Source organism: Gymnogyps californianus, chromosome 2, assembly GCF_018139145.2.
Source record: "Gymnogyps californianus isolate 813 chromosome 2, ASM1813914v2, whole genome shotgun sequence".
Classification (NCBI taxonomy): Eukaryota; Metazoa; Chordata; class Aves; order Accipitriformes; family Cathartidae; genus Gymnogyps; species Gymnogyps californianus.
Genome location: NC_059472.1, coordinates 53,430,258 through 53,551,485, shown reverse-complemented (window position 1 = coordinate 53,551,485; position 121,228 = coordinate 53,430,258). Strand labels below are relative to the sequence as shown.

At 38.4% G+C, this 121,228-nt stretch overlaps 1 protein-coding gene across 1 annotated transcript; it reads right to left on the bottom strand.

Annotated features, from left to right (window-relative positions):
* Positions 1–22,549: 22,549 nt before the first annotated feature.
* On the bottom strand, positions 22,550–113,279 carry SMCHD1 (structural maintenance of chromosomes flexible hinge domain containing 1). The gene is made up of 48 exons (XM_050890867.1): positions 113,100–113,279; positions 101,368–101,443; positions 100,743–100,904; positions 91,222–91,304; positions 90,989–91,119; positions 88,980–89,094; positions 88,707–88,826; positions 85,588–85,754; positions 83,220–83,313; positions 82,745–82,955; positions 81,789–81,909; positions 81,504–81,687; positions 80,812–81,009; positions 80,565–80,678; positions 80,013–80,119; positions 79,654–79,736; positions 79,387–79,500; positions 74,913–74,990; positions 74,711–74,830; positions 68,103–68,247; positions 67,778–67,874; positions 64,482–64,554; positions 62,651–62,790; positions 61,499–61,633; positions 60,387–60,614; positions 58,932–59,080; positions 56,900–56,988; positions 55,653–55,771; positions 54,765–54,932; positions 53,372–53,497; positions 49,749–49,828; positions 48,073–48,230; positions 43,917–44,032; positions 43,406–43,467; positions 40,250–40,337; positions 39,705–39,836; positions 38,300–38,449; positions 34,692–34,818; positions 34,402–34,521; positions 32,911–32,996; positions 31,730–31,852; positions 31,268–31,458; positions 30,338–30,447; positions 28,922–28,992; positions 27,086–27,257; positions 24,884–25,042; positions 24,048–24,165; positions 22,550–23,032 (listed from the first exon to the last, which is right to left on the bottom strand). The coding sequence occupies exons 1-48, from the start codon at positions 113,277–113,279 to the stop codon at positions 22,909–22,911; spliced, it is 6,114 nt and encodes a 2,037-aa protein (XP_050746824.1). The 3' UTR covers positions 22,550–22,908.
* Between the last annotated feature and the right edge of the window lie 7,949 nt (positions 113,280–121,228).

Genomic DNA, 121,228 nt, shown 5'->3' with positions numbered 1-121,228 from the left:
GCTTGAGGTCAAAATTATGCTTTCAGACTGCTTTTTAGTAATTGTTTCACTGGAAACGTACACTAAAGCTTTCTGCCCCCAAGAGAAATGTGTCCTGTTACAGATGTGTAGGAACACTTCGCTGGTGGTAAGTGGCAATGGGAAAATACGAGGTTATTACTGTCGCTTCAATCTGTCCCATTTCACTTGAAAAAACAGCACCCTCCTAATGCTCTGCAGCTGCTTTGGAGAGGGTAGCACCTCACTGTCTAACAAATTATGCTTCAGGCGAAGGTTAAACAATTTGCTGTGCCACTGTTTACATTTGCAAGAGCACGCCATTCAGGCGTCATTATTTGTGCCGGCAGAAATTATTTGGAGTTTCTCCAGCCTGAAGAAAGCAAGACTACAGTTCAGTCTCTAAAAAACAATGAAGGAGGCTCGCTCTTCCTTTTTCCCCTCCTCATCCAGTCAAGGAACTCATGAAGTTGGTCCTTTTCCAAAAGTGATGAGCAACATGGAAGAGTTGTACGTTGTCCCACAAAGGGAAAGTCATTAAATAATGAAAGACTGAGGTCATGCCCGTCTTGAGAATGACTACATAGTACAAAAATTAATAGGCTGATTTAAACAAAATGAGCATGAAGCAACAGTATGTTTCCATATGCAAAACATTGAGCTTGTATTTTGGTGAAGGGAGATAAAGCAGATGTTACCTGATTTGCCATGAGGGCACCCTTCTAACCTGTGAACCGCAGACTTGATTGCGTGATCAAACATGACATGGGGCACTATTAGAAGGAGAGTCGTTACAGCCTTTGCTTACCCCATGGATATGGCAGATAATGAGTCAGGAGTTGCCTGTAACTTCAGGACTCTGAATGTTTGTTCACTCAAGAACTGTGCAAGAAAGTTCTCCCTCTTGATTTCTGACATAGAGGAGTTGTGCCTTTACTGTCTGGATCAACTACTTTGTAAATATTATGAAGCAGGATTTTGACAGTATTTGCTGCCATTACTTTAAAAGGGTATGTGAGACTTCTTCCACTGCAAAGCACAGTGTATTTTTGAGTTTGTTTCATTTAAAATAAACCATAACAATGAAAAACAAAATCCTGCAGGACCATTCGCTTCTCCTTGGTGAAACCGGAGCTCTGTGGGAACTTGAATGCAAGCGCTGTTGCAGGGAGTGAAGTTTTATGTGTGGCTGCGTGATGGCTCAATAAGGAGTAACAGGAGAGGATTACTTGTGCTGAGAAGTATTGAGCTGAATAGAAATGGATGAATTTGTGCAGATGCATAGAGTTGACCTCAACTCCTCTGATATTCACACTGGGCCTATGATATCAGCTGATTCAACAACAACCAGTACAGAAATGGGGCTTTGCCAGGAGAATCTTCAGCTCAGGTGCACACTGAACACGTGGTCCAAGCTCTGCTCGTGGCTGCATTTTTTCTATGGGTGTAACTAGTGTTATTTCAGAGTGTAAGTATGAAGGTTAATTGTGCTCTCAAGGAGACAGCAATGCTCACACTTTATTTTTCTGTGCTATATACTCTCATCTCTAAATTCACAGAAATCCCAAGACAGATGATTCTTACAGTACATGGAAAGCATCCCTCCACCCCTCCCTCCAAATGGAGCGTGTAGTCTGCGAGTGCACTGAGGAGGGCTTCGATGACTAGCGAGGTCAGTACACGCGTCCTTGGGAGACGGAGATCACAGACGTGAGTCCATACATCCTTTTAAATTGTTTTAAAGTTCTTGTTTCTTTACTAAGTAGTCTGACTGTGTTTTCAGCACGAAGATCAACCGCACTTTCATACTTCGTAACAGGATAATGATGGGGAAACAACTAGGGCCACATGCAAGGGTCTGCCAGAGAGAGAAAGGTGCACAAAGCGGGCAGGCAGAATAAATAGCAAAAACATTATCAGAGTATTTACTGCAGAATTCCAAAAGAGAAATGTGTCTTTAATGGTGTGGTGCATGGAGAGGAAATGGTGTTCTCCTTGCAGTTTACCTCTCTTGTGTATCAGCTCTTTCTGTAGATTTCAGCAATAAATTGCTTTGTGAATTCTGGGTTCCTTCAGGTTCACTGCCTCAAAAAATTGCCAAAATAACCTAGGTGAGTGGTTTTTAGAGAGGTGTTTGTACTCCCTTGACGCTTCTCTTTAATAAAAAAGCTCTCTCATCTAGAAATATTGTCTGTGGCACAGGAGGTCTTTCAGGTACTTCTCACCTGGCCATCAGACGCGAGAAGCCAGTCTACAGCTGTGCATAGTCTGGCTTTACATTTGGCGCTGTATTAACTCCGTCCATGAGTCAAAGCAGGTCACAGCGTCCCTCTGGAAAGATGAAACTGGTATTAGGGAACAAAGAAAAGTTTGAAAGGAAGCTGTAGGAAACTCCAAGCTAACAGAGGAAGGCTTGGATTGAGGTGTATGACGCATGCTGGTTTGGATATACCAGGAAAAGCACTCCGTGGGGAAAGAGGAGTTTGAGTACTGTTTTGCAGAGACATGATACGGCCCTGTCCCATTCATTTTGCCTGGGGTATATGTCGCTACATAGTAATCTTAATATTAACATTAACATTTCTAATTTGAGTCTAGGATTGGTGTCCTCCAACTTCTCACCTCTCGGATCAGATCATGAGCTTTTTTTGCAGTATCTTTTCAAAAATTATTCCCCACTGCAAGAGTCAAGTTTCGATTTTGAAATTTTTAGGTGTAATCACCTCACTAAGTCAGCCAGACACATATTTAACTGTGAATGTGTAATGAAAATTAATGACAGAATGAAAAGTAAATAACAGATGTTAATAAAATTGCTATTTATAAACATGTTAACTTAAAGAAAAAAATGCAAGCCCTAGTCAGGGGTGAATAAATAAACAAAGGAGAGGAGGGAGAGCAGAAGATTTTGGTTTTCTTTTTACTGGAGAGCCACCTTGGAGGGCCATAACAGTTACGCAACTATAAAGATTCCACAAAAAAGGTCTGTAGCAGAGATCCACTCTGGCAGCTTTGGAGTATACAGAGAAATAGCCCATGTGGTCCTGACCAGTGCTCAGGCCACATCTTCACCTAGCTGAAATGCCGTATTTGCCTACCTAGGTGCTGATGGCGTGGTGTCCTATGAGCTCTGTGGAACAGGCTCGGGAATGTTTCAGTGCATGGGTGGACAACCTGGCAACTCCAGCCTTTCTTGGTGTTATTTCCTTTTGAGGGAAAACATTTGTGCTAAGTTTACTTATTTAAACAGAAAAACTAATCAGTGTATTACAAACAGCCCAAACATTGCCCAGTTGTGGCATGCATTAAGTGTTTGTATTAGAACTGATGCTCTTTATTATGCTCATAACTATGCTCATAGTTATGGTTTTCACTAGAGAACAAAATAAACAAAGGCTAGTCCCTGGGAACAGCTATCTGAGCACACTATTACAACCTGCTCAAAGCTTCAAGGCAGGACAGCAGAGATCAATATACATTATTCTCCACCAGGAAGAATGATCTGCCTGAGTGTTGGAGCATTGTAAACCACAAGTATGCCGCACTTGTTGAACATCCTATCTACTTTGTACTGTATAGTCATGACAATGAAAGAAATAGTGATTAAGGTCTACACTGCTTCCATAGGAAAGATAAGCGCTCTCTCATATTACTTACTATATAATGTGAGAGGACTGAATGACATATCATCCGCTGTTACCATGGATTTCTGAGCACAGCAAGTCTGGAGCCTGTGCAGAGAGAACACATTAGAGTATAGGATGACAATGAGAAGAAAACATTTTAATGCTCCGCAAGATCTTTCAGTGGAGAGCCTGAGGCTGGCTGACACATGCGCAAAGGTGGAAGACGTTAAAGAGTACTGGAAAGAAGATCAGAGGAGATCAGCATTTCTTGGCAGATGGGTTGGTGGTGGGAGGGTAGAGGAGGTATGAGGAAGAGGTTTCTTTTGTGTCTGCTTATCTTTGATTTGGTGGGATTGCCAAGTGACTTCAATGGAGAAGATGCATAATGCTCTTTTGTTCTTTCCACAGCTTCTACTGCTCTAACCTGCACATACAGTAGGACAAAGTTGGTTCATACAAAGCTACGTCTGCTACCTGCGCACAGACCCTTCAAAAACCTGCAGGCAAATTGCTGAAACGTACTTAAAGTCTGAGTCTGAAACTGTATGCATTGTTTAGTCTTGCTGTAAAGAGTTTCTACCAATCTTGCTTGTTAGGAAAACAAGAATTGTCATATTGGTTTTGATATCTCACCTCTGACGGTAGTGCAGTATTTCAGAATAAAGAGTAAAACCGAGAGCATTAATTATTGTGCAGTCCTTACCTCCAGTACAGGGCAGCTTCCAGAGTTTCACAGCATGCACTGCCTTTCTTAATGTGCCTCTCTCTGATTGAATGTGTCAGATTTCAGCTTTCACGATTTTTTAGAGATGAGCTGGAAAGGAGAGAAAGGGAGTGGTACATGACTTTACAGTGTTTGGGACAAAGCTGTCAACAGATTTTTAAACAATTACATTGTTCCTGATAGAAAATTACATGATTTTGAAGCTTTAATTCCTTGTTCATCTGTTTATCCAGTCTCTTGCTGAAGTTCCTGGTCTTTTAACTAAGCAAGAAAGTTATGTGAGTTTAACCACAACAGGTGCGAGTTTCTATGCAGACACTATAATCTCAGTTTAGGCATAATAGATGTTGGTTTGTTTCACAGAATTCAGTAAAAATGCAGTAAGTCCACTTAAAAATAAGAAGCTCTTCCTGAAAACAAGAGGCGGAAATTCTTGATGTTGGTAAGACCTAATGCTGTAATTCACAACATCGTTCTTGCTTCCTTGGAAAAAATAACTCCTGGCCTAATTATTTCCCAATCAAAAAAATGACTGCTAGCTTTAAGGAAGCCTTCTGTACATTTCTTCTGATTCTTATCTATTTTGCATTCAAAAGCAAGGTTAAATTTAACTTCTGTTCAACTTGCACAGCGTAAAGAAGATCTAGTGTTCTTAAAGAAATTTTGTGTTTCAAAGTGAGCTAACCAAACACAAAAATGCCAGGAATATTTTAAATAAGACCTCATTAGGTAAAGACCATGGCCGCAAATATTTCATGCCTCTCTGCAGTCACACCGTGTTTTTAGAAGAGGATTTATATAGGCTAGTTCATTTTTCTAATTCAGCCATTTGGACACTGAGCAAATTTCTTCAGCTTCTCTAGTTTCTCCCTGGTTTCTCCCTGGTAGAAGGTGCTGGTCATTATTTGTCCTGGAAATTCTCATTAAGGTTACAGCGGCTTGAAGGTGCGAAAACCCAAATAAAAGACAAGAACAAACCCCAAATCTCTTTTTTCATCTGCCTTCTGCAATCTTATATTTTCACTGGATGATGATGGTATGTGGCTGTCCTTCATCTCAAAAACTACAACTCCAAATGTATGACTGCAGCTTCTGGTGAACAAAGTGAAACAGCAGCTTCAGGCCCTGGTGCCTGCAGCCAGTGAGACTGCTCACCAGAAATGCAAAACTATGGGGAGGAAGCGGGGAGGAGAGTTCCTTTTAGCAGATCACTCTGTTCACCCTTCCCCAAGGCATTTTTCTCCCCCTACTCAGTCCCCAAAGATGCTTTTGTGTGGAAGGACATTGGTAACTTCCTACAAGTACAGGATGAGGCTATAACACTTTTATGTGCACAGACCTACTAAAGGAAAGGGACTTCCTATATAATAGTCAGGCTATCACAATCCAGTTCATAAAAATGAACACGTAGCTTCTACCCAAAAGAGTTTACAGTCAAATCAGACTCAGGCAGCAAATGATATACTGCCTGTTCCTCAGCACACCTGCCAGCTCCAGTATTGTATTGTGACAAATCAGATCTTGTTTTGTTATAAGGTGAAATGCAAAGGAAGCTATCTGATCATTCTTTGCAGTTGCTTTTGATTCTCTGTTTATCAGTCGAGAGTTTCAAAGGAGGTGGCAATTTTAAAAAATGAGAAGTTAAACAAAAGAAGGAAGAAGATGAAGTAAAACGTCAGAGGCTGCACAAGAGCGTAACTGGGGATAAGACACAAAAAGGTGTTGGAGGTAAGGTGTGGAAAGAGGAGGTGGTGAGCTCTGCGGTGGGCAGCATCTTGCTCTGATCATATGCTCAAATCCTGTGAAACGTCATTATTCACACATTTGCCTTATTGTATTGTACTTTCTTGTACTTCCTGTACTCTAACATGAATTTCTATTAGTCGGGGCTGAGGGGAAAGTGTTTGTTCTTCCTCAGGCCCCCTGTATGTTGGGGAGAGTCTTGCTGTAAATGTTCCACTGTTGAGCCCTAAATACCTTCTGAAGGGATGTGTGGTTGCAAAGACAAACATACCAAGAAGCATATTAAACTGGAAAAATGGAAAGTTTTTTTCTTATTTTGTTCACAGTGTTTACCAAAAAAAAAATCTATGTTTATTGTAGAGATTATTCTAGAAATTATTCTCAAGAAATTATTCTCAAGAAATGTTTTGCATTGTGTCCTAATTGTGTGTCTAATTGTGTGTTAATCAGACTACGCAAACCATTTGTTTTGAATTTCTCAGGGCTGCAATTAAATAAACTGCTGATAGCAGTGCTCTGGTTTGATCAGTTAAGCACTCTAAATGAGCCAAGGGCAACATCCTTGAAGTAGGTAAGTACTTCACTCCCACCAATTTTGATGGGAGTTAACAGTCCGCATCTCCCTGAAAACGAGAGCTTAAGCACCCAAGATTTGTTTCAATCAAACCTCTGCTGGATAACATGACTGGATACCATCTGTGTGCATTGTGCGCCTCACTCTGTCGCCTTCTTTTGAAAATCTCAGGCAAGAATCAATAGTTTCATTAAACAAAACCAAGTATTCTTTTGTTCAGACATGCTGGGTTAAAGCAATTCCATGACTTGGACAGCAAAGTCCATGGAGAACGGGGAAGTGCAGAAGTGTTTTCCACATAGGATGGCCTTGTTGATTGTTTCTTTCCAGTGCTGGGAGAGGTGGGTAGATCAGTTTAAATACATGGCTCCTAACAAGCAATAGCCATGTAGTTAATTGCAATTAGTAGAAAGTGAGGAATATCTAAATATGTATTTAAACTGTCTCGTATCTAACCACTGACATTTCCATTCTGCATCATAATATCCTTTAGCTAAGTATTTATTAATGTTGATAAATACTTAGACTTTAGAACATCTCAGAGATTTCAGCAGTGGCTGTAAGTTATCTGTGAGATGAGCCCAGCTCAGTCTTGAATTTCCTTTTTCCCACCTGAGATCAAAACCTCCTGGTGACACCATTTCCTCTGATTCATTCAGACACGTCCTACACTTCAGCACCCTTCCTGCTGCAGGCTGTACGGATGAGCGTTCCTGATCAGCCACCAACTTGTATCCTCTTTAATTTGTCTTTTCTTGTTAAAAGGAAATATCCATTGCCAAAAGAGGGTGTGTCTTTTATATTGTTTTGGAAGAGCAACGACTACAAGAACGATGGTTGAGGGAGAAGAAGTTAAAAATGATGAACATTGCTGGTGTGTTTCCTGTGTGGTGGACTGAAAACCAGTGGATCAAATGACTGTAATACTTCCACTGAACAGCAAGACTGTATGCAGTAGTGGTAAAATGAACTCATAGTTTCAGAATTTACTTGAGAGAACATAAGATATGAAGAATTTATGTATAGCAGCATGTGTTCAAGAATGAACTCAGTCATGGACTCAATTCAGGGCATCTGGCATTATTTACAGCATTCGCTTTTACTTTTAGGAGCACAGAATTTCAGGCTTGTAGAGTGTTATTTAAAATAGTTCTTTATGACAGCTAAAATTGAACCACAACATTAGGATGAACTCTGTCAGGGATTGTTAATACTCTCTGTGCCTATTGGTGTTAGGCTTTTCTTGTTATTCCCTTTAGCCATTTACAGAACAACACGGTGGGGTCGTTACTGCTCTAGGATGAGAAATTATTAAGGAAGGAATCCTGTTGTTTTGTAGGTACTTGTCAGTGATGCTAGAGGATATGAACAAAATCAGAGCTCTGTTGTCTTCAGCGTTACACAGTCGCAAGCTTGGTGCCAAGGCCTGGTCTCTACAGAGAGTTTTGCCGCTTCAGTTATACCAACAGTGTTAAAGCCAGAAAAAGATCTGTAGATACAGATGTGGTTATCGTGCATAAACTGGTATAGCCTATTTCAGTTTGGGAAGTGGTTAAACTCTGTGCCAGATGAAATTCCCTGTATTCCAGTAATAACAGCACCCACGCTAAGTGGTGTAGGCCAGCTGAGGTTGGGATGGAGGGGGAGGCAGTAGGAAGGAAGCAGAGAGAAGGGGTAGGGAGTTTTGATCTTTTCTTTCACGTTGTGTAGCTCTTTCTGAAAGAAATGAAAAGCTTGCATTTGTCATTACTGTTTAGAAATATACTGGCTGTTGTTTCTCTCCTTTCAAACTTAATTGTGGAGAAACAGGATAATCTCTGCTGTGAGATGCTGCCTTGCTTTGTGCCAGTCTACACATTCAGTTTGAGCAGTTTTCCAATGTTACCAACAATAGGCCACTTGAAGGCAAACATTCAGTTAATAACTCACACCAGCTCATTCCTACTGTTTCCCTGAAGTTTGTCATTAATAAAGAAATAACATCACAGAGGCTGTAGCTGTAGATGTATTTTTAAACTGCACTGGGGGAAAATAAAGTGTCTGAAGCACATTAGGATGTTTCCTAATTGGAGGTCAAGGAAGTCACTGCAAATTATTACACTGTAATTTCACTGCAAATAGTATACTGCAGAAGATTAGCATGAATTATGGGGACAGTTCTCTTTCACAGAAGAAAAAATCTGTATCCAGAGCATATACAGTAAGCCGAATGTCTAGAAACACCAACTGTGTATAATTTAAGAGGTTTAGATTAGTTTTAGATAACTCACAAAAGCCACTTCACTGACTGTATCCTGAGACAGCCAAAACTTCACTGCCTCATGCATGAGTTGTCCTTTTTGCCCTGAAAAAGTGGGAATGCTCCCAAGACCTTTATTCCTAGAGAGGTCTGATCAGTTCAACGGACTTTACAAGTTACAACAGTGAAACTCTGATGGAGGAGGAATGTCTTATCATTGTTAGATTATGGGATGTATTTTGTTACATCAGTCTTCTCTTAAAAAAAATGAGGCAGAAAAAATAGTCTCTGCAACTGCTGTGCCTCATTTGTCTTTACATTTTTTTTAGTATTGCAGCATCTCGTACATTTTGCTTTTTCATTCAAGCTCCAGTTCCTGGAATTCCAGCGTGATTTGAGCACTTCAGATTGTATTGCAAGAAAAAGTTAGTTCTGGCATTCCTTCGCAGAGAGTAATTTGAAAACCTGACTCAAAACCATCCTACAGACTGAGAAACAAAAAGGCAAGTACAAAGAATTGTATACTTTTTAAATCTCCGGACTTTTAAGCCAGTCTCCTGATTTTTTTTATTGCTAGAGCTTTGCAGTAACTTACTGTCTTTATCCAACTGCTTCTGACTTTCAGCAGTCCTCTGGAGTTGCTGTTCTGGAGTTGGCAATGCAGATTATCTTAAAGCACTATTTGCTGTGTGGCATATTAAAAGGCAACAAAGACTTTAATTAACTTCTCTATCCAATTACAGAATGAGAGTTCTTCATTCTTCTATCTTACGGTTCAACCTTCCTTTACAATTACTTTATTCCATTTTCCTTGTGTGTAAGCTTTGTTGCATACAGATCATTTATCTGGGTTGAGTTATTGGTGTGAAACTTACAGAATAGGTACTTACTGTAACTTAGAGTAAAAGACACTTTCCCTTCTTTTCCCTCAATTCAGTCTGTGGTAACTGGGTATTTATATTTCAGCTGCCCCCTAAATCTACAGACAGCAGTTCATGCCTGACTCATTTCTTGGTGACTTGCAAAACTCTTCTGAGACAAGTAAGTGTTCGGGCTTCATAATTGCTTCCAGGCTTTAGTGATTCTAAGTGTGAGGAGCTCAGCTTAAAATTCAAGCCTAGATCCTTTGCATGGATATACTCTTTTGTTTTTAGGCAGTTAACAAAAAAAAAAGGAAAAAAAAAAAAGACAAAAGTCCACAGCCAAACATTGCAACATAGGTTGGACACACATCCAGGGGTGGAAACAAAACAATCCTTTTCTACAGCCTGTCTCTAGGGTCTGGTCCTGTTTTGCAATTGGCAAAAAATGGTTATAAAATATATTACACTGACAACAAAACCTCACTGCTGTTAAGGACAAGGTTGGCTTGGGCCTTTTGAAGGCAAGGGGCCTCTGCAGGTTCCATGCTTTGCGCGAAGCATACGTGGTCTGTGAAAGTGAGCGAAAGCAGTAAGTACAAAGTTGCTCAGTGCATGTGCAGTCGGTGCTGTAGCTGAGATTGTTGATAATGCACAATATACTCATTTGTGGTTCTTAGACCACTAGCAGACTGGTCTGCAGGGTATTGAGAAAAGTGGGCAGTTGCTGTGAAACTAGGCAAAATACCAACAAAAACCATTTTTATTTGCTTTTCCCACCAGACAGTGCATTTGACTGTACAATACAGGGAATCAATTTGTACAGAGTATGTCTTGGCTAGTAGACCCTGGGAGCCATTTCAGATGGGAAGCCTGAATTCTGGCCCCCTGTGTCTATCCTTTAAGGTGTTAGCATCTGCCGTGGCTGCATGGACCTCCTGCTGCTGAAAATACACACTTTTGGAACATTCGAAATTGTACACATGTAAATGAATGATGGCTTCTACCTCTGGTCAAGACATGTATCCAGTGTAGTAGAAAAAGACAAGACCATCCATAGCTACTCTCTAGTAATTATTAGAACCTTGGTTCTTTTTCTGGTATTTTAAAGAAAGAAAAAGGGAGAAAGCATTTGGTTTTAAAACCTTAACTTTGAGTGCAGGTTACTAAATGACAGTTAGATCATCCAAACCAGCCAGATTTTGCAGCTATCACAGTCAATGATGAGCAGATCAAGTCTACTTGTTGTCACCATCATGTACACAAATGGGTACAGAGAGAGCACCACCGTATTGTGTTCTGAGGGTGGAAATCCAATGACTTGATTTTCAGTAGTACAGAATAACCAGCAGCTCCCACAGAAGTCTACTGCATCACTACCTACAGGAATGAATCCTATTTAATCATGTTTAATTTCCGTCCTGGAGGAATTTATACCAGCAGACTTAACCTGAAGTTTAGGACGGAAAAAAATTAATCGTGTGACGTGACATCCAGCGCTTCATCTTCAAAGCCTTTCGGACCCTTTGGCAGAGATAATCTGATAGTTCTTTTTTCATCCTAAAGATTCTGGTTTTCCTTTTTTTTTCAAGAGGAAATTTACATTTACCACTCACAAGTCTTTCTCAATCTTTACTAATATATATATGCAGAGGATTAGAAAACAGGTCTTTTTTAAAAGGTAAGCTGACAGAGGAAATTATGCAGATGAAAGCACTAGATGTTATGGATTCTGAGATGGCATTATTTATTTTTCACCTAAGTGAATTTTAACAGGATTTGACTACTTCTCTATCTCTCTCTTTGTGTAGTTGCTTTGTCAAAGTGTTCCAAGAGCAATAATGGGCATTGCCTAAAACCTGAGGAATGTTCTCACAAATTTCCGTCTTTCCCAGGAATCAGGAGCACTGCTGGAAGGAGTGAAGACAGATACACAGTCAGCGTGCATGCAAAATATGGCAAATAGGTTCAAAAGACAGAGAAGACTTAAAAGCAATAGCTGTGGTTTTGAAATTCAGAAACATTCTGAAAGCTGAGAACAAAAGAACGAGGTAACAATTAATAAACTTGCTGATTTCCAAAGTTCTAACTGTATTGTAAATATTTTGCAAAATTGCATTTTAATGCAGAACACTGAACTGCTTTCTGCTTTGCCAACTCAGGAAAAAGAGCCCAGATTTCTTTCCAGTTCTGACCCCCCAGGAAGATGGCATCTTTTTCATTATTATTTTTCACATGCAATCTCTGCACATGCAGGAGAGTTTTTCAACAAAGGAAAGGCTCACATTTCAAGCAGTGCTGTAGAAAATGTTCCACATCATCAGGTCCTTGACACACTACGTAGATGTGTCAGCATGTCTTTATAAGGATCTGGAACAGTCAGTCTTGGCAACAGAGCTAACCAGCAAACCCTTTGACCCCAAATTCCTCTATTTTGATAATGTTATCATGCATTTGACATGGGGCCACTGTTACTCTCTTACATACGGGAAACTTTCAGAAGAGAAACTGAGTAATGCTTATTCAAGAGAAATCCAGTTTGAAGTGATAAGCTGGACCCCAAAACAAATATGTAACAAATATCCTTTGTTTTATGGCTATGCTAGTTTTCTCATCTGCTGAGTGCAAGAGGGTATAAATATGAAACAATTCTGACAGATCACTTGAAAACATGGTTCTGCTATTGAGAAGATCCATCTGAAAAAGCAAAAAGAAAAAAACAGTGTGAATATACACCATTTGATTCAACATTATGAAGCATGAATGAGGTTTGAATTTCCTTAGTAGCATCCCGAGTGTAAAAGTTGGAATATAAACAAATCTGAATAAACCATGTTAATTCCAGATAATGCTATTTGCCAAAATTCTAAGAAAAGCATCCACGTTCTGCTCTTTCTCCCAGCCTGGCAGAGACCTCTCCAGACCCTCAGAGAATGCAAAAGAGTTCAAAAGTTCACTTGTTATTTGCACTTCAACACATTTGGTTAAAATAATGTTTCCAATCTTTCTTTACACCAGAAGTCATATATATTACCATTCTAAGATAAGAGAAAGTAGAGCACTTCAGATTTTAAATGTATTTATGGGATTTAAGAATCAGTGTATCAATATATAAGAAGCAACTCTTCTCCAGAATACTTAGCGTTTTGTATGTAAAGCACATGAAGTATATCTGCATATATCCATGGTTATTTCTCTTTCTCCAAGCCCACTTAACTTAATTTCCTAGAAAATACTGCTTACACTTCTGAAATATTAACATAAAAAATGACTCGGACTAGCATAGCCTAGAACACACGTTCCCACGCTGTGATTCAGTGGGTGGTTGAGTAACTGGGGATTAGATGGCTCTGGGAGCCACAAAAAACCCCACAAGGAGGATACGAAGTCTAAAAAAATCAGAGTGTTTCCTTTCCCATAAGAAAACTGGCTTATTGTACCACCAAACCTGTTTAAAATTGATTCTGTCTCTGTGACCTTTCAGCAATCCAGGGAAGTTATGTGATCACAATTGTGAGGAAAAGTGGCCCATAAAAAGTCTTTTGGGACAGGGTATTTGACATAAGTTGCAAATCCACTGCACAGAGGTTTTGCAATGTATAATCACTAGAATCATGAATCCCCGCCTACCTGTCAGTGTGGAAACAGAAATAGGCTTTAGGAGTCTTGCTGGTGAGGTCATCCATAAATCTACCACAGGAGCTCTCTCTCCTGTTGATAGATGTGTCCATCTCTCAGTTCAGCTTTCCCGTTACTTCTTGCATACTTACCTGGGATTTTCTTTTCAGGAACTCCAGCAGTTTCTGGTTTTCTGCTCGTCTTCTCTCTGCCGTCAGCATCTAATTGTAGAGAACTCCTACCACAGAGCTGAGTCTCTTGGGGGGTCTTGAAGTCATCTGCCAGTAGCCTCCATGGCTGGCTCATCTCTAACCCCAAGCCGCTTCAGTCTTGGAAGTGTCCAACAACAAACAGAGGCCTAACAAACTGTCAGGTCTCCTTTCGCGAGATGTGAAACTTCAGACCCAAATTTCAAAGCCAGTGATGTCTGATTCCTTATGCCTTCTCCATCGCTTCCACACTTCCCCCTTCCCTGCCACACACTCCTTCATTCAGACTTCTCTGAGGGCTCTTCTTTAGATTTGAAATATCTTGGCACATGTGGGCGGCAAAGTTTGGTAGAGGAGAGAGACTCTACCAGCATCACAAGCTTACTCTCAATAACAGTTAAGAGGAAAAATTAAAGACCCTTTTAGCTTTGTGCAGCGTGACACAAGTACAGCCCTCTGCCAGCATTCCTGTTGGCCTCGCAGTGTTTGCGCAGTAAGGAGGAGGACAAGAATGGTCAAATCTCGTACAGGTTGGATGCTCTGACGCTGACTCCCAGATGGACTCAGTTCTGCAGGTAGATAAAATCTCCATCCAGAGCCCAGCTGGGTAAGTCAGTCTTGGCCTGACCACCCACTTTCAGAGGGCCTTTTTTCCTTTCAAGCTGTGCATGACAATAAACTGCCTTGGGCATCTGAAGGCTCTCCACTCAGAATGTAATTACAAACTTCAAAACAGTGGTTAAAATGCCAGTGAAGGACATGATTAGTTGCAAGCTTGCATGTCTGTCTAACAACACGCTGCAACAGCAACACACCATAACTTAGTAATTGATCTAACCCATCCCCATTTTTACCATACTGTTGCAGCAGTTCGACTCAACCAGCCTTGTTGTATACCTTCAGGTCAATTCAGGCGTGGATGACGGAAGATAAAGTTGCTATACTGAAGGCAGCTCTCTGTAGCCAATTTATCTGCCAAAATTACCATTTGCAACTGAAGCAGGCTCACTTTCAGCATGTGAGGCTTATCATATGTGTACCAGTCTTCAGTGCACCTCCATTTCAGCAGCTCTGCTTCGATTTCCCTTTACCAAGTTAGCTCTGGTATGCATTACTAAAACTATTCTCATGACTGCTTCTGCCAGAAGTCCCTAACATTAAGAGGGCTTCTAACCATCCCTTCTCACAGGACATCCTCTGTCCTAGAATTGCCCCAGGACTCTGCTGAAGAAAAGAAGCTCTTGAGCAACTTGTAGAATGGCCTCGTCCATTGTTTCAGAAGAATTCTTTTCACTGCATTCCTCAGGCTGTCATGAATCTTCCTCTTGCACAACCAGCTCTTCCAGCTTGAGCAGAGCTGGACCTGCGATCTGTATCTTCCAACACAGCAGGCGTTAATTTGGATCGATATTATGCCTGCACACATGTGCACGTACATGCTAAAAGATCCTTAGAGTTAAAAAGACAGGATCTTGAAAGTAAGACAAAGCAGGAGCATGCCAGTCCACCTTGCCCGTTTATTATGAGACAGTCTTTAATTAAGTACTAATTTTATGATACTGCCATTTCATCTCTCTACTATATTTTGGATCTAGTTGTAAGAACATGCTAAAAGCAGGAGCTGTATGTAATATGAAATATTTGTTTTCTGTTTACTGGAGAAAGTTAACTTTTAGGTTTTTGGGATCATTTCCATTAAACAAAGTGGCAGCAACTCTTAATTCAGTAGCCCAGTTTTTTATTCAGTAACTTTGTAATCTGCCAAGTTTTTGTGAAAAATGTTGAATGAGAGGTTCCCGCAGTTAGTTAATTGGTTCACCATTCTTCCAAACTTGTAAGTACATTGGGGGAAAATAATTCTCCTGTTCTAGAAATTAGGCTTGAACGCAACAATTTGTGTATTTCTTGCATGATACGGTTTAGTTGATTTGCCAAAGTTATAGGATGAGGGATAAAGAGGGAGTGGATAATAGGAAATGAGAGCCCACTGAATGTCCTTCAAGCAACTAGAATGTAACATTCTTTTGCTAAAGAGAGTGAATGTTATATAGTTTAGGCAAAAATTCCTGGACTGTGTTATTAGATGAAAAAAAATCTTACATAATTTGTTCTTATGTAAGACTGAAACAAATAGTTCTGGTGTTGTAAAATGTTCAATTTTGGCAAACTGAAGGGAGGTCTCTTCTTTGTGGCCCATTTCTGTTGCAAACTACATGTGTGCTTGATTGTTTGCATACAAACATGGCCTAAACATTGTAGTTGTAAACAGCTAGCTGCTAGCATACTATAAAATAATTACCCACAAAGTAATGAGTAGGGATTTCTTTAGAGCCCTCATAAATACTCAGTCCTATAAAAACTAGTGAGAGTTGTAAGAACCCATTAACATACATTAAACATACAGTAAAAACTGTGGAATTAATATATTTGCAAATTGAAGGCGCTTGCTTTTCTCTAATATCTGAAAATTTTCCTTAGTTTTATATATAGGTTGGTTTAAAATAAAATTGCATTCAATTAGTTTATGTGCACGCATTTTTTATGTAAGTTTTGTTTGCTAAGGCTGAGACTGCTCTGTTCCTTGGAACCATTTCATTGCAGAGAAGACAGGCAACAGGCAGAGAGAGGCTATCTGTGCAGCTGAAGTACATCTAGTCAACACAGTAGCTCTGTTGCAATTTTATGCATTTCCACAGTCACAGTGGGTGTGGAAGAGCCTGTTTGTGGAAATACAGAACAGTAAAGGAATTGTATGTATGCATATACGTCTTCGTGTGTGTATGCACATACACATGTCTATACTTTTTATGAAACAGAAATGATCCCTGCTGCTGAAGCCTGGGGAGATGATCTGGTGTGGCAGGAATGTCAAAATCACTGGATACACCCTTTCCAGCAACAGGCAGAAAGGGAGGCTAACAGCTACTTCATACTGAAAGACACCGTTACTGCTACCATCAGTAAAATGTGTTTTAACTCCTAGAGGATAAGCAAACAGACTTTTTAAAAAGAAAATACTAAAACTAATTTGGGCTTCTCCTATACTAAACTTCATCCTGGCAGGTAAAAAGGAATTGACTGCAGATCTGTTCTGTGATGGTTGCCTCAGTGGAAACGATTATACTTGCTGCATGCTAATGAAATGCAATCTTAACCGGCTTTGTTTCCTAAATATGAAAAAAACTTGGGAGCAGAATGTATTGGGAGAAAATGTTGATGCATGAAGGCAGACAACATTTTAATGACAGTTCCTTACTAATGCCTTATTAAATGTCCATAAAATGACACCACCACAACCCCAGCCACTTTCTATAATCATAAAAGTCTTTGATTAAGAACCCCTGTTCCACTGGCTGGGAAGAGATGAAAAAAAGACCTTTTAAAACAATGCTGACTCCTATACTGCTGTCATATGGAAAAAAAAGTAAGTAAAAGAGAAGTACACTTAAGGAGTCAGAAAATGCAAACTGTGATAAAGGAGGATGAAGGTATCAGTAGAAAATGACTGTTAGGATTAACAACAAAAAGAAAGAATGGAAAGTCTGAAGCAAAATGACTCCTGGAATGGTATAATATTTGCCCAAACAATTAATATTAATTTTTAATGAATCTTCAAAGACCTGAGCAGCATCAAGTAAAATTGAGTTCTTTGATTGAATCATAGAATCATAGAATGGTTTGGGTTGGAAGGGACCTTTAAAGGTCACCTAGTCCAATCCCCCATGCAATGAGCAGGGACATCTTCAACTAGATCACGTTGCTCAGAGCCCCGTCCAACCTGACCTTGAATGTTTCCAGGGATGGGGCATCTACCACCTCTCTGGGCAACCTGTTCCAGTGTTTCACCACGCTCACCATAAAAAATTTCTTCCTTATATCTAGTCTGAATCTACTCTCTTTTAGTTTAAAACCATTACCCCTTGTCCTATTGTAACAGGCCCTACTAAAAAGTTTGTCCCCATCTTTCTTATAAGCCCCCTTTAAGTATTGAAAGGCCACAGTAAGGTCTCCCTGGAGCCTTCTCTTCTCCAGGCTGAACAACCCCAACTCTCTCAGCCTTTCTTCATAGGAGAGGTGTTCCATCCCTCTGATCATTTCTGTGGCCCTCCTCTGGACCCGCTCCAACAGGTCCATGTCTTTCCTGTGCTGAGGACTCCAGAGCTGGACGCAGTACTCCAGGTGGGGTCTCACCAGAGCAGAGCAGAGGGCAGAATCACCTCCCTCGACCTGCTGGCCACGCTTCTTTTGATGCAGCCCAGGATACAGTTGGCCTTCTGGGCTGAGAGCACACATTGCTGGCTCACGTCCAGCTTTTCATCCCCCAGTACCCCCAAGTCCTTCTCTGCAGGGCTGCTCTCAATCCCTTCATGGCCCAGCCTGTATTGATACTGGGGGTTGCCCCGACCCAGGTGCAGCACTTGGCCTTGTTGAACCTCATGAGGTTCACATGGGCCCATTTCTTGAGCTTGTCCAGGTCCCTCTGGATGGCATCCCTTCCCTCAGACGCATCAGCCACACCACTCAGCTTGGTGTTGTCCGCAAACTTGCTGAGGGTGCACTTGATCCCACTGCCTATGTCATTCATGAAGATGCTAAACAGTACTGGTCCCAATATGGACCCTTGAGGGACACCACTTGTCACCAATCTCTATCTGGACATTGAGCCGTTGACCACTACCCTCTGGATGTGACCATCCAACCAATTCCTCATCTACCGAACAGTCCACCCATCAAATCCATAGCTCTCTGACTTAGAGAGAAGGATGTTGTGGGAGATCGTGTCAAAGGCCTTACAGAAGTCCAGATAGACGACACCCATAGCTCTTCCCTTGTCCACTGATGTAGTCACTCCATCATAGAAAGCCATGAGGTTGGTCAGGCAGGACTTGCCCTTGGTGAAGCCATGCTGGCTGTCTCGAATCACCTCCCTGTCCTCCATGTGCCTTAGCATAGCTTCTAGGAGGATCTGTTCCATGATCTTCCCAGGCACAGAGGTGAGGCTGACAGGTTGGTAGTTCCCAGGGTCCTCCTTTCTACCCTTTTTATGGGTGCAATGTTTCCCTTTTTCCAGTCACCAGGGACTTCACCTGACTGCCATGACTTTTCAAGTATCATGGAGGACTGCTGTTCCTGTATCACCCAAGATACACACCTTAGTAAGCTAGACCAGCTTTGAGTGCTCACAACTCGAGTTGTGCTTCATTCTCCAAGGACAACTGAGTTTGTTTCACTTCCCCCTCCCCCCCAACTGAACTAATGGATCCCAGTTACCCAGAACCACACAGCAAAAGGGATGGAGGAATAACTGCAACATGCAGCTGTAGACACGGCATCCCTGAAAAAACACATTACAGCAAGCAACTTACCTCTCTTCCTATTGTGAGCAATTGACAATACGGACCATTCATCAATGGTGACTGCAAATCTCTTGACCAGCTTAGATGAAACGGAGTTCAGAGTAGCAATATAAACCTAGCTTCATCAAATATGCACCTACTTTGGAGGCTTCAGAGCAAAACATCCAGTAATTACACTGCTCAAGTCTCACAAGGTGTCTCAATGGACATTTGGAATGGGTGCATTTTTCATCCAGGCTACTGACGTAGCGATAGCATAGCATCATCCTGCAGCGGTTCCCTGCCTCACTTACTGCTCTGCCTTCCTTTTGCTCCCCTGGGCATCATCCTTTCCTCTGTCCCTCTCACTGCTCTTTCCCTGAACTGGAGCCCTGGCTGACAATGGGACTCAGAGAGGCCCTGGAGCAGGCGGAAGGAAGTCACAGATGAGATACATGTGGCTAGAGAAGTACTGGAGAAGATGGTGATACTGGGATGGTAAACTCGTGGAGCCGGGGCCATGGTACTGATGGTGAGGCTGTAACACCACAGCAGCGTGGTTTGGAAAGAAAGGACTTGTCACTGACCAACACCACTGGGGGTATCCCCACTCACCCCGCACAGGCAGTCTCCGCATCCCTGCTTGGTAGAGGAAGGGCAGAAAGCACGGAAGTACACAACAGCCTAGGGGAAGCAGAGCTTAAGCACTGAGTCAAGCTATGGTCCTTTAGGGGTGGGTGAAAAAAAAAAAAAAAAAGCCTTGCCATAGACATTTTCTCCTCTGCTGAAGGGAGGGAGACTGGGAAGATAAAAAGTACAGTTGCTGACACAAACCCAGGCACAGGACTCGCATTAGTTTTCCTCGATACACTTTTGCCAGAAGTTCCCTGTCCTACAAGAGAACTCAGCAGCTTACACCACAGAGGTGCGGCCCCCTGTCTTTCCTTGTTGAAGTGATAGGTGCTCTAATTTCCACTTTCACTGATGAGCCCAGCATACAACATGACGATACTGGGCTCTGATGGGGCAGGGAGCAATGAAAGCCGCAAGCTGGGGAAAGGGCAAGGTCTCAGGTCTTTTGATGGGGGAAATCTTGTCTGCCTTCTGAGCAGGAAAACTGCTGTGGGGGGCACAGTGCCCGCTGTGTGGAGAAGGCTCACCTGGCACAGCAATGGGCCTCCTGCTCAGCTTCCTGACAGGGTACAGGGGTAGGCCCCTGCACACTAGTGCCCGCTGCAGACACCGCCTCACGCCATGCGAGTGTCTCTGGGAGTCTCTGTTGGGGAAAAAAGGGAGAAGGTGAGGTCTTGTCTCCCAGGGCTGGGAGAGGTGCCAGCGGCCAAGAGGGAACCAAGGGGACTCCCAGTCAGCCCCACTCTGTGGCTGGTGCCACCGGCTGCAGTACAGTCAGGGCCTGACCTGATGTGCCTGCAGCCCACTCCTCCATCCCATCACCGCCCAGCCCTTCCCCACCCGGAGCTGCTTCCAGCCTCCATCAGAAACCAGCTCCTTGTTCCCATGAGCTGGCGCAGGCCCCAGCCAGAACCGCTTCCCCTCACTTTTCCTGCACGGCTCTCCACCAGCCCCTCATGAAATCAGAGAGGACTACATACACACCCTACTTTCCTCTGTTGCAGAGTAAAGAATGGATAAAGAAAAAGAGAACTGACACTTACCTTCAGATCTCTAATGTTTTGTCAGGACCAAATCAGCTGCCCTAAACAGCTATGCAAAGCAGTAACTTGCACTCTAATAACCTGCAATCCCTCTGCTGAAAACCTCTGAAAATTCCCTGGTGAAATTTCCTGAAATCTCTGATAGCTACTGCACAACTCTGGAAACCATCCTTAACTTCCTGTTTGCTTCTTCCAGCAGGGAGGTACATCACAGGATGCTGGTAGTGCCTATACTGACCACTGAAGGCAAGAGATGAATTTCAAAAGGAAACATTTCTGCTAGAATAGGTATTTAATCAAACAAGATTCAAGGCCATCCAGAGGTTGGAGGTTGAGGCTAGGCAGATGTCAGAATGAAAATAAATGCATTTAAAAGAAGTACTACTGAATAACTTGGTGTGGTGGAACAATTTCATACGTGGCAAACCCTCCATGACAGCTGCCTGGTTCAAGTCTTGATGTCTAAATTTAGAGCTGAAAAACAGGAAAAAGCGCCGAGGCAAGGGTAGCATAGTTTTTGGCTGGTGTTACATGTTATACTTGAATATATTTATTTTCTTTAAGAATAGGACAAATTGATGTCTAAAGCAATTTAGACTATCTTTAAGACATGAGGTTTTGGAGAATCTTCCACCACAGAATGCACTGCTTAATTTCTCCTTAATTTGGAGAAATTTCATTTTATTAGAAATGTCATAGAGACGTGCGCCAGTGATCAGCATTCTGAAACTTCTAGCAGGATGCCATCATGTCTTTTTAAGTCCCTTTTCAGAAAAGCTGTATATAAAATGCTTGTTGCTGAGTGAGTATAAATCAGTAGATTTGATATCAGCTTTCACTCCAAAGCAGAAATTCTTTGAGGCTGGTGTGAACCAACACGTCCACATCCTTGAACACCTTCTCCTGCTATGTTCTTTATTTACATAGCTTCAACTAATAGTTTTATACTGTCTCAGGTTTAGCTTTCTACTCTTGCCCTTTCTTTTTCATCCAGTCAAGCCTATTTCCAGCTGCTCACTCTGACCCTGGCTGAAATTCTATCTTTAATCATGCCTGGTCCTTTTCTGCTCTGTACATCACTAACATCCTTGTGATGCAGACCACTAGAGGTGACCTTTGAGTCTGCCTTCTTTTGTCTCATTTACCTGTTGACTACTTTCTCTAGCATTTTAAGACTCTGTTTCTTAAACCATGGAAAACTTAATTTTCTTTAGGTGTTTATGAAAGCCAATGAATAATCATCTGTGTTTTTTCCCTTTTTTTTTTTTTTTTTTTTTTTTTAAAAAAAAAGCTGGAGACAGCCTTATAAAGTAAAATTCTGTCCAGGTATCTACAGTTTCCCAACACAATTATTTTACCTCCAGCTTAAGTCTCCATTTCCAACTCTTAAAATGCATACACACATTTCAGCTGTAAGGATTTTTCTTTTTCCTTTGTGACATTACCATTTCCTACTCAAATCCTTCTGTCATAGTCACATTTTTGGTGTCAAGGACCAATTTTTGATCTGCTTAAGCAGCGAGGTTCTTTTATGAGGGTTGTGGTAATAGAGATGTTGAAAAGTGGTTAGCATTGGTACAATATTATATCTCATTTGCATCCATAAAATATCCCTACTCACCACTCTCCCAATCCATAAAATAGCCTCCTAGTAAACCTGTTACACTTTTCATACTCTCAAGTTACTATTTTGTTTTTTCCATTGGCACTGTCTGAAGGAGATACGAATTCCCATGTCAACACCTTGGACATAGCCTTAGATACTAGCTTGTTGTTAACTGTCTAAAGACTCTGTACAAACAGCTGTGGTTAGATCTCAGTATATCGCTGCTCAAACCCTCCCTTTTAAATTGATAGTACCTCGACAGCTCATCCATCGAAAAAGAGAAGTCCAGAAAGTTCTCTTCCCCAAGACAGCCTGGGATACTTTTTAAATTAAAATCTCATTTCATGGCACAATCTGTTTACTTAATTATTACAATCAATTATATTGGCAGTGCTTTTTATTGAAGCCGTTTTATTGAAAAGATTGATTTTTTTTCATAAATAAAAAAGGATATATTTTAAACTTTTTTCACACATGAACATAAAAACTCTGAAAGCTTTTAGAAATGAAAATTAACTATACAAAAATTAGGCTATCAGTGTTAAATACTTAAATTTTTGTTACTACTAACTGAAATACATTTATATCTTCTATCAGTATAAAAATCTTCATAGTAATGGGTAATACAACATGAATATTTCCTTTAACTGAACGTATTCACATTTTCAATACATAGCTATTTCCAGCAAGTCTCATCAGTCTATGCCTTTCTCTTTCGTGAAGTTCCATTAAGTTCTGAAGGGGATATTTGCAGCTGTTGCTGTTGCTGCTGCTGCTGCTGCTGCTGCTGCTTCTTTGTGGGAGAGGAGACCCATTCTTCTGAGCTAAACAAAAACATAGCACAGTAGCTTATAAACCAAGCCCTTTTTTCTCTCTCTATATTATATATATGTCTTTTTTATTTATATATATGTTTGATATAATTGATGGAAAAGCAGAGCTCCCACTAGTATAAATATTATAAACCCCATATTTGTGCACAGCTTCTTATTCTTGTAATTATTTTGTTAAAATGAGGAATAGCATCAGGCTAATATTAGTTTAAATGCATAACCACTTAAGTTCTACATGTGGATAAAAAAATTAAAATAAAAAATATAGAGACATAGTAATACAGTGAAAACTCATTCTGAGGTTTACAGAACACAACTGAATAAGATTTAAATAATCTCAAAAATATGACCATAGCTCAGCAAAGACAATGATGCAGTCATGAGAAGAGACATGAGAAATGAAAAAGTCAGTTCCATGTCATTTTAAAGATACAGACTTACAGATTTTCCTGGGTTTTTTTTGGTGTGTGCAAATGCTCATTAGCCACAAAGGCAATGTAGAAGTAGATACACAGGTAAAGAGGTAACTGTGTTAAAGACTCTACCACCAGCTCACCTCAGACAGTTACTTAGAAAAAGTTACGTAAGAATGATTCTTTCTCTGTTCCGTAAGAATAATTCTTTCTCTGTTCATCTGCCCAGTATTTGACATCGAACCTTAAAAGAGTTTAAAGACCAACCCATCTTAAATATTTCTGGGGTGTAACAGAGTTGAATATACCAGAAAATACAGGAAACGTGAATGCAGAAAGATGCCAATCCATCAGTTCATAAAGAGAAACAGAATTAGAATTAGCAAGCAAATCTTTACATCAAGCTTAAATAACAGCAGGAAATAAAGGAAATAAAAATGAAAATCAGCCTTACACAAACTCTACTCATTGTTGGTTATTATATACAAATACGAATTTAAAAAAAAATCCCCATGCAAAAAAAAACCCAAACTAGTTTTTTGCTTAGAATTCAGGATATGGGAAAGTAATGACTAGATTCAGAATAGACTTACCTATACAATTTTTTTACTGTTTCTCTTCGCATTCTTTTGGGAGGGATGGGGGTGTCGGACATATCTAACATTATAGGCTGAAGTAATGATTCAGTGACTCTATCTGATGGAGTCATACCTATGAAAAAGTTGCAAGTAAGAACAAATTTAAAAAAAATATTAATCCTAGTGGGTATAAACAGGGCCCGTAACAGTAGTGTTAAACCTTTGAAGTAAGGCTTTAGACATGCCATAAATTTTATAGTAACCTTATGTCTGAAACTGAGTTCAAAGACGACAGATAAAAACATTTGCTTTATTTATAGTTGTCACAGAGTAAATGTTGGTTCTTTAAATATATTTTGAAATATCATACATTATTTGATATTGACATAAAAAACATTTCTAAGAACTACTATCCTTGCACAATTAGGGGTGTTTCTTTTTATAGTACAATGTTTTGATTGTGTTTCCTTAGCAAAAGCAATTCAGCTCTTTACTACGCAGTCGTTTCAAAAAGAATGTCAATGTTCTCTACCACTGGGCCAGCCACACTAATAGTTATATAATCTCATATTAGTGAGATCATAGTTTCATGTTCGCAAGACACTAACTAACCACATTTTTATTATCTGAACACATTACAGGGCAGTGCTGGTCTAGGCAATATCCACAGCATCACACTACATACAGTTTTTCTATTCTTTCCCTAAAATGAGACATCTCTAAGCTCTTAATTAATTTTAACAATCTTCCTTCATAGTTTGAACTTGTTAGTTTGTAAGAGTAGAATACATCTGGATGCAGTTAACAGTTCTCCTCCTCTAGGACACCAAAAATATAATACAATAACCTACCCAATTTTTGTTCTATTAGCTTGAGGCTATTCTCTTGTTTGGCAAGTTCCTGTTTCTTCTGCTGCACTTCTGGAGTGTTAAGTGACTGCAACTGTAAATCAAGGTCCTTATTTACATTATCAAGTTTCACCACTGCTGCACGGTATTGCTGAAGAAGATCTAATTGAAGAATAGAATAACAAAACACAAAACAGTAAATAAGTGGTCATTTTGATTTAGAAGGCTACCAAATACAGTCCAGACAATGTATAAGACTCACAAGAAAACCTATCATTCAAAAGCACTACTTAAAGAAAACCACCCAAACTCATAGTGGACCAGTGGCTGTTCTTAAAATGACTGTAAAGACAGACTGCGAAAAAAATCACATCCAATATTTTGATTCTTTTCTTTTTGAGCCTGTATCTTAGATCACATAAAGTACCAGCAAACTCTGAAAATGGCACCGCAAACAGGTATTTCTTTACACATCCTGTCGCTTGTGTGCTCCAAACTGAATTCTCTACCTTTGATGCCATTAAGTGTGCTTGTAGGATGTTTTGCTTCTAGTGCAACTGAAGCTTGTATTACTGACTTGAACTCTAGTCCACCTTGTGGAACAAAAGAACATTTACTGCGTTTCACTTTGTCCCACCGATGGAAATGTAAACAAGAACACAGCAGTAAACTGAGGTAAACAAGGGCATATTTTGCTGACAAACTTTGTTCCTCTTTTAACATATGAGACGAAGAATTTTTCTTTGTCCAGGCATTGAATAAATATGTCAAGTAATAAAGAAAGGGTTCAAGCATGTAAGCCCAGGCTCATTCATTTTACTTTGTGGTGAGTATGAGGTAGCTTGCACAAAGCTTAACTGAACACTAAATTACCTTACATTTGCCACAGGGTGAAAGTATTCACATAGATAGTTACTGCAGACTGACAAAAGGCACTGTAAATTCTTAGTATGGTTTATTTTAGAAGTACCTTGTCACTGTAATCACAGTTTAAGTAACTACTTTCCTTTTATGCTACAAACATAGAAGAGCAGCAAGTCAGAACTAACGTTAAGGCTGAAATTCAGTTCGAAACAAGTCTTGTGTAATGAGGTACTGTCCTTTGTATGGAATTTCACTCTTATTTTCCTTTAAATGTCTAGTAACTATCCAAGTGAAATTAAAACATGCCCTTTTCTTCTACCATGATTGTTCCTGTACTAAATCATAGACATTTCCAATTTAATTCACATTGGGTAATAATTGGGTTTAACAATTGAAAATGTGTTGATAGACAAATATAAAGTGTGCTAAAACCAGCATATTTCAGTCTGTAGCTGAAATGCTTACTATGTTTTTCCTACATGTAATATATTTGTACTGAAATGCCTAGGAAAGATCTTTTTAGTCTTTCTTCTCCCTCAACTGGTCAGTGTTAAGTAGTTTGCTCATATATAAGGCTACTCGAATAGGTACATGTGTTCTCTCTCTCGTTCTTCCCCCACCCCTCACCATTGCATATTTCTAGGAGTACTGTCATGGAGAAACTTCATGTCCTTTCTTTTGAAAATCAAGTATTTAAGAACAACCTTATTTGTGAATAAGACTTTTCAATGTTTTACAAATCAGTCAGGCCAGCTGTTACATGTCAGAAGCTGTCACCTTTTAACTTAATTTATAAACTTTATTCTGAAAGGAAGAATCCAAGCACATAATGAAATGTAAGTGATCCCACAGTAAATAAAAGGTATCTTCTTGTTAGGGAAATAATGTAGATGATGTTGTGCATGGCTCTGATGAGAACAGGATTTTTTCTACCACTGCTTCATAGAGCTTACTTGCACAATAAGAAATTCTAAATTGATGTATGGTGTTTCTGGAGGAGAAAGACCTGAAACTTGTTTTTCAAGGATGCTGGAATTCCATCAGCTCAAGCTTCTCATGCCTGATCTTTGAATGATTACCGCTGCTTATATTCTTTCTTTAATAAGACTAAGAAAAAGGGGGAATATCTCATGATTATTATTTTTTCTTTCAGAAAATTTAATAGCTATAAGCTTTTAAGAAAAGGGAAATTCATAAATAAGACATTGTACAGGTCGTATTTCTTAAAATAACTTTATGCTAAATTGAAGTTTTTCTTTTTATATTATATAAGAGCATAACAAACATAGGCAAGCAATATAATTTTGGAAGTTTTGTATTTTCATGACTTCATTAACCCACCTATCTGTCCAGAGAAAGTAGAGTAAAGTTTTGGCATGGGTGCTCCAAATACCATTCCTCTGAGTTTGTCCATTGGAGGAGCTTTATTCTGAAGGCCTCCAAATTTTCCATTGCTGCGAATCCTGTCTCCTTCCCTAGTCAGCAAAGTAGGGCAATGTGTAATCTTTACAACCTACACAGGTATAAAAAGCGATACTAAATTAGTAACTCCATGGAAAATCTAAGTTTTCAGCAATGCTGTTGTGAAGCTTTGTGTCTTTCAACGACGATGCAGCCTGTCCTCTAATGAGAATGTATTTTATGAAATTACATTTAATGACTTTTGCTTTCAAGTAATAGAATGCATATATTAAAATTAAACAGTACTGTCGATAATTATGAAGACTAGATTTTTTGAGTTTTTTTGTGTCCTCAGATTTTAACAGAGCTCTGGAGGCAGAATTTCAATCTATACTGGGAAAAAGCTAATTATCAACATACACTATGAAGTAATGGCAATAAACTAATGTTTATAAATGTGTTGATAAAACATGTGAGCACTTATTCAAATAATTGATGAACGTGGCTTTTTTCTTTTTTTTTTTTTAAATACACAAGATGTAAAGCATCGAAATTCCAAGGGATTTCTTTCTTATAACATATTCAATAAAACTTCCATATAGTTGATGAAATTTACCTGTGGTGGGTGACTGAAACAAATGGGGTGACAGACTAACCAAGAGAAATGACCCAGACCTCATTTTGAGAAATGACCACAAACTCCTTTTCCTGAACAGACACAGATGGTCAGTCTCCTGACACCGATTAACAACCGAGATCTGACTCTCTTGTCTCTTCTGTTTGATTTTGCAGTAAAAAATACATACTTTTTGATGAAAGAAGCACACAGTCTTCACAGTTGAAAAATGGACACTGAGATGGTTATAACACATGATGAAAATTAAAATACTGATGTCAATCATCTGTTTTTTTACTATGACTATATCCATATTTCTGAGACGCTCTTTGGAAACATTCAAGACAGTCCTTGTTCCCAGGTTATCAGCTAGTGGTAGCCAATAAAAAGGGAATGGAATCACAGAGCAAAAAAGCTGGTCAGGCCCAGAGCACAAAGCAGGAAATCCGTGCTGCACTGACTGTGAAAGAATGAAACAGGCAACCAATTTTAGATGCCACCAGAGGTTCCTTATTAACTTGTTGTTCTCTTAAGAACCCTGCAGTACAATTTCTTATACTTCTGGAGAGGAAAAGAAAAAAGAATATCCAGCCCCAAGAGCTTAATGTTTAATCAGTACAGTTCTACATTCTTACGCTGAATCATTATTTCAGTTCTAGCAAACTCATAAGCTGAAACAGAAAGTGCCCAGTGTCAAGACTTCCTCAGAGACTCCTGCCTGCTAAAATGTGTCCTATTAAACCTAAATAAAATGGGTCAGAAAAAGATCTAGTAAGTTTTACATCAAGATTTTAGTGGATCTGAAATTTCATCATGTGCCTCAGACTCCTGTGTTTTATTATACATACAGGGACTAGGAAAGTACTGAAGAACTTGCATTTAACACTAACAGCAAAACTAAAAATGTTTATCTTTAAAAACATGGTCCCATGCTTCATGGCAACATTCACATAATGGAATTTGTTGAATGGAGGTAATTTTGTCAGTGCCAATAATAAAGATTTCATTCACTGTTAAGTGCATTGAGACCTACAGACAGTAAGCACACTTACAGCTAATGCAGCATTAAACTTAGCAATTATTCTAAGTTTGTAATGTATTAAATATGTAGCTATGCAATATATTTGTTTTAAAAAATATCAAGAGTAATTGAAACATACCTCTTTTCTGTAATGGTTGGCAGCATCCAAGTTATCTATAATGATAGTGTCACCCAAGAGCATCCCAAACACTGAAAAACGTAATTTTTTGAACCATGAAATTCCTCCGCAACAAAATAACTTGAGTTTTGAAAAATCATTTCTGAGGCATCATTATTACCGCTTTGCAGATAAGTGTAAGGGAAATAGCATATACATGATCTTTTTTCAATGAAATTTTATTCTGAGATTGAGATAAATATGCAATCTTCTATTTTCATCAAAGAATTCATAAAGAAAAAAATTTAGTATGTTTAATTGCCTTATGGCATAATTGACTGTATTTTCCAGCAAAGTGCTCTCTTGATATCTTACATTTACATTTATGAACACACATAATAAAATCCCAAGTTTTAGGAAATTATATAAATGACCATTTTTTTAAGTCCTCCTTGAATTGTGTTCTCAGTTTCTTAATATGTTTCTTAATATTCAGTAGATTATCAAAGAAAAAAAAATATTCACAGGCTGATGATCCAACTAGGTTTAAGACTTTTCTTCTGCTAATAAAAGACTGTTCTATACAAAGTCTAACTTGATGTAGCCTTGCATGAGATATGTCAAGCAATGTGGTTTATAAATTCTCCCGAGGGACATGAAGAAGAATTTATAGTTAAAGTCTCTGACAATATCTAACTTTCTGAAAATAAACTGGACTAAAAATCGTTTTTTATTAACAGCAGAGAGGAATATTTCAATACTGGGAAGTTGGGAAGTAAAATGAAAAACTTACTGAACTAATTACAGATTCCAGCTCTCCATATAAAGGAGTAGGTCTACTTAATTTACGAAAAAGAGTGTAGGAAAAGGTAGGTACTGCTACATTGTTAGAAAGAGCGAGAGGAAGATGGTTCCCTAAACTGAAATCTAAATAAAAATTGAAAGCTTATTCTTACTGTAACTATTTAAGCGTAACATAGTCATGTACAGTTCAGTCTAAGTGTACATAAATCTATGCGTTACACATTTTTGAGAGGAACAGGACTGTAAAAACAGCCTAACAAAAGCAGTAACTTCTGCAATATGAAAATACAAAACTAATATCACGACTGTCAGTTTCTGCTTACATGAGTTTGGGAATAAGATAATGCTGCAGTAATTTAAAAAAGAAAAAACCTCTAGCATATATAGTAGAGAAAATAAAAATACGACAACAAGCAGAAGACAGTGGTCATTGCTGAAATTTTCACAACCGTTGTTAGCAAATACTTAACGCTAATGTCATCCTCTTTTTACCAGCAGATCTCACGAGGAATGTACACTGGTATTTGCAAATGTCTCAATGAAGATTACTGAATGGCTTATGATTTGTGATGTTTCTGTATTTCATTTATTAAAAAGAAAGAAGTTATGAACAATTTCTTTAATATCATTTACCTGTTTGACAATGCTCTACATTATCTGGAAATGTTAACAGATCTCTGGCAAATACAGGATTTCCAATAGGTCTGAAGCAGATTCTTCCATTTCTTAAATGAGGTAAAGGCCTAGTTAAAGAAAGAGAGAGTGAGGGAGAAGAAAGTAAGAGAAAAAAGTAATTTGTCCTTAGTTCATTATTGCTTCTGACAGTCTAGTCAGAAATCTCAAACTGAACTGAATGCATCTTAACACTTCCACATTAGGTGCTAAATGATCCCAACATTATCTGAAATGCCAGTTATATTAAAGATGCTCTGGTGAAACACTAATTTGTAATGAGACATATATCCAACAAATTCATATGACTAATTTTAGAGACAAGTTTTAATACACTGTTTTATAAAAACTGAGATTTTGGACCTTATAAATACATCTGCACATCAGATCTTTTCTAAAAGGCATTCTTTATAATATTAGCAGTCATCTTCATAAGCAAATTATTTTCCAGCAGAGAATTATTATATTTTCCTTTATCTTCCAGGAAACCAAAACAGCAGAATGAATTTCTATTACTACAGATGATTTTAGGGAATGTACTCCAGAATTGAATTTTTAAAAACGTTAGAATTTGATGTGAAGCACTAGAAGTATTTAAACAAAGTTCCTGCTCTGGAAAACATGTAGAAGTGAAGAAAAAAAATGGTAGCTTGTCTTCTCTTTTTAACAGAAACACCCTATTAAATAAAGAACGACGCACAGCAGTTAAAGATACGAAGCTATGATTTCAGCTAACATTTCAAGTGACATTACTGTTGCTATAATTACGAAGCCATAAAGTTTATACTTTGAATCTGTACTAGGAGTGAAGTCTAAAAAACAAATTAGACAAAAAAAAAAAAGCTGAAAGTATGTAATACAAATGCAGAAGTTTCATTGTTTTTTCTCTACCTGTTCCAATCAGGGAGTGTCTTCTTGTAAATAGAATCAAGGGGTAACACTTGTTGTCGACCTTGAGTTTCATCAAAAATAGAACGAGCGGCTTCAGTAGTCAGTGTGACTACACAGTCCATGTCGCTTGCCAAATGCCAAGAGATAACTTTTGCTGCTTCGTTATCCTCAATTTGAGCTAAATGTGCAATCTGTACCACAGAAGTTAGAACAGTCAAAATAGAAGCCAAGACCACCTCCTCTTTTCATACTAATCACAATCATCCTGCAACTTCAATCAGACATTTAATTCCCCTGTTGATGGCTCTGTTAGAAGAGCTGGTCATCTGATGGGTTGACAATGCTATCTTCTTTTTAATACTCCTCAAAAATTACTTGCATATTTGGTTGGCTAATTTTTCATCACTACCACTTCCTGGAACCAACAAAACTCATTTGAAGGCTCTCTGAAAGAAAACTCACCTTGCCTAAAATATCCTGGTTGCCTTTTGGATAGTTTGGGAGGGTACAAGTTCGCCTTGGCTGTTTCACTACTCCTTCTTGATCCGACATCTTTTGTTTTATAAGAGAATCCACATACTGAAGCTGAGAATTAAAATTTAAAGTTAGCAAGCATTTATCATTGGGCTGAGCTGCAGAAGTAGTTACTTTACCTGTTGTCAAGCAAGTTCCTAACAAAACACATTCAATAATCTGAAACAGACTCTTCATATACAGGGGATCACTGCATATAATCTCAGAGAAGAGCAAAAGGAAGCACACTGCGATTGTGACTATGAACTTTTTTATTACTTTTTTTTTTTTTTTTTAAAAGACTTCAGGGAGCTTTTCACGAAGAGCTACCAGAGCTTGATTAGAGCCAAAACTGAAGAAAGTTTAAATCAGCAGGAAGATACAACCACAAATGTACAAAAAGAAACCATTTTAGAATAGGACTATGTCCAGGCCTGAAAAATTTAGCCAGCAGGGGGAACTTGGGTATCATGATTGCAGAATGTGTATAATTTAATTCTACTGATTTGTGATTAATGACTGTAACACTTGTTCTTATTTGATCTAAAGATAACTGATTGCTTACATAATTTTTTTTCAAAATGCTAGTAATTTGAAAACTTTCTTTAAAAAGTTTCTTTAAACTATAATTGGATCTTTATGGGAAATTAGCAATGGGGTACATTGCCCTGAATCTCTCAAACTTTCTTTTACATCAACTTTGGCAGTAACATATGAAATTCTCTAATTCTCTGAAAAGAAGTGTTTTCCTTTGGTCTACTTATGCCATAATACATCCAGTGCATATTGATCAGCCTGCAAAAACCCATTATGAAAACTAGCAGTACCAGTAACACAACTGGTAACCTTAGCAGAAAGGCAAAACCAAGATCAGGATATAAGAGAGAAGTTTTTCTTATTTCTCTAGCAGTTTCTTTAAGAGGTAGTCACATTAGCAGAACAGTAAAAAAAATTTAAGTTTGGCATTGATCCACAAATTTTCCTCATGGTTTAAATTTTCAGGGTTTTGGTAACAGGTGCTTGTGTATATACCAGTGTGATTAAAAAAAGTTATATAAAGATATCAATTTCATATTAAGATTAGATTTATTTTTAAGATGTTATGGAGTTTAGTAAGAAATAAGCCATACTGTGGCTGTCTGTGGTAATTCAATTTGGTGTTTTTTCAGTTCATTCTTCAGGTGAGTTTCTCTTGTTTCAGCTTCTTTAACCTGACCTGGAACCAATAAAATCACCAGAGAGTAAGGAAATATTAGAAAGCAATGGAACACTTGTTACAGAATTTCTTACAACTTTTCAGAATTATGCCACCCACAGCTGATCCTATCTACTTCTTAATTTCAGCACAGAGTATCAGGATTTTTCCACAAAGATCTCGTGATTTGTCCAGCTTCTAAGCAATTTCAGCAGCTGCCATCTCCTTCAGCTTCAGGAAGCAACGGGGCCAGTCCTTAGACCAGTCTGAGAATGTAAGCTCTTTTTTCTTTTCATCCTCAATTATCTTTCCAAATGGTTCTCCAACAGGCGAAATGGCAAGAGGGAAGGGAAGAGTGGTAGCTGGCGCTACCCTCTTTTGTCTCTTATATGGGACACCACTTTCTGGACACTATTTCCTCAACTCTCATATCTGAACTGAAGCAATTTTGAAAACAAATGAGTAAACAGGTGAGTTGCTTTCCACTCTCTCTATTCAAACAGGTTTGTATTTGGAAATGTTATTTAAGCATAAAGTATAATGTTGTGCTCTAACTTACTCTCTAGAGATGTGCAAAAATCTGCAAATATGAAACAGAACTTTTTGCCTTTCACACTGGAATTCAGGAATTTGCATCCATAATGGAAACATGCAGTAAGCGAGGAACAGAAACATAGCCCTGTACTAAAATGACAAGAAACAGCAGCATCTTCTAATTCCAGCATGCTTTATTTACATTTAGTGATTACTTAAAATAAAAATTCAAAATGCATCTATTAAAACAAACCTTCTGATCAACAGACAGGATGATTCAAACAAAAAAATAATGCAAAGAAAACATTTCCTTCATCTCTCCCATTCTCATAAACCACTGCCCTCACACTGCTCTGCTGTTTAACAGACTTTATAAAGGATTACATTTGCTGAAGAACATAAACAATGAATAGCTACACAATACTTCTGAATAATACACATAGGGTCAAATGTGGGGGGAAAAAGTAACATTTTGAAAATGTAAGACTTTTTGAAAGAGGATTATCTATAGTTCATTCCCTAAAATTGTTTTTAGGCAACTGTTGAATTTCCGGACAGATAAGCATTCACACATCCATTGCAAAGATGGGAGTGCAAGGCAGTCATGGAAAAAAAGAATCAGACAACCAACTTCAATGTTTTATTCCTCCTTTTGACAGTTCTGACATAAGATGTTCCACCTCAAATCAAGACCCTTTATAGGTAAAGTCCATCCAAATAACTAGATGCTTCCCTGCTAATGCAAAGATATACTCCCTTCTGCTCCCCTCTAATTACTGTATCTCATGATTTCAATACCGATTTTTCTCCCCCTCTCTATATTCTCAAAGTTATTAAAGGAAAAAAAAGTTTAATTCCCAGGAAATTTGTTTATATATTTGATTGAACTTACATTTCATTTCAGTTACAAGCTGATTAGTAGTATCAAACCAATTTCTGTAAACACCTATGGAATGAGATAATTGGTCTCTCTCCTTTGTAAGTGTTGCCATCTGTTGCTGCTTCTTGAAATCTACGGAAATAAATATATATATTTTTAGAAGAAAATACAGTAACATACTTAGTTGGTTTAAACAACAGCAAAATCTATTAAGCTATTACACAGTTCTGAAGAAGTATTATGGACCTAAAAATAGTTGGTTCTAAGGAAAAGCAAGCATTTTAAGAGTAATTGAAACATACCATTGTAAAACATAAATGACAGACGGTATGGTTCCAAAGGTTTTTTCAAAGCTGGCAGATCTGGCTCAAATACAAGAATATATTCAGTGCTATCTCTTCCAGGACTGTTTTCAGCCAGCACTAGATTCTAATAAAACAAACAAACAAACAAACATACATAAGTTTATGTTCACACTTGAGATAACACACAAAATAAAATAAACATTCTTCAAATACTAAATCTTGTAAGTTACCTAACACATGATGTCTATACAGTATTACTACAGTTTTAAGTATTGGCTTGGAAATGCCTTTTATACCTATTAAAGGGAAGTAAAATACAGAGATTTAGCAGTAACTATTTTATTATTTAAGAATTAAGATTGCCATTTTACCTGTTTAAAGAGTCTTATTATTTTTGGCTATATATTTTAACAGACATATGCTCAGCAAAGATATTCTCTGCACTGTCCCATAAGCAAGATTTCCTCGGATGTACTTCATTCAGCATGTGAACAAATGCAAACAGAATATTAAAAAGAAAGACCAAATGCATAAACACAGAGAAGGAAAACCAAACTATTCCCAGAGCTGAGTTAAAGTTACTGCTGTTACCATGGAAGTAGACAGCAGGTCCCAAATGAATGAACAATATATATCCAAACACTAACATGAACATCCCATTTCTTATCAATTCCTTATTGAAAAGACAAACTAAATCCTTCACCTTTCTTTACAAACACAGGAAATATTATAAAACCATAAAGAATGGTAAACAGAAATAAAATTAGTATAGGTAATATCTAAATGTGCTGTTACTTTGGGAAAGGTATCATGCATAAAATGAATAATGCTTATAATAAAACTCATACTGTTTCCACCTTTAATATGTAGAAATTGTTACTCAACTGGCCAAATCAAGAGAGAGGTGGTTGCAGCCTAAAAGAAGAGATAGATATATAACCTTCAAAGATAGTCTTCATGGCTTTCAAAAATATCGCAGCTACATATTTAATCAGAAGTCTGTAGTGGAAATATCTTTTCCTTAGAAAATTTATACTAATAAAAATCTAAACATTTTCCTTCATTAAACAAGTTTAGTATTCCTGAACCTCAGTGTAAGGGTAAACATGTCAAATTATCAGCTTCATTACATTGATGCTAACTGCACATAATTTATAAACAAGATGGAACACTTTCAAGATACTTGAAAAAACACTAGTGTGTCCCCTCCCCTATCCATTACTAGTCACATGAAAAGTACATTGCATCACAACCAACAAATCATTTCCACATATGTTTTGTGAGTTGTCTAAAGTCAGAGAACTCAGTATAAACTAGACAACTGAAAACTGCCTGAAGAGGGGAAGAGATATGGGATTCACTGAAATGGAATTACTCCCAATGGAAGACTAGGGAACACAAGTTACTGTCAAAAGCAGTAGGATCTCATCAGATCACAGTAATGAGAAAGCAGAAGAACGCAACCCCCCCTGCCCCCCAACAAACCAGGTATATGTAAGTAGAAAGAAAAAGCATCTGCTTACCAAATAAATAAATAAATAAATATAGATATAAAATCAAAACAAGCCAAACAAAAACCCCTGAAAACACGCGCCGCCCCTGCCCCCATTACATAGATTGTTAGCTAAGTCACTGAAGCAAGACTGGAGTATTAGGTCACAATGGCTCAACAGCAGGTTACTAGATAAAAAATTTGTTATTTCTGCATCAGTGAGGAGTCTGAGAAATTATCCAGTAATTTTATCTGAACTGTCAGAGTCCACTCTATGGGGTTATTATTCCCCTCAACAGTATGAAGTTTTAAACATCTGTTCAAATTTCTACCACAGGTATAAATGCAAGATTTGCGGAGAAAAGCGCTATTTTATTAGACCAGTGATTATAGCTGACCCCTTACCTATACTACTGCACTTTTTCCCACCCTACCTGCCCGAGAAAAATGTGTTCACAAACCAATTAATTTATTACTCCTGAAACACGGTTGGGGAACAAGAGAAACTCAGAGTGCACCATAAATCAATTAGTATATTAATTTTATCTGATACCTCTATTCAGTCCATGCATTTTATTTTTCTAGCTTGTTTTTCATATGTATTTTGTCACTTTTCCCTATGGATCAGAGTAGACCAGAGTTTGACAGATTGTTCAGTGAAAAATGAAGAACGTTTGCCCATGTTAACTGGATGTTTCTGTCCTTGACTGTTATCAACAGAGAATTATTTATGCTGTGTCATTAAGTTTCATCTATGTAGTTCGGTAAAAGCAGTTGATGTACTGAATAAAATATATTATGAAGACATTTGTATGTAGGTTCTGTAGATTTTAGTGATTCTACTGGGGTTTTATGGTGGTGATTTCCAAGATGTATTAGGAGATTTTGTATTTGTTGCTAAGGCAGTGTCAGCCTCCACCTGGCACCCACTGATGCTGGTCCGCTGGAAAGCTGCTTCCAATGAATGAGTTAGAAAAGGTGGCTGAGAAAATTTCTTTAAAAAGTTGGATCCTCCTTCAGTACACCTTCTAACTGTTTGAGGATTTCCATAGACTTCAGGCTAGTAAAACATGTGACAACCAGAGGAACCAAATGAAGCAGGGGTATACTTTTGCTCTGCAATTCTTATATGATACTTCAGCAACTTTAAAAACAAAATAAAATCTATATATACCTATTTCACCACGTGAATAGTCCTATTGACTGAAGTTCTCTGTCGGCTTTAAAGAGATATTGTGACTATTCCACTCAGAACAAATGTGCGGCTCTACACTCAGCTGGGTTTTTTTCGTGTGTTTTGAACGGTTTCTGGTTTTGTGCATGTACACGTTTTAACTTGTGTCTTTTATATTACACTTTGTAACAACTGTTACAAAGGGAACTCATAGGTTTTAAAAATTCAATCTATATTTGTTGAAGAAAAAGTGACTGCGATGATGTGACTACAATATGCAGTACTTTCAGGGGTATGCATGATCTACAGCCAGAGATTCAAACTGAAATAAGGCAAGCATTTTTAACAGTCAAGGGCACTAATGACTGAAATAAAGTATAAGAGAAGTGGTAGTTTTATTTTTACTTCTTCAAATGAGGATAGGATACCTTTCTGCAAACTATATACAAGCCCAGTTAGCTTGACAAAATGTAAAGAGAACCTGGTAAAATTTAATTACATATACATGAAGAGGTCAGACTAAACGATCTTAAGATATTACAGCCAGATAGTATTATAAATAAAAATGTAAAATACCGCTAATATTAATGGTTTAACTACAAATTGGTGAAGTGTTATTTACACGTGAAATCCAAATGAGGAAAAGACTTATTGTGGATTCCCCTGTATGTCCCAGTCCCTAACTGAATGTACTTGTAAACTTCCCTCGCTTGGCAAGGATAAACAGTTTAAAGAATGTCATTCCTTCAGGTTTTCTGAAAACCAGCAACCAAACAGAGAAGAAATAATTTATCTACTTATCTGTAAGGGAACGCTACAATACATGCTAACCCTCCACAAAACATGATGAGGTGTAAGATCAACTTTGACACTGTAGGAAAATAGGCCTCATTAAATCCATTGCTCATGGAGCTAACTGTGTATTTCAGTCATACTTACAATTTCAGCTGATCCTCTGTCAAATGGAAACTCAATTGTACTGACTTTCCCCTGAAACTGTGGGATCTCTATATCATCTTCATTGGGGCTCTTAATTTTTGCTATTATTCTGCCAACTAGATCAATTCCAGTGTGGTTGTTGTATGCATCCTGTAAGTAAAAAAGACAAAAAAGTTAGTTTGGAATGTGAACTGAAATAAGTAATCCATTTATATACTGCATTGGGTTTACGTGGCAAGGTGCTGGCAGCAGGGGCTGCAGGGGTGGCCTCTGCGAGGAGAGGCTGGGGCTGCCCTGTGCTGAACACAGCCGGTGCCAGCCGGCTCCAGCCAACCCACCGCAGGGCACAGCTCAGCCCCTCAGCCAAAATGGTGGTTCCGCTGGGAAAATATATTTAAGAAAGGGCAAAAATGCACAGGCAGAGGAGAAGGGGGCGGGGGGCGGGGGGGAAGAAGAGAAACAGCAGAGGGAACACCAAGGTGAAAGAAGGCGGTGGGGGGGAAGGTGCTCCAGGCACCAGAGCAGATTCCCCTGCACCCTGTGGGGAGACTGCAGTGGAGCAGGTATTTCCCTGCAGCCCATGAAGGACCATGGTGGAGCAGATATCCACACGGCAGCCCGTGGAGGACCCCACTTTAGAGCAGGTGGCTATTTCCTGAAGGACTGCAACCTGTGGAGAGGGCTCACGCTGGAGCAGTCCATGAAGGACTGCAGCCCATGGAGGGACCCACACTAGAGCAGGGAAACCGTGAGGAGGAAGGAGTGGCAGAGAGGAGCTGTTATGGACTGACCGTGACCCCCATTCCCCAGCCCCGTCCGCCACTTGGGGAAGGGTAGAGGAGTCTGGAGCAAAGCTGAGCCTGGGAAGGGGTGGGGTGGAAAGTGTTGCTTTACTTTTTTTTTGTTTCTCACTACTCAAATCTATTTTAACTGGTGATAAATTAAATTAATTTTCCACAAGTCAAGTCTATTTTGCCCATGGCAGTAACTGGTAAGTGATCTCCCTGTATCCTTGTGAATATTCAAAGTTCAGGAAACCTTATTTTTTGTAATACAAGATTTCTAAGAGAAACTGTCTGCTGGAAGAAAAATCATGGCGACACACATCTGCTGTATATATAAGTGTTTTCCCACTAGAATCTGTTCTTGAAACATTTTCCTGTGGCAACAAGCAACGGGTTTCAATTGAGATGCCTGACAGCAAGGATTGCACATTTTAGTTTTGGTCATCTGTATGTAAATAAAACAAGATGCACCTGTCATATACTGGAAATCACTGATTTACATCTTTTTTGTGAAGTTAATCTGCAAAGAGATAGCAGCAATGCCTTACAGCAAAACTCAACATATTTTTAGCAGTCTTATATATTTCCCTAATTATGATTTTGTATTAAAGTATAGTTACCATTACATGGAGGTATAAATCCTTGACCAGTGTACGGCTAGCAAGAGTTCGAACATTGGAAACTGCTGGAGTAGCTGGTAAAGAATCAGGTAACAAGCGTACAGGGTCATTAGGTACAACTTCAACTATAATCTAGCAGAAAAAGGAAGAAGAATAAAATAAAACAAAATAAAATAAAAAGACTGATCTAATTCACTGCAATTCACCTGCACACAGGGGTTACTCAAAAAATACTGAAACAAATGCATGTGAAATTTACTGACAATCTTGAAATAAATTAGCATGACCATAAAACAGTTCTACTAGGTTGCGAATTATGCAGCTCTGTTATTCCACAAAATTTCTTAGTTATAAAAGCTAATGAAAACATATTTTGATAATCAACAATTTTGAAATCAGTAACTATAAACAATTTTTTTTTTTTTTGGGCAAAGCTTGCAAGTGAAAGTATTTGCATTCTGAATCTACAAAGTATCATAATATTTCTCCCAGATGATTCTGTATTACATGTTCTTGGCTACATGTAATTAATTATAGATTCAAACCTGATCACTGCTGAGCACATTTGTCTTGTCCATTGCAAAGGTAAACTGGATACTGTAAGTGCCCACTCTCTCTGGAACCACTTTATCCCTAAATAAATCAAAACCAAAAACCAAGCAAAAGCGAGTCAATATTGAAGTGACAAGTATGTAAGTATGCAAGCAATTCAAATTCTGAGTAGTCCTCCAAACTAGTTAGAAAGTCCTGTTAAGGCATGATGTATTTTAGTACTCCTCCATAATACTCCTTCAGCAAGAACGCCATGAAAGTTTCTCAAGAACTAGAATAAGGCTTTTGGAAGCTTGGATGAGGAAAGTCTCCTCCAAGAGTTTGTCTCTACTAGCTGACAGGAAGTTTGTTGTGGCCCTATTATTCAGAAATCTGCAAGTCTACCTCATTTCACTTCCCATTCAATGAATTTTCATAAACCTACTGAAACAGACCATAGAGATGTTTAGATCTGCAACAACAACAAATTCTCTCCAAATTTAATCGCTTAACTTGAATTTACATAAAATCTGAGTAGCTAATTCCTTCTCTTACTCAGAAGGTGCACAAAGTTGGGTAACTTGGACCAGTGGCCAAGCTTGAGTACAGTAAGAGAGAAAAGAGTTTTCATTCTACCTTACAGCGTTCCAGAGTGCAGACTACTGGCAAAGAACCCCTAACATCAAAATATGAAGACAGACGCCTGCGCTTCTGCTGCTATAAACAGAACTTCCCCTAGCAAGGAAGGCCACACAGCATCCAGAAGACTGCTGCAGTGTTTAACAAGGGATAGCAGTGACTCATGAATGCTTAGAAACTTTTGAGGAGATGCAAACAGTCTCTAACCAAGATTCAGACATTCCTCCGAGAGGATGACTTGTGGTACTCTTGAATTGGTTAATGAGATTTTTGGTTTCAACATACAGCAATTTATCTGTTTTGTCAATAACATTAAGCAATTTTTTTCATCTTACTTTGTTTGGGAAGGAGTAAGATGCAAGATTCCCTGGAATGCTTAACTTGTAAAAAACAAAATCCCAAAGCTTTACCTATTTCTAGAAGAGGCCATGACTCTTCCTTTTTGTATTTCATATAGAGAAGAAACAATTCTACATTCTCTTCTGCATTTTATCTAGGTTAAGATTGAAAGTAGCATCTGCCTTGTTAGGACGCATTAAAAAACTGAGTTGTAAATAATCTGCTAAGGATCTCGTGGCTGAACACCATCTAACCAGACATATGCTTTAGAAAAGAAGAAGTTGCACAATTGTTAAAATTGTTATGAAAGTTGTAAGACTGCGAATAGCATCCATGTTACTGATTGGCGTTAAATAGATGAAAACCATCTGTGACTGTAACAAGGACAGGAAAACTTGAGAGAAGCCAGGTGGTAGACAGTGATGCCACAGACACTGGCAGCAATGAGTAATACGTACTTTCCTACAAGGGCCGCTAATGGGTAGTCTCTACTGTCTGTTCTTTCAAATTTTTCAATAAGGTTGGGAGTTTTAATTCTGGACGTTTGCGGACAACTAGTAAACTACAGGTACCAATGTCACGATTTTCATAATTCCATATTCAACTCTATATAGGTTAGTTTATATCACACTGACCACCATAGTACTTTTCACAGGAGAACATTTATTAGCGTGACTACACATTGGCACATTCATTCTAGTTTTCTTTTTCTGGAGGTACAAATACATGATGCAGAGTGCCTTGTTTTGATAATGTTCTTATGTTTTAACTACACCTATAACTAAGAATTTCTCAGAATGACCAAGGTCACAGAAATGCACCTCATACTTAGCGCAAGTCTACAGTGATCCTTGGTTTCCTTCCATAACCTTGGACTAGCCACTCAGAAAGCTCTGCTCTGTTAAAAGCAAAACTGCACCCATATTTGGGAGTCTTCTTTTGCTACAGCTGCCAAACTCAGCCTTAGAAGGCTTTGGAATCTCGAGTGCCTTCACAGTAAAGACAGATCTTAGTAATAATACAAAAAGCCATGCTTAAATAGCTTTTTGAATTAGTCGTAATCTCTTAAATGAAAAAGCCTTCATATACAAATACATTATGTTGCTGTACCCCATCTGAGAAGCTAAAAAGACTGAATAAACAAAGATTGTATCAACTGCCTTCCCAGATGGGATAGCTTCTTGGCTGGATATGACAGAGGGAATTACAGATGGAGGTACATTTGCATTGCGTATCAAGCTGGGTCAGAACCCTGGATTTGAGCCTCAGCTCCCCAGGGAAAAAAAGTGTTGAAGACTTCATGCTACATCAAGGTCTTGAAAGCACATAGATTCCCAAGGATTACAAATCCTCGAAAGGGAGAAGAGCCACAGCTGAGAGGCAAGTTAGGAAACTTCCTATCACCTCCTGAAGTCCTGCCACTCAGGTGCTCCTGGAATCTTGACACAGCTGAGCTGCAGCAGCCTCTGTTCCTCTGATGCAGCAACCAGGATCAGCTGTGCAACAGTGGTATCTGCTGCATTAAGGTGATCCTAAAGTCTGCTTTCTAAAAGCAGAAGGGAAGTCTGTTCCTAGGAGGCAAGAGCTTGAATCAACAGCCAGTACCACAACTATTTAACAGATCCCATAGCATGCCTTCCAGGAATAGATGTAGAAAGAATGTGGCAGTCAGGCAGCAGCTTATGAAGAGCTCTAGTTCTGCAGCCTGTCATCTAAGACACCATCTCTGAGTAAGTAGACCAAGGAAAGACCACTAAACTGACAGGGCCAAGGTCATGGTTCAGGATTAACACACAGCTACAGAAGGTATTAAATCAGAGTTAAGTCCACTTTGTCCAGCCTGCAATTCTACAGCAGTTGAACGTAACATTGAAAAGAATTAAGGAATGTTACTAGACAAGTGACAAGCAGATAATGTAGTCCCTTCATTGCTAGCATTTCTCATCACGTATTCTAATATATTATCTTAGACTCTACTCTCAGATTAAACAAATGTCAAATGTATCTAGGGAAGAATTCAGTTGTCACGTTCATTGCATCTTGCTAATATCTTTTACCATTTCGTAGCACTGTATCATACTAATTCTACAACAGATTGTTATTATCAAAACCTAAAACTCTTGTTTCTATTTCAAACTCTGTATTTTGTACAGTAAGTTGCATCAGTAATTATAAAATAAATGCTGCTATACCTGAAGTAGAAGAAGCCATCTTCCTTGTCATCCTTCACTTTACTACAGCTAAATGTTGTAACCTGAAAAGAGAGATGCAAAAAATTTAATGCAATATACTGAAAGTTAAAGTACCTTGTAACATGCTATCAAGTCTTAATGATTTGCAGTACTGATAGCATACGGTAATTCAATGAGATCACCTATAATTTAGACGCTGGTTTCATATTCTTAATTCTCAGAGTCTCTTCTTTGCAAAATTCAGGGTGGCAACTTTTAGTAGTCTCCCTGCTATTAGTTAGCTTCTGCAGAGCAGTAGCATTTCTGTCCTTACTATAGTCTTGACATTTGAACAGTGACAACTTGTAACAGGACAGATATTGATAAACAAATATGATATGTAATACTTGTTATTTAAAATCTAGAACAGGATATTGATCTAAGTTAAATGAAGGAAAGTTTCTACTACAAATATGTTTGTCCTATGCTGGCATTTTGATACGCATTTTGAAAACACATTTTGATGACTTACATCAATTGGTGTCCTAGTTCCGCTGCTCTGTGCTTCCCACATTTTCATAGAAATCCGTGCTGGATTAATATTTTTAATAATGTTGTCATCTTCAGAAAGAACACTAACCATAAAATCTGTAGAATGAAAAACAGTATTTTTTCAATTTTTTTAATTCAGAATTAATAAGATCAAACTCCATGAATTTGTGTCTCCCTCATACCTAGAGATAAAACACACAAAACCTGCATTCCAAACAGAACCCAAACAACAAAAAATATAAAACCAGATATGGAAAACCTTCTCTCCCTAGCCCTGTAATTAGACCAGGTAACAAATCCAAAAAAAAAAAACCACCTACTTTATCCAACGACTGCTTTAAAAAAAACCCACGAATTTCAAGTCTGCCTTTCCCAGATTATCATTCTTATCAAAATAGCAAGCCAGGCTTCTTCTTGCTCTCAGGAAAGAACAATCATTAGCTAGTTAAGTAGCTGATTCCTTCCTTCAAAGACAGGAAATCCAGATCTCCCTCCTCCTTTACAAGTGCTTTAGCCATTGAACTACTGGACAGAAAGGCGCAGTGTAAAGTGTAAAGAGACTATACCAACACCACTACCATTTTCCCCATCTGTTAGCCACCCTGTAATAAAAAGAAGGACTCAGGCTATGAATCTGAAGCTGAGTTTGGCTACTTCTTACAGACTAATATCATATACTTAAACCTGTTAGAGGTAGGATACAGGGACACATTTCACTCCTCCGTTTGCTGTTGACTGGTTCTGCAGTCAAAATACCTGCCATTTAATATCCCAATCTGAAAAATTTAGCTTTTCTTATATATTCCATAGAAAGTTTAGTGGTCTGAAGGAAATGGAATCCAAACTAGAATAAAGCTACCCTTCTTCTAGTTGAAAATGTGAACTAAGCACTTTGACACTATGGTTACAGCTGGATTTCATGCATGTAATTGAAGCTGCACTGCTCACGTAGAACTGAATTTTGCATTTTAAGGAAGCACTGTTCTTTGATGTGTATGAAAAATTCAGGCATGACTTCCCCCAAGATTACAGTGCCTGTCCTCAGGTGTACCTGAGTTCACCAGTAAATCCAATAATTAGAATGTTATTTAAATATGAGGCTGTTAATAAGGAATTTAATATCTTAATTTTATATCAAAATTTAATGTCAAATATACTATGTTATCTCCTGAAGCAGCTGTTTAATTCTCTTCCTCTCTCAAAACCTGGTTGATTTATACTACACACTACATTTGAAAAAGGTCTATTTGGCAGGGAGGTTGGAGCTAGATGATCTTTACAGGACCCTTCCAACCCAAACCATTCTGTGATTCTATGATTCTACAGTATGCTTCCTCTAGGCAAAACTAAAATACCTTGTGAACTTAGTCAAGTTCATAACACTGTATGGAGTATTTTAAAGAAGAAAAACCTCTTTCCATAAAAATGTTGTTTCAAGTTATGACAGCGTAATTATTATCTTTGAATATGAACCTTCTTTGGTGAAGAAACAAGTCCCCACACCACAGACCTCATATTTGTGGGAGGTATTCTGCTTCTCAACTCCTCCTACTACAAATAAATCCTTTTTGTTCTAAATTTTGAACAGATGTTGCAGGTATTTCATACAGACTTGGGATACAACAAATGAATTTGTATGAAGCAGATTTTCTGATTTTTTTTTTTGGTCAGCTTTGAGAGATGCTTATCATCTGGGAATCCAGAAATATTTACAAAGGAGTACAGAAAATAGGTGGGAAAAATTCGGATGCTTGCGCTGAAATCACACTGTGAAACAGCAACAGAACTGAAGACACTCATTAGACAAATTTTTTGGTTTTAACTCCACCTAAATGCAAGTGAAAGACTAAAGTATAGGAAGGACAGTGTCCTGTATCAGCTTACTTTAAGAACCTTTGGTTAAGGAACTTCCCAAAGGCTCTCTAAGAAACCAAGTACTCTATATCAGCAGGATCATTCACATTCACACAGTTGTCAACTCCTTCAAACACATTTGCAAGGCACCACTTCCCTGTACAAGTCACATAGTTCCCAGTCTGCTCCCATTTCTACATTTATCCATGTCTTGACTTAATTATATTCTTTATATTCCTTCCAGCAACTGCCCAGTACTGAAAACATATCTACGCACCAAAAGTTTCCCTGACCTCTCCTGAAACTTTTTGAAAACTGCATCAGATTTGCCACCTTAATTTATTCCTTTCAAATAAAGGCCAAATTAAATAGGATTAGCATATCAGAGTTAATAACTTAGCAATTTCATGCCTGAATTAATTTATAATTCTTAAGTGAATACCATTCAGTATAGGAAATGTTAGTATTTACTTCACCAAATAGGTCTAGAAGTCATCTACTGAAGATTCAAATGTGATTTTTTAATTTTTTTTTTTGCAACCAAGGATGGGATCAAATGTGAAAAAAAACTTAGTTTGGAAACTGTCCTGGTTTCGGCTGGGACAGAGTTAACTTTCTTCTTAGTAGCTGGTACAGTGCTGTGTTTCGGTTTTAGTGTGAGAATGATGTTGGTAACACTCTGATGTTTTAGTTGTTGCTAAGTAGCGCTTATCTTAAGCCAAGGACTTTTCAGTTTCCCATGCTCTGCCAGCAAGCAGGTGGGCAAGGAGCTGGGAGGGAGCAGAGCCGGGGCAGCTGACCTGAACTAGCCAAAGGGGTATTCCATACCATGGAACGTCATGCCCAGTATATAAACAGGGGGGAGCTGCCTGGAAGGCGCGGATCGCGGTTCGGGAACTAACTGAGCATCAGTCAGCGGGTGGTGAGCAATTGCATTGTGCATCACTGGGTTTTTTCCTTCCCCCCCCCCCCCCCTTCTTTTTGTTGCATTCCTTTTCATTACTATTATTATTATATTTCATTATTACTATTGTTCGTATTATATTTTAGTTTAGTTATTAAACTGTTCTTATCTGAACCCACGAGTTTTACTTTTTTTTCCTTTGCTTTCCTCCTCCTCACCCCACTGGGAGGGGGAGGGGGAAATGGCTGCGTGGTGCTGAGTTGCTGACTGGGGTTAAACCACGACAGAAACTACCTTACCCTCCTTCACAGGTACCACTGACAAAATACAGCAGGCTTCCCAAGTCTCAAACGGTGGTTTTTTTTTTTAATTTCACTAAATTGTTATTGAAGTCTTTTTTTGCCTTCCTTAATACGGTATTATAGTTAAACTGACAGAATCTACTTGCTTTCTATTTAACTTTAGACAGGACTTCAGCTTTCTGAAGAGTATCTTTGTATCATGGTTTCATAGTGCTAATTGTGTTACTGCAAATTAAACAGGAAAATTTTCTGGAAGAAGGGCTAGTAAATTTGTATACTTCACTGGCAAATTCAAGAACGGTATCTCCCATGGTTATTGTAAAGACGACTTTTATTTCCTGAATTAATGGAATTAGTTAGTATAGGTCTCTTATTCATGCCCAAGTTTCCTTATATGAAAAAGCAGAGGTTTCAAATTCTGTTTTACTTTTAGCAAAAGATGTTTCCTCATGGTCATAAATTGCTCTTCTTTATCTGTTTTCCTTATTGTGAATACTACTGGCATATAAAACATGAGACGGGTTTTTTTTTCTTTTATGACTCAGCAGCCTTAGTTAGAAAGCAAAGATCATCCTTTTGTGGGAGAATACAGCAAGAGAGAAGAATATTTTGTACTGTCCCTGGCATACTTCTGATCACTTTTTGGTTCCTCTTGGCTCACAGTTGGCCTATAATTTCATTGCTACCTCCTTTGTTACTATTCCACAGAAAATGAGACAAGGGAAAACATGCATGAACTAGCTCAGATCATCTTTTGGCAAGATCAAAAACTGAAATATGGTATTTCACTAAAGACAGACAAGAGATTCTGTAGTTGTCCTATTTACAGACAGACAAAGCCAATAATTTGGAAAAAAGAAATAAGAGGTCTTTTGAAATGCTTTCCAAAGATGATGCACGTATCTCTTCTCTCCAAGTGTTACAGAGGCATCTCAGATACGGTTGTTACAAAGAACTAAGACAAAACAGACAAATAAATTTAAGAATATACACCAGGAGAATCATCAAAAATAGTTTTTCATAGGTTTACAAAGCTCTTGAGTGATTGGTTTCCACCGAAGAATCCTTATACTTACCAGGGAAGGTACCTCCTGCTGGAAAAGAAGCATTTTTGTCATATTTAACATTCAAGCAGACAGGTTTCTCAGGATCAGGCAGGACATTTAATGTGATTATAGGACAATCTAACATGGTCTTGTTGTATGAGGCTTTAAGCTGTAAAGTGTGCTCTCCCCTGAAATATACAGAAATCATAAAAACTTATAAAATACCTCTTCTGAAAAGACAATTTTCAACAGACTTCAAGTCTGAATCATGTACATGAAAGCATGATAAAAAATATCTAAAAGTTATCAGTAGTAAAGGGAAGAAAAAAAAATGGAAGTGTTAATGCAGTTAGACAAGTAAAATCGTAAGTTTAAGATATTAGCTTATTAAATTTAATTTTGCTTTAATATTGCATTAGCTTGATCATGTTTCATTGCCTGTCTGTAAGACACTAGCAACTACAGCTTTAAGTTGCAGAAGACAGTAAGGTGGAAAGCAAGCACAGCTAATTAAAATGCTGTCTGAGGAGCATTCTGCTTTGACAGTTTCCAAAGAGTGAATCTGCGTACAACTCACATCTAGCAAAGTGCATTGCAACTATATAATGACTTCATTGCTGTAGAATAACTTGTTTTCTTCACAGTATTAAAAACTTGAAATTTAAGTTTTTAAACAGAACTGGGAATATAGTATTTAACAGCATAGAGGCTGTACTCCCCAGCCAGTTTTGATTATGCTATAAATCGTATGATGTTACCACTGAGCACACCTGTTTCTAACCTCCAGTAATATAGTGATAACTAATATTCATCATCCTTCTACCAATATGCAGGCATTATAAATACACTGAGCACCATCAATAGCGTTTAAAATAGATTCTCCTCCAAATGCAAAATAGTATTATGGGTCAAATCCTGAAGATATGAATGCAATAATATTAACTGCCATGAAGTACTTCAGAAGTTTAAGAACAAGCACTTATTGCTAGCTTCTTAAGCTACCTAAAGCAACATAGTCTTGCAAGAAAAGCTCAGGGATACAGGGAGTGGGTAGCAGAACTGTGAACATGAGGAGGATATAGAAATAATGAATTTGAAAAGTCAGATGGGACATGTGAGTGTAAGGGGAGCCAGAGTGACTGACATGAAGAAGCAGGAGCCACAGGACACACATCTGCAGGAAATGAGACTTCATTAGTTCTATTGCAAATAAGAAAAAATAAGTAGTTATATTTAAAATTCTTTTGGACACTTTACCGAATCCTTTAAAACAATGGCTAGCACCCAGAGGAAGTGGGGTTTCAACACTCCTAAAATGTGTTCCTACTTTGAAAGCATAGTGTCTGGATCTGGTCACCCAAAGGCTGTACATTTCAAATATTTTAATTGGTTTATGACACCATCTGCACTAGGTAGAGGTTGACAATTATAAGCTGTGTTTCACCATAAGCAGAAAAACAGGATTCAGAAAATTAGAGCAGCAGCTTCTCAGAAGAGCAAAAGAAGCAGTTATTGAATTTTATTTAGTTAAGCACTTAATTTCTTAAAGCTCACTATCTGGCCTTCCACCGGCATATAAATAATAAATGTTCGACCTTAGCTCTAGATGAATTCTTGGTAGGTACTTTATGAAATGCGCAGCTTAAATACATCTAGCAAGCGACATTTCAGAACTCAATTTTTTTCCGTATAGTTTCACTACTTACCTAGGTGCATGAATACTAATAACTCCCAGGTTAGCCCTACCATTTTCATCTGTTTTATGTTGCTGGTTTGAAGGAACAATCTGTCAAAAAAAATATTTTTTATTCTTTCAATGACACAGAAGTAGTATCAAGTCTTAGAATAAAGTGTATATCTCATTTGCCTGCATACTGTCTTTCCATTTGAGCAATAGCTTCTTTGTATTTTTGCACTCTGAATTAGGGAAAGATACACTGTTATGAATACAATATTAAGAAGTTTCAGAATTCTCTCTGCCAGTTTTTGAAGACAATCACTTTATCTGAACTAGGATATTTTTGTTCATTAATATGTTCAAATATTTTATTAATGTTATTTCTTTAATTGCTACTGATGCTATCATGTCATCCATAGCACACGTTAATCTGAGTATATTTTCAGATTCTAAAACCTTCTACAAACTATTGACTCCCTTTTACAGAGTTTCTCCGGTTTGCACAGAGATTCCCGGATAGCAAAAATTAAAGAATGATACAACTGGAGTAAAAACAACTAAAACATCTGTGTCTCTCTTCCCCTCCCCCCATTCTAGTCTCACTGCCAAAAATGTAAGACTGCTACACAATCTAGAGAAAAGTGTTATGACAAGTGATGCAGTACCTCATTTATCAAAACTTAATGACAAACAAGAACTAATCTCTATACTGTAAGAAATGGCATTTAATCAAACACTAATAATGATAACTTCTTGTCAGTGTTGTTTTAGGATAACACCGCAAATGCCTCATACATCTCCTATTTACGTAGCACATTAATTAGGTCTGATTCTAAGTCCTTTGAAGTCAATGGAAATTCCACTGTTGACTTAAAGGAATTCTCACCGAATCCCATTGTTAGAAAGTAAATCCCCTTTAACTCACTGGTGTTCTTCAAGGTGTGTTTTCTATGTGCACCCTGTCTTTGCCGCACTCACTTCCCCAGCACTGAAAGTGAAATCTTACAATTGGCAGTACCATTAAGTCATACTTGCCTTTACACATTAAATGGCAGAGAAGCTATCACTTCACTTTCCTCATCAACCACAACTTTTTGAAACTATGCACTCCAGTGTAGCAGACAGAGAATGCCTATCCTCTCATAGAAACAGGTGTGAATCTTAAAGAACACTAATACACTCTTAAAAGTAAGCAGAAGCTATTTCTTCTGCAAATTTGTGTGCATGCTGCCTTAGCCTTACCTAAGAAATATCTTGTTAATGTATCAAAAGAACCTCAGATAGTAGCTTTAAAGTTTGGAGGACAGCAATGGAAGCCATGGATACATTCCGAGTTCTTCTGTAATGAATTCCTCTCTACTGAGGGAAATCAACTTTTTCATTGACAACACAAAAACGTGGTGCAAATGTTTATCATTATCTGAATACTGTTTGGCATTAAATTGCTTTCCCTTTGCTATTTCAGCACAAATTTCAGGAGACTAAGTGTCTAGTGTCCACTTACATAAAAACAATGTTTTTGGAATACTTGAATTGGGCAATCTTCTTCCAAAATTATTTTCTTTCCCAAATCTCATGTCAGTAAGTTAAAAGAATGAAACTACTTTAGGAAAAAAAATTGTGAAAGTTGATTCATAATGGATCAGCTATGGGAGCATGAATTTATCCTACCATGTCATTAGAGAAAAGCAATGGCAAAAAATGTATGCTTAATGGTTCAAATGGAAGGCAGCATTGTAAAGGTATACAAAGAAAATTGCCAGACATTTCATAAACTCTTTTGAAGAGTATATTCAAGTCAACCAAATAAGTCTGTATTTGAAATTACTGTACATCAGAGAATGGAAAGTTTTAATTTTTACAGGAACCAGTGCTTTGTGCATTTCCACTACTGAGCTGCACATAAGGGTTCAGAGTGTTTCTGTTCAGCCATACTCATTTAGTTTTGGACCTGTAAGATAGAGAATTGAGTACAGGAAATGCATGCTGCAATTGCAGAATATCAGGCTTAGGAGACTTAGAGGACGGGGTGTGAAATATAGACAGACAGCTTATCTGAGACTTTCAGTTCCCAGAAGCTTCTCATTTCCTTTGGGAAACTGTGCATACAACCTATTTGAAATGCCAAGGCAGGACAGTTCTCTAAAGAGGTTCTCCAAGATACTCATGAGTACTGATCCAATGTCTGTTCACCAAATATACAAGTTGGTTGCTCTGCTAATGTATGAAAGTAACTCTTAGAAATGATACCGGTATTAAGCTCTGGGAGAGCGCACTGTAATAAACACATGATAACAATGATCCACCTTGGCTTTCAGAACACTTTCTCCTGGACATATCCCACTTGGATAAAGAGCATGCAGACTTTCTAAGACATGCTGCTGGTCCTCCCTGGAGGAAGGCACAATATCTGAAAAGACACGGCATGCCACCACAACATCTCTTTGATCAGGCAGCACCACCACACAGTGTTACTGTCAAGGTTGTATGCTCTCTCAAGAACAACCTAACTAGAAGCCCCAAGGAGTTGCAGCTGCTATCATAAAGGCAGTAGTTGGGGCAAACAAACAAACAAAAAAAAATCCCGAACTATGAAGCAGGCTTCTATGGCAAGAGATTCAAAAGAGCCAGAAGAAAAATGTTCAAGATATAAACAAATTTCCTTAAAAAAAAAATCCAATAAAAATAAGTAGTAGCATAGTTAAATTGGGGGAAAGGTGAGGCTGTGGCATAGTTCTTGAGGGGTGAGCAAAAGAAAGTTCTTGGCTGCTGTGTGTTCTGAGAGAACTGAGGGACACAAATGCATGGCAAGCAGGAACAAAAATGGAACAAGACTAGCCCTGCATGAAAAAATATCATGTCCAGAGGTGGATGAATACATCCTGTATTGATAACGTACACATTCAATATAACAGTCTCTGCACTGACAGTTGGGAACGTCTGACAGTTTGCCTTTTCTTTTTTTTCCACTAACAAGAACAAAAATTTTAATGAATGGGGTATTCTGTCAAACTCCTTTCTTCGTACAGACCAATGTGCAGACCATCTGACACTCATACCTCACTCATGGAAAGGACAGTAACCACTTAAATTTGGGTTAGATTTGCATCCTCATTGTTTTAATTTGGTTTATACTGCCAATGCTTTTCATAGGGATAATCAAGTAGGGAGCAAATCTGCTGACTAACTTTACATACAGGCTGTAAGTCATACATTCAGGAATCACAATCAAAGAACCACCAGATAAAAATGATCTGGTTGCCAGTTTGGACCATATCATCATCATTATTATTATTATTCAGTAAATTACCTCAGATAAAGTGGGGGGATGGGGTGGGGTGGTATGCATGCAGAATTTGGAAAAAGGTTCAGTAGAAGATCCAGAATGTATACTAATTATACTTGGATACTATACTATAGGAATTTTGTTATATTTGTGATTGTTATAATGAAAGGGAGCTGAGCAATCTGTCCTGGGAACTGTTTACATTACGCATTGACACTACTATTGTATGAGATTAATTATTCTTTTGTGCCCTTACAATGTTTTATTCACTTTTCCAAAAAAGTCTTGAAAATGAAGAAGATAATGTAGACATGAAAACAAACATTTGTGTTAAACAAAGTTCACATAATAAGGCCTATGCTTACCTTTAAGTTGTTACCCTTTGTAAGGCTGATTTTGACATTAGGTTCAGGAGATGGATTTCCCCACTGATCACACAGCTGAACAATAAGGGGCTTCTGCAATTCTCTACCATTAATCACTGCAACAGGCTGGAAGAGAAACAAATGCATTATACTATTCTGTTCTAGGTATATCAGACATTCATGGCAGGTCAGGAATCCCCAGAGCAATAGCGTCTGCCTTTTCCATACTATTGGTCTCCCGTAACAGCTAGACCATGACAGAATTGTAAAATTCCAGGAAGGTATTTCTAGAGTTTTCCCATTTACATTCTGTTGTCACTAGAAAATGCACTACTTGAATTGAATTGCATGTGTTACTCGTGTTGATGTAACTAAAAGGAAGGACATGCTTCTGAAGAGGCTTATCAAACAGTTTCCTTGTTGTAGAAAGAGCAAATGGCCTAAAACTTTTATCTTCTGATATACCTTGACAACCTTCTAGAGAGCAAAAATAATTATGATACTCCCTGAACCTTTTGTTTCACTTTTTTCTTCAGTAACTTTCTTCTCCATCTTCCCAACATGCCAATCTTTATTCCTGTCCTCTACTCAGAGATCCAATTTTCTTTTACCTGCTTCCACTCTCCTATTTTGCCTTCTGGTGCAACTTCAGCACTATCATTTGAATAGCCAAAGTAAACATTGAAAAATAAAAGAAAAACCCAGCAAATAAATAAATGGTACCAACAATCTCCATCCTTTTCATTTAATGTAAGTACTGTACTCCGTTCCCCACTTTCTGACTGTAAACACTTGTAAACTTAAGTAAATTTGGGGCTGCCTTCCTACATCCTAAACATCAAAAAAACCCAACAACAGATAAAGGAGAGATGAGCTGCCAACTATTACTACCATTAAGGACAGTATCTTTGGCAAACAGCAGTGGAAGATGGGTGTTAGGATCCAGCCCACAGTAAAATTGCTGCACCAAAGAAAAGAAAAATACATCATCTGTAGAAGGGCAAATGGGACAGAATAAACAGTTCAAGAGATATTAAGGAATACAGTGTTCTAAACATACACATGCGTTAGATTACTCCAAAATAAATTTACTTTTAAAAAACTAATGTGGTTAGCTATTGTATGAAAAATGCTTCACATCTACAGTCCCATTTAAAATACGTCTATATAATTAGACAGATTGCAAAATACTTACTTAATTTTGCTTGTGTTGTCCTGTATAGAATAAAAAATGTCTCTAGAGCTGTCATATTCTGACAATTTTTAGAAGTATCAATACTAAGAAATCAGGGTTTTCAGCTTTGCAACCTGTGCTCCAAAAAGCTCTGGAAATAAAAGACCTGCTGACTAGTAACCCCGTTGTTTTTTTCCAAACCAAAACTGTTCAACTTACCTTTTCTAACTCTGGCCAATCCACAAACTGCAATTTAGCAGGGGATCCTGCAGTTAAATTTACTCTGAGAAAGTCAGAAAATTCACGCCAAGCAAAGCACAATTCTTTGCTTCCAAGTAAACAAGGTTTAAACCGAATACCTTTTACTCTCATTGTTAGAGTACTTTCCTATTGAGAAATAAAAAAAAGATTTTATCAAGAACAAATAAAGGGAAGTATAATTTATTCATTTTTTCAATATGGTATTTAAATATTTATGCCTGCTAGACACTATTTGCTGTTTTTACTGTGAGACAGTGGACTAAAAATTAAACTACAAGTTCTATTCCTTTTGTTAAATTTAAATGGACTTCTTGTGTAAGAAGTGATGAATTTCAAACTCAAGCATTTCTCAGGAACCTGTTTTTCAATGTGTAAGAGTTATGTACAACTTAGTTATATCCAACATATTTTAAAAGGTATATAACTCATTTTAAATTAAACTGTGGCAGACAGTATCATTAGTCTGTTTTACAAGGTTCTTCAAAAGATCATAAAATCAACTGTACCACCATAAACAAACACAGAAGAAAAGAGTAAAAACAAGTTAGAAGAAAAGATATAGAACAGTGGACTAGAAACAAAGCAAACCTGACTCAAGCATGAAGTGAACTGGCCCCCATATTGTATAGCTGCAGCAGTGATAAGGTTTTTAACAGATGCTGCTGTATTCCTTAGAACAGGATCGTATGATTTTAATGCTTTAAGTCTCTCTCTTCTCACAGTTTACCAACTAGTGTTTAATTTGACTCCCTTTCCACAGTTTTGGTTCAATTCTGTGTGACAGAATTAAGACAATTACCACACAAAGGCCACAGAGAAATAAACTATATGACATCTTATAAATACCTGCCAAGTTATTTTCAAATTTGATTTATCAAGTCCAGGCCCAGAAACTCCTAGGGAATTTACACATGCAGATGTCACTGTCTGAACCTGATTTCCATACTGATCTGTAATCATTACATCTGTTAAAAAAGATGATGATGATTAAAATGATTATTAGGATGATTACCTCAGCAGCTGCTTTAATGAAACATTATACAACATACACACAATACAGAGAAAATTTACATGAGTACCACTGAATCCCAGAATGGCTGAGGTTGGAAGGGACCTCTGGAGGTCATCTGGTCCAACCCCCCTGCTCAAGCAGGGCCACCTAGAGCTGGCTGCCCAAGACGGCTTTTGAGTATCTCCAAGGATGGAGAGTTCACAATCTCTCTGGGCAACCTGTGCCAGTGCTCAGTCACTCTCACAGTGAAAAGGTGTTTCCTGATGTTCAGAGGGAACCTCCTGTGTTTCAGTTGTGCCCATTGCCTCTTCTCCTGTCACCGAACACCACTGGGAAGAGCCCGGCTCCATCTTCTTTACAGCCTCTCTTCAGGTATTTATATACATTGATAAGATCCCCCCATCTTGTGGGTATCAAAAGGGTATATAAACAAAGTATCTATATATTCATATCGCATATTTGTGCTTCCCACTTTTTTTTAATAAAAAGATTATTTCTTGCTAGAAAGTTAAAAGAAAAAAAATCTTAAAATTGAAAGCTGTTTTTCAAACTGTTAGTTTGTCCTATGTGCTTTTCTTCGCTCACATACAAGCTTTTAATGTCCCAAAATACCGTAAGAATTTTAAATTTCTTACTATGCCATGTAGCAACTGCATACAGAAACCGAAGGAGAATGAGAAGATTGATCTCTAACATGCCTTCCTATTAGGTTAAAGTTAATCTTAAAATGTTTCACTTTGAAGTCCGTGCCTTTGAAATAGTCTGAATGCTGTTATGGCCTGTAAGATTTCAGAATACACCAACTAAACAAAAATTTACGAACAATTTGAACTCAGTGTGGTGAATGTCCTGATGTACAAACGAAGAGGCAAATTTTATCAGAGAGTAACTCCAGAATTGTCAAATGGCAAATAGAGAAGTCTGATCATCCTTCCATGAATGAGAATGTGAACCTGTTTTTTATATTAAAATAGTTGAAGATAATTCACTCTTGATGACATCTGTATACATAACAGGCTAATAAACTGCAAAGAAAAAGAAATGTCTCTTACAAGAAATTGAAGAATATGCAAACACTCACCAATTTCACTTTGTAGTTCTTCACCCATCTGCAGTGTATTTGGTCCTTTTAATTTACATTTAATGTGTTTGGGTTCATCAGGAAGTGGTCTAAGTCAGCATATGAAAATTGACTTACAATCATTCTCATGAAGGTAATCACTTGTAACATAATAGCAAGCATGATAAAGCATTCAGCAGTTATCACTCATTGTGACTGGATTTTTTTTTTTTTTTTTTTTATCCTTGCACATATTTACAGGATCAAGCCTCATGTGCACACAAGTTACATAGTAGCTTTCACCTCAATCTTATCAGGAGGCGCTTATCAGACACTACTTACATAATAAACCACAGCAATGTTACGGGATTTTACCTTATCTGTAATAACTTGCCTACCAGTATTTTATCACAGATCAGATCATTAGCCAGATAAAACAGAATTCAAGTTTGGAGTATTTTAAATCTTGGAAAAAAACATCCCCAACACCTCTAAGCCAAAGTAACATACAGTTGTCTACATATTAAAATACATCTATTACTGTAAAACCAATTATAATATCAACATTAATCCTGATATGTACACACAAAGGTATCAGTCTCCCTTGCTACGAAAATATTTGCTGACTTCTTAAGGAACTGATCACAACTAACAGCTTAAAATTTTTAGTGATACAGTTTTTCCTTAAAAGCAAAACAAAATCAGAACACATTACAAAAATTATGGAGAAGATGAACAACCATAAAAAACCAAACATCAGATTTCCACTTCCTCTTTTGCTATGATAAAACAGAAGTCATCAGCCTAAACTACGCCTAACACTAGTCTCTTAAAAATACTTTCTGGGGTTAAACAATCTCAGACTTTCCTTCTGTTTACTTGATGAAGGTAACATATGTTATGTGCTGGCTCCCCAAATATTTAAGAGTTATCTGACATCTGTAAATTATTTAAGATTTAAGACTTATCCAACACAACGTTTTTTACTCCTTTTGTGTGTTCTAAGTTAAAAATTACGTTGAGATCTTTAAAAATGCCATTAGAATGACCTCCAGTTAATTTTTGTCACAACTACAATAGAATAACCTCTAAACAGAAGTTCCCTGATCTGAGACTGCTTTTCAATGACCAGCAAAAATGTATTAAAAATATTCAATACATCAATCCACTGTTCTACTTCCTTTCAAGAAGAGACGTATCAATCCAGGCTGCTCTTCTGCTCTTCTTAAAACAGAAAATACTACCTAACTGAAAATTTTTCTGTCTCTGACAGTGCTGCATCATGGACAGCTTTTTACAAGTATTATGCTCCCAATATTTCAAAGAATCTTAATGCTTGGTCACGTAATTTTTTTTCTACTGCAGATCTGTGAAATGTCTAATTGTTGCAAATTTACCCCTGGCATCAGTGTGCTGTGAACAAGTTACTTAATTTTAACCTATTAACACCACATGAAATACACTAAAGTAATTAGAATCAGATTAATCTTAACAAACTTTATAAAGATACAATAAGTAGAGCTAACTGCCTAGACTCACTAAGAGTGACATACAGGCACTTTTAAAGTTCAATTTACAGCCTGTCACTTTTGACTGAGATACCAGATGCAGGCATCCAGCATTTGGCTAGATAAATACTATCTTTAGATTCAAAGTAGTAACTTCTGTAAGGGTAACAATTAACTTCATAGTGATGTTTCTCTTTGGTAACCAGTGACCTGACTCTTCAGTAAAACTAGTTATTCTATAAGCTAATGTTTACTGAAAGTTTTCAAAGATAGCAATAAACTTCTTCAGTGTATGTATACTTACAAAAGTGATTATAGGGCTGGATACAAACAGATCATGATGGAGTCTTTCACATAGGTAATGTTCTCATCTGTAAACAATTTGCATAAAAAACCCCAGCCACCCACCCCTACATTCCCCTGTCAATTTGCCAACGGCTTTCATTATTTCAGCTTCCGTACAAAGATTTTTTTACCCCAAAGTACAGATCTACAATCCTTTGCCAACAACATAATTAATAAAAAAGTATTTCAAATGAACAAACCTGACTGTGAATGCACTCTCCAAAGACACATGGTCATCAAGATAAGTAATTAGACAGTAACGTACATCTTTTACTGATGTTGGTACTTTTACATCAGGTAATAATCCCTGAATCAACTGTTCTCTGTTAATTCTAGGTGTCCAGTTAACCTAAAATTAAAATTTCTTAAATTAATCAAAAGCTAAATTATTAATGACTAGCTACATAATACATCTGTGGTCATTCTAAATATGCTGAAGTAACATACAAGCAATAGAAGCTTTCAGTGGAAAGCCTGTCCATTTCCCAACAGTAACCAATCCTATCTTCCCAAATACAGAAAACCACTCTAAAAAAACCCCAAACAAAACAAAACATACATTAAGTTTTCCTCACTTATCTTGAGTTAGGAAACATCTGATTCTGAAAAAAACTCACCAAAAAAAGTGTCACATATTTGGTGAAGCTCTACCTTTGTATTAGGCTCCACATATGTACACAGAGGGACAAGAGAGTGTCCTCGTTTCGGCTGGGATAGAGTTAATGTTCTTCCTAGTAGCTGGTATAGTGCTGTGTTTTGGATTTAGTATGAGAATGATAACACACTGATGTTTTGAGTTGTTGCGAAGTAGTGTTTATACTAAGTCAAGGATTTTTCAGCTTCTCATGCCCAGCCAGCAAGAAGGCTGGAGGGGCACAAGAAGTTGGGAGGGGACACAGCCAGGACAGCTGACCCAAACTGGCCAAAGGAATATTCCATACCATATGACATCATGCCCAGTATATAAGCTGGGAGGAGTTGGCCAGGAGCGGCAGATCGCTGCTCAGGAACTGACTGGGCATCAGTCGGTAAGTGGTGAGCAATTGCATTGTGCATCACTTGTTTTGTATATTCTAATTCTTTTCTTCTTCTTCTTCTTATTGTCATATTATTATTACTATTATTTTCTTCCTTTTCTGTCCTATTAAATTGTCTTTATCTCAACCCACGAGTTTTACTACTTTTTTTTTTTTGATTCTCTCCCCCATCCCACTGGGTGGGGGGAGTGAGTGAGCAGCTGTGTGGTGCTTAGTTGCCGGCTGGGGTTAAGCCACGACAGATAGGTAAGCAAATCTTCATGAAAGAACATGCCTATTCAAGGTTCCTAAATGTTGGGAAAACCCCAGACCTGAAGAATCATAACTATGTCGGAATTATTTTATTGTGTTTAGGAGAAGCACTGCAAATTACTAACCTGCTTTTCATAATACTACCCTGAAGCATTATTTAACATTTCATTAAATGTCTTTATTTCATTAAGGACACAATTTTAATAAAATTATTTTCAAAAATTTATTATGCAGAGAGTGAAGTTCCCATGTTTAATAATACAGTCTTGAGGAATATAATTTCGTAGTCTGATGTCTATGGATTTTAGAGAATCAGCATTGTATCTCTCCCCCATATTATGCTGCTGTTTACTGAAAAGTACTTGCCTTGATTTTTTCTGCCACAGCTGGAGTTATGTGTATCTCCCTTTCTCCTTCATCATACATCTGAAATATAAGGTTGTGCATGACATCGCCAGCAACCCAATTAATTTCATCCTGATGTTTAATTTGAATAGCTTTTTGTCCGTCCATACTTAAGACCTGAAGCCTTGCAACATGACTGCTAGGAAGAAGTTTAATAATCTTTTCCACTGGTGGCACATCTTTACAACTCTATACATGTGAAAAAAAAAAAGATACATAATTAAGATATTAAATATACATATATGCATAAATATCACTCCATAATAGCCTATGGCACTACTCCGGATTACCAGGTGTGACCAGGTGTCCAAACATGAAATCAGCTTGACTTGTCAAAAGTAAATCAAAAGGATATGCCAGAATACTTGCAACTTTTAACAGATACTAGAGTTGATGCTAGCTATTTAGAAAACGTTTTCTATTCCAAAAGTACTATGTTACACAATTTACAAAATACTTCTTAAGAGTAATCATAAGTATCCTTTCATATAGGTCGTCTTGCCATATTAGTATTTGCTTACACATTTTTCATGGTAAAACACCACAGGGTCTTAATTTTCTCCAGCAGTGTGGCTCTCCTGACTACCAGAGAACTGGGATGTTCAACAGCATTTAAAAAATTCAAACTTCAAGAGCTTTAAGACTGAAATGCTACAAAAAGCTATTGATTTTTAACCTTTGAAAAAATATATCCTTCTTCACTAAAGTTTTGGGGAACATGTTGCCATACCTATTCTGGCTCTAAATGTTTATGCAATGAATGCAATTTGTCAGAAGGATTCAGGGAGTAAAAGGGGGAAGAAAAATCCCAGAGATAATGCATATTTCTGAAACACTTCAGGGATTTCAGAAATAAAGAGTAAGAGGTAAAGAAAAAATGGAAAAAATTCTTTGCCTTTTTATGATTTCCCAGAGAGGAAAAAGGGCAGGCACCTGATTATCAGGCTTACGGTAACTAAAACAGTAACTTTGGGGGTTAAGTTGATTCATAAAAGACTTCAGTACACTAGCAAGACAGTACAATAAACTGTTTTCAGTCTTTTGTTCATCCAAACATCCCAATCAATACTTACAAGTATTTCAATCTTTGCTTTCAGGATCTGGTCTTTCTTGATATTCTGTACATGTATAACTGGACCAGTTAAAATGTTTGTTCCTGCATTACTGCAGTCCACAGAATACACAGGAAGGTTTGAAGCACCTAAAAACTATTTAAAATGTAAAATTAAACTTCAGGTTTCTTTCACAGAACTACTAGGATTATTCCAGAAATGATTATTCGTACAAGTCCAAATATATATAGGATTATTTACAGATAAATTTGACAGATTTCAGTTTTGCAGAAGCCTGCAAGATCAACACCTATGTTTTTTCACAGGTGATAAGAGATCTGTGCGAGAAAGGAAGAAGTTATAGAAGTAAAATTTACTATTTATTCAACTGTTTTGTATTAACACATAAACACTAGTCTTTTTTGCCATTATGGCAATAAATTCAATTAAGTTGTTAAATAAACCTTGTTTTCATTAATTTTCTAAAAATCACACATTAAACAGAATTTAAATATCAAGTTCAACATGTCATCATACTACTGCAGACCCAGTCTACAGGAAGAGAATGTACGCATATAAAGTGTAAATGGAATGCAGACTATTTTGCAGTGGGAAAAACATTTTTATTTGTTTACTTGTTCTTGCTGGAAGACTGATTTCACTAGAATTGGAAAAGTCACTTTCTTGGGTTAAAAAAAAAAACTATATCCAAAAGGGCACAAGTTTTTTACTTCCAAAAGCCACAGTAACACCTCCATTCCCTTCCGAACTTAGATAAGTGCTTATGATAATAGTCTTATCTAATATTATTTTTAGGGACTAGACTTGCGTTTTCTTGTCTAAAAAAATCAAAAGCGGTATGAAGTTTTTTTCCTGAACAAATTTTAGCATTGTATATGGCAAATATGACCTAAAATACCTTAAAATTGTAGCTATATATCCTCACATAATTTTCTTTTCCATTTCTAAGGCCAGGTTCCTCTGATTCTGAAATTTACTGAATGACTCATAATAGATGAGGCAAGAGAGTCACAGTTATGGCTACCAAGCTACAGAAACTTCAAAAATTATTAAAGACAATAAATTCTATCTAGATGCCAAAACAGGCTCTTTTCCCAGCCCTTTAAAAGCAAGTCTCAAAATCCTTATGACACATAATGAAATGCAGTTTACCTTACAATGAACTATCAACTTTGGCTGTGCTGTTATATTTCCTGATTCATCCAGTACTTCAACCTGAAAGGGGAAAGCTGTACCATTTTCAATCTTTAGAATTTCAGAATCTGGTTTTACTTTCAATTGGCGAGGAGGGCCTGTAAAAATGCACAATTGCAGAACAGTGGTTACATTTCAGATAACTTGTGAGACACTGGATTTCAGTTTTTGCTATCTCAAAAAGTTTTTAAAGCCAAGCTACCAAGATATTTGTGGTAACTAACCATTTAGACCAATTCAAGTGTATTGGTTTATGCCGAGAACTTCTAGACACTTCCTGTCCTTCAATATATACCACCTGCCAATCTTTTGAATGAATTCAGTAAGGAACAGTTGAGACAAGCATGATGAACTTCAGCATATACAAGGTGTAAACACATGATATAGTGCTATTTACGTACTACACAGATTGACATTCATCAAAAGAAACTTGGAGCTTTCTCCTGACATGTTAAAACCAAAGATACTAATATTGAGATATCTGATCAATCATGATGTGCAGCAGTTTAATTACCAAAGCCACCACAGCTATAACCTGTATGCAAAGAAAAGCAAAAGAAAATTTTGTTGGCATCACTTGGATAGTAAAGTGAAGCTATTCAAGTCTACCCCCTGGAACATATAATTGTTTTATCAGTTTTAAAAAAGAGAAGGACGTAATAGATTACTATTAAAAGACAAGTTCTGAAGGAACAAAGAAGGCCATTTTTCAGAAACATCCTTTATGCATCATTCATTAAAACTTCCATTTCAAACTCACTGGTTGAAGAACAGCAAAGACTGAAACAGCTTTTATTCACTCCTTCCTGAAAAAACAGCTTTAAAAGCCAAGGATAAGTTCAATGAGAAGAAAGAGGTAGTGAAGCATCTCTACGTTGCCAAAAGCAAAAGATTCTAATGAAGGATGAAGTTGCCTTCAGTCCAAGGTAAATAACTAAGCAATACACAATACAATCTGTCTCAAGTCAGATTGTTCCACTCCATTTTCTACATGAAGCCTTAACTCCTCAAAAGATAAAGAATAATGGAATAAAGTGTGCATTGTTGGTCTAACAAAGCTTGAAGTACACAATTTCTCTGCAAAATGAGATGGGAAAGCCTAAAGTTTGGTAACGTGGGAGGCCAAGAATCAGCCTTCAAACTGTATCTTATCTCCGAAATCCAGAAAAACCAGGTAACAAGGGATAATAGGTATCATATAAGGGAATCCTCAGTATCAAGACATCCACAAAACATAAAATTCTGGTAAGGGCAGTGGACTTACAGACTTCTATATTCCTCTCTTGCATTATGATAAAGTCAACATGTAACACTAAAAATTTCAGACAGAATCCCAACTGCCAAAGCATCCCCCCTTCGCTGGGGTAAGAAACTGAGCACTTATTCATTCACAAGATGTTTTCTACAGGGAGAATAGGTCAATGCAGATTAGTACAGGTTAAAGGGCTTAATGCTGAAGAAAATTGAGAAGAAATTCATTCATTCAATGGAGCAAGGTTAGAAAAAGATTTAAAATAATTAAACAAAGAAGTGAAAAATCAGTCTCAAGTAAGCAGACAGATTCCAGCTGCTAGAATAATAGACAAGATTGGGCTGTGAGTTTGATGTTATTCCTGCCAAGAATGACATGCCCTTAGCTTTATTTAGTTTCAGTCATCACTTGGATGAGCTAGAATATCCCTTTTTATGCCTCACTAAATATTTTACCTTCTTGGGAAAAGAAGCATTTCATTAATAGTGTCAGAATAAAGTTCAACAGAAATTCACTAAATATTTTAAGGATACTTACCAGGCTGCAATCTTATTTTAAAGATTTGTGTGTCTTCTTTCAAACCAGGAAGAGTAACCTTCAGATTGAAGTTCTAATGAAAAGAATATTTTAAATATTAACCTTAAACAAAACCAGATCATAAATTATCTCCCACAGTCATGTCAATTCATATATATGTAAATTTCAGAAGTCTATCCAAATTTCCTTGCACTGCTACATAAATCAAGATTTTTTTCCTGTACTAAAATCTGTCTTTTTCATGTTATTATTCCCAGAGACATTCAATCCACTATTTGCACGTTAAACTATATGGTTCTGAAATCATTAAAAGCAGCTATTATAACTTGTGGTTTCCTGCTTAGAAGCTGTTTTAGTGGGGGGAAAAAATATATCAGTTCAAAAAAAAAAAAGTAGTTTTAAAGAAAGGGTCTGCAAGTTTATTATTGTGTTCATTACTCCTTAGCTAATTGCCTGAAGCAAGGCACCACAATTACTATCCATCTCTTCTTTGAATAAGGCCATAAGAAAAACAACTGCTGTAGAACTGCATCACTAAAACTGACTTTCACATTAAAATTAGAGAATGAAGAAGTCTAATCAATAATCTTAAAAGCTCCAACTTTAAAAAACTAGTTGCAGATATGCTGTATCACTGCAGATATGTGAATTTCATTTTATATATTTGATAGTTGAGAATATTTAGTTGCAATTCATGAATTGTCATTTTTACACATTCAGAAATGCTGCCTCTGGAAAGGTTTAGTTTCATAATCCTGGGTTGTGCCCTTCCCATGCCTGACAGGGTATGTGCAATATTAACACCTTGTAGACTGGATGAAAACAATCAGGGAATTCTTTTGGTTTGCTGGGTAACAGAAGCAGAAAGTACAATGAGGCCTGGACAGGTGCATCACAACTGCAGCCACATCAAACACATGAGCTGCCCAGCTGATGGCTGGCCACACAGGTGCATGAAAACTCTCCAGCTCTGACCAGCCAGGCAACCATACTGGTCTGCCTGCAAGCCAAGCAGCATGTATCAGCTGGAGCCCCATTAAACCAAATGGTGAATCATGAACTCAAGTTACATGTTGGGGGACTGGGGGGAAAAAAAAAAAAAAAAAAAAGAAAAAGAAAGGGGGAAAAGAAGGGGAAAAAAAAAGATAGGAAATAAAAACATAGGTAACCAGTATAGCTGATAGCTGCCATTTAATGTAAGTTGAATTCCTCAGTAGCTCATTCAATCAAGCTTTGTATTCATGCACTAGCCACTCCTCCTATGCTCCCCTTCTTTTAGTTTCAACCCTTTTTCTGCAATACTAATTTTTTACTTAATACTCTCTTCTTAATACTGCACTATTTTCTGCCTCTAATTAATAATTTCACATCTTTAACTTCATTCCTTTTAATCTTTCAACATCTGTGTCCTCTAGGGAAGTTCTTTTCCCTTATCCTTCATGATCCCTATCTGCTTTCCTTTTGCTTTCAAGTCTGCTTCTATGTATACTGCAGTACTTTAAAATTAAAAGAAGAATAAAGAAATACGATTTTCCTTTTTTAAAAACTCTGTTCTTCATCCTTCTCCTGACTGTATTTGAAATCCTATAAGGTAGCAGTCTTCTTGATATTGCTTACACACTTGTCTTAAAATTTTCTATTTGATTCCAGGCACAATCAAAACACCCTTCTCTCTGTCTTGACTGGTTTGCGTGGAATTAAATCAATGACTACAGAAGTAAATGAAGTCTGCTTTCTCTTTCTTCTCTATCAGTGCTTCCTTCATTGACGACTGTGATATTCTGTATTTCCTATCTCAATCACGTTTCTCTTCTCCATTTAGCATGATTATTCCTTTGACATTTTTTTCCTTACTCCTTTCTCCGAAAAAAAATAATTTTTTCCATGCTCTCCATTTCTTCCTTTTTGTTCTCTCATTCACTTTCTCCTTCTAAATTCTTCCCAGAGTCCTATTATTAGCTGTTTCTCTGAGATATTTTAGCTGTTCTGCTACCATTTCAAAATCAACTTTTAAGGTGCTGAAAATTTCTCCTATGTTCTTCTCTGCTTCTTATTTTAAATTAAGCACTGAAAATTACACTGTATTTATGTTTTAAAATTATCTGTTGTTTTTAGTCTGTTGTCCCACCATCCTGCTTTTTGCCATTATTTTTCATTACCATCTTAAACAGTTCTTTTTTCATATAAATTATAACCGCTACTTTCAGTGCCAGTTCCTGTACTGCCTCCAACATTTTATGCAATTAAGCAACGTGAGAAAATAACAGCCCTTCTTTTCCATTACTATGGTATGGTATTATTTCTGTACTGCAAGTTCCTTAAGGGACTCTTGGTCTTGCCCCTCACCAAATTTATGTCTTGCCACAGCCTGGCACTTTGCCCTTCACCTTAAATTCTGAGCTTTACCTACGAAATTTATTACATTCAACACCCTCCAGTTTTCAATAAGCAGGTATATGCTCCCTCTTCTCTATACACACCTTTCCACCAGCAACATTATTTGCTTTTTTCTAAGCAACAGTATTAACAGTATACTTCAGCTACCTCAGTTCCCAGCTTTGTCTTTACCAAGGGAGACTGCAAGACTAAATGAAAGGATTAGGACCTGGTTAGAATACTGTGTAAATATGCCATATACATGATTTTAAAATTATTTTTTAAAATCTTCAAATCTATATTTATCAGAAGCATTAAGATCTGTTTTATGAAAGAAATCTTTTTAGCATGTAACATATGTTTTTGTTTTTACAGTAAATTAGCAGCTTCACTAGGTGCTGACAATCCATCAGTAACAGGTTGGATTTCAATGACATATTTGCCACAGAAGTGAAAACAGCATTTTGGAAATGTCTAGAGAAGCTTGAGTAGTTACCATTCATATTAACTATTACTACTCATCGTCTCAACTACAAGAATGAAAGATTTCAGTGCTCCCTATGCTATTTCAGTGCAAAAGTCACCAGGATGATTTGGCTTAAACCAATTTCAGCACCAGTTTAAGCTAAGACAGCTGATTCAGCATGCTGGGTACACTCTACTACACACCCATGTGTTGCTCAGCCCCTCCAGCTCCAGTCCCATCAGCTAACAGAGTGCAGCTGTGGGAAAGACAAATTGCTCCAGGTAGAGCTGTAAGAGATCATTTGAAAATATCCCAAGAAATACCTGTAGTCATTAGTGTAGACAAAACTTAGATAACACTATATGACAATCCATTTTACACAAAAATTATTTGCTCTGTGTTGTTGGGGGTTTTTTTGTTAAATGTTACTTCAAGTTTAAATTCATTAGCCTACCTTGCCCTGGCAACTATTTATACAGCCTTTAGCAGTGACACCCTTAATGATGCACTTTGTTCCTGCAGTTATTTCTTCATACTGCAACGTCAATCCACTAGAAAAATACATAGAAAACAAAACAGAATCAATTTAAAAATAAACAGAGTGTTTTAATATACAAGATACTTTCAGATATTCTTATGGAAATAAAAGCAAAAATGCCAGTTAATTTATGTGAAAGTTATCCAGTATATTACTCAGAGAAACCCCAAAGAATTACTATATTAATGTCACATGAAGAAGGGACAAAAAAAAAAAAAGAAAAAAGATATGGTTGAATTACCTAGCTTCAAGAATTGGTTTAATGTTAGTTGTCAACTGTGTTGCATGACCAAATTCATCCTGCAATTCCAAAGGAATATTAAAAGGTACTCCAACTCGAAAAGGAAGCTCCAAAAGACCAACTGAAAATTTCTCTGGTTTGCCCTCTAAGAGAAAAGAATAATACATTTTTAGGAGGAATTATGTTTGTTCATTGGCTTTTTCTTAATTAAGGCTACAACTAAGTCAAGTGGTTTTCAGCCTCAAAGTAAATAGGCTGTTCAGAATACTGCTGTAACCAAAATCATGGTTTATTGATTGATCCTCTTTTTTTAACTTACACTAACATAAAAACAATAGTTAAAACGTAATAGCAGTAGACTACGGTATAAGAAACATTACAGGACAGCCAAAACTTCCAAAGTACTTAGAACATCAATACAGCATCTGAAAGTGGACAAGTTCCTTGTGGACAACTTTTCTTAAACATTTAATTGCTTTAATTCTGTTAAAATAAAATCATTCATGCAACAAAACTATCCCAAATTTGAGAGATAAAGATGAGTAATGATGCGTATTTGAAAAAGAAATGAGTGCATCCTTCCTGTAAAATCTGGCCTCATTAGACTGCCTCCAATTAGGCAGTAAAAAATGAGACCAAACAGAGCGGTACAAATGGGAGCTTGTAAATCAGAGTAATGTTTTGTGGAATCAAACTGTCTTGGCCAAGTGGCCTTTGAAAAAAGAAGCAATACAGTGCTAAGCTAAATGGTAGGTAAATATCCTATCAAATTATTTTGGACTCAGATTAACAGCTACTTTCACTACCTACAGGTGTCATTATGAGGGAGCTTCTTTTGCACAAGAGATGTGAAAATCATGGAGGGAGGGAAAATGTTAACTTGTATTGGCCAAAATTATTTCTCGGTTACAACAACAAAAAGACCTCAACCTTACAGTGTTTACAATTTTATTTACAATTGAATGATAAAATTGTAAAATGATTTGACAAAATAACAGTAAAAGAACTTCTGCACTGTCAAAGTGAATAACTACCAAAAGAATGTGTCTGAACTAAAACCACAAAACTTACAGATTGACTTAGGACGTTCAGTTTTAACTGACATTTATGTTGATTTTTTAGCTTACCAAGAACAACTATAAACACTGAGCAACAACCTGCTGTTAGAGAAAGAAAATAATTTGTTTCTCAGACAAAAGAGCTGCTGATTTCAGTTTAGATTAATTGGTCTTTTCTGGAGTTTTACAATCTATATACATAAAAGGTCACACAAATGTTAATATTTCGGAATAACGAGCGTCAGGATTTATGGCTGCCTCTGAAACAACACAAAACATTGCAAAAATAAAGACTTGAAATATTCACTTTTCAAAACTGAAGATACTAAAAATGTCAAATTACCTTCTGACTAGATAAAAAAGCAGCAACAGATAGCAAAAGTTGCTTTTGTTACCCCTTGTGTTAAAAGTACCAAACTATTACTTCATTAGATTTTGAGTGTATATTCCTTTCCGAGGAGATTTGTTCATTTCAATTGTTATGGCTGAAGGAATCTTTAATTGAAGGCTGCCATGCTGGGGAAAAGCCACAATACTATTGAAAAAGAATTTTTAAAATACAGAATGCAACTTTCCAACTTTTAAGATTCTCTTTTTGCTTTGATAAAGAGATAAAGAAGGAGCAGACAAGGTTCATTTATGTATTCGTTCAGAGAAAGAGATCTTTTTTTTTTCTTCCTTTTCTTGGAACTTCACAGAAGTATCTTGAGACTTCAATGCCAGGTTTTCAGACTTACGCTTAAATAATTACACTTTTCAAGTAATGCCAAACATTTTTTCTGTATTATCGTACAAGAATACCTCTTTCTATTCTGCCAATAATACTTTTGCAGAAGCTTTTAAAAGAATATGCTACAAAGAACTCTTTTCTGCCTAAAGGGTTTGCATTCAAAGCCTCTAGTTTTGTGGAAAAAATAGGAGGCTACCAAAAGCATCTATTTTTTCTTGATCTTCTGGAAACAGATGTCAGCTCTACCTCCCAAACTTGTGATGAAAATATCCATTTTAATATTAAATGCAAAGGAAGTAGTATTTTTTGTCTTCCCCCCTCCCTGTCCCCCTTGTAGATAAAGCTCACAGAATGGTTGAGGTTGGAAGGGTTCTCTGGAGGTCACCTTATCCAACGCCCCTGGCTCAAGCAGGGCCACCTAGAGCTAGTTGCCCAGGACCGCATCCAGACAGCTTTTGAATATTCCCAAGAATGGAGACTCCACCACCTCTTGGGCAACCTGTGCCAGTGCTCAGGCAACTTATGCCAGTGCTTGGCCACCCTCACAGTGAAAAAGTGTTTCCCAATGTTCGGAGGGAACCTCCTGTGTTTCAGTGTGTGCCCATGCCTCTGGTCCTGTCACTGGGCACCACTGAAAAGAGTCTGGCTCCATCCTCTTTGCACCCACCCTTCGGGTATTTATAGACATTGATAAGATCCCCATGAATCTTCTCTTCTCCAGGCAGAGCAGCCCCAGCTCTCCCAGCCTTTCTTCGTAAGAGAGATGCTCCAGTCCCTTCATCATCTTCATGGCCCTTTGCTGGACTCTCTCCAGTATGTCCATGTCTCTGTGTTGTAATGCAATGTTCCCAGAACTGGACACAGTACTCCAGTTGTGGCTTCACCAATGCCGAGTAGAGAGGAAGGATCACCTCCCTCAACCTGCTGGCAACACTCCTCCTAATGCAGCCCAAGATGCTGTTGCTTTTTTTTTCAGCAAGGGCACACTGCTGGCTCATGTTCATCCTGTTGTCCACCAGGGCCCCCAGGTCCTTTTCTGCAAAGCTGCTTTCCATTCAGTCGGGTGCTTTCCATTCAGCCTGTACTGCTGCATGGGATTGTTCCTCCCCAGGTACAGGACTTTGCACTTCTCCTTGTTGAATTTCATGAGGTTCCTGTCAGCCCATTTCTCCAGCCTGTTGAGGTCCCTCTGGACGACAGCACAACTCTCTGGTGTATCAGCCACTCTTCCCAGTTTTGTGTCACCAGCAAACTTTCTGAAGGTACACTCTGCCCCATCATCCAGATCATTAACAAAGACATTAAAGAGCATCGGACCCAGTATTGACCCCATTGACCCCTGTGGTAACCACTAGTTACTGGCCTCCAACTAGACTTCGTGCCATTAATCACCACTCTCTGAGCCCAGCCATTCTGCCAGTTATCAATCCACATCACTGTTGGCTCATCCAGCTCATACTTCATCAGCTTCTCTATGAGGATCTTATGGGAGACAGTGCTGAAAGCCTTACTGAAGTCCAGGTAGACAACATCTACTGCTCACCCCTCATCTACCAAGCTAGTCATTTCACCATAGAAGGTGAATCCATGCTAACTACTCCTGATGATCTTCTTGTCCTTCATGTGCCTGGAAATGGTTTCCAGGATTAGTTGCTCCATCACCTTCCCAGGGATCGAGACGAAGCTGACTGGCCTGTAGCTCCGTGGGTCCTCTTTTTTACCCTTTTTGAAGATAGGAGTGACATTTGCTGTCCTCCAATCATCAAGCAGTTCTCCCAATTGCCATGATTATTCCACTACCGACAGTGGCCTCACAATGACATCAGCCAGCTCTCTCTGCCTCATGTGTGCACCCCATTGTGGCTCATGGACTTATGTATGACCAGTTTGCTTAGGTATTCCCTGACCTGATCCTCCTCCTCCAAGGGTATATCTTCCTTGCTCCAGACCTTCTACCGGTCTCTGAGGCCTGGGATTCCTGAAGGTCCATCTTGCTAGTAAATATTGAGGCAAAGAAGGTGTTCAGTATCTCAGCCTTTTCCATGTCCTCCGTCCCCTGCCTCATTCAACAGTGGGCCCACGTTTACCCCAGTCATCCTTCTGTCAGCTATGTATTTATAGAAGCCCATCTTGTTGCCTTTGATATCCCCTGCCAGGGATTCCAATTTCAATTCCAATTGGACTTTGGCTTTCCTAACCCCATCCCTGAATGCTTGGATAGTGTCTCTGTATTCCTCCCAGCTTACCTGTCCCCGCTTCCACATTCTATAACTTCTTTTTTGTGTTGAGTTTTGCCAGGAGCTCCTTGTTCATCCATGCAGGCTTCCTGGCATTTTTGCCTGACTTCCTATTTATTGGGATGGACTAGACTTGAGCTTGGAGGAGGCGATCTGTGAATATTAACCAGCTTTCTTGGGCCCCCTTTCCGTCCAGGGCCTTATCCCATGGAACTCCACCAGGCAGATCTTTGAGGAGGCCAAAGTCTTCTCTCCTGAAGACCGGGGTTGTGAGCTTCCTTTTTGCCCTCCTTCTTCCTTTCACGATCCTGAACTTTACTATCTCATGGTCACAGCAGCCAAGGTTGCCTTCAACCTTCACATCTCCAATGAGGCCCTCCTTGTTTGTGAGCATGAGGTCCAGCATAGCACCTCTCCTTCTTGGTTCCTCTATCACTTGAGTCAGGAAGTGTCAGGAATTGTCTGGAAAAAGTCTCCTGGATTGCTTATGCCCTGCTGTGTTGTCCCTCCAGCAGATATTGGGGTGGTTGAAGTCCCCACGAAGACCAGGGTCTGCGAACATGATGCTGCTTCTGGCTGTCTGTAGAAGGCCTCATCTCCTTGTTCTTCTTGGTCAGGTGGCCTATAGCAGACACCCACTACAGTGTCATCCACACTGGTTTGCTCTTTAATCCTCACTCATAAGATCTCAGTTGGCTCATCATCCATCCCCAGGCAGAGCTCTATGCATTCCAGCTGTTCAGTTACATAAAGGGCAACTTCACCTCCTTGTCTTCCTGGTCTGTCTTTCCTAAAGAGTCTGTATCCATTGCAACATTCCAGTTATGTGAGCCATCCCACCACGTCTCCATGATTCTAGCAAGATCATACCCTGCTGTCTCTAACTCATCATGTTTATTCCCCATGCTGCATGCACTAGTGTACATGCAGTTCAGAGAGGCACCAAAACATGCTTATTTCCCAGAAAGGGTTCTGGCAATTTCTCCATAATGGTGCCTTGCAGGCATTTCCTTGCATACATGCAAATGCTGGAGGTGAGCCCACTTCAGCCCTATTTTGTTGATTTTGTTGATTGTGTCATTTTTCTGTCACATCACTCCAGGCCCTTTGCTTGTCAACCATGTCCATCACTCCCTCACAGGGCTCCTGGTAACTCTCTTCCTCCTCTGTCATTCCTAGTTTAATTTCAGCTTGGTTTTTGCCGCTTCAGAAAAAGGCAAAGTCAGAGCACGGCAAAAGGGCTGAATAAAACTCTTCCTTTTGAACTGGAGACTGAGAGCCAGAGACCAAGAGAAGATCTATTTTTTTAATGTATGTAGGCCAGAAATTTTTTGATTACTATATGCAAGCACATTTACACAAAAGGATGAGTCTTGGTGGTAAGATGGAGTAGGGGATGTATAATCCGTAGTTAGCATGTATTTTTGCAAATTAATTTAGCAAGTAAATAACTACAGATTTTCTTTAAGATTAATTATGATGTATAGAATGAAAAGTACAGATTTTTTTTTTTTTTAAATCCCATGAAATCTCTTTTACAGATAACATATTACTCCTTTATAATTTAAAAACTAATTGTGTTTCATATTTCTGGACAGAAAGAGCAACTTCAAACTAGTCTACAGCTTTACCCTTTTTCATAAATATATGCCTATTTTCCCTGGAAATTAAGTCTTTTCAGCAGAAAGAAATAAAACTTCTTCAGAGAAAGGCTTATAAAGAAAAACTAACCAGCCACTAACAGATAAATGCACACAAATAAATTAGGAAATAAATTTAACATCCTAGAGGATGAGAGAAACAGGACTAGCAAGGCTGTACCAGAAACATGATGTAACCATACATTGTGTATCTTAGTCTTCAACAGTGTCATTAAAATTGGAATCCATTAATTTTCTTGGGAAGATATGATCAGTCATATACTATTTTAGGCCACATACATAGATACCAGAGTGTATGGCAAGAGAGAGTAACATCAGACATATTTAACAGTATTATTTCTATTCTGGTATTCCAGTAAGTATTTTATGATGGTTAATCCAAAGATACACCCCCCTTATAACTGAATGAGAATTTAGTTTTGCATAGGATTCTTCTTTTAATTTAAAAAAAAAAAAAAAAAAGATACCTCCATCTCAACATGCATATTTTAAATGCATAACCTATTTTTGAATGAGTTTGTCTCTGTGGTTTATGCATGAAAGTTGGCCTAATGAATACTAGTTTTATGAAAGAATATTTATCCTAATGGCATCAGGAAAAAGGGTGGTTCTAATTAAGTAAAAGCTTATTTTTATTAAGTACATTTAGGAAAGTTCACATCAGGGAAAAGCTTTTGATTCCATCACCACTTTACTTTTTTGTAAAACTGACTGTGTAGCAGAGCCAACACGTTACATGTGAGATCAAAACCTATTAGACAAAGAATTATTTTTTCCTGAAAATACTTCGTATTTGACATGCAAATGCTACTTTTCAGTGCTGAAAATTAGTTCTCAACTAAAACATAAATAATTTTGATATGCCATGAATCAAATAGAAACACTAAAAGTAGAAGAAAATTGGCATGACTGGAATTCTTACCTATAATAGTAAATTTAAATATTTTAGATGGTAGAGGCCTTCCTGCATAAGTGTCTGCATTACTTTCATTCAATACTACTTGCAGTTTCAAGGTGTAGTTCCCAAGTTTCTGAAGATTTTCTAAACGGAAATACAAATACAATTAGAAAGCAAAAAAAGTAAAATTATAAATAAACTGAAAATATTGCATATGTGAACTTACCCATTTTTTTAAACCAGTATGGCCATTTACCTCCATGCTGACTGATATGGGAAATTATTTCTTTATTCCCAGTAGGTGCTGAAAAACAAACAATTAGCTACATGTATTTAGATTTTACACCATAATTCTTCATTTTTTCAAGTATTACTATCAGTCATTATTAAGTATTACTATCACTTCTAAATCTAATAAATATAAATTCAGCTTCACAATCATGTTGATCACAGCTAGAAAAATGAATTCCCTACCTAATCCCATTTTAATTAAAAATTGCTAGCCTCAGACACATTAAACTGAAAGTGGCAGGTTTGTAAAGTTGAATTCTATTAGCCCTTTTGTTATATGTTCCCCATTAAGTCTAAGCAGTTGTAGGCTGTGCACTCCACACTGATCAACTTGACAAATGACCATAACAAATTAGCTTAAATGGGAGCAACGGTAAAAATATGCAGTTTACTGAGTGTATAATCGAGGAAAAAAGAACATTCCTTTTTTGCTCCAAATTATTGCATCTGTCTTTATAAAAATTTCTGCAGCATTAGGACACATCCAAAAAGAGAACACACTGAAACTTTGAGGCAATTTTTTAGTGACTGGTTCTACAAGCTAAGGTAAATACAGGAATAAGACTTATTGTTTGAAACTTCAAGAGGCATTAATATATTTGTTTTTCAAAATATAGTTTAGAATAAATACAGAATGTGACTGCAATAAGACTACACAGAATAAAAAGAAATGCAGTAAAACCATACATTGTTCTACAGCTAACTACAACTGTTTCAGATCCTGTTCTTGTACCAAATTGCATACATAAGATAAAGTAACAGCTATCATTTTCTTAGGTATATTTCTTTGAATGTGTAATTCTGGAAGTATTGGGTTATTAAAATAAATTTTGATGGTGTTTTGTAGTAAGAACTAATTCAGTTTTCTATATTGGGTTTTTTTCCACCTTTGGTAGTTACTAACGCTGAGAAAACAGAACTACTCAAGTAAATGCGGTTTTCCTATTGCAGCATCAACTACCACCAAGTTAAACTGAAAGTCTCTCTGGATTATGCAAGATGCACACCTGGAAGATACACACCTTTCTTCTTGTATTGCCCCAATATAGACTGATAATCTAAGGTGGAAATTTATCTATAGGAAGTGAAGAAAGTCTACTACTGTGCATAGTGATACACAAAAGATGACAATAAAACAAATGGGATTTTGGAAGAGAACAAACGAGAAAACCCTAGGTTTTAAAGGCAGGGCTGTTATGTTCTGATGTTCTCTTCTGAAAGAGGAGACAATCCCAAGAGCAGTTCTGCACAAGAAAGTTATTGGGTATGTCCAATGTTGTTGTTGGGGTCTCTGTGATGAAAAAACATCCTGATGTTTTATATGAACAACAGACTAAATTATTTCAGTGGAGCCACATGCAAAGATTTAGAACTTTCTTGGGAATTTCTCCATTTTTTCCTTTGCTAGAGGAAAAGTCCTTCAAACACTTTGTATTAGTAGTGATTAATGAGCTCTCCTCTTGTTTTGCTAGAAAGCACTATTAGGACTTCCTAACCACCATATTCTGTTCTTGACACTTCCACAGAAACATATTTATGAATATTACCAGTATCCCTACATTCACTAAGATACGGAAGGCTGCACTTGGTGCAAACTGTGTACAGTAAACAGCTCAAGAAATTAAGTTTTTACAGACACTGTAGGGTTTTGCAAAAAATACAAACCTGAGGCTAAATTATTTACATTTGGTTGTTTTTCTCACACAGAAACAGAAGAGAATTCTCATTCATTGTTGCGGGGTTTTTTTGTTTATTGTCTGAAACCTTTTGGAAACAAATGTTCTTCTAGAGACAAAAGGCACCTTTTACTCACAGGATTACTAACTATGGCATCAATGTTTGCTTCTCATATGAACAAGGTTTCCATGCATAATATTCTGAAAACAACGGATAACTAAATGTCCCTGCTATGGTGTAATATAAATCCATGGAGGGTACAGACAGAGGAAAAAAACGTCTGTAATTTTGTTTCAAATGACCTATTAATAGCTGAGAGAGAGAGAGAGAGCGAGAGCAAGAGCAAGCGTGAGACGCATCTGAACAGTATCTCCCACCGTGGTTTACAGGAGGGAAGTGGCAAAATAATTGTTTGGTCAGAAGAACAGTCAACTAAGTTCCAAAATAAATACTTCAGTGATGAAAACAGTTTGCTGAAGAGCTCAAAAACCTGAAAAGATGCCTCACTATCGCCACAGATTGCCACAGCACCTACTTGAGTATTTTAACAGAGGTACCTGCAATTTAATTGAGTAATCAGCAGTGATTTAAAAATAATCTTCTGAGACAGAAATGCTTATTTCTCAGCCTCACCTTAGACAAGAACCACCCAGGCATGACTTTGAAAAAAAAATTCCCAGAACCCAGCTTTCCTGGCAGCCCCCTTCCATCAACCCTAACCTGAAATTTTAGAGTGAGCCTTAAAGAAACAACCCACTGATGGCCTGGGAAAAAACCCAACACATCCAAACAAGCAAAACCAAAAACAAACCCCACAGCCCTGTTCTCCTGGCAGTCCATGCCTCCCTTTGGCAGACACTTTCCATAGGCAGTCTCTTTCTCCTACTCTTTCATTTGGTAGCTCCTTTCTGTTCCTGCTCCACCTAGACTCTTCAGCTTTCTCCTTCTCTCAGCTCTAACTCATAACCCCAACCTTAATTTTTGGCCAAATCTTACAAGCTCCACCTCATCATGGCCCAGATAAAAAACTTCTCATATCCCAGCTGTCTTGCCAGCCCTCGCTTCCCTTGTCCAAACCTTGGACAAGGTGCTCCTGCCACAGCTCAGACAAGAAGTTCCTCACAGTCTTAGTTCTCCTGCTATCCCACCCTTTCCTTTGGCAGCTCCTTCTATCGCCACCGGACCCCTCGACTTTCTCATTCTCTCCATCCTAACTTTGAATCAAACCTTGTATAAGGCTCCCCAGTAACAGACCAGATAAGAAGTTTCTCATAGCTCAACTCTCTTGGCAGTCCGCAGTATATTTTGCCAGGTATTCCAGTCTTCAAAAGCGAAGAGAAACTTTTTGTACATTATAAGATGTTTGCTGTTGGCCTTCATACGGGTGTAACCACTTTAGTGCAAATGAGAGCTTTATATTGTAAGAAAGACTAGGGGTTTGAGTTTGACAGGTGTGCCATGCCCAAACTGTCACTTACAGGACTTATTCGTTGTTCTGGTGAAGAACAGGAGGATTACACTAGTGAGTCCTAAATTGACTAGAGACAAAAGTTAAGATAGGAAGCAGTAAAAACAGGTATAAGTACAAATTTCCATCAATGAATCAGAGTGGTCAGGAGGCACAAAAGGTCCGAAGATAAGACTTTTCAGTGATCAGAGGCAAAGGGCAAACCTAATTTTATTTCTCCTAGCAACAACACTGACAAAACACCATGCCTCTTTCAAGTTTATACATCCTGAAGTTGTGATGGTCTACTTTAGTTAAGGTTGCAAAACACTGATTTGTCCCCCAGGCTGTTGGCAAATACAATCTGATAATCTGTATCACGTGAACACGTTTTTTTCAATTCCAACCTCTTTATGCCCCAGCACACTACCTTGGACAATTAACATGCACAGCAGACGGTTCCCATACAACAAGTGCCATTAAAATATCATGTGTAGTCTTATGACATGTATACTAATCTGAAGCTAAGATACTTCGATTCGGTTTCCTTTGACATATATCACTACAGTAACCTCACTGCTTCAGAAAGGTATTTTTACAGCTCTTATCAGATAAAGGAATTGGATTTTCCTACTGTATATGGAAAGAAATAAGGCAAACAAGATTTTAAGTTTCTATAAATTTCAAACATATTTGATGTGCAGGATTGGAATCTAATAATGTTCTAATTCTGTGTTCAGCACACAACTGAGTAATTTTGGCTGCCTTGGAGAGAACACAATTCTTCAACAAATGCAATGCAAGAATATCAAGTGAAGCACCCATAAAATGGAAACCACAAAACACTAACCCACAAGAAACTTGATTTTTTTAGAATTCTGAAGTGACTTTACATTAGATACTAAACAAGTCTGGTCCCTACTTTTATGCAGCTCACGTGAATTGCTATGTTAATTACAGAAACATTATCCATTTTAACCATATTCTTATGCATATTAAGTAGACAGCCTGGAATTGATAGGCCCTCCATACATGTGACAGAAGATGTAATCTTAATATAGCATTAAGACATGAAACATTTGGCATGCATTGAAGCAATTGTCATTTCATGAAACGTGGCTTTGGAGTACTACATGCTCTGATGGGATATTGTCCTTAAAATTAAAAAGCTATATCTATCTATCAAATTCTAATACGCATTATACGTATATACACAAAGAAATATATTATCCGTTATGCATTTTTTAAATAATAAAGACTCATTTAAATATACTGAAATACTTACAATGTAAAATAACCTTGAGTTCAACAAGAAGTTTCTTTGAACCTCCGTGGCTTGTACCCGGAAGTTTTTGCATTGCTTCTCCTTTTTTATTCAAAATTTCTATTCTTAACGCTCCTGTATTTAAAAAGAAAAATCATGGACTTTTAAAATATGCTGTGTATTAGAAGTGACTGGAGATTTCTGTATGCTTGTTTCTTTAACAAGAGTGCATAATATAATTTTAAATTGACATTTTACTTTTTAGTATTTGGAAGAAAAAAAATGTACCTATTGGTGTACCAGCAAATCTTGTTTCATTTGGTAATAACTCATCTCCTTCAGGCCATGTTACTGATAATTTGTCAGGAAGTCTAGTGAAAAAGAAAGAATGAACAGTTTTTCTGTGAGTTAAAAAACAGGGTAATTTATCTTTAGTAGAATATACACGAAGCTATTTTTTTGGGGGGAAAAAAAAAAAACCCAAACTATTTCTTCTTGGTTTAGAGTTCTAGGTTTTTTTGTTTCTACTGAAACAGCTGACTGCTTTCCCATTTAGGAATAAAACTGAATGTTTTTTTGTTCCTTGAAGAAATACTAAAACTGTTACTAGGAACTCCACACGTAAATAATTACAATTTAGAGCTTACCTTGCCATTTCATCCTCTATGTATTTTTTAACAGCTTTGTCAGACACTGTTCTGTCAAGTTTCGAGATTGGAATAGTTTTCATTTCAGCATACAATGCCTGAGGTTCCTGAAAAAAAATTGAGTGCAGTTATAAACAGCCAGATTATAATATGTCACAGAAGAAATACCTCTCTATCAAGGGACTAGACAAGTAGACATAGATATAATGCAATACACTAACAAATACTACCCAGTGACTCCACAAGACACTGTTCTAAAATGTGCTGAAATCACAAGGGTTAAGAATGGATGTACAACATACGACTGATACCAACTGTGATACTCTGTTTCATATACAAATTTAAATAAATCAGACCATTGATCATGAATAATAATTTTAATATATTTACATTAAAACTAATGTAGCTAAGCAGTTTGATTATTTCTAGATTGCTGAATCTCAAAAAAATACCATAATTTTCAACAGTTGTTTAAACAAGTCTGACCCAGGATTATGTTTAAAGATTCCATAGGCATACTAGGTGTGTGAATCCTTTTTATATTTGTCTTACCAAAGCAATTTGAACCTCTCCTCCAGTGGCAAATATATCCCCATCATGGTCTCCGTACAAAAAAAACTTCTCAATGCTTCCATAGAATATTGGAAGAGTCTTAACAGTTTTCACCTGTAAAGAGAAGACAACAATTAACGTCAATACGTTACTTCTGCATCAAATGTATAGTATTTGCCTTTTATAGGGTTCAAATGCTCTATTACAAAACAAACAGAACCCCAACATTAGTGAGCAACTAACTTACCAGCTGTCCAGTTTTGTATGTTTTCCCATCCCACTCTATTGCAGCATACATTGTCCAAGGGCTCTGCATTCTTTTGGATGGTAAATCAGTACGTGTAGTTATTCCTTTAAAGACTGTGAATTTTATCTGTTTGTCATATTTTTCATGACAGTCTTTGAGCCACAAAGCAAATTCTCTGTCAATTTTCATTCGCTGCTCCTATAAAGAGATTACAAAAGAAATACATATTATTAACTTATTACAACGTTTAAATCTGACAACTTCAGAAGTATAAACAATTATAAGAGTACAGTGATATTGTACTCAAATAGAAATGGATTCTTTAGCTTGAAAAATTCTAGGAAAGCTATACTTCAAGCCAGAGAAAGTGTTTCTCCCAGCACCCATATTCCTCTGCGAAGAGGGTCTTTCCACAAAAACTGTCATAGAACAACTAGATAAAGTTATTGTTTAAGAAAATAAAAGGAAAAAGACTAAATCTTACTTTTTCAGATTTAGAGAGTCAGCTTTACTACACATTAAAACTGAGAGAAGTGTCTGCTACAAAGTCCTGCAAAAGTGTCCAAGGTGAAAGTTCTTCAGAAACCGGGCAATATTCAGTGACACGAACAAATGACCAGTGAGTAAAGGTTTCCATATCATATGCATTAAACTTTGCCAAGAAGAAATACTTAACAGAATAAAATGATCACCTGTCCATTGAAGATTCTCGTGAACAGAGTATTCTTGTCTTTTAGCTTCAGCTCCAGATCCATGAAAGTGAGTTTGTTTGTGCTGACCTGGAACTTATCATTGGTAAACAATGCACCAGAAATTCTGTTGTAGCATTCAATTGGTGCCAACCCTCTCTTCTTTGGAGGAGCGCACCACTCAAAACTTAAACGAAAGGAGAAAGACATTAAATCCCTTTTTTATAAAGAGAGGTTTACATTATAGAAACAGACTGGTTTACATTGTAGAAACAGATTACCACTTACTCTTCCACTGTTGTGTATGGTATTAATCTTCCATTCCAAAAACATTCAAAAATAGGCCTTTTTCCTCTGGCACCCTTTTCTACTATAAAGCAGTCTTCATCATCATCATCATCGTTTAATTCTTGATTAAAAAGGAGACAGTCTCCATGAATAAATTTCTTTAAAAAACTAATATAATATCAAAAAACAGAGCAGTCTAAATTAAGGATTATCTATACTTATTAAGCTAGGCACAGTAGCAGTACACATGATATCAAGCTAGGTATATACAATTTATTTTTTTTCTGTTTAAGAAATACGAAGCAGAAAAACTAAGGAAAGCTAAGGAAAAATTTTAAACAGGGATTGAATAATATTACCAAATCTGCAAATTTCAAATTTGAATAAATATTACTTTTTCCCCTTAGTTACAACTGATGTTCTTCTAATATCATAAAATCTTGTCACAATTAAACTCAAGATTTGTAAAAAAAAAAAAAAAAAAAAAAATCACCAACACAAATTATTTTAAAACCCTAGCATCTGAAATCTCATCAAGACTGGATAAAGCAAATTTTAAATTAAGGACTTAGACTACATGTTGTCCTCTGCGGTATTCCGATGTTAGAGTCTCTTGAATCAAACTGCTGGTGTTTCATTACTTTCTTGGAGCAAAGATCTAGCAGTCAGCAAAGTGGAAATGTTTCAATCAGACTGCATTCCATAAGAGTTTATAGTTTGAAATCAGATGGCGTTATGTCAAAGATCAGGTTTACATGAACGAGTTACCACAATAGCCAATTTGTTCACAGGATTTGTTCATCCAAAAGGATGTGAACTTTTCTGTTCTGCCACAACCCAAATTAGGTAACATTTACACTTCAATTTAAATTGTTCTAGTTTCTATTTCATTAAAACATTTAGAGTAGTAGGATTGTCTACAATAGGACTGATAAGCCGCGAAACATTTCACTCACTTGATGGAAAACATGGATCATCAGGGTATGTTTCTTTATCATACAGGAAGGGATGATATCGGATGATGCCTTCCACTATGCCTTCTCCGTCAACATGTGCCTTAAACTCAAAACTATCTGCTGCAGTATTTATATACAATGTCTGCATGTCATCTTTGATCTCCCTAAGATTGACAATCTTTGGTACTTTTCCTTTTTCGAACATTGAAATCTGGAAAAAAATAAACCAAGTTGATTTTCCTTAGACCAAAAAACCTACACTAATTAGCATTTCTGACATTTATCTTAACTGTTAGCAAAATGAATTAGTTCCTATGCTGCCATGATAAACAGTATTACTTTTTAAAAATTAAATTACATACATGTCTTAAAATGTTGCTATAGTTCAAAATGCATGATTAAAGAGAAACAGGCACAATATGAAATAAGTTGCCATCAAAGAAGAATTTTGACTAATAAGTATAAAACCTCTCACCTGAATGTCGATGTTGTTGAAAGGGCTTATGTCTTTTGTTACAGCATTAGTTTCATTTCCTTTTGGTCCATGGATATAATAGTGATAGATATGTCTGAAATACATTTTAAATGAAAAACAAATCTCAGAAGCGAAATTTACAAATTGTACATTGTAATTTTCAAAAATCTAAATAAACTTGTATTTTTAATAAAATATAACTTATTCATTGCATTGTTATAAATCAACTCCATGACAACAAGTATATGTGATACAGAAGATTTACTAAAGGGAGTGACTCTTTTTTACTCTTTTCAACTATCATCTCCTTCATGAACAATCCTACTAGAATCAATTTTTTGATAAAATAATTAGAAGCTCTACAAATTGGAAAATAATACATATGTAAAAAAAAAAATTATTGTTGTTACATGGCTACAGATCCTTTACATCAAAGTGCAAACTAATTAAAACTACTGTAATTGTTCTGCACTCTGGAGATTAAAAAGAACTAGAGCCAAAAAACTTCCCACATATTGTTTCTGATATCAGCTTTGTATTGATCATCTAATAGCAACAGAAGCGTTTAACAAACAATCACTATCAAGTTATTTACAAAAAAGTAAAGATACCCCATCTGAATATAGGCAGCAGTCATGGATGTGATCTGCATATTATAAATAATTTTTCTATTTGTAAACATTATTTTCTAATGGCACTTGTGCTCATTTATGAAACTCCAAAAAATCCACACCATCAGATAGATTAATTATTTTCATAGGGATATGAAGTTTGAGAAAACTGAGGAACTTAACCCCATTTACTTCAACTTTTCAGCAAGCTAGCTAATTCTTCCGGCTTCACAGACTGCGTCCTTAAACCTCAGGGTGGCGGTTTGCAGAAGATGAGATTATACAAGCAACAGGACTGAACGTGTGAAGGAAGTTAAATACATCTGCAAGTGTTTACAATCGCTTTGCTTCTGACATCCACTGCAGTAAATGCACCCCAAGGAGAAATCTTTGTTCCCAGACAAAAGCTCCTCATGGTCTCATTGCTCAGGACTTTAGAACAGACTGGTATGTCCAAACTGCTCAGCATTTTGTCTGCATCTCCTCCAGACCTCAAAAGGTGCTCTCATGGCCTTAAGACATAATTATTTTGGGGGTTCATCTCCCCTCCCTCCACTTCAAAGCATCCGGAACAATATGAGGGCTGTGCTGTAGCCCATTAGAGCAGAATGAAACTGCTATCATGCATGTGTGGCAAAAGAAATGGCAGGAGGATATGTGGAGGTGTTTGAGGGGAAAAAGGCCATTACAGCTGAAATAGTGATGTAGGATTGTGTAGCACTGGGAAGCTAAATCTGATTGGTTTTACTGTAATAGCTACAGGGCATATACTTGAATAATTGCACCTGGGTTTCATCTCAAATGGAGGCAGTTCTTTCACTTCAGTAGATTGCTGGAATGAACTAACACACACCTAAGTGCGGGTGTTCACCAGAAGAATACCTAGAAGCTAATGAGGGACTTAAGTTATCTGCCAACATAGATGTACCACTACCTTTTCATAAGGTTAAAAAGGGTTTCAGCCACAAGTTCTTACATGCAACAGTGACTGATGTTTCATATAATAGGGTATTATCTAATCCTTATACTAATCCTCATATTAAGTATTATCTATTATTATTAGATTACAGGTAACACAAAAATAAAATTATAGCTTGAAAATCAAGTTCTATGGTTTGCCAGATTTCAAAATTGGGCCATGGCTTCATAGTTCAGTTTACATTCACAGATAGATCCATCTTAACAGATAAGCCCACACGATTCACAGGCATCACAGACTTCCGCATCTCCAAGCTCTGCAGGCCCACTGATGACACTACTATAGTACTGAGTGGACAGTATTCTATATCTGTCTCCCTCTTAAACTGGGATGAAGCAGCAGCTTGCTTTTTTTTTTTAAAAACAAAAACAAACAAACAAATCCCTCAAAAACTAAACACAAAGCTAGACATCAAGGTTAGGAGCACAGCTGTGAGAACAGTAATTTATCAAGTTTATTAATAATTAGATATCTAATTATTAAATTAATAACTATTAAATAGAATAGGTTACTAATAATTCAATTGGATAATTATGTATCAGTTATCAAGTCATACTGAAACTGATGTTTGTAAACATCTTTGGATGGGGGGTCCCATTCAGTTGTGCTAGTTTCTATAAAATCCGTTAGCTAGGAAGACTAATTGTGGCATCAACAAAATATGTATCAACAGCCTTAACAGGAAAAAAGCCAATGACGAAGTACAAAAAGTAATTCATAATTATCTGACTTTGTTAGTAGTCTACTTTTAAATCAAGTCTTTTAAATCACAACTTACGCCAGCTGCCTTGTCCAAAGATGAAAGTAGTTTTTCAAGTACTGCATATGATCTGGTTGTACACCTGTAATGACAACTGCTGTGAAACTCTCTTTATCCCTTTCTTCTAATATTAGATTATGAAGAAATCTTTCATCATCACTTGTGATGTGAGTAGAGTCAGATGGCTACAAAAAGAGTAAAATAATAAAGGAAGGAATGTAAACTGAATTTCTGAACTCCCATCAGCTTTGAAAAGGATTAAAAAACAGAACAGGAAAAGAATACAGAACACATGACGCTAAGTATCACAAAGGATTAATGCTTAAAATAAAAGTTTCCAAATTAAAGTCAACAAACTGAGAATCTGACATCCCTGATCTAGTTCATTTTCAACTCATTTTCATCACAGCATTTGAAGTGTTCAGTCTAGAAATGCATTTAATCCCGCTTAATGTGGCACTGTGTGATATCCATGTTCTCATCCATCAAATGGAACTATTATGTGTACAAGACAAGTCTTCTTTAAGAAAAACATGCCAGAAAAAAAAAAAATTGCTTTTAAAGGGATAGGTTGCTTTCTATAACAGAAATTGAAGTGGAAGAAACATGCTTTTGCTGCGAAAGAGAAAAGGTGACTCCTCAGTTCCAGCTGAAATATCCAGCAGTCTCACAGAAAAAGAAGTTCCTGATTCCAGAAAGTCCTGACTGTCTTTTCCTGGATGGATGCACTCTACTTTTATGATAGGAGGTTTCTAAGCTGCATAGAAACACAGCGGTTGATGTCATGCTTCATGCTGGGCCGGTGGATAATCCTTTACATTTGGTGCATCCAGAAAAGAAGCTATTTTTAATACAAGGATTGGGATCTTTATAGCAATTGCAAACAATTGGTACAACTGAGAAGATATGCTTTTCCATGCTGTAGTAAATGCAGCTTCATGCCTTGTTTTGCAGGAAAGCAGGCAAAATGGAAACACATCACTAAATTGTGAAAGGATACATCTCCTACCTAACTGTAGGTGGTGAAATATGTTAGTCAAGGGTGTTCTGTTAAGACTTACCTTACCCAGGGAATCAAAGAGCTCTCCTTAACCAACAGGATAATTTAACCAGTTGTGGGAACTTTAATCAAAAAAGACTGCAATTCTTCAAATGCTTTCTTCTGCCCACAGCACAGCCTCTTTTAAACCTAACAGTCTTGCTGATTTCATCCAAGCAAGGGGCTGTTTCTATGCTAGTGATGAGATCACAGATAATAAAGAAAAGCCGGAGTTGCTTGGTCCTCACCTCTCTATGATTTGACTGATGACCTAGAAGCTGCACACCGATGTTGAACAAGTGCTATCCTGTACAACTTACAGAGTGAAAGTACCTCCAAAATGCTGTTCCCAAATTCTTTGGTTGCCTTCCCACTACAGGTGACAAACTCCCATGGCACTTTTCCCTACATTCCTAGCATCCATCTCAACTAGAAAAGCAGTATTTACTTGTTGGCAATATTAAATGGTCCAGGGAAGCGAGTGCAGTAAAGACACGTGCCTATTATCCATCAACAGAAGATGATCGGCTGGGGTGCCATCAGTGCCATTTCTCTTCAGTGTTCTGGCCTTGTTCTAGAATGTCTTAGGTTTGATATTAATTACATCTTGATTTCATTGCAAAAGTAACTTCCTTTACCAACTCAATGCCTCAAAAGATTCAATTATTCTTCTCACACTGCAGTAATCCATTACAACTTCTATTTCTGCCATAGTATTCTCCTGCCCACCTATGTGCTCTGCAGACCATTTTTTAAGACATTAAAGAGACAAATCCACACATTTAATTTCACATCAATATAACGAACCGGCCTGGCTATTTCAACGATTTGTAAAAATTTCTTAGACCTGAGTTGTCTATCCATTATCTCCACACTTCACCTCTATTACTTGAGTGCTTCACATCATCTCTTCCCTCTTGGATATTTACAAGTTATTTTTTACCTCTAATAAAGTTTTACTTGTGATTTCTTTTTTTAACTGTGTCAGCTTAACTTTCATTTTATATTATCACCACAACTTTTCAAACAGTTGATTGCACCACCTTCTTGAATTCTTTAGTAGTATCTACGCATCTTATTCAGCTGGTTTCCTCCAACTAATGTCTGTTAGATTATTTTCTACTTTTCTATCCCCCACCCTCCCCTTTTAATATCAAATGGGGAGGGAAAGTATTTGTGCCCTCTACAAAAAACAGATTTTGTCTGCTTTTATTTTCAGTTTCTATCTCTGTGACTCTACCTTCTCATCTCTATTGCACAGAGACTAAACATAAAACTTGTACATTCCTGATGATTCATTCTTTGTCGCAAGTCACTGACCCAACATTGGCATGCTTATTTACCTCCCGTTCCTTTCTTACTCATACAAAAGGCCAAGAACACTGATATAACCGACAAGATACGTGATGAGGTCTGATTACCTCGTCATACAAGGCACCCACTTATGCTCCCATCTGCACCCTTAGCTATATCTTTGCCTTTATCTCCTTGCTCAAAAATGTCGAAAGAACAGTTCTTTTCAGTCTTCCTCCTTATCTACAGCTTTTTGCTTAAGCTTTTCTTCTTCATGAAAACCCATCAGTACTGTTCATTTTAGTTTTCAACTGAACAGTTCATGTCTTTTACAAAATTAGTGAAGATCTGTGAAACCACTGGGTTTTGTTGATTTGGCTGCACTTTTCTCCCATATGCAAGTTAGTTCTTCTACATACTTCTACATAGGCACAGTTTGTTTCGCTAATTTATTCCTTACTACTTCAGAGAGTGGACATTTTTCTTTATGTTTCATACATTACAAAACAATTGCTGTTCTTAGAAAGGTATTTTAAAATATTTTTCTTAACCTGATATGTCAAACTATACAGCATTTCTGTCCTTTAAGCTAAACTAAAAAGAGAAAAAAGAATCACATACAAATAAAGCCTTATGATATAGTGTCTTCAAGTTTCCCATTACTTCTCTGTACACTCCCAGGTGCAAATGATTCAATAAGATGAAGATATCCTCAGATAAGTATTACAAGAATATTACATAGTGAAATTATGTTAACCTGGGAAAGGCCTTCAATTAAAAAAGAGAAAGTATTAAGGCTATTTACCTTTCTGTTTCGAATGTATCCACTATATATTGCTTCTTTGTTTTTCTCCTTCTTTTCAAAATCCTCTTTAGAAAGGACAAGTTCATGAACATCCTGAGAATCTGCAGGTTTGCTTATCATCTGATTTTATTAAAGAAACAGTATTTAAAATCAAAATAAGATTTAAAAAGTACATAATAAAATAGTTTAATGCCGTGATTAAAAGCTAGGATAGTAACAATCTAATTATGTAAAAATGTTCGAAAATAAAGTTAAAGATCAACATTTACTTACTCTGGCAGACTGTCCAACGAAGAACACTGCTTGTTTGCCTCCAACTCCAAAATATGAGATATCACTATTTAAACTACGAGGCACTGGCAAAGGGCGTACATATCCTGAATGATCACTGAGAGTAAAAGTGCCTTTAATAAATTTTCTCAAGACAAAAGTCATTTAAAAAAAGAAACTTCTGATCTAAAGAGCTTGTATTAAATTCTTCTTGCAGTCACTTTGTTCAAAAATCCTTCACTTTAGACCTATTATAACTGCAACATTAAAATGTGTGTGCTTAAAATTTTTGACATTCTTTTTAAAAGGATGACAGAGTACCTCTTTTCCTAAGTCATCTTATAAGACATTTCTGTCCCTTCTAGCAAACCAAATCTTAGTCATACAAGTTGAACTTTTTAATCTGAATAACTCTTTTGCTTATTACTATCTATGTACAATTTTTTTTTTTTTTTTTTTTTTTTTTACACAAGTTCATATGAAACAGAGGAAAATATTTGACAGGGAGAATCTGATCGAAAAAGAAACTATTACTCTGAAAACTTTTCTCCATTGTTAACTCTGCAACAGGGACATGGTCAACAGGTCTGTGCAATAGGTACTGCGGTAACAGCAATTATATACAGTTTTAATGGGAGAAAGTAAAAGGCAAGTCCCTCAATGCTCTCCCTTTGACCATGGCAAGACACTAACTGTGAAGCTGCTGCAAATGAAAATGGCTTACAAAGCAAGCCTGATCTTTCCGACATCATCCTTTCACAGAAATACTTCTGAGTCAAAATGGGAAATAATGCCAACCAACTATTAAACAGTCTTGGAGAGACTACATATGCCATCAGTAATTAAATTCCATGTCTTTTAAGTCAGCTTTGATGGATGAACAGTCTTACCTAGTTTAAGCAAATAGTAGGACAAACATCTGTTTTTAAATCATAGCAGTCCCAAATGAAAACAAGGTGTACATGGTATCCAGATGTACAGCTATGCTCCCATGGAATAGTATCAACCCACAGTTTAAACCTGTAGCTTAAAAATACTATACGTTTCTACTGTTACTAAATTCACCTACAGCAATTTCAAAAAGCAGTGAATTTCTTTACAAGTGACTAGATGACCCAGAATCACTTTTTATGCACTTACCTCCAGTTGTTTGATAGATATTAGTCGTTCTATTTGGAGATGCTTCCAATGCAAAAAAACCCCTCCTCAGCTATACTATCACTTCCCACTGCCCCATTACTTTTTACACTAGTTTCTCACAGGAAAAATTAGTTATGATTGAGGCTGTGATCCTCATCTTCACATTTACTGTCCTAGGCTTAAGGTATTTAAAAAGTGACTAAAGCTCAAGAACTGTACATAACTGCTTCTCTGGAATTTTCTACACTAGGGTTAAGTCTGGCTATAGAGGTGCAAGATCTCTTGAGAACAGATTCAAAACTGTAAAATGAATTCATATAAGTAGCAAAACCCAACATAAACCTCCACTTTCTTCTTTAAATGCAAAACATTTATTTTGCCTAGCCCCCTTCAAAAAATACAGACATCTTCAGGTATAATTTTGCATTACTTTGTACACGATTAAGATACAACAAAAAAACTCCCAAAACCCTAAACCAAAACCCTGTATCCGTTATTCCAGTAGCATAACAGACATTGAATGCATTGCTTAATGCACTACTGAAAGGCTTTCAGGTAACAGATAAACACACTATAAAAAAAACTCTGCAGAACACAGAATGCCCCTAGCTGTATGTAGGCAAGTCAAAGACAGCTTAGAAAAGGCCACGAGAATAAAAAAATGTTCTCACAGTATCATCATATTAGAAGAGCAGTTTTGTGTTATGAAGCTTCTCTACTTCCTACCTACAAAATGTACATGTCTATTTATATATAATCATAGAATGACAGGTTTTAGCTAAGTGTTGGTGTAGAGATACGTCTTAAAATGATATTCTGTGAACCTTTGCAGAGTCTGCTAATTGTTGTAAAAATGATTAAAACTTTCTAACCTCTCGAAGTCACCTTGTCTTGTAAACTTTGACAATCTATATACAGCCCAGTTGTTAAGCTGTTTAGAAGTCATTCCTCGTCCATTATCGATCACAGCAACAGCTGGTTTTCCTTGGGAGTCATCAAATAACTGTTGGGGGAAAAAAAACAAAAAACAAGGAGCACCAGAAAAAAAAAACCAAAAAGAATAATGCAAACTACACCTGAAAAAAGTAGAATATTTCTATCTTACCAACTTTATCTGTATGCTCCGAATACCAGTATTTCGGCATGTAGCTGACAGAGAATTGTCAATCAACTCAGCAAGGGCAAATGCTAAAGAAATTGAAGAAAAATAACCCTATTAAAATCTTGTTCTCAAAAGATAGCACTCAGAAAACAGACACACACTCACAGTAGTTTCTTCTTAAGCAATAAGGATAACACATTCCCTAAACACAACAAGAGCTAAGCACTGTCAGAACCATCAAAATTATATAACATCTTGATTAAAAAAAAAAAAAAAAAAAAAGAAAAGCTTTTGTACATATACTTTATGATTTATTTCATCACTGAATCTCTCCTGTCTCTGTTGATGGTAAGAACACAATTATTGGAAGTACCTAGGAACAGTGATGAACTAACAGGCTCCTTACCACAAGACAAACTTGTCTCTTTCCATGATTAGGAATGAATTTGTATGATTCATATGGAAGTCCAAAGTATGTAAAAAACTGACTTGACTTGTTAAAATATTGAGGGAAGAATGAACTCATTGAAAAAACCTGAATGGAAATGTTGTGTAACTTCCACAATAGAAAGTTATTTGTTTACAAAAAGAACACAAAGAAATTCGTAAAAATGGTTGAAGAATTTAGTGAATGGTAAATACGACCAAAGTTCCGTCAGATACGTGGCATTACACAGCAGAAATAGTCAGCCAAACTACTTGTACAAGTTTGTTATTTCTAAATATTAACACTTGGAGCGCTTACCTAATTAAAGTTAGGACTACCTAACTTTAGTGAAAGATTGCATTTAATTTAGGACAACAGCATCAATCTGAAAAAAAATACATCAAGTTCGGATTAATTCACTCCAATTGATCAGCCCTAGTGAACAGGCACTTCCATTCAGTCTCTCTGATAAGGAAGTTTTATTCCCTACAATTTGCAAGGTTCTTCAGAATGCTGCAGTGCAAATTACTCTGGCCATACGCTTCAGACATGCAAAAGAAATCCCTTGAGTATTAGTATGATACAGCAACACTGACGCATTGGGCATTTTCCCTCAAGTTGTTTTTGAAGTATAAAAACAGTTCACAGTTTCTTTGCAACTTTATTCACTGCTGACAACAGGAGTTGAGCATCAGCCATGTGATCCATACTTACTATTCCATATCAAAGAACAATGGCCTTTCATCAACACATGAAACTGGTTAGGCATGCCCTTAGAGATTTTGCAAATAAGGAGCATCAGCTGCAATACACTTGCACACATTCAAAATTGCTATTTGCTCTAACAGTCAATTCTAGTACATAATAAACAAAAGTAGACAGTTTAATATAGCTGGTTTGCAAATTTGAATTACTGGTGTGTTGCAGAATTTCACAAATGACTTTACTAAGGTCTCAAAGAGTGAGAATTAGTAACACATTAGAAATAAAAATGTACCCATAATGTCATTACAGAAGTGGATTTAAAAGTTATTCTGTTTGTAGTCTTGATCATTGTAGACTCTTTAGGACTGAAGAGTTATGACCACAAGTAGTACCAGAACTTTAGGACCATTTTAAAGGCTTTTGTGGTAGCAATATGAACACATGCAGTACACTCAGAGCAGAAATCCTCCTTTCCCTGCATCACCTATTGCAGAGTACAGACAAAAATCAAGAATCGACTTAAATGCACATGAAAAGTTTCTCACAAACATCTGAAGCTTGTTCACTCTCTTTTAGAGAGAATGATGATTTAAAGCACCCTAGCAAGCTGCTTTAGCAATAACATGATGGAGGAAAATGTAGGGAAAAGTTTAATTTTCCCTTAGTAGTAGTAAAGTTTGCTTTACTACTAAAAAAATCAATGGACTTCAAAAAGACAATATTGAGATCCCATATTTAAATCACTTCTCTGACTCATGCATAAATATGCTTCAGGCTTTTGGGCACCAGTATGCAGGGAGAGAAAACAGCAAATGTATGTTGATGATACTGCCAGATGGACCCAAACAAAAGTTCAAAATATTTTTAAACTACAGCAAGTTGTCAAGAAACTTTGATATTTAGGCCCACAGACATTGACAGGCATGATCAAAGTCTCTTCCTCTCCTGTGGATATACCTTCTCCTGTTTCAATACTTCTGGAACACAAATCTGTCAAAGATGCTGCTATATTTTACATTCAAACCACATTGTAAAATGCAGTATTTTTACATGCAGATGGCAGATTTGACCTTGATACAAAATCTCTGGATAACACAAGAGGTTATCATTGGAGTTATGTACAGGGAAATGATCATAATGTGAGGCAACAGAAGTGGAAAGTGTCTTTTATGAAGAAAAGGAGGGAAAAGGAAAACAAATCATGCGTGTGAGGAACTAGAGGAAAACTGAACATATGCATGCATTATCCTTTTTCATCTCATATTATTATTCTGAAGCCTACTGAGAGAAGGAAAAGGAGGTTTTCCTACCAAGGGAATGTTCAGTATTTCGTGGGAGATGAGTGGCAGGTACAAATTATGTGAACACTTACAGTAAGTGCAGTATTGAATGACTTCATAAAGATCTTATGAGATGTAAGTTTCTTCTGACAAACCAACTGTTTGATTGCAGTGCTGTTTATTACCATGAAAACAGAGTGAGAGTTGGATTGTTATGCACATACTGGGGAATTTCTCCAATGTAGAAAAGTTACAGTCCTCAGTGTATATTAATTTTATTTCTTGATTTAAAATTTAAATTTAAAAAAAAAAAAAAAAACACCAAACCAGCAACACTGAAACCAACTCTTTACAAGTATATTTCTAAACTGAAAACTCATTTAAACATTTGTTTTCTTGACATAAGAAACCATAAAAACAGAAGAAGGAACTTCTTCAAGTTCTGTTGTAGAACTTGATGACCATGTATCATCTTGCATTTAATGCACAAACCTGTTTGTTTAAATACTACCATAAGTAAACCTAAATGGATGATACTCGACTCTGACTCTAAAATACTCTTTTTCTTCTCAGATGAGACTTTTTTTTTTTAATAGAGGAACAGGGACTGGGAGTTTTGATAAACAGAGAAGAATGAAAACAAGAAACCACAGACTACGTATACCTCTTCAAAGCTTAACAGTTCTAAAACAAGGTGGTAATAGTAACTATAACTATACGACAGAGGATTAGATTTCTCCATTTCGCTACCCTTCATCTCTCCATTCTCGCAGTATAGGCCCTTGCTCCCAATTTCCAGCTCTCATCATCTTCTTGTCCCACAAGTTTTATTGTGCTAATACTAGCAAAATAGTATTAACTCCTTGTCTACCAATGTTATACATATTTAAAAGGGAAACATGAATGGATAGTAGCAAAAATCCTTGGTTTTTGCAGCTGAACATCAAATAACAGAAGGTTCTGTGTCCACACCGTTGCACTCAACACCTCACATCATCTTGACATGCCACAGAATTGACAGTTTTCTTTTGTTCGTTATTCTTCTGTCTCAGTGGATGGGCTGCATGTTTTGATATTGTTTCCTACTTATATTCTCATGCTTAAGTACTTTTATTAAAAAAAAAATTTAAAAATAAAAAAAGTCATCCAATGTGGTTGCTAAAGGTGCACTCCTTCAAATCAAGGCTGAACTACTCTACAGTTTCAGGAACGTACTATGGTTTGACTGCCAGAAGTGCTCCTTTGAATCTCGTCAAATTCTGTGACTGAAAGAATGGGAATGCTTCCAGTTAACATGAATCTAGCAATGAGAACAATATTTCTACCTGCAACTTTTGAAATATATGCATTTACCTAAAAATGCTATTGTCACACTTTTTTTCCCTATGAGTCAGCATTAATGTCTGTGAACTAACAGTAATTCATAGAATCATGGAGCAATCCAGGTTGGAAGGGACCTCGAAAGATCATCTGGTCCAATCTTTCATGGGAAAGGGAGCCTAGATCAGATTATCTAGCACCCTGTCCAATCGCATCTTGAAAACTTCCAATGATGGGGACTCTACCACATCCCTGGGGAGGTTGTTCCAATGAATGACTGTTCTCACTGTAAAAAATTCATTTCTTACATCAAGGTGAAATGTCTCCCAGTGCAACTTGTACCCATTGCCCCTTGTCTTCTCCATGTGGCTCCTTGTGAAGAAAGAGTCTCTGTTCTCTTGGTAGCTGCCCTTCAAGTACTGGAATACTGTGATGAGGTCCCCCCTGAGCCTTGCCTTCTCCAGGGAGAAAAGACCTAACTCCTTCAAGCCTTTCCTCACAAGGCAGGTTCTCCAGCCCTTTGATCATCTTTGTGGTCCTCGGTTAGACCCTCTCCAGTCTGTCCATGTCTCTTTTGAACTATGGGGACCAGAACTGGACACAGCACTCCAGGCATGGCCTGACCAGTGCTAAGTGGGATGATCACATCTCCATCTCTGCTAGTAACGCCCCTGCAGATGCAGCCCAGGATCTGATTTGCCTTTGTTGCTGCAGCGGTGCTCTGCTGACTCATGTTCAGCTTGTTGTCCACCAGGACCCCCAGGTCCCTTTCAGCAAGGCTGCTCCCCAGCCACACAGATCCAAGTCTGTACTGGGCTCTTTGGTTATGTCGTCCCAGGCACAAGACTTTGCACTTGTCTTTGTTAAACTCCATACAGTTCTTGCTTGCTCACTCTTCCAGCCTGTCCAGCTGGAAGAGGCCTTCCAGCCTCTTTGTAAGATGGCTCTCTGTTCTGATGTGTTTACCTCACCATCCAGTTTAGCATCATCAGCGACAGTGATAAAATCACAAGAGAAGTATCTCATTCTACTGCTTTTGTTCTTATTTCTCTTGTAGCCTCCATCATATATGGAAAAACACAGTTTTTAACAACAATTAACTTCAGAGTCCCTTGAATCCAGGATGAGAGTGGAAGAAACAACAATACAAACCATTTGCCAATTAAAAAAAAAAATCTGACAGGTAAAATTAGCAGAAAAGACAAGCAGCTAGAGATCAGAGTAGCGTAAGATAAGATGCTAACCAGCTACCCCAGCATGGCTTCAGCATCCATAACATGTACCTCCCAGTAAGCCACAGTGCATTTCACTGAAACATGACACAGGAGCTAGGGGTATGATTTTACAGTGTTTCATTTTCAGCAGAAAGAATTACTACTGTTCAGCTTGAAGATACATCACCGTGGCACAATGTGGTGGGTTGACCCTGGCTGGATGCCAGGTGCCCACCAAAGCCGCTCTCTCACTCCCCCTCCTCAGCTGGACAGGGGAGAAAAAATAAAACGAAAGGCTCATGGGTCGAGAGAAGGACAGGGAGATCACTCACCAATTACCGTCATGGGCAAAACAAACTCGACGTGGGGAAAAATTGGTTTAATTTATTACTAGTCAAATCAGAGCAGGATAATGAGGAATAAAACCAAATCTTAAAAACACCTTCCTCCCACCCCCTCCCTTCTTCTCAGGCTTAACTTTACTCCGAAGTTTCTCTACCTCCTCCCCTCCCGAGCGGCGCAGGGGGATGGGGAATGGGGGTTTGGGTCAGTTCATCACACGTTGTCTCTGCCGCTCCTTCCTCCTCAGGGGGAGGAGGACTCACACTCTTCCCCTGCTCCAGCATGGGGTCCCTCCCATGGGAGACAGTCCTCCATGAACTTCTCCAACATGAGTCCTTCCCACAGGCTGCAGTTCTTCACAAACTGCTCCAGCATGGGTCCCTTCCACAGGGTGCAGTCCTTAAGGAACAGACTGCTCCAGCGTGGGTCCCCTGCAGGGTCACAAGTCCTGCCAGCAAACCTGCTCCAGTGTGGGCTCCTCTCTCTCCACGGGTCCACAGGTCCGGCCAGGAGCCTGCTCCAGCACGGGCTTCCCATGGGGTCACAGCCTCCTTCAGGCATCCACCTGCTCCGGTGTGAGGTCCTCCACGGGCTGCAGGTGGATATCTGCTCTACCGTGGACCTCCATGGGCTGCAGGGGGACAGCCTGCCTCACCATGGTCTTCACCATGGGCTGCATGGGAATCTCTGCTCTGGTGCCTGGAGCACCTCCTCTTCCTCCTTCTTCACTGACCTTGGTGTCTGCAGAGCTGTTCCTCTCACATATTCTCACTCCTCTCTCTCTGGTTGCAACTGCTACTCCCCTGTAACTTCTTTCCCTTTCTTAAATATGTTATCCCAGAGGCGCTACCACCGTTGCTGATGGGCTTGGCCTTGGCCAGCAGCAGGTCCGTCTTGGAACCTGCTGGCATTAACTTTATCGGACATAAGGGAAGCTTCTAGCAGCTTCTCACAGAAGCCATCCCTGTAGCCGCCCCGCTACCAAAACCTTGCTACGCAAACCCAATACACACAAATACAATGATGAGGTATGATATTTGCCAGCTTCATATGGTTATATTCTCCAAATGAACTGCCCCACTGTTGACAACTCTTTGCTATGCAATCAACAATCTTACTGTCATGAAGAGTAGAGGGAAGAAAAAAAGCTCAACATATAAAGAAAAGGAAAATGTATGTTTGACACACACACAACCCACCTTTATCCATCCACCAATCCTTATTGATCTATACCTTTGCAGCTTTCTCTCTTTTACTTTACACCCCTTTGGTACTTTGTTCCTGCGTTATTAAGTTCTTGCCCTTGGAAAGCATTTTTAATACTTGCCCTGGATGGCTCACAACAGCTGGTTGATCTCCAAGGACTACCTCCTCAAAGAATAAGAGTAGTTCACTCCACTGTGCAGAAACTCAAGTAAGTGTGGCAGAAGGCCAGAACTGATGAATAAGACTCCTGACCAAGTTCAAATGCTGATGGGAAGTATGCATAAGGTTGAAGAGGGGATGGGCTACCCAGCAGGAATACCGAGACACTGACAAAGTGTCGAACAGTCAGTCAAGGGAAGTGATTCTTCCTCTGTATCCAGTCCTGTGAAGGTCCCTCTGGATGGCATCCCCTCCATCCATGGGACTCAAGAGATGTGGGAAGAACAATTGCCAGTGAAAACTGAGGAAAAAAAATTGTTTAGTACTTCAGTCTTCTCCACGTCAGTCGTCACTAGATCTCCCCCTTTCATTTATTGGGGGGGTACAATTTCTTTTGTCTTCCTTTTCTAACATACCTGGAGAAACCCTTATTATTATTCTTCACATCCGTTGCCAAATTTAGCTCCAGCTGTGACTTAGCTTTCCTGATCCCATCCCACATTCCCAGGCAATATCTCTATATTATTCCCAGCATGCATGCCCCTGCTTCCACTGCCTATGCATTTTCCTCTTGTGTTTTAGTTTGACAAGGAGGTCCTTACTCAGCCATGCTAGTCTCCTGCCTTCCTTGCCCGAGATCTTGCACATGGGAATCAATAGTTCTCGTGCTCTAAGAAAAAAGTCTTTAAATAGCTGCCAGCTCTCTTCTGCTCCTTTATCCCTGAGGGCTGTTTCCCAGGGTGTCCACTCCCTTAAACAACTGAAAGTCCTGACTATACTTTTCACCTAGCCTATATTCCTCAAGATCACGAATTCCACCAGGGTATGATCATTACAGCCCAGGCTACTAGCAATCTTGACCTTTCCAGTAAGTTCCTCTGCGTTGGTAAGCAACAGGTCCAACTAATGCATCTCCTCTGGTTAGGCTTTCCATCACCTAGATTAGGAAGTTATCCTTAAGAGTCTTCTAGACTGCCTGCAGCTTGCTGTGCTGCTTTTCCAGCAGATGTCAGGGTGACTGAAGTCCCCTAACATGATCAGGGCCTGCAAGTGTGATGCTTCCTGTAGCTGAAATAAGAACACTTCAATCAACATCCTCCCCTTGATCAGGCAGCCTGTAGTAAACACGAACCATGATGTTCACTTTGTTGGCTTGGTCTCTAATTTTCACTGATAGGCTCTCGACTTGTACACTGCTGTTTTTCAAAGACAGTTCTGTGCAGTCAATCCTTTTTTTTTTATGTAGAGGGCAACCCGCTCACCTTTCCTTTCTTGCCTGGCCCTCCTGAACAGTTTATAGCCATCAATTGCAGCACTCCAATCATGTGAGTCATCCCACCAAATTTCAGTGATAGTGATTAGATCATAGTTTTCCAGCTGTACAGTGGCTTCCAGCTCCTCCTGTTTGTTATCCATGCTGCATGCATCGGTATAGAGACACTTCAGTTGGACTGCTGACTGTCTCACCTTTTTGGTGGAACCTTTTTGGAGGGTTGAGGTCATTCCTCACTACTCCAGTAGGTGCACTCATCCACCCTGGTGCTTGTGAGTACACTAGTGTCACGGCTTTGCACCCCAACCCCCAAGTTTGTTAGTTTAAAGCATGATTCACTAACTCAGCCAATCTGCCAGCAATGCTTTATGATATCTCCCAGCATACAAAGTAGGGTCAACAGGTGAAAAAACTGGTAACTAGTTCAACACATACAAAAAGACATGACACCTCACATCACATGCAATTAAGCTGGGGGCTCAATACCACAAAATATTGTGAATGCTAAAGATGTTATGTGGTTCAGAAAGTAACTGGACAAGTTCATGGAAAAGAGCAGTCCATAGATACGAACTCAAAAGTCCCTGAATCACTTTCGTTGCATCTCTGCATGGCCTTTCTGTTCTCCTAGTATTTCTCAGGTATCTGATACTGGCTGCTGGTAGGAACAAAGCGCAGATCCAGACAGAATGCTTTGTGTGGTCTAATACAGCAATTCCTGTGCACAGAGATACACATATCACTGACCAAACTATTAGTGCACTTTGAGCACGGTACCCTCAAACCTGAACCAAAACACTGTCTTTTGCAGGGCAGGAAACAAATGAAGCGCAGAAAAAGGGAGGGGGCAAAAGGAGACTGGTACTTAAAAATACAGTTGCTATTTATAGACATTGTTGAGATTGTTTTGAAACAGAAATCGCTGTGGGAATGGTATAATGCTTGAGTCTTGACGTTTGCATTTTTTTCTATACAATTTTGAGCCTGCTGTACTTAAGATGTACATACTTAAAAAGTACTCATAGCCACAGACAGAATTTTCAGAGAACCCATAAACAGAAACTGATTTTTTCAATAAAACAATACAAAATGCTGGTTACGTATTTAATATACCAGTTAGATAAAAACTAAAGCAGCATCTTTTTAAAAAAATACTTGCTATTGTTGGTAAGCCAAGCCCTGTAGAACCACAGATTGGAGAGCAGACCAAATTCTATGGTAGCTCATACAAAAACTGTTCACCAAATTCAAACACAAAGTCTATTGTAAGTGCAGGAGACAAAAACCTGATAACACAAATGCTGACCTGTCTGGACAACATGTGCAAGATTATCATCAAGACTAAAGTCATTTTCCTTCTAAAATATTCAAACTTCTTAAAGAAGTATTTGAGGAGGTACCTCTGTAAATCTGGATTCTTACACGGCCATTTTGAGTCATTTTTAAAAGAAAATTTTGTATGAAGAACATAGTTAATTTTTCTTTCACAGTTAAGACTATATTTTTTCCACCAGCTGTAACTAAAAGTTAAATTGCTCATAACCACATTATATTCATATAAACATCATTTACACAAGATTATTTTGGAAGGTACTTACGCAAAGGATTTTGCCCTTCGCTGGCATAGTACTCGTACATGCCACTTTTGACAAGTGTATCGTAGTGGGGCAGGAAGTCAATTCGCTCCTTGGTTGCCGAAAGCAGCATTTGATCAACTGACTGTAGCAGATACAAAGTAACTCCATCTTGAACAAGTTCACCTGTGGTGAAGATTAAATGTAAAGTATATTGAAGAGCACTGCACCGGGCAATTTCTGCTCTCAAAACCAGTACAGGTTTAGCCTCAGGTAACCTCTGTATTTTCTCAGGCGTTGACTGCTCAGCATCCTAGCCACAACATTTAATTTAAAATCTTTTCATGTTTCCAAGCTTAATAATGCAAGTTTTCTCAGGTGATAGCTATTTACATGCCATTTTTTCCTATCGTTTACAGAATCTGTGATGGAAGGTAAAAAAATACCTTGTATAACTGTCATCACACTAACGAGTAGTTTTTAACAACTTGTTTGTGAAAGTCAATTTTGTAACAATTCTTGGCAAGCTATTATAGGATTTGTACTTCCAGTTAATTATTGCATGTCATAGAGTATAAACAATCATCATGCGACCTTTACAATCAATATAAGAAATAGCTGTATTTATTTTGCCATCTAAGATACTTACTGAAGTTGTCTTCTGTAATTTCCTTCCTGTTTGTTGTGGTGATAACAAAGGTTTCATCAGTAGCTATGCCAAATGCCTACAAAAATTGGAGGTTATTCAGTTATAACTAAGTACTCCATAAAGTAATCAGACAAATAAAAAAAAAAAAAAAGCAGTCTTCCTATTCACTTTGCCACAAACTACTGAGAAGGGACCAAATATTTTTCCCATATTAACTCAGAACACAGTTTAATTCCAGAACTTAACTTCATTTGCTTTCTCAACTTAGCGAAAACTGTCTGTACTAGAATAGTTTGGGTTTTTCACCTGCTTAAAATATGTTCTAGCGAGCAACAGGAATTTTAAGGCAGAGGAACTGTCTTACGGGTAATCACCTTGAGGGCTGAGGAGTGAGACTGAACAGCTCTACTTCAGACTGCGCAACTACAACAGCAATAGTCATGATCTAGAGGCTGTCCCATATTTAATCGCACTTTTTTGAGACATTAAACCAACCAAATATTTCTTAATGTTGGATACACATTAAAGTCTTTGCTCTTCAATTATGTCACACATTTAAAAAGAAATAATCAAGATTTCTTTTAGAAAATTCTTTACCATTAAAACACTGAAGTATATTCTTCTGAACCTAAACAATCTTTGCCACTTTGCTGCCTCCAACTTTTGAATATGTTTCTGTATCTTTGGACTTTTTATCCTGCTTTCTACATACATTTATATGCCTCTACATCTGCCCTGATTTTTGCACCCTGACGTCCAACACTAATCTCTTTCTCAAAATAATAAACTAAATATCTGTATTTTCTCCTGCCTTTCCAGGTCTTTGAAACTCAAGTAAAAGTCAATTCTGGTCTTGTTTAACTCCATCAACCCCTTCAGTCCTGTGGTCATGCCTCTGATAGGTGCTTTCTGCACTTTTAGCCAGATTCTTCTGTGAAGCTCTTGCATTCCCTGTAGCAGCTTGCCCTCATCATTTCCCATACCTCTCTCCTTCCATCCCTAGTACTCAGACTCACAAAAATATTTAAAAAACACTGCCTAAGGTTTCTCTAGAAGTTTGCTTTCCATCTTTCAGTTACCTTCTCCCTAGTTGCGGCTATGTTAAATACACAGTTAGTATCCATCAGCACAATTAGCAAAATTGTCAAATTTCTCATAGCACTTGGTGCAAATGAAACAAATGGAGATGTCACAGAGAGACTGATGTTCAGACTTAAGAGTCTGGAGTAATTATTACTTTTTAACTCTTCCACGTTCAGATCACTTCAACTTAACCTCTCACACTACACAAATTTCCACATGGCAAACCTGTGCAGGAAAAAAAAAAGCACGAAAAACAAGCACTAAAAAATATCAATACTATAAAACTAACATCCTACTGTGCCATTCAAGGTTAATGGTTAATATACAATAACTGGGGAGTTTTACATTTGAAAACATAGATAAGCATCTTTTCCCTCCAGGTATAATTACAGCTTCCCTATTTTCTCTACCTCCCAAAAGCTCTTCTGCTCTCAAAACCTTATGAAGAGTGCAGTATTTACTTTAAGGCAGCAAGAAGTTAGGATGAGGTAGTGCATGCACAAGACAGCAGCCTGCTAACAGAGCAGGGGCAGCCTCCTCCTTCTGGTCCTCTTCCCCATTCCATGGGTGAGCCTCAACTAAGCCGACTGCAACAGCCTTGCAGGCAGAGCTACACCTGCATTTCCTGGGTGAGCCCAGCATTACTGTATCTACTGGCAGCAGGTCTTTTCCGCTTTTCTCCAAATGGCTGTAATTTCGAGATAAGCTACTAAGCAGGTTCATGGACCAAGTCTGGCAGTCCTAACTGCAGATAACTTGTTTTTCTTGTCCATGCTGGAATTTAAGAGGCCACATCCTTTGTAAACTTTGGCCAACTTTGAAAATTTCTCAGTTTGAAAGCTTCACTTGTATATAAGACCTATTTGTTTTACTTCCTTCTTCCCTCTGTCATATACTCTTAGTTATCCCAGCCCCTGTCTCTTCCCATTATGCCAGGTAGCGGTGAGGTGGCTGCACAGTTGTCCAAATATGTGGATGTGGTCTTCAGGAAGATGAGCTGGTCAGTCCTGAATAAAAGTGAACCTACTGCATAAGTTACTTGAACAGTTGATGATGTTTCATTTCATTTTGATAAACAACGTTTGGCCAAATGTTTCATTTCTCACTAAGATTCTCGCATGTAAGAGACATCATGGTATTCTTTGCTGACTTGATATAAAGATCAGGTTTCACTGCTGAGCCCCTTTCAGACTAGGATTGTGTCCTTTTTCAGATAAGCACTGAAGACACACCCAATTCTTGACCTCAAAAGATTCATGTGACAACCTAGCAGTATGTTCAGATTATAAATCTGTTGGTTATTCTTTTGCAAATTGTTCAGATGCACAATCACGATAGAGCTTTTGATGTCATCAAAATCTTGAAGAGTATAATGGAATCACTATACTCAGAAATGCCGCTGCATATTCGCAATGAAAGCATGTTTGGAGGTTATTGTGTTAAAACAACTAAGCAGAAAGCTTTTATTTTTTTGGATACAAAAGAAAAGACTTTTGGGAAAAAACAGAGACAAGCTCCAAATTAATCCACAATCTAGGAGAAAAAAATAATAATTGTATGTTCTCTAAAAAGAGAGGTAGATACGTGAAAAGACGAGGATTCCTAAACTATTGGTTATATATGATCACTACATGCAAATGCAAAAGTCAAAATGTTACAAAGATGAACAGTTATATGCATACAAAAGAGAAAAAAAGCTGCCTAAACCCTAAAAAGTATAGAACATTATATCAATGAACCAAATTTTGAATATTCTGGGAAAACAACCATAGCTGTTCACTAAGAGCCATTTAAATTGTTTGTGAAGCCACACTTGGAGGTGTACCGAGTGTATACTGCAGGGTTTTGCTGCCAGAGAGCTGTAGGGGTGACCAGTGCGGGAGGAGGCCATGAATTGCCGAGCCAGCCGTAGCCAGTGCCAGATGGCTCTCAAACTGATGGAAACAACCCACTGCGCACCAAAATTTCAACCAGAAGGGCACATGGTGCTGCTGCTCAAACGTACTGGGAGAGAAATAGAGGAGAACCGAGAAGCAATAGAGGAGATGCATCAGAGGAGACATTGCTAGGGACAGCACTGCAGACACATTGAAAGGAGGGGCTCCATGCCATAGAAGGGATGGCCCCAAAGGTACTGGGGCCCATGGTGGATCCATGTCAGGGCACGGAATTTGCCCTCTCTGTCCTCCTACTCCCACAGGGCTGTGGACTGTGGGCAACCCACAAGAGCAGAAGAAAACCAATAAAGAGCAAGGAGGAGGAGGAGGAACAGAGAGAAACCCTGCACATGGCCCTGACCTCTTGCACTGCCTGTTGCCTCACCAAAGGAATTGGGATTGACCGAGCGTTGCGCACGGGGAGAACAAGGGAAGCTTAGATTAAGAATGGGGGAAGAGATGTGTATGACAGAAGATGAGCTTGGAGAAGGGGGAGGAAAGGCATTTCCCTAAGTGTTTAATTGCCCCCCCCAATCAGTAATCAAAAGTTTGTGTTAACTGGCAATAAGTTAAATTAAAAAAAATTCCTTGAGTCAAGCCTGTTTTGCCCGCAGCAGGATGTCAGTCATTATAGCTATGAAATGATACATAAGCCAAAAAGCTGTCTTTGTTCAAACAAAAGAAATGCATTCTTTATAAACTGGAGGCTCAGTCTGGAACACTGCCTATGTTTCATGATAAATAAATAAAGCTAATAGCTCTCAATTTGTTGGTGGATGTTTATGACATGAGATTAATATAATGCTAAAAGGTAAGAGTTTTAAACAGCGAAATGAATGCCAGATGCCCAAGAAGCTTTCAGCAGAGCAATTTACAGGTATGATATACGAAAGTGTGAATGAATTGTGATCTCTCTAACCCTTAAATCTGAATCAAGAAGCAAGGTTCAATTTATATACTTGCTTCAGTCATAGGTTTTCTTTATAAACTAAAAAAAACCATCAAAACAAAACGAGCCCACAAATCACAGACAACTCCTCAGCAGCCAAGACTCCTTCAAATAGGCCTCAGTTTCTTTTCTCTTTCACATATTAGCACATAAGCACCAAAGCAAGTTTTGCTGCTATTTGATCTGAACACGCACTGCAAAGCTTACCTGGCTACTAAGACAACTAGAACACTTAACATGAAGTCAATGTACATTTTGCCTCTAAATTTACCATCTGCCTTGGAAAAGGTGTTCAACAACCAAATGTTCAACTTTGTGTGTATACCACCACAGCTTGCAATAACATGGATAGGTTCGAAGTGGTAAGTGAAAGAGAAATAACACACTGTAAGCACAGAATCACTGGTCTGCTTCCAGCGGTCCTCCAGTCTGTTATCATAAAATAATAATTTCTGGTGCTGACTTTTCAAACTAAAGGAATGGAACAGTCTCACACATGACAGATGTAAAACAGTGAAACCGAAACTACAGTATCTTTAGAGAAGACATTTAACCCCTTGCAATCCAAACTTTTCCAACACAAACAGTTGTTTCCTACAATAAGCAACTTCTATACCTTTAAAATGCTCTGTCTGCTCCTACGGTAACCATTCCCAGCAGGCAGACACATGAGAATGATGTGAAGAACTGGCCTCAGAGCTTGGTGATGTAGCTAAGGGATAACAGGGACGTAACAGCCACGCAGCCACCTTCCACAAAGTGGCACCTAGCCCAGAAATAATCTTCTGGCTAACAGAATTGTATTGCCAATACAAACCTCTTAAAGGGCACTTGAACTGTATCAGTTAAATGTAAAGAGATCTGGCAATGGCATTTTCAATGCTGTCCTTTATAGCTACTCATTTTCACAAAACTTATCTACATACCCCAGCTACCTAAGGGGATAAAAAAACAATTCAGCTTTAATTTGAGTATTTCACATTGATCCAGCGGCTCCTTTGCAGGAACTTGTTCAGGAATCTAAAAAAGCTGAATGTCTCATGCTATTTGCCAATTTATCACCTGAAAGATACACATTTATCAGTTAGCTATCCTGCTTTATGCCACATTAAAAAGAATTATCAGTCCAAATTGAGAGAAATCTGTTAGATCATCAAATGGATGAAACTATAAAAGACATTTAAGGAAAAGGATTTTATTCTCAAACCTCAGATTTTCAAACCAAGAGCTGTCTTTCAGTAGTGCTTTTGGACACTGAGGTATTCGTATCGTCTCTCTCAATTATTGGTACAACTAGATAATATTAAGGTCATTCATATAAATTAGCAAATACAAAAACTAAGATATAAACAGATTAAGTGAAGGCAAAGACCTTGCTGGAAGTAATTGAGAACAACTGTATGTAACTTCTAAGAGTGCTAACAAGATAAACTTTTCCAGTCTACTGTTGGGTCAGCTAGTCTCAAAATGATGACAACCTGCTGAAGATCTGGTAGCGAAGATCTGGTACTGAGCACTCATGGTAGGAGAGCAAGTATGATAACAATCATGTTTAATCATAATCTGAATGAACTTGCCTAATGTCAGAACACAAACATATATCATCTTTGGACACCAACAGAAAGGGGATCCAAAAGTCTCTAAAAAAGCAGTTGCATTCAAAAAAGACAGAAATTATTTCTAAGCATTTCTTGGAGCTCAAAGCAAAGAGTTGTATATTACAGAAATATAGGAACACTCAGTAGCTGTATCTTCTGGGCAGATGGTCACTAGAGACAACCTACAGACAAAAACCGGCAGTGAACATTAGTGTTCTGAAACATTTTACAACCATCCTTTATTGACAGAGTCATCTCCATCAAAGAATGAATTACAGAAGACAACATTTGCAGAACTTGAAGTGCCTTGTCCTCTGTCCTACTTAAAAGTTTCACTACTTTCAGAAGTTCAATTGATACACTTCTGAATATTTACAGAATGATATCAAAGAAAGGTATTAAGAAGTGAATAGATGGTTCAACAGAAACACTAAGCATTGCTACCTATCACAACATCCAGTAACAGAAGAAGATTTTACACAGTATCTTGAAGTAAAGCTTTATCATAATTTTGGTGGAAAAGCAGAGAGAAAAAGAAGAGAGGGAAATTGCATGACAGAAGCTTTCTACAGAAGCCACATACATAAATCTATGAAATCTTGTCCAGAACAATGAGTTAACTCAGACATCTTTTCAAGATTTGTAAGATTTAACAAGTGGAAAGAAGCTGGGGACCCTAGAATTTATGCAGAGAGCATGCTGTCACTACTAGACTTATTCAGAGTCTAGACAAATATAGTAACTTTCACAAGCCATTGTGTCTAAAAGCACAATCACAAATATTAATGAGTGCAGCTATCAGCCAAAATTTTGACATCAACTCCATACTGCTTCCACCATGAAAATACTTTGTATGGCATCACTTGCTAAAGCAACAAGAATTTGGAAGTCACTCTTCAAAAGCAAAAATACTTGGTCACATCTAAAAAGCTGCACCTGGATAACTAATGCTAAAGGAATGCAGACACTCTGCATCTGACCATGTCATCAGCACTCGAATTTGAGCAGGAACTTAAAAACCACACAGCTTTCCAAATCAGTCAACACATAATAAGGTAGTACCTAAGTGCACAAAGGTATGCAAACTGCATCCTTCTTCCCACTGAAATGTCAGTAAGAAAGATGCTATACAAGCATTTCAGTGAAGCCTGAAATACAATATGACAGTTTTGGAAAAAACTCACGGTATTGTTGCATCTTATACATACCTTACAGTACCTCCAACAGTTTCTTTAAAAATCAAGGAAAAACTTGTTTTGTGTATGCACGGCATGTTTAAAATTTATCTATTTTTAGTTTCTGATTATACAGAATCTTGGAAAGAGAGTAAATGAACATAGGTTTTATAATACAAAAAATATAATTATTGCAAGATGGACTGATTTCATCATTAAGAATAGAAGTACTTTTATTGAGCAAATTTATCAGAACAGTATCTTAGTAAGTAATCCAAATACCTCTTCAATACATTTAAGAGTTACCCTCTGCTGATACAAACAGCAGAAGTTGCTAATACTTTTTCATTGATCACAAATAATTTCATTATACACTATTTATTAGGCATTGGTAAGCAAATATTCACACAAAAAAATATTATACATTTCTTGAGTTTCCACCACAGCTATGCTTCTTCTCCATACTCCCTCTTAATGAACATCCTTTTTTGCCTCTTAGCTTATTGATACACTGGAATTTATTTTGGTGGACTGGCAAAATAATCTGTTTAAACAGTAGGTAGACTGTTAGGATACAATGGGAAGCTCAACAAAAGATGTGACAAAAGATTAAAAGCAAAATATTTTGTTTTACTACGATGTCTGAATTTTGAGTATTTACTTAAATTACAGATATTTACTTTTTACACAGATTACAGATCTATACTCGCTATATATTTCTTCAAACAAGGAGGTCACAACAATGATGAGAAGTTTCAAAAGAATTAAAGAAGCATTTACAAATGCATTCAATTCCTATTTAAGTAGTAACTTTAGTAAACTTAAGTAAAAAACTTAAGTCATTTTAGTACCACTAGCTCTCTTCAGACTGGCACTTCACCTCAAAGTCTCTCAAAAACCCCTTCACACATAGCAAAACTTCGCTGCAGTTTTCAGCGCAGATACAGAGGTCACACTCCTTTTAAAGTGGAAAGGTAAGTGCCTGGAAGGATTCCTGCCAGCTTAGCAACAAACTGAAGTGCTCCAGCTTCACTGTGTACCTGGACAACGTGAGCAAGGGATCTTGGATTAGCTGCCAACAAAGTTCAGCTCCATCCTGCTCACTGCAGGTACATATTTTCCAATTATACTCTAAACATCAGGACAAGCAGTGGGGCATATACTTCACAGAAGACAAAAGGAAGGTGTAGCACTCCCAAGCAATAGCACTCCCAAGAAGCGGTGAAACTCCATATTTAATTCACTTATTCACCTTAAAACTTCATGGTTCTGGGGACTGAAATTACATGACTGCTCCACATATGCTCGACAGTGCTCAAATGGAATAATCAAGCTAACAGATCATTTGTAATTAAGAGGTTTCCGCTTTAGGATTGATCACCTCAAGGAAGAAGAATGAATACTATATATGCTCCAGCTTCTTTTATAAGATTTCTTTTTTTTTAATCTCCCCCCCCCCCCCCGCACACTCAGAAGGAAAGGCTAATTTATCAGTATATAAAGCCACAACCAACCACACTGCCATGCATTAATTTGTTGTTAGGGGACAGTAAAAAAAGATTCATGAGGTGACAATAAATATTTGCTTCAAAAAAAAAAGTTTCAAAAATTAATAAAGAATATTTTAATAATAATGGAGGAATATTTTATATGATGACAGAGAGGACATAAATCAGCTCCTAAATCAACCTGTCAGTGGCTGAATCTCTTGTCTCAAGAATCAGTTATTTTGCTACACAAACAGGAAAATACCTTCTCTCTGCATTATGAAAAAATGTAAGTCTCAGAAGTAGCAGCCTAAGACCACGCCTTCAGGCATTCAAGTATTTTCAACTCAGAATCATCACATACTGCAATGAGGTTTAATTTCATTATTTTTTCAAGATTTACATTCTCCTTTGACTCCTACATATCCAGTTATATCCAAAGGAATTCTCTTACGCCACAGGAAGATGTTCACAGCAGAAATAGTTCCAACAGCTTAATATTTCTGGTGCCCTTGTCAGACATTACCACCCCCACAGTCCAGTTGGCAGACTGGAAAATGTATGTGCACCTTCGCTGCTACAGTAGAATCACTCAGTCGCACGACAAACTGCCGACAAAAGTCGATGTAAAGCTGAGCCTCTACTGAGGCTGAGCCACCAGACAGGATACCCATGGAAACAACACTGCTAGGTATGCGGCATTTGCCTGATCACACACTCAGATGGTCTCTAATAGCTTTTATTGGAGAAAAGCAAATGCAACATTCCACTTCATCTTTGCCTGAACAACTCCAAACTCGCTTATCAAAAGAATCTTTCTTCCTGAACTTTCATCACTTCCCTGACACGTTTTCAGCACCATGAAGTGGGGAAGTCTGTCCCAATCAGGTGAACCCATTCATAGCCTTTTTCCTGAAAGTAGTTAGTTGCAACTTTCAATATGCCAGAAATTCGGCACTTTGGAGTACAACACCCGGAGAAACACAAACAACACGCAAAACTCCCAGAGGCACCAAGATGCCAGAACGCTCTTCCAGAAGCCTAATGAGAACCTGTACACTGTTGGTGTGGGAGACATCAGACATCAAACTTCCTGGACCTCAGCCTGTCCCGTTTTCACTGTACCAGCACTTACTGGTCATGTCAAACCGCCTGCCTCAGCATGCTTTCAGAGTTAGATGTCCCATATGTAGGATAATGAGAGCTCCAAGGTGCAAAGAATCACCACACTGAAATAAGCTGCGACAGGCATCTCTGACTGAACTCGCAGACAGTCAACACATTATTGGAGGAGGCCCTTCTCTAAGGGAATGATCATTTGAGGTTCTTGTTGCACAAGTTTATAAAAGCACTGACTCTCTTATCCTTAACACCCCAAAACAGTCACCAGGACTGGTGATAAGGATTATGTTGACATGGTAAGAAAATATAAGAAACTATACTTGAAAATTTTACTTTCACAGGCACCAAATCCAAACACACACTGATTTGCGGCACCAGACTTTTCAAATGCTATGCTGCACATCTGAGCGGTCTGCCTAATGGCATTAAAGTACCGACTCCACAATGTCAATGCATTTTTGAGATAAGAAAACCCTGAAGCTGTTTGTGCCCAAGATTTGTCACATCTTGTGATGATGGCTTATTTCTGTGTAAGACTGCAGATATGCCAAAAGCTCTGTGAACTACTGAACACTGTCAGGATGCACGGAAACAGAAGTCACTGCAGTGTGCAGCATGTACACAAAAGCCACGAAAAGAAAGACTCCCTTGTCTGTTACAAGTTGCAAATTAGTGTTAACCTCAGCCCATCAATTCATTACAAAAGCTAAGAAAAAAGATGGGTTAATCATCAGCATATTTGCCCTGAATACTGAAAATATGAAGCATCCTTGCAATTCATCTGCTAGGTACAGTTGAGATGGGATTCATTAAGACAACTCTTGGAGGAAATCATGTAATACTTGTAATTACTCAAAGGAGATACGAACCCTATAATGATACCGCATTAAGGAGGATGTTGGTTCTTAGAAAGCCATGAACCCACCCCACTGTGCGGTAGGTAACATTCTCTCAGAATGTTACATTGCGTAAGTGTACTCATTTCTTTATTCCATTCAGTTACTTGTTTCTTCCAGTCTTCTGAACTTTAGGGCTCTGACCAGATGAATAGATGTGCTAACACTCCATAGCCAAGTTACTGCTGAGTAGTAGCACCTTAAGTAGTAGTACAGATTCAGTACCTCTAACAGAATATGAATATGCCATTTTGAACACTAAAGTAGAACTGTGCAAGGAGGAGGTAGTCATGTGTGACAGCTATTCCTGCTGACATTGATAACTCAAAGCTTCCACCAAAGTAGGAAACCATTACATTAAACACTGTCCAGACATAGCACAAACCAAGCAATTTCCTCGAAGAGTTTATACCCTAGAGAACAAAGTGCAAATTACGCTGGATAAAGAAACTAAAATAGAACGTTTTATCAGACTAAATTAGTGCACAATTTACAGCTGATTTTCCTGTGCGCTTCACAATATAAAACACACGCAGGTAGCTAACAGGTTTATGGCATTTATCACTCCCTCAGAAAACGAAACTATGACAGAAAATGGGCGATGCCTACTGGTATCACTAGCTAACTAAAGTAAGCAGCCCGTACGTAGAAAGAAATCTCCACCTCCAAGAGATCTGAAGACAGAGTAAGTTCTTATTTTGCATAATGAAAGGAAAGAGAACCGAAAGGATACACGAGACAGCAAAAAAACAGCCAGATGATGTATTTAAGTGGCAGCCACCACTGCGGACTTCGGACAGACAGTTACAGGGCTCAAGACGGGAAAGGACCGGCGCTTATCGCCGACACCTTGGACAGCAGAAATACCGCCGCTCCGGCCCTCCGGTGCGCTGCACCGTACCCGAGGACGCCTCCCCGTGCCGCCGCCGCCGGTTCCCCGCGCGGGGGAGCTCCCGGGCCGCCCGCTGCCTTCCCGCCCGCCACCAGGGGCTACTGCCGCCGCGCCGCACCGCACCGCCGGCCGCCCTGCTGCCGCCCGGACGGGCGTTTTCAGCGCGGCGGGCCCGGTGCCCGGGGGAAGGGGACGCCAAGGCAGCGGGCGCGGTCTCTCCTCGACGCCCGCCCACCTGTCCCGGCAAGAAAGTTTGGGGGAAGGAGGCAGGAGCGGCGGCCCGCGCCCCCCCGGGCAGGCAGAGGAGGCAGCCCCCCACCCCACCCCCCCCGCCCCGGCCGCCCAACGGCCCCCGGCCGGGCGCTCGCCGCCGGGGCCGGCCCCCCTCGCGCCTCCCGTCGCACGTGGGGCTGCCGGCACGTGCCGGCCACCCCCGCGCCGCGAGGCCCGGCCGCCCGCGCGGACGGAACGCGAGGGCGCCCCTCGGCCGCGCCTGCCCCCGCCGGAGGAGCGTTAACGCCGCGGCCGGCCCCGCCGCCGCGCCCGCCGCCGCCGCCGCCGCGCTCGCCCTCTCGCCTCCCCGCCCCCAGTACCTGGCAGATGGCGCTGCGGAAGCCGCGGTAGTTGTCTTTGCTGTAGCTGAGCACTTTCTCGTCCGGATCCGCCTGCTCCCGGCGCCGGTCGAAGAGAAACACGGTGCGGTCGCCGCTGCCGCGAGGCGTCAGCAGCACCGGCCTGCGAGCTCCGCGGCTGCCTCCCGCCGCCGCTGCCATGTTGAGAAGCCGAGGAGACGGAAACCGTCCCGCAGCGATGGCGGCGGCGGCGGCAACGGCGGTATCTATTGCCTGGCCCGCGAGCTCCCCCGCCTGGCGCTGCCCGTCCCGCCCGCGGAAGCCCCGGCCGGGGAAGGAGGAGGAGCCAGGCGGGAGGCTGGGGAAGAGGCGCCGCGGAGGCCCGGAAGGGGGGGGGGGGGGGGGGGGGCGGTGGTGGCGCTGCGCGCGGCGACGGCCGTGCCGCCGCTGGGGGTGGGGCCAGGCGGGCGGGGAGCGGCCTGGAAGCGAAAGCGAGCCTCAGCACCGCGACCTCGGAACGAGTTCACGCCCTCCGCCCCGCGCTACTTCCGCCGCCGCCGGGCGGGGCGGGGCCGGAGCGCTGCCGCCGCCGCCGCAGGAGGCGCGCAGGCGGCCTGGGCGGTGGAACCGCGTGCTGCGCTCGGCCGCCGCACCCGCTCCGACGGTTGACGCGCCCGAGGCCGCCGCCCGCCGGCTCGTCGGCGCGGGGCGGGGGGGTGGCGAGGGCCCCGCGTCGTCGTCAGGGCCGCCTGCGGGCTCCCGTCGCCTGGCGGACACATCCCCAGACCACCCCGGGTCAGCGGCGCCTGCCAGCGCCTCGGCTGAGCCCGGCCGGTGGCGTGTGCGACAGTGCTGTGCCCGTCAGTTGTAGCGGTGGCGTAACGGAGAGGCTTGTCCTTGGGGTCGGTGCGGCAGAGTTTGGCTTCAGTCTGGAGGCGTGAAGCCCGAGTCCGTCTGCCTTAAACCGGGCACTCGAGATCCATAAGCTGTTGGTGATTCTTTGTAGTGTTTAATGCTTGAAACACCTTCTTGCTTGGAAGGAAGGAGTTGGTGTATTGTCTTCAGTCTTTAAAATCAAATTTCAATTAAAACTGAACTAAAAATCTAATAAAGTTCTTGGTTTTTTGTATATACAAAACCGTAATGACTTTTGCATTGTGCCATTGTAGAAGAATGGTAGGATTAGAATAGGCGCAAAACTGCAGGTGAAATAAAATAATGCAAGAAATAAATACAATCTTCATGGTCTTTAAGGAACCAGCAAAACATACTTGTCAGGAAACCGTCAGGATCTTTTAATTTGTCGTTCATTGTAGGGTAGACTGACAGCTTTTCCTCCTGTCATAAACAATAGGGACATAGTTGGGATACACTTGAGAAACGAGCTTAGAGAAAGAAATTCAATCATGACAGTTTATGTGTTCAGGTTTCGGGAAGGTGCAGCTTGTGCTTCTGATGGGGTTAACTGGGAGAAACTGAATGCGTTCTGAGTTTTGTGTGGTCTCATTGCACTTCCTGTTCGTTCTTTCATGCTGGGTGTTGTTCTTGCGTTCTGAGTTTATGCATAGCCTTTCAGTACTGTCAATCGAGCATGAAGAGTTTCCTCTGTATTTGCTGTCATTTCTGAGAGAAGTCTCTGGTCTAAGAATACATAAATGTTGTAAGTGGAAACGTTGTTATTTGTAGTCACTCTGTAATTTGAGGGTGACGTTTTCATTGTCTGACACAACTGCTTGTACAGATTGAGATCTAGAAGACACATATGGCTGGACACTTTGGCCTTCAGGCCCTCTGAAAAGATTATATATATCCCCCCCAAATTGTAAATTAATTACTTTTAAGCTTTCTTGGTACAAAATTGCATGTTCACTGATCCCTCATTTAGCAGTGCTCAAGGGGTACGTAGGGTGTGCAGTCTTCTTAGGCTAGGAGTATGAAATGAAAGAGAAACCTGTCCGAAGGAACACAGTCTTCCTCCTACGTGCTGTTGTGCTTGTCTAGAAAAGGTACAAACAGGAATGCTCAGAAGAGTGCAGCTGCTTCTGTTTTAAGGACTCTTAGCTTTGAAAGGAAAGGATTGTGAGGGCATGTAGGGGAGGTTTGTCAAACAGTGAAGGTGACGAATAACAGAACACTCTAAGAATGCAAATTGCATAGTGCAACTGGGCACCGCGGAGTTTTGTGAGAGCAAAGAGCATTTGTGCTACCCAGTTAAGAGAGGAAGGGTCTCTTGAGAGTTTTCATATAGGTTGGGATTCAGAGCACCTCTAAATGATGACTTTATGACATTTGGAAGGGCATATCAAACCTCCTTACTTTAAGAGTTTGTTAAACAGGATTTTGTTTTTCTTTGTATTTCTTTGAAATACAAGCATACTTGTATTTGTAGACTTGAGACAGCACTTCCATTTTAGAATGCTAACTGCTTTGGGGAAAAAAAATCCCTGGTGAATTATTTAATCTAGTTTCAAAACGAATATGCCAAGGGGGGAAGGATGGTTCTACCTGAAATGCAGGCACTTCACTTGCATGAAAATAAGGTCCTCGTTATTCAGCCTATCTGCAAGCTGGTTTAAAGAGTGCCTGCAGTTGCAAAGTTTTAATTCTGCAGTATGAAGTATTTTGTTCTATTAACAACTGAGTAATTGTTTTCAGTCCTCATGGAAAAGAACTTTCTTTGCTGGAAAAAGGAATATTGCTTATATTGATCTGCTGGATTTTAAAGTCAGATGTCATGTTATTTTTCAAAATTAATAGTAGCGGTAGAGTAACCAATTATTTGTTCGTCTTGCCATTTGATATTTCAGATAACGCTCAGGAATGTGTTTTTTATGTGTGTGTGAGAATGTATTTATCATTATGTTCTGCCTGTATCTAATTTTTTCATTCAAGGAATAAATTAAGTATCCGATGTCTTTGTATTAAGGGAGAATATGAACTAAGTTCCAGCACTGGACGTTTTTAGATAGTAAATATTTCGTATACATGTAATGAAAATCGCTGTGTCTTCACTAGAATAAAGTGCACAGACCCTCTAGTAGGGCCTGTTGCAGTGGCACAGTGTATTGAGTGATACTGGATGCTACTGCCTACATATGCTTTGTAGGTACAAAGCTACAAATTCCAAATTATCTAACAAAAAGCGCTGCTCTACCTTAAGGTAACAAAGTGTCGTGGTTTAACCCCGGCCAGCAACTAAGCACCACGCAGCCGCTTCCCCCTTCCAGTGTGGTGGGGAGGAGGAAAGGAAAAAAGTAAAACTCGTGGGTTGAGATAAGAACAGTTTAATAACTACAGTAAAAATAAAAATACACTACTAACTAATAATAATAATAATAGTAATGAAAAGAAATACAACAAAAAAAAGAAATAAGAAAAGACAAGTGATGCACAATGCAATTGCTCACCACCTGCTGACCGATGCCCCGGCAGCGATCCGCGCCTCCCGGCCAACTCCCCTCCATTTATATACTGGGCATGACGTTCCATGGTATGGAATACCCCTTTGGCTAGTTCAGGTCAGCTGCCCCGGCTCTGCTCCCTCCCAGCTTCTTGCACACCTGCTTGCTGGCAGAGCATGGGAAACCGAAAAACCCTTGGCTTAAGATAAGTGCTACTTAGCAACAACTAAAACATCAGAGTGTTACCAACATCATTCTCACACTAAATCCAAAACACAGCACTGTACCAGCTACTAAGAAGAAAATTAACTCTATCCCAGCCGAAACCAGGACACAAAGGTTTTGTATTTAAGAAGAGGAGCCTGTGTCATCTTGCATTTAGAACTCCATAGACTTCTGACATGGCCCGCTATAAGAAGTACCTTAGTGAGAACCCTTGAGGTGTGAGACAAAACAGCATCATTACTTGAACTGCCGAGGTACAAAACGACAGCGTCGTTACTCAGAAAACCACCTGAGACAGAAACCGAAGAATAGAAATTAACAGTGAATTGTCATTATAACATGCAAGCTAAGGGAGATGTGGAGAAGTGGGTTACTGAAGTGCTATCTGGTAGGTTTTTTTTCACTTACTTCTCAGTAACTTGAAAAAAAACAAGTGAGCAACTAAAGTGACAAAATTTGTGAAACACACTCCAGTTATTCAAGTTGAGAGGACTGTAAAGACAGTCCATGGTTCTGAGATACCTGACCAATGTGATAACAGATTAAATTATATTTTTAAAAATTGAAGGCAAGACAGGGAGAGATGGTGGAGGAGGGGGAGGGACAATGAACTGTTCGTTCACCCTCCTGTGGTCCTAACTACCTCTGTCAGCTGGGCTTTGTGAGTAAAACTCATGTAAATTCTCACTGTTCATTGTGTACTTTGTTAACAAAAATACATGCTCATTTAAAATCCAGTGGAAATAATGGCTCTGATGACTACAGGTAGGCTATAACTAGTTGTGGAAAGTGTGCCTAAGATGACTGGGATTTCCAAACTAAGAAAATATTATAGTTAAAAGTGTAAAAATAGGAACGATAATCAGGAACTTCCAGTCTATCTTATAAAGGAAGAAGAAGGGACATGGAGTTACATTAAAAAACATGCAGAACTGATAGGAAGATACACTTTTCATAAAACATTTGATTGAACTGTGAAATATGTTTTCACATAATGAGAATTAATAATTTAGTGAGATTTAAAACCATTTTTTCTTTATAAGAATAGAAAGGAGATAAAGAACTAGAAAAAATAAATAATGAAATTATTACCGGGAGACATACAAATCATATACTTTGGCCTTAGGATAAAACATCCAAATATTACTGAGTAGGAAGAGTTTAAGTTGGAAAACAAATCATCCCATGTCTGATCATTGTAGAGTTTTTTGCACCGTTTTCCAAAGCTGTATTTGGAAGGAGGACACCAGACTAGATGGATGCTTGTAGGATTTAGCCTGGCAAGCTCTCCTAGGATTGTCATGGAACTCTTTGAGGGAAACCGTGGCAATACCAGGGAATCTCTGTGAAAAGTGAACTAGCAAGAAGCTCTTGCTGTTCACCTGCCAGGGGCAAATGACTGCAGCCAAAAATGCAGTGGTCGTGAAATAAGCTTGATAGTGAGCCACTGCATCTTGTGAGTACGAGTCACCTCTCTCATGGGAAATGAATGAGGATGGACCAAACCTTAAAAACTTTCTTCCTCTGTGAGACAAAGAAACGTGAACGGTTCTTGAACAAGTACATGAAAACATGTATCCGACAAATACACATTGGGAGAAAACACAGTTTTTAATTTGTGGAAAGGCTGTTGGAGTATAAGATTAATGTCTTCAAGCATTAATATTTCAATAGAACGCTGTTGCTGTTATGCTTGCAAAGATTTATTTTTTTTTTTTTAAGACCATGTCTGAAGAAGTCCCTCCAACCACGCTCTTGCAAGTCATAAAGACTGGGATCAAATACATCATTCTTTCCTGTAAGATGTGTAAGAAATAGGAAAACTTCATAAATACATTGTCACAGAAAAGGTCCTACTACATGTGTAGGACATTATGCTTTTCAATTCAAGTTGATATTGCTGCTACAGGGTCTTATTTGAGTATCTTCCAGCCTTTTTGTAGCTGAGCATCATTACTACTTGCTTTTTCTCTGGAAGGCTGCTTCCTCCTTTTAACTCTTCCTATCACCTTGGCTTTTGGCACTGTTTTCTCACTCTTCCCTTTTACCCTGGACTAATGGCTGCTTTCTCCTGAACCGTCAAGGAGTGCCTTCATCACCAGCTCCAGCAGCAGTGGCACCGTGCAGTCCAAGCCAAAAGGCCAGGCAAGACCAGTTGCCTGCTTAGCCATTTAAATGTCTCTGCATGGCATTGCCCCATGCTCCGGATTTTGGGATGGTGACACAGTAACCATTGCCCTATCTTTCTCATTGTGGGCATCTTTCGCCATGCAGAGATTCTGTAAGCATGTATCACACAGGTTTTGTAGCACACGCAAAAGACAGCTAGGATTTAAGGAGCTTCTAGGCTAAGCATTTGTGTGCTCAGCACCCAGGATAAAACACCTGAGGAATATATTCTGAGGAATCAGTCAGGTGGGAAAGGTTGATCTTTGCTGGTTGCTGGAAGAGATCCTCAGCAATGCTGAATTGCCATTCTCTGATTTCTTGATTATTCCTTTATAATTTTATATCTTTCAAGTTGGTGGGTTTCCTCTTAAAAAACCTACACATCTGAACAGTGCAACCTCTGGCTGTAGTTTTCCCTTTCTTATCTTGTGTGACTCTACTCTGCAGCTTTCCTTATGACTTTCTTGCAACTGATGGCCAAACCCTTGGGAGGGGCAGAGGACAGTAAGTCACTATACAATATTAGTCAAGCAGAGACCATTGCTTCAGTGTCCTCTCTGCACTTCAAATGTGATGTAATGACCCTTGCTATTTAAGACCTGCCATATAACTGGAACTGGTAATTCCAGATGCTCTTTTCCAGGCAGAATAGCGAAGGACTTTCCTTTCAGCTGGGTGCACCAGTAGTCACGTGTGACTGTGCTAGTGTTCAGTGTTCTCGGAAGGGCCGTGTGATTTCTACTCATACAAAGGCATTCACTATTCTGAATCCTGGTAAGAAAAGCGAAACAAAATTCCATATATCCTGCTTGTTTCAAAATATTTATACACATTCCATCACCACCTGTCTCTCCTTCTGCTTTGGAGTCTTGCCAAACCAGTAAATATTTCAGTGGAGGTGAAATTGGAGTCACAGACAATTTCATGTGCCTTTTAAATCTTAGCCTTGTGCAAAGGGTTCTTAAGACTAAAATGCTGATCAGATAAGACACTGCCAATTAAAATTGTGATCTTGCACATGAGGTGCTAGGGAAAACACCATACAAACCAGACATCACAAAGACTCCTTGTTATCATGAAGCTGTTGATAAGGACTTCTGGAATGGAGGGACAACAGTCAATCATCCTGTAGACGGACATGTGATCTTATCTACTTCAGGCAAATACTGGGACTGGTAGACCCTTATGAACTGGGGTTCACGAAAGGCCCACTCTCCAGAGAGGAGTAGAGCACAACAGACCTGGCATCTGTAATGTTTTATATAGCGCCCTATGGTCAGACCAGTGCCATGGACAGTCTCAAGTGCGAGCAATAAATAATCTAGAGCATTTTCTCTGCTTGACAGTCACTACTGTTGCCTGACCTGTGATAAGTAACAATTGCCTTTTATTCCTCTAGTAAATTTTTAATCTGCAAATCTGAAAAACAGACAGCAAAACTGCACGCAGATAGTACATTGCTGCAGGGAGTTTCTTCCTCTTCTTATTGAAAAGGGAATATCTTCAGCTGTTGGCCTTTTCTTCTTTTGTACTCTTTTCAGAAATAAGATAAAAATATATATGTGGTTTTTCAATTCTACCACAAAAGGTGGAGCAGGGATGAGAATTTCCATTAAAGGCCGAAGTACACAAGGTATAAGCATTACAGAACCAACAGAGAACAATATGTTGTTATGCAGCTTGGAAGTAAAGACTTGCATAGACATGCAGTACTGCACATTGGCAAAACCAACGAGAAGGGTCCAAGTAGCCTCATACATGTGAGCTGAATGGACACTGCAAAGTTAAAAAAGCCTTTGCAATTTAAAGGAAACAGATGTTTCTAAATTTTTCCTCTACATAATGCACGTTTAACAGCAAGGATAGTCAGGGAATTAGTATCTGCTGCTAATTACCTATTTCCTCCAGGAAAATCAAATTAATTGTGCTTTTTATGTCATGTTTCTATACTTGCAGTAAGAATCTATCCTTCAGAGAAACAGGTGTAAGAAATTTTATTGAGTATAAAAATACATAAACTTAAGGCATATTAAGTAAACTGTACAAAAGATACACTGGCAATAAATGAGGGAACTGTATCCATACAAAAGCTAAGAAATTTACAAACAACTCATGCTACTGAAATGAGCAGGTGCCAGTGGTACATTCTGATTCATGCTTCACATTCTGGTAAAAAAAAGAAACAAAACCAAAATCAAGAGCAGTAATTATGTTCTAGTGCCTGTTGTCTAAATTAAAAAGCCATATTCCAGAATACAAATAAAAAATAACTGACTACCTGACTTCAAATATCACACAGAAGAGCCATGTTCAAGAAGCACTGAAAAATTACCTCCATTTTAAAATGTGAAGACA

Bases quoted from the DNA above. Each gene is read 5' to 3' on its own strand.
- SMCHD1 (XM_050890867.1), bottom strand. From the start codon at position 113,279: ATGGCAGCGGCGGCGGGAGGCAGCCGCGGAGCTCGCAGGCCGGTGCTG. The intron at 91,305-100,742 runs GTAAGTACCTTC...CAATTTCTTTAG, and splicing joins CGAAGGGCAAAATCCTTTGC to CATTTGCCCTTGCTGAGTTG. The intron at 24,166-24,883 runs GTAGGTTATTGT...ACTTTTTCATAG, and splicing joins GCTAATAGAACAAAAATTGG to GTATGACTCCATCAGATAGA.